At 47.7% G+C, this 144,179-nt stretch overlaps 2 protein-coding genes and 1 long non-coding RNA gene across 6 annotated transcripts; 1 reads left to right on the forward strand and 2 right to left on the reverse strand.

Annotated features, from left to right (window-relative positions):
* Positions 1-1,283: 1,283 nt before the first annotated feature.
* Positions 1,284-84,885, reverse strand: LOC140395437 (testis-expressed protein 47-like). 4 transcript variants are annotated; one of them, XM_072483186.1, is made up of 8 exons: positions 84,729-84,885; positions 81,677-81,749; positions 47,492-47,592; positions 35,549-35,613; positions 19,930-20,131; positions 9,892-10,051; positions 4,441-4,496; positions 1,284-1,531 (listed from the first exon to the last, which is right to left on the reverse strand). In XM_072483186.1, exons 1-7 carry the CDS (start codon positions 84,846-84,848, stop codon positions 4,459-4,461), a joined length of 759 nt encoding a protein of 252 aa, XP_072339287.1. In that variant the 5' UTR covers positions 84,849-84,885; the 3' UTR covers positions 1,284-1,531; positions 4,441-4,458. The 4 variants fall into 4 exon arrangements, with proteins under 4 accessions (XP_072339287.1, XP_072339286.1, XP_072339289.1 ...); XM_072483185.1 differs by lacking the exon at positions 4,441-4,496; XM_072483188.1 differs by lacking the exons at positions 4,441-4,496; positions 84,729-84,885 and adding an exon at positions 82,156-82,266.
* LOC140395439 (uncharacterized) lies at positions 84,388-84,862 on the forward strand. Its single transcript, XR_011936194.1, has 2 exons — positions 84,388-84,523; positions 84,759-84,862. It is a non-coding gene; the product is annotated as an uncharacterized lncRNA (long non-coding RNA).
* Positions 84,886-112,536: 27,651 nt separating the features above from the next.
* On the reverse strand, positions 112,537-114,613 carry LOC140395438 (RING finger protein 222). Its single transcript, XM_072483189.1, has one exon. The coding sequence runs from the start codon at positions 113,574-113,576 to the stop codon at positions 112,998-113,000; it is 579 nt and encodes a 192-aa protein (XP_072339290.1). The 5' UTR covers positions 113,577-114,613; the 3' UTR covers positions 112,537-112,997.
* Between the last annotated feature and the right edge of the window lie 29,566 nt (positions 114,614-144,179).

The raw sequence follows: 144,179 nt of genomic DNA on the forward strand, positions 1-144,179 counted from the left end.
GAATGTAAGGTACCTGGGAGAGAGGAATGGGTGGAGCTGTAGGGTGTGTTGCTCTGAGTGCTGTTACAGGAGAAGGTTCGGAAAGTCAGAGTGTGGGTCCTAATACTTGAAAGCTTTCCACTGCTCACCTGTCATCTGTCCTGAGACCCTGGATCCTGGTGCACTGACTCCAAATTGGAGGGTGCACACTCTGGCTGTAATCGTTCTCAGCCACTTCCATCTACACCTGGCTTGGTTGGAGAGGTTGTCCTCCTCTTCCCATCCTTGGGAAAGTTCACCTCACTGGAGCCGTTAAGATCCCCCAGCAGGACTCCAGGTAAGGGAGCAAGACCTGGGCAGTCTGAAATCACGAGGATTCAATGAGTCCTCCCAGGTCCTCTCTTCATTCCTGTGCTTTCTGCAGCCTTTGCAATCCAAGTAGTGATGAGCTCCTGTAGTCCATGTGTCACAGTCCCTTGAATTAGAAATCCTTCCTTTAACACATCCAGCATATCATTCCACCCAGCCTCCCCGATCAGCTGGGGAACACCAAGGTGGGATATTAAAGCCCTGGTCAAATTAAAGAGACTCCGCAATGTCTGTTCCTTCACCATTCACATCCCGGAGCCACAACTGGTCCCATTGTTTGCCCAGGGACTAAGTTGAGAAAATTCAACTCTGGCTCTCTGGAGGAGAAAATTTTAAAAATAAAATGTGTGACCAACTGTTTTCAACTTCACCTTCATGCTATGCCCTCGAATTCTAATTCCACGTCAGTCATCCTTGTGATCTCGAAGTGAGGTTTCCAACTTAATGCACATGTTGGGTCAGTATCACACTGGAAACGCAGGTTTATTAGGATATGGGTTGAGATCAATGTCCCATCGAAATATTTTACTTTGTGTGTGGACTGCATTACTTTTATTTAATTTTTTGCCTGTGCTCACAGGCACGTTATCTTAAATGAGAAAAGTTGCAAGTGGCCAGCCAGCATGCAAGTTACTGAATGGCCGTGTGCATGCACAGCTTACAGGAACAAGATCATTGGACGTAACTCATTGTGGACTTCCACAACCAGAATTCATCCTATAAGCCTGGGTTGGATTTGAAGCTAGATATAAAAGTGAAAGGGCTGTATTCATCATTTCGCAAATACTGGTTTAGTTTGATAATCCAATGTGTTTTCTTACTAAAACTTATTTAGTGAACAGGTAACTTATTTACCAGGAAATGTAACCTTTTGAGGAATTGGTGATATCTGGCATGAGACAAATAAGTTGTCATAACAGCAAAAAGCAGGTTAATACATTTGACAGCACCATTCATTTATTTTTCTGTTTAAGTATGTGTTCAATTCAAACTTTACACATTCCAGTTTTTCCATTAATAATTCTTGGTAATCACGGCACTATTAATTCGGACGCAAACTGTACAATCTTCTTCACTGATGAGTTCTCTGTTCATATACACAAACCAAACGTGACCATGTTTAACAAGCACTGTTATTTTCTGCTCTCGGGCAGTAAATGTTCCGGCATAGGCCATACAAGTTCTGTAAAAGAGCATATTTATATTAGTAACCATCCATAACACACATCATACGGCTAAGATTGTGAAACAATGTCTATTCTGCCACATTCTACTCGATGTTTCATGAATTTGACATGGAGCACTACACACACAGGATAACAAAAGCTAATGTGGCACAGAGTTTAAAAGGTTTCCTTCAGCTGGAGAATTAGATAGACTGGGCTGCAGACTTTGTTGTCTACAGCTGATTGATGTGCCTCTCTGGAGGCGGGATTTGGTTCTTCCGGCACCTCTTCTTTTCCATTAATAAAGCACCTCTCACTCGCTCCTACAAACGTAACCACATTGATTATTGCCAGGCCAGGAGCCAACAGTCTTGTTGCCAAGAATTGGATAAATTTAAAGTAATGGCATCTACCGCTCACCCAGCCCAGTCCCTGTTTCTAAATATGATTCTCAGGTTCTGCTGCTGAAGTTCCAAGACTTGGTAGGGGGGAAGAATAGAGACAAAAATCAGTGCCATGTGGCTGCATGCCATATCCTAGCAGGAAAGAGAAAACTGGAGGTGAATTAGCCTGTGCAATTGTTGATTGTGACTTTTAAGATTGCATTGAAAGTTTGGAAACAGATGTTGTGCCTTTAGATTCAGAAACCGCTCCAATGCGGCAAATTGTATGTTTAATGCATTTTAAATCAATAGAATACTCACTTCATTTGTGCTATGTTTTATAAATATATGCATTATTTACAGCGACGCTCTTAAAATAAAATCTTCTGGTACAATTTCTATACTTTACTATTAATTTTTGTGATCTAAATGTTTAAAACATTTTAGGATAATAATTCAATGTATTTCAATAGCCTTCCAGTAATTTCCAATTATCTAAACACCAGGGAGAACTGATTTTAGGCTATCCACTTTGCTGATATATCATCTAGCTCCAATCCAGTTTTAAAATGTAAAAGTAATAACATTGATTTTTTTTTTGCACATGTTACCACTAGATAAAAATTAATTTTATACAAGGCAGTGTTTTGATTGGCTGCTCCAGAAAATTGTCACAAAAATTGTCCCTTTTAACAGGAAGAAATTCTCAAAAAATATGGTGCAGCTGAAATGAGTGGAATACATAATCACAATCAGTAAATGTTGTCAGCTGTGCCACACAATAAGATCTCAGCTCTGTAAGAAAGCAGCCATTTGAAAAAGCAAATTCTGAAAGGACACCCCAAGGCAGTGAATAAAGAATACTCTCTTCTAGTCTGTAATCACTAGCATTCAATGAGCACTCATATTATTATAGCTAAGCATTGGAGTTCTTGAATTGTAATACTCTAAATGAGAGGCCTCTGGCTTGTGGCAGCTGCCTGGCAAGGAGGCAACCATAAATCTTCTATTAAACCTTTAAAGCAAATCACTATTATCCTTGTTTCATTGCTGCCTTCCACTTGCTCTGCCCCCTTCCTGCTGGGGCAGTCTGGGCTGTTGATTATACCTTGGCTGCAATCAATACTGGAGTCTCTCTGCAGATGGAGGCACAGCAGCTGCAAGTGTTGGGGCTTTTTGCCCATTTTCTTTCCTTGCCAATCTGTGGGGTATTCCATCATGTCAAGATCTTTCCCCAAGAACTAACATAACATTTAACAGAGTAGCAAAGCTCACTTTGCAGCCTTGAAAGTTACTTGAACTGGGTGTGTGATTGTGAAAATCCAGTGAAAATCTAGCGATATATAAATCTAGTTGCATATGTAACTCATATTTAGTTTAGATTGGACACAATCCTCTCAATAAATCGATTGTTGAACTCTCGTTTTTTTTTTGCTTGGTATTTTTGTTAAACCTTATTATTCTCATTAATAGACTTCAATAGGCAAAAATGAACCCTTCATGAATTGTTTGAATTTCTAGCAGACATATGGGGCGAAATTCTCCGGTATCGCGCGATGTCCGCCGACTGGCGCCCAAAATGGCACAAATCAGTCGGGCATCGCACCGCCCCAAAGGTGCGGAAGGCTCCGCATCTTTGGGGGCTGAGCCCCAACCTTAAGGGGCTAGGCCGGCACCGGACTAATTTCCGCCCCGCCAGCTGGCGGAAAAGGCTTTTGGTGCCCCGCCAGCTGGCGCGGAAATTACATCTCTGGGCGGCGCATGCGCGGGAGCGTTAGCGGCCGCTGACGGCATTCCCGCGCATGCGCAGTGGAGGGAGTCTCTTCCGCCTCCACCATGGTGGAGACCGTGGCGAAGGCGGAAGGGAAAGAGTACCCCCACGGCACAGGCCCGCCCGCGGATCGGTGGGCCCCGATCGCGGGCCAGGCCACCGTGGGGGCCCCCCCGTGCCAGATCGCCCCACGCCCCCCCAGGACCCCGGAGCCCGCCCGTGCCACCTTGTCCCGCCGGTAAGGTAGGTGGTTTAATCTACGCCGGCGGGACAGGCATTTTAGCGGCGGGACTTTGGCCCATTCGGGCCGGAGAATCACGGGGGGGGCCCCGCCAACCGGCGCAGCGCAATTCCCGCCCCCGCCGAATATCCGGTGCCGGAGAATTCGGCAACCGCCGGGGGCGGGATTCACGCCAGCCCCCGGCGATTCTCCGACCCAGCGGGGGGTCGGAGAATCTCGCCCATAGAATCAAAATATTTATCATTGAAGCTCAAGTTATTAAACTCTTACTGGAAGTTAGCGGATGCAGTGAATATGAATAAACATCGATACTGTATCAGCACACCAAAATAGGCAGCCTAGTCTACATTACCTACTTAATGGTGCATTCAAGAGATTACTCAAAGGTGAAGACTAGCATGCAGTTAATATGTAACATGTTTCATGCACATTAAGGTACAATAGTAATGAAGTAAGTTAATAAAAGCACTAATAATTTTAAACTGTATGGATGGGCTGTGTGTGCAATAATGATGTCTGACCATACCATACCTTCTATCAGAGAACACTCTAAACAGTTGTTATGTTGGTGCTTCCAAAAACATGTCCTTTAACCAATATAAAAAAGCAAGCATGTAATAAAGCATATTAAAGCATGTTTTCATAACTTAATAGCGCAACAATATATATTTCAGACTGACTACCAATCAATGTGCTGGCTGAGCCGTGAAGCTTAGTGCTGGTTACAGGACAGGTTTTTTAATGAAGGAAAATTGGCTGGTCTCCTCTGCGGATTGATTCTCACCAATCTGCATTTCTGTAGGACTTTTTATATAAATACATTTGTTGGGTGGCAACATTTGGAAACTTAATAAGAGGGGGAAAGTTAATTTTGAGGTGAACAAAAGCATTGGTTGAAAATAATAGGAGGCTAAGAAGGCAGGGAGGGAGTTCTGGAGCTTAGGGGCTCAGGGCTGAAGGAACAACCATCAATGCGGGACCAAGAAATGGGAAGTAGGGGGTTGGAGAATGCACAAAAAGGAATATGTGGCTGGAGGAGATTGCAAAGCCAAGGAGAAGACTTAAATGTGCAGAGGTCACAAATTTGAAGATAAGTGCAAACACCGAAAAGTGAATTCTCCAGGATACAGGGTGCAGCAGAGCTCGGCAAAACTGGACGTAATGGCGCTTGGGAAAAAGACGTGAACCTTGACATTCCAGCTGATTTGTAGTTTATGGATCGTGGAAAGGGGACAACTGCCAAAGATAGCATTCAACATATTGAGCCTCGTGGATAAAATGTAAATCAAGCGATTGGCATCAAAGGGGGAAAGATGGGTACAAGTGGGCTTTAATTTTTTTTACAGGTGAAAGAAAGCAAACTGGAACGAACATTGCGGGGAGAAGTGGAGCTCAGTACTGAGAAACTTTGGAATCAGTCTGGGATGGCTGGTGAGGAGATCACTGCATTTCAAACCAGAAAATCATAGGCACCAAGAAGAACTGAAGAGGGATAATTTCAGTTTTGCTGATTAAAAAAGTGCATGAGGTCTTGACTCATCTATGTTTAAGAAAAATAATTGACACAGTCGTGGGGGAAGTGGTAGATCCGGGTTTACACTCAACTGCAAGAAAACATCCATCGCGGTGGTGACAAAGAAAAAGGAGATTTTAATTTGCAACATCACAGTAAATGAAAGCAAGTTAGAAAATGTCGATCAATTCAACTAAGTGGGAAGCACAGTAACATCCGATGTCAAATCTGAAAACACTCCCCAAGCCAAAAGTGGATTAATCAATATTTACCAAAGTGTTTTGCTAGTTCACAATTCCTAAGCATGATTCAACCTTCCAGGCATATTGGATGTTTTGTGTATAGTCCGTTTATACTAAGACCATTTGAATATATCAATTTAGAATGCAGGGTTTTAATCATTAAGGACAAAATGCACTGAAATAAACAGACTCCATGTTCACCGGAACAACGTCAGTCCTCTTTCATTGAGGTTTCCCTGGATTTCCGAAGGAGCAGATAGTGTTTCCTAGATAATATAATTGAGGGAAATTACAGGGAAGTTTTTTTTTAATGGTTAGAATGTGGGAACAATAATTTAAACCTTAGAATGGATTCAGAAAATCAGGATCCATCAAGCTGCAATCAGGAACCTAACGGAAAGCTTTTGATCTTTGAGACATTATGAGAATTTGAACTTTCCAATGAACCACAACTATCAATTAATAAACAATGGTTTGAGGATCAAATTGGAGAGAAGACTAGAGGTGAAATTCTCACATTTGGGACTAAGTCCTGTGGCAAGGGCGGGAACATGGAATGTTTCTTCTGCAGAGGCTGGCCGGAAACCCCAACATATCTTTTGGCCCTGGCCTCATCAATTATGCAACTGGGGGTTGTTTCGTGGTGAGGCAGCCATAATGGCACGTAGTCCGCTGTCGTACCCGAGCACCATATTGAAAAAGCACCCAACATCACTGACCCACTATTGAAAAAAGAAGATAGACCTCCTGAGAAAGAAGATGAATGTCCAGGAACATTCTATGGTTGATAGATAGATCTCCTCGATCACACCAAATTGGAACATCCACCTACAGATGCTCCTTCCACCCACTGCTGTGGTGTTCCAGATTGCAGGGCTGTCGGCAGCCTCCATCCTGAACTCCAGAGGCAACCCAGGCAATGTTCAGGTGATCCCAATCTCTGCATGCTATACTGTTCCAGATATGTTCTGGACCGGTGTATTTTCCCACTGGCGTCATTATCATAGAATTTACAGTGCAGAAGGAGGCCATTCGGCCCATCAAGTTTGGACCGGCTCCTGGAAAGAACACCCTACCCAAGGTCAACACCTCCACCCTATCCCATAACCCAGTAACCCCACCCAAAACTAAGGGCAATTTTTGACACTAAGGGCACTTTATCATGGCCAATCCACCTAACCTGCACATCTTTGGAATGTGGGAGGAAACCCACGCACACACGGGGAGGATGTGCAGTCTCTGCACAGATAGTGACCCAAGCTGGAGTCGAACCTGGGACCCTGGAGCTGTGAAGCAATTGTGCTATCCACAATGCTACCGTGCTGTCATGGAGAATTGGATGTGAGGGAAAGATTCCGGTCAGGCCTTCACCTGCATCCCATTGGCGTGATGCAAACCAGTTTCCGACTGACTACCAGTGGGTTTCCCGATCCGCCATGTCGAATTAAAAATGAATTTTGCATTCCCGCCAAATTTCCCTCCACCCCTGCCTCACGCCCCTCAATTCACCAGCCGGTGGGACCGTCGCAGAATCCTTCCCTCGATTTTCTTGATGCTTCACCATCAATGGTTCCAAAAAATCACGGTTAAATGAAGGTTGAAAAGGATTCCTGTGAACAGAAGGCGGTCAGAGAAATTCAAGGATTAATTCTTCAGTGGAGGTTCACCAGCACTGTGCTCTGAGGGACAGGGTGAAAGTTTGGGGTGGGATTTTCTAGCTGGTCACGCTGGCAGGACCTTAAGTGGGTTTTGCAGCGGAGAGGATGCACTCAACGGGGAACCCCGTTGACAATGACTGGACCAGAGGATCCCCCTGCCGGCCACTAACGAGCTGCTCTCCGCCACTGCAGAACACGCTGTTGAGGGGAAGGAAAACACATCCCATTGTAGTTCCAATTGCCCAAACCTGTGTATCTTATCGATAATGTAGGAATCAATGGAATTAATCCAATGGATTCATCATGCTAAGGTTTACATTTTGTTACTTAGAATTGAATAGTTAAAATCCAAACCTTAAAGTGTCCTTTGTGACTTCTGTATAAATTGTCGGACATTCTGACAGCTACAAGTGTTGAGACTGATGGATTTATTTATTTATTTAAGCTGTTATCACATTTAATCTAATTTTTTTAAATGGTATTCGCTCCGATAACAACAAGTCTGATTTCCTTATTGAGTCTGTACGTTTCTTTCTTTTGAAAAGAAATCTTGTTCCATTTGCTCTTATCCCCATTACTAATCATTCTTTGGTCAGACAACTTCTTGTCCTCAGAAGCAGTATTGGGATCTGATCATTTGCTATAAATGTCATTGATGTGGAATTCTCGGAAAGTATCCCCAATTTTTTTTACATTTACAATTTTGTGTCTGTTTTTGTTTAAAACAAGGAAAATTCAAAGAGGGGACAAAGATGGAGTCACAGAATAAAACCGCCCACTTATCCCTCTGCACAAACACTCTCCTGTCCCTCACCCCACTCCCACCTGTACTTTGGTGAACATAAATATGATTAATTTTATACAGAAATAGTGGCTTCATTGTGGCTTTATGGGCAGCACGGTAACACAAGTGGATAGCACTGTGGCTTCACAGCACCAGGGTCCCAGGTTCGATTCCCCGCTGGAACACTGTCTGTGCGGAGACTGCACTTTCTCCCCGTATCTGCGTGGGTTTCCTCCGGGTGCTCCGGTTTCCTCCCACCATCCAAAGACGTGCATGTTAGGTGGATTGACCATGTTAAATTTCCCTTCGTGACCAAAAAGGTTAGGAGGGGTTATTGGGTTACAGGGATAGGGTGGAAGTGAGGGCTTAAGTGGGTCGGTGCAGACTCGATGGGCCGAATGGCCTCCTTCTGTACTGTATGTTCTATGTTCTATAACTTCAGGAAAATGTGATAGTCCATTGCAATGTTTCCTGGTTCTCTGGGTCATCTTGTTGCCCTCATGCACTCCAATGTGTCAAAGAATTCTAGGCCTTGATACGAAACATTGCGGTCTACCTCCTGCCAGGCTACTTAACTCTGCAGCAGACGGTTCAGTTGCCAATTGATTGTCAACCTAAAATTTATTGAAGGTGACCATAGAAACTGGGTATAATACAACATAGAACACAGAACATACAGTGCAGAAAGAGGCCATTTGGTCCATCGAGTCTGCACCGACCCATCTAAGCCCTCACTTCCACCCAATAACCTCTCCTAACCTTTTTTGGGCACTAATGGCAAATTATCATAGCCAATCCACCTAACCTGCACATCTTTCGAATGTGGGAGGAAACCGGAGCACCCGGGGGAAACCCACGCAGACAAGGGGAGAATGTGCAGACTCCACAAAGATAGTGGTCCAGCAGGGAATCGAACCTGGGACCCTGGAGCTGTGAAGCCACAGGGCTAACCACTATGCTACCGTGCTGCCCTGGCAAGTGGCAATTAGTTCACCTTCTGACTCATCAAAGCCTCTCCAGCACCTAAAGTTGGCTGCAAGTCAGGAGCATGATACGTGCCTGGATCCGTGCATCTCCAACAACACTCAAGAAACTTGACACCATCCAGGTCAAAGCAGCATGCTTGTTCAGCAGCCCATCTGCCACCTTAACCGTCTACTTCCTCCACTACCAGTGCACTGTACTGTAGTGTAATTACAGGTTACACTGCAGCAACTCAGCAAAACCTCTCCAAAAACACTTCAAACAAGTAACATCTATCACCTAGAAGAACAAGGAGCAGAATAGGGTACAGGAACACAGTCACTGCCAAGTACCCCTCCAAGATACATGCTATTCTGACTTGGACATATATCACTGTTTGTTCCTTCATTGTTGCTGGGTCAAAATTCTGAAACACCCCACAGAACAGCAGAATGGAAGCATTTTCAAGAAAAGGACTGCAGTAGTTCAAGAAGGCAGCTCACCACCACCTTCTCAAAGGCAATCAGGGATAGGCAATAAATGCTGGACTTTTTAGCGATACCTTGATCCCAAAAATGAAAGTTTAAAAATCGAACCAACCACTGGGGACAATCTACAAAAGATCCGACCAAACCCAGTTCATAGAAGGATTAATGTAGGAATGACTCTTGTAAAATAATAAAGTAGCATTTAAAAGTTGAACCAAAGACCAATTTTGCATAGAAGATCATTTTTCTTCACCATTCAAATTCCTGACATGTTTCATTATTTTGTGTGTTTCTCTGTGTTGTTCACTTTCCTTAAGGAAACATCCTAACCTACCTGAATCCAGAATTATGCTTAGTGAAGCATTGTAAATGCAGAGGAATTGGGCAGGAGTTAAAAGTTCATTCGATTTCAGGAGCCGCCGAATCAGATCCTCGGGAACAATCAGTTCCGGCTCATGGTCGAGCACAGGATTGGCTGGTTTGTTTGGTAATTCCTATGGAAAGGGACACATAATGTCAACAAGACGAAGACTAAATGCCACATAGTTCAGAGCAAGTAAGGGCTGGTAATGTAGCAACCAAGTAGGGCGGATGTGATGTTACACTCCCCGCCCCGTCCCCCCACCCCACCCCACACTTGTCTTCCGGCAGCAAAGGCAGCTTGCCATTCGCTGCTGGTCGGATTATCCAGGCCCATCGATGTCTATGGCATTTTCCCACCTCCGGGGAGCCTGCCATAGGGGGTTGCCTTCGCCGGGACCGGAAGATTGAGCTGGTGGGAAGGGCCGGAAAATCCCACCACAGAGTTTGTAGCTTTGGGCTGGATTCTCCGTCCCGCCACACCAGTTTTCTGAGATTTCCCATTGTGGGCAGCACCACGCCATCAGGAAATCCCTGGGCGTGGGTGCACTGCCTGTCCAACAGAGAATCCCGACAGCGGAGAATCCAGCCCAATATTGCCTTACATTTTAAGCTATTTTGTTGATACTGATACTGTACCATTCTTTAATATGGACCATTAGCTAGAAAATTATTCCTTTTAAAAACAATTGTTCTCAAAAGCACTTTTACTCAAATAAGTAAGTAAACAAGAAACATTCTGGAAAAAGATTGCATACATTGTTGATTTGTAAATCAAACCAAATAAAATGCAGCTGGTTCCCTGTCGAATCTAGAGTCTCTTTCCCATCCTTTCCCTCTTTCTTCTTCCCCAACTTTGAGAAAATGGAAACTTTTGTCCTCTTCAGACACCCATAACATGATTTGGCACTAAACTGATTCAGTTCAGCTTCACTCCAATAGCAGCTACTGAAACCGGAATTTTGCACTCCCACCAGCAGACAGTGGGAATCGTGGGCGTGGGGGTGTCCCCAAACAGGCGCCGGAGTGTGATGACTAGGGGATTTTCACAGTAACTTCGGTGCAGTGTTAATGTAAGCCTATTTGTGACACTAATAAAGATTATTATTAACCAAGCTGTTTTGTACCGATTCTATGGTCAGAATGATTAGTAAAAGGTTTTCACTAAAATAAGGGGGCGTTGAGACGTAAATCATTTAATATGTGAGCTTCTAATAAGAGCTATTAGACAATAATAGCTTGCATTTATGTAGCATCTTTGACATACAAAAACTTCTGAAGGTGCTATACAGAGGTAGAAAAATAACTTGCACCATGATTTACTCGGAAACAAAAGCTGAGTGTTCTTTGTTTGCAATTCCTCCCTATTAATTTTATACGAGACATTAACCCACTTAAAATAAAAGTAATTTCAGACAAAACATGTTTGTTAATCGTCTGTAATTAGAATCACCGTGCATAGGTTCAGAGCCATCACTGCAGAGCAGAAGCAATATTTGTCTAAATCCATTCTTTGCTGCCTAATGTAAACTCATCAAGGGTAAATTTGGACTTTGTTCCATATTGTAAGATGGATAATAGCGAGCCAGCAACCTGTTTTAATCATCTCCTGATTTTTACTTTGTGAATTTCAGCTCAATCGCCCGTATCATCAAGTATTTCTCAGCTTATCTTTAAAAAGATTGTCAAAATGCAGATGTGAAAACTTCAGTTCAGAGAACAACTTGGCACTACAAAATCAGGTGTACCGCTCGTTTTATGCTCCTTTCGTTGAGGGCAATTTTAACCAATTCTGACGGTCAAGAAATTGAAGGCATCAGGCTCAATGCTGGTTTTACACACTCCTCAATTTTACTGTCCATTAAAGTCAGTGAGTATTATTGGGTGAGTTAAGAAATTTTCATCTTACCTGATCCTGTGGGTACTCACCAAATGAGTTCAGTTAAATTGCTGCCTGCAACATTTTAGGTCAACAATATTTATGCCTGACTCATTCATTCTGATGTGTGTCTGTCTCTTTTTGATTTGTTTAATTGCGGCAGGAGTCTAAACCCTTGAATGAAGTGAATGTCATGTGAGAGTACCTTTAAGAAATGGGTGTTTAAGAAATGTACCTTTAAGAAATGGGTGTTTATCAGTGATGTCAGAGTGTGGGTGGAGCTGGGCTGACTGTCAGCGTTTTACTTTCATTTTAGGCTGTTGGCTGCAGGGTGTGTTTTAGTTTCGTTTTCAGAGCAGGATAGCTGCAGTCACAGCCAGAAGGTGTATGAATCTCTCTCTGTAATCTAAAGACTGTAAATCGATCCTGGTGATTTAAAACTAATAACAGTAGTGACTTTAACCTGATGTGCTTCTGGTAAAAGGTGTTTTAAGTCTTATGGATGTTAAAAGGAAAGCTTAAAGGATTACTTAGTGTTGTATTCTTTGGGGGTTGTATTTGAATTAATGGTTGCTAAGATGTTCACTGTATGTTTTAAAAAGGTTAACTTGAGTTCATAGAATAAACATTGTTTTGCTTTAAAAAATTACTTTTCCATTTCTGCTGTACCACACCTGTAGAGTGGACTGTGTGCTCCCCATACCACAATCTATTAAAAGTTGTGGGTCAGGTGAACACCATGAGACACTTTGGGGTTCTCTAAATCCTGGCCCATAACAAATTGGGGGCTCGTCCTGGATAAACATATATCTATTGGATTGGCTTTGTGAACTTAAAGGCAGAGAGGGGTGAGCATATTGTGGTTGATTTTCAGGTGTGGTATTTTAGTTTAAGTATGGAGTGTGTTGTGGACAATGGCTCTTTCAGAGGCTCAGACGTTTTTGGGGGTGGAGACGGTCACACGTAGGACCTTACGGACAGAGACTAAAAGCAGACTGTTAGATTTGGCAAAAACATTGCAGTTAACATTGCCTGACAAAATGCGAAAAGATGAGGTAATTATGGCAGTGGCCCAGCATTTAAAGTTGCCTGAGATACAGTTTGACTCACTGGAAATGGCAAAAATTCAGTTACAACTTAAACAAATGGAACATGAGAAAGAATTAAAGCAGCTTGAATATGTAAGAGAGAGAGAAGAAAAAGAAAGAGAGAGAGAAAGAGATAGAGAAAGAAAAGAAAGAGAGAGAGGAGAAGAAAAGGAGTGAGAAGAAAGGAGAAAAGAAAGAATAGCCCGAGCAGGACAAAAAGAAAGAGAAAGGGAGATACAGATCAGTGAAAAGGATAAAGAGAGAGAGTTTGAACTTCAGAAAATGGCCATGAAACATGACAGTCAGTTAAAATTGGCAGGCATAAAGGGAAACGTACAGTTGGAAGATACTGATGAGAATAGTGAGAAAGAGCGTCAAAGTCGAAGGCTTGGTGGGAATCTACTTAAATATGTCCAAGCATTACCAAGGTTTGATGAGAAGGAGGTAGAAGCCTTTTTCATTTCATTTGAGACAGTAGCTAAACAAATGAAATGGCCACTGGATATGTGGGTATTACTGATTCAAACAAAGCTGGTAGGTAGGGCTAGTGAAGTGTTTGCATCACTACCGGAGGAGGTGTCTGGGACGTATGAGGAGGTGAAAAAATCCATCTTAGGTACATATGAACTAGTGCCTGAAGCCTACAGACAAAGGTTTAGAAATTTAAGGAAAGAATTTGGTGAAACATACATGGAGCTTGAAAGGATCAAACAGAATAATTTTGATAGGTGGATAAGGGCTTTGAAAATTGACCAAACCTATGAAGCTCTCAGAGAAATTATACTTTTGGAGGAGTTTAAAAATGTAATTCCTGATCTAGTGAGAACTCATGTGGAAGAGCAGCAGGTTAAAACTGTGAGATTAGCAGCAGAAATGGCAGATGATTATGAATTAGTTCATAAATCAATGCTTGGTTTCCGACATCAGTTTCAGCCTGTGAGGGATAGAAACTGGGGAGATGAGAAATACTCAAGTGGTAACGGTAAAGGTGATCTGATGGGAGATAATAAGGAGAGTGTACCTCAGATTTTTTTTTAAATCCAGGAGGGTGGAAAAGAAATGACAAATTTCAAATGTTTTCACTGTAATAAACTAGGCCATGTAAAGTCACAGTGTTGGTGGTTGAAGAAAAGCACTGGGAAGGCTGATGTTTTAAAACAGGATTAGACAGTGGGGTTTGTTAAAGTGGTAAAGGAAAGCCCAAGTGAAGCGAAGGAGGTGCAAAAGATTGTACAGCCTGATCAAGAGGTGATTGATAAGAAGGTGCCAGATCTTGTTATAGAATTTACTTGTGTGGGTAAAGTTTACTCATGTGTTTCAGGAGGAGCAGGTAAAGATGTCACAATTTTAAGAGATACGGGAGCTAGTCAATCTTTAATGGTAAGAGATGAGGAGTTATGTAGTCTGGGAAGAATGTTGCCAGAAAAGGTGGTAATATGTGGAATTCAGGGTGAGAGGAGTTGTGTTCAATTATATAAGGTAAGGTTGGAAAGTCCAGTAAAGAGTGGTGAAGTGGTAGTAGGAGTAATAGAGAAACTACCTTGTCCAGGAATACAGTTTATCTTGGGTAATGATATAGCTGGATCACAGGTGGGAGTGATGCCTACGGTGGTTGATAAGCCATTGGAAAATCAGACAACTGAAGTGTTGAAGGACGAATATCCTGGGATTTTTCTGGATTGTGTAGTGACAAGGTCGCAAAGTCACAGGTTAAAACAAGAGGAGAAATCAAAGAGTGATGATGAAGTTGAAGTGCAAATATCAGAATATTTGGTCAGATGGTTGAAAAAGAACAAGAACAGGTGGAGGATGAGGTAGATATTTTTAGTTCAGGAAAATTGGCAGAGTTACAACAGAAAGATGTAGAAATAAAACGGATGTATCAGAAAGCATACACGGAAGAGGAATCTGAGTGTATACCAGAGAGTTATTACCGTAAAAGTAATGTCTTTATGAGAAGATGGAGACCTTTACATATGCAGGCGGCTGAAAAGTGGGCAGAGGTTCATCAAGTAGTATTGCCGGTAGGGTATAGAAAGGAGGTGTTGCGAGTTGCACATGAGGTACCAGTGGGAGGTCATTTGGGAATAAGGAAAACTCAAGCTAAAATCCAAAAATATTTTTGTTGGCCTGGACTACATAAAGATGTAGTTAAATTTTGTCAATCATGTCACACATGTCAAGTGATAGGGAAACCTCAAGCAGTGATAAAACCAGCACCCTTAATACCCTTTCCAGCATTTGAGGAACCTTTTACAAGGGTCCTAATTGATTGCGTAGGACTGCTTCCTAAAATAAAAAATGGCAATCAATATCTTTTGACTATAATGGATGTGTCTACTAGGTTTCCAGAGGCCATTCCAGTATGTAATATTACAGCTAAAATGATTATGGAGGTGTTACTTAAATTCTTTACTAGATATGGTCTACCCACAGAAATACAATCGGATCAAGGATCGAATTTTACCTCCAGGTTATTCAAAGAAGTTATGGATAGCTTAGGAATAAAACAATTTAAATCAACTGCGTACCATCAACTGGCAGGGGGATGGGAACCGATGCAGGAAGTTGGAAGGTAGTAAAACAGGGACAGAAACAAAAGTAAGGGGGAAAGTGTAAGGCAGAGAAGCCTTATTACACTTATAGTCAAAAATCAAAAAGGGCGACAGTACAAGGTATAGTGACTGAGGGGAGCTCAGTGAATCGGCCCAATAATACTGAAAGGAATAAAACGGGAAGTAAAAACATTAATGGTAAGCGGCACGGCAGGTTGTTACATGAAGATATGGGTTCGACGACAGGGAAAATTAGGAGAAAAGTTAAGAGGAAATATAACTTAGGAGAGGTTACTGATCGAGGTGTTAAGATTCAAAACAGAGGTAAAAAAGCCAACATAAGTGTACTTTACCTGAACGCACGTAGTATTTGGAATAAGGTAAATGAGTTGATGGCACAAATCATCGTGAATGACTATGATTTAGTGGCCATTACTGAAACATGGTTAAAGGATGGTCACGACTGGGAGTTAAATATCCGAGGGTATCAAACTATTCGGAAGGACAGAGTGGATGGTAAGGGAGGTGGTGTAGCTCTGTTATTTAAGGATGACATCCGGGCAATAGTAAGGGATGACATCGGTGCTATGGAGGATATGGTTGAATTCATTTGGGTGGAAATCAGGAATAGTAAGGCGAAAAAGTCACTGATAGGAGTAATCTATAGGCCACCAAATAGTAACATTATGGTGGGGCAGGCAATAAACAAAGAAATAACAGATGCATGTAGAAATGGTACAGCAGTTATCATGGGGGATTTTAATCTACATGTCGATTGGTTTAACCAGGTCGATCAAGGCAGCCTTGAGGAGGAGTTTATAGAAAGTATCCGCAATAGTTTCCTAGAACAGTATGTAATGGAACCTACGAGGGAACAAGCGGTCCTAGACCTGGTCCTGTGTAATGAGACAGGATTGATTCATGATCTCATAGTTAGGGATCCTCTCGGAAGGAGCGATCACAATATGGTGGAATTTAAAATACAGATGGAGGGTGAGAAGGTAAAATCAAACACTAGTGTTTTGTGCTTAAACAACGGAGAATCCAATGGGATGAGAGAAGAACTATCTAAGGTAGACTGGGAGCAAAGACTTTATGGTGAAACAGTTGAGGAACAGTGGAGAATCTTCCAAGTGATTTTTCACAGTGCTCAGCAAAGGTTTATACCAACAAAAAGGACGATAAAAGAGGGAAAATCGACCATGGATATCTAAGGAAATAAGGGAGAGTATCAAATTGAAGGAAAAAACATACAAAGTGGCAAAGATTAGTGGGAGACTAGAGGACTGGGGAATCTTTAGGGGACAACAGAAAGCTACTAAAAAAGCTATAAAGAAGAGTAAGATAGATTATGAGAGTAAACTTGCTCAGAATATAAAAACTGATAGTAAACGTTTCTACAAATATATAAAACAAAAAAGAGTGGCTAAGGTAAATATTGGTCCTTTGGAGGATGAGAAGGGAGATTTAATAATGGGAGATGAGGAAATGGCTGAGGAACTGAACAGGTTTTTTGGGTCGGTCTTCACAGTGGAAGACACAAATAACATGCCAGTGACTGATAGAAATGAGGCTATGATAGGTGAGGACCTTGAGAGGATTGTTATGACTAAGGAGGTAGTGATGAGCAAGGGTTAAAGGTAGACAAGTCTCCTGACCCTGATGGAATGCATCCCAGAGTGCTAAAAGAGATGGCTAGGGAAATTGCAAATGCACTAGTGATAATTTACCAAAATTCACTAGACTCTGGGGTTGACCCGGTGGATTGGAAATTAGCAAACGTGACACCACTGTTTAAAAAAGGAGGTAGGCAGAAAGCGGGTAATTATAGGCCAGTGAGCTTAACTTCGGTAGTAGGGAAGATGCTGGAATCTATCATCAAGGAAGAAATAGCGAGGCATCTGGATGGAAATTGTCCCATTGGGCAGACGCAGCATGGGTTCATAAAGGGCAGGTCGTGCCTAACTAATTTAGTGGAATTTTTTGAGGACATTACCAGGGCGGTAGATAACGGGGAGCCAATGGATGTGGTTTTTCTGGATTTCCAGAAAGCCTTTGACAAGGTGCCACACAAAAGGTTGCTGCATGAGATAAAGATGCATGGCATTAAGGGTAAAGTAGTAGCATGGATAGAGGATTGGTTAATTAATAGAAAGCAAAGAGTGGGGATTAATGGGCGTTTCTCTGATTGGCAATCAGTAGCTAGTGGTGTCCCTCAGGGATCAGTGTTGAGCCCACAATTGTTCACAATTTACATAGATGATTTGGAGTTGGGGACCAAGGGCAATGTGTCCAAGTTTGCAGACGACACTAAGATGAGTGGTAAGGCAAAAAGTGCAGAGGATACCGGAAGTCTGCAGAGGGATTTGGATAGGCTAAGTGAATGGGCTAGGGTCTGGCAGATGGAATACAATGTTGACAAATGTGAGGTTATCCATTTTGGTAGGAATAACAGCAAAAGGTATTATTATTTTAATGATAAAATATTAAAACATGCTGCTGTGCAGCGAGATCTGGGTGTGCTAGTGCATGAGTCGCAAAAAGTTGGTTTACAGGTGCAACAGGTGATTAAGAAGGCAAATGGAATTTTGTCCTTCATTGCTAGAGGGATGGAGTTTAAGACTAGGGAGGTTATGCTGCAATTGTATAAGGTGTTAGTGAGGCCACACCTGGAGTATTGTGTTCAGTTTTGGTCTCCTTACTTGAGAAAGGACATACTGGCACTGGAGGGTGTGCAGAGGAGATTCACTAGGTTAATCCCAGAGCTGAAGGGGTTGGATTACGAGGAGAGGTTGAGTAGACTGGGACTGTACTCATTGGAATTTAGAAGGATGAGGGAGGATCTTTATTGAGCAAAGATGTTTTGCCACCAGAATGGCTGCAGAACCGGCGAGCACACACATTTATACGCTGTCTACTGGGCGGAGTCAGCAGGCAGGGATTTACCCATGTACCTCTATTATACGTGTCTTACCGTAATACATACTACCACACTCCTCTTGACTTTTTTACTGTACATGAAGATTTGTATCAGCTTGCGTGATTAGCTTTTTCTCTATCAGAAAGCTGGCCAGCTCTGATTGGAAGCAAAGAGCCCATGTTCCTCCTTTCCCTTTTAAAGATCTTGCACATTGCAATAATCTCACCAAGTCCAGTCTTCCTATATCATATCCTTTCATTTACATAACTGATAAGGCCACAGCTCCAGTTTACAGCGCACAAATCCTACAGAATGCTGGCCCGGCAGATTTGAAACTCCCAGTGCTCATTTCCCATTGGGCGAGTTCCTGCCCACTCAGTTGGGAACTTCATACTCCACGAAGCCCACGGGGAGAGCTATTGATGATCCCCCATGTCCTTGGTGGTCAACATAGCACACATATAATGCTTAGCGTTCAACATGGAGACTAAATGTCCATTGGTCCCTGGATTGTATTTTGTCTTTGCAACCATTCTATACGCTCAAAAGGAAAGCTTGCCTTTAGATAACATATTTCTCATCCTCATGGCCAGACCACTTCACTATTGAAAATTAAGCAACTAATTTATGTACTGCAAGATGCCACAAACAATGATGAGACAAATACCAATAGATTCGTTTTGGTAACATTGGTTGAGGGAAATGCTCGATGGCACACTAGGAGACATGACCCCCCCCCCCCCCCTTACTCTTTAAATAGTTCCATAGTTCCTTTTTATTCACCTAAAGATGGAGTACGGTCATGGTTTAGCCTTTAATCCAAACATGGCACCTCCAAAATGGAAGAACTCCTTTACACTACATTCAATACTAAGAGCACTGTGGGTGTACCTACCCTGTATAGACTGCGACTGTTTAACAAGGCGGCTCACCACCTCCTTTTCCAAGGGTTATTTGGGATGGGAAGTAAATGTTGACCAAGCCAATGATGGCCACACCCCATGAAAGAAATTTTTTTAAAGTGTCAAACCATGTCACAGGAATCAATCCTGCATTGGGGACGGAACCCACAATCTTCTTACTTAGAATTCAGGATAGCGCCACTGAATCAAGTTAGCACATAAGTATCATTTTCTTCCTTTGCTAAATTAATAAATTAAATGATGTATTATTATATAAGATAGTAAAATGTGCTGTGGCATGAATTGTCAATTAATTTAGTTTTGTTAAAAAAAGGCAAATGGCAGAATAACGGGTAGCATGCTGTGCCAATTGGAGTTTATGCTACACTACGAAACTCAGTGCATGCACACTGTATAGAAGATTATGACAATCACATGCAATCTGGAGAAACACTAATCCCATATTATCTTTGAGCCTTGTGATGGCTGTAAATGATGCAGGACTAGTAGAGGCCAATAGGAGATGGTGAAGCAACAAGCTCCCCCACCCCCCAGCTGAGAATGATATGCAACACAAGGAGGTTAAAAAAAGAAGGTAGAAAAATAGCTGCAAATTAACAGGATCGTAACTTGACAAAAATAAATTTTGTTAGAGGATCGCTGGCTACCTTGTAAGCTTTTTGAATATGCGCTCCCAGCTTAAGTAGCACAGTGAGGCATTCACTGATGATCTTCTCTACTGGTTCCCCCTTTAAAGTATCATCCAGTCGTTTTGCAGTGATATTCAGGAGGACATATTCCCAGTGCTGGAACAGTCTGCTGGGAATATTGTGAGACACCACCAGAATTTTGGGCTCCAGAAGTAAAGCTCTGAAACAAAGTTCAACAGGACATTTCTGGAATTTTAATGAAAATTCAACAGTTTTGAATCAAACAAGTATTTTAAAAATCAAGGCCCTGAATCTGAACAGAGATTGTCGCTCTTCCTTTTCCACTCTCCAGACATAACTTCACCAAAAACTCTTGGACAACACGCAACATAAAGATGTATTTACGTCACTCTAAAAGAGTCACACCAGTTACACATCAGTTGCAATGGGCAATTGGTACCGATCATGTGGAGTGTGCCAGACCTCATTAAGGAGATGGTAATAATCAGAAACATTCTAAGCTGCCACCTTAATACGCTCATCTTCTTAAAAATGTTCTTCTGAACCTGTTTCTATCTTCAGATTTGACCTTAGATTAACTTTTGTATAATTATTCAGCGGTCTCCACTGACGTTTGTGTGCAAAATCCTCCTATTTAATAAACTACTCCATTTCGGTGCAATATGCACAGCATAACTATCCGAGGGGTAACATGATAGAAATACCATCAGTAAATGTAGAATCTCTTCACTATCTGCATTTTCACACTATGGTGGGACTTTCTGCCAATTCACCCCACCCCCCCACCTCACCTCCCAGACGTGTTTTGCGGCGGCAGAGGCAGCCCGCCAATGGCCAGTGGCTGGATCTTCTGGTCCCACTGCTGTCAACGGGCTTTCCGTTGTTAAAGGTTAAAGTCCAACAGGTTTGTTTCAAATCACTAGCTTTCAGAGCGCAGCTCCTACCTCATTCACCTGTTGGGACTTTAACCTGGTGTTGTAAGACTTCTTACTGAACTAGGTTATGGCAGATAAATAGGAAATCTGTCGGAGAATTAATCTTCAACAGCATTTCGTTCTGATGGACGTCTGTGTGTGCACAGAGGGAGAGAGAAGGATGCATACTAATAGCTGAAATCTTGCCAATACATTTATACAGGATATTCATGTCATGGTGATCGAGCAGAAATTCCCAGAGCCTGTATCTAGTGATTTTGGAAAGGTAACCATGCGTGCTCACACCCGTGCTCCACAGTCACCCTCAACAAATGGTGTCCATCCCTGTAATCCACACTTGTTCCAGCAGATATTGGCAGGGACTGGCCATGAGAGCCCAGGCCTCCTGAGGCACTGGTGCTCAGCCACGTTGAAGGTTCTCATCACCTGCCGGTGGCCCCTTGTGCTTGGATCTTGTCTTCTTGGAGCTGGATATTTTTCCATCTTCTCTGCTGTGTGGGGTGGATGTGGCTGAGGGAAGGGAAGCTGGTGCTGCTGCTGGTGTTACTCCTTTGGCTACTGGTGCTGCTGGTATCGCTGCTCATTTTGCTCTTCATCAGAGATGCAAGGTACAGCTCCATAAGCATCCTGGTGAAGACAGGGAAATGCAGCTGGAGGTGAGCAAAGTTCTAGACCAGTGAATGACTTGTAAGAAGTTGTCTGTCACCCATTAAGCAGTGAAGGCACTCTCTGAGAAGGAATGTTGTCTCACCCGGTCATGACTGCAGCTCTTCAGTTTCACTGATTACAGGCTTCCTAGCCTGCCAGTTTCATTGAAGAAGCATTCTCTAACGAGCAGTTGCCTCAGTGAACTGGTGAGTTCCTGGCAGCTTGGGAAAGACATCCATTGGCCGGTTAATCCTGAATACTTGGCTAAGACAGAACTATTTGAATATTTAAATGCCTTATCTGACAACTGTACAGTCGGAACCCACATTGCTTCAAACCCAAGGAAACCTGGAAAAGCACGGAATGATGGCAGGATCCTGACTCAGTGTGACGTTTAAGTCCCTACACGCACCCAAACGTGCCTTTCCTGTCTGTAAAATATCCACCTATGAAGACTAAATAACAAATTCATCTTTGGGATAATTTCCATGGAGAGGTATTGGTCAGAACTCTCCGGTCGTTGGGATTCACTTATCTCGACAACAGTACACCTCTGCCCGTGGGTTTCCCAACGGCATGCGGTGGCTTCAACGGGAAATCCCATTGACAAGTGGCGGGAGTCTACAATCCCACCGCCAGCGAATGGCGCGCTGCCGTGAAACATGTGGCTGGAGAATCCCGCCCATTATCTCAATCGCCTTTAATATAAGACCGGAATTCTCCGGCTGTTGACTCACGAGGGGTTCTCTGGTGTGAAATGTTTTCAATGGGAAGTGATGGGAGTAGAAAATCCCACCGCCAGCGAACGGCATGGCCAAATACTCCACCCTGACTAACAGCGGTAGCAGGGCAGATTCTCAACGGAGAGTCCGGCACTAAATTACTCTCTTTTCATGGATCAAAACAGTAATGCACACTTTGAATTCTGAAATTATCAGCAACTTCTGAATGTGGCTTTTATCTTGAACTACTCCTGTACGGTGAATGGCCAATAGATCACGACCTCCTAGGTATCTTCATTGCAGTGTTAATGTAAGCCTACTTGTTCCATTAATAAAGATTATTATTATACCTCCGCTACAAGCAAGCTATGAAGATGTTGGACATTGACACTGACAACGAGGAGATAGTTGCAGACGCTGTGCCCTCTGGAGGCTGTACTGCTGGATGGGCATTGGAAGAGGTAAGCGGAAATGCAGAGCTCAGCTGAGCTGGCTGAGAAGATGGCCCAGAGAAGACAGAGGCCATGCAAATCATGCACCTTCGCAGCACACTGTCTTCTTCTGTAGGATATGCGGCAGAGACTGCCATGCTGGAGCCACACCAGGCATTGATTAACACAGGGTTCACCACAGTGGCGAAACCATCAGCTTACAAGATGGAGGGCTACTATTCAAATATTGTTTCTCTCTCAAGTAATTTGAACCAAGCTGGTTGAAAACACAAAGAATTGCAGGATGAACCTGCAGTAATTTTTCCTGGATATTTGAAAAGGTCCAGCTGAAAGGGAAAGTGTGCCAATTGTATATTAATTGTGTTAATTGTATGCAGGGCACTAACTTGGGTTTCACATATAAAAAAACACTTTGGCCGTTCGCGACTGGTGTGCATCGTCAGCCCTGGGAACGACATTCCAACTTAATTAGTTAAGTTTCTTTGATAGTTTTGTTTTTTGTTACAGGGCCCTTTTACCTTATGTTAATTAGTTTATTTTTATTGATTTACAAAAGAGGATAAAGAAACACTTATTGAAACGGTTGTGTGTTTGAGTGAGGGGGTGTATGCTGGTGATGTTTAAATCTGAGACTGAGTAAAAGATTGTCTCCAGTGCTATTCTTCCCCAATCAACTATTCTGACTACAACAAACAGGAGGGCAAAACTCACAGACATGTCAAAGAGTCAGAATAAATTGTAAAGTGTGAATGTGGATTACAGGAGATTATTAAATAGCAGAAATTATACTCATTAGCATGAGGGCAAAGGAGACAGTAAAATGGGAGAAATGAAACAATTTTTGAAACACAGAACTGTGTAAATTAAGAAATGGAGGATAAATTAGGTGGAAGCATGCTAAACTATCAAAGCAGAGAGGGCCCCAGGATCTGAAGAAAATAAAAATGTGAGTTTTAATGAAATGAAATGAAAATCGCTTATTGTCACAAGTAGGCTTCAAACGAAGTTACTGTGAAAAGACCCTAGTCGCCACATTCCGGCGCCTGTTCAGGGAGGCTGGCCAGCACAGCAAAACAACCACAGAACCACAGAATGATCACAGCACAGGATGAGGTCATTTGGCCTGTCATTTCTGTGTTGTTTCTCTGAAGGAACAGTTCACCTACAACCACTCCCCGCCTTTTCTCGTAACCCTGCACATTTTTCCTTTGCAGATAAAAATCAAATCCCCTCTTGAATGCTTTGATTGAATCTGCCTTCACAGCACTCTCAGGCAGCACGATCCAAACCTCAACCAGTCGCTGCGTGACAAAATCCAAGTACTACCCCACCCCAGCTGCCCCCTTGGGTAATACTGGCACCCCACCTACCTCTACCAGCACATCCCACTACAGAGAAACTGGGATTTACTTTAAGTCGCACCTTAACAAGTAGTTGTGGAGGCCACTACTTCAGCAGAGCAGTCATCTAGAGCACAATTTAACAGGAAACAATGTGTCTCGTTTTGGGTTCGTGTAGTGGGTGCAGAACCGAAAACGACCTCACTATCAAACGGGACTCTGTGGGGTTTTTTAAGGCCTCGGCGAGGAATACTTAGTTGAGGCCGCAATTACCTTCATTTTCTGCACTGACAAGCTACGCCAATTTTATATGTTGCCCCACTTTCTGGAACCCCCTGTCCAGCCCCCAAACGCCCCCCTCAACGCCCCAAACATACCTGTTGGGGTTCTCAAGCACCCCCCACCCCACCTCAAAACAGCAGGGTACCCCTGGGCCTGATTCCTGGCAGTGCCAACCTGGCTCCCAGGCCTGCCAGCCTGGCAGTGACTGGGTGGCAGCGGGAGTGCCAGGTAAGTGGTTAATCTAATTTTGCTGTTTTTCAGTTAAAAGTGCAGTGTAGATTAGTGTCTGATTGGCTGAAGCTGCCCCCACACTAATTGCTGAGAGGCAGTTAACTGGCAGTCACTTGAGGCCTGTTAAGGGGCACAAAGGTACACATTGTATTCTTCTCTTTGAAGTTTTAGTGTGAGTCATCCTAAAGTCTGTATAAAAGACAGACAGAAAGCGCACATTAGTAAGCATTGCGCAGGTCAAGGAGACACAGCCTGAGTGAGTGAGACACAGACAGAGTGAGAATTTGGTAATTTGGTGCAGTGAGGTAACCAGGAAAGGTAAGTGGTTAATCTAAGTTTGCTGTTTTTCAGTTAAAAGTGCAGTGTAGATTAGTGTCTGATTGGCTGAAGCTGCCCCCACACTAATTGCTGAGAGGCAGTTAACTGGCAGTCACCTGAGGCCTGTTAAGGGGCACAAAGGTACACATTGTATTCTTCTCTTTGAAGTTTTAGTGTGAGTCATCCTAAAGTCTGTATAAAAGACAGACAGAAAGCGCACATTAGTAAGCATTGCGCAGGTCAAGGAGACACAGCCTGAGTGAGTGAGACACAGACAGAGTGAGAATTTGGTAATTTGGTGCAGTGAGGTAATTCGGTGAAGAGTGGGAGACGGTGCTTTTTCCCTACTGTTTTGTTCTCTCTCTTTCTTCGGGCCTAATTTCGGGAGCCGTTCGGAGGAGGAGGAGCAGTCTCTGTGAGTATAAAAACCTAACGGTAACTTCCTGTTTTCCAGTTTTTTTTCCCCAAAAGTGACGGAAAGTGATCTGATTGGTTGATAGCAAATCTGCCCCAAATTAAATTTAAAAAACACAGCTAAACTTGTAAACTTAAATTAAACTAATTAATTAATTAGAGATGGCTGGTCAGGTGATGTGCTTGAGCTGCTTGATGTGGGAGCTGGCAGATCCCATTGCGAGCTGCAGCGACCACATCTGCAGTAAGTGTTGGCTGCTCGAAGAGCTCCGGCTCAGAGTTGATGAGCTGGAGTCTGAGCTTCAAACACTGAGGCACATCCGGGAGGGGGAGACTTACCTGGACACTGTGTTTCAGGAGGCAGTCACACCTGTCAGAGTAAGTAGTTTAAATCCTGCCAGTGGCCAGGGACAGCAGGGTGTGACTGCAAGTCAGGCAGGTAAAGGGAACCAGCAGTCAGGAACTCAGGAGCCTCAGCCCTTGACCCTATCCAACAGGTATGAGGCACTTGCTCCCTGTGTGGATGGCGAACAGTGCTGCAGGAAGGATGAGTCAGCTGACCAAGGCACCATGGTTCAGCAGGCCATTCAAGGGGAGGGAGTAAATAGGCAAGTTGTAGTTGTAGGGGATTCTATTATCAGGGGGATAGATAGTATCCTTTGTGAGCAGGATAAAGAGTCCCGCATGGTGTGTTGCCTGCCTGGTGCTAGGGTGCGGGACATCTCTGACCGGCTTGAAAGGATACTGGAGAGGGAGGGGGAGGATCCAGTTGTTGTGGTCCATGTCGGTACCAACAACATAGGCAAGTCTAGGGAAGAGGACCTGTTTAGAGATTATAAAGAGCTAGGATTCAAATTAAAAAACAGGTCCTCAAGGGTCATAATCTCTGGATTACTGCCCGAGCCACGTGCAAATTGGCATAAGGAGGCAAGAATAAGGGAAGTTAACATGTGGCAGAAAGAGTGGTGTGGGAATGAGGGGTTCCTTTTCATGGGACACTGGCATCAGTTTTGGGACAGGGGGGACCTATACCGTTGGGATGGTCTCCACCTGAACCGAGCTGGGACCAGTGTTCTGGCGAAAAGAGTAAATAGGGTGGTCAATAGGACTTTAAACTAAAGATTGGGGGGGAAGGGAAAGTCAGGGAACCAAGAGGTGAAGTAATCAGTGGGAAGCGTAGCTGCTTAGGAATACAAAAAAGCACGAAAAGACAAAACTCAGGAGAGGTTACGATAGTCCCCATCCCACAAAATATGACACAGTGTATGGAAAGGCTCAGTAAACCAAGGTCCACCACACTAAGAAAACAAAAAGGGACGGTCAATAGAGAATTAAAGGTGCTATATTTAAATGCGCGCAGTGTACGGAACAAGGTAGATGAGCTTGTGGCCCAGATTGTGACTGGCAGGTATGATGTGGTAGGCATCACAGAGACATGGTTGCAGGGGGTTCAGGACTGGCATTTAAACATCCAGGGATTCACAACCTATCGAAAAGACAGAGAGGTGGGCAGAGGGGGCGGGGTTGCCTTGTTAATTAGGAATGAAATTAAATCAATAGCACTAAACGACATAGGGTCAGATGATATGGAGTCTGTGTGGGTAGAGTTGAGGAACCACAAAGGCAAAAAAACCATAATGGGAGTTATGTACAGGCCTCCAAACAGTGGTCAGGACCGGGGGCACAAAATGCACCACAAAATAGAAAGTGCATGTCAGAAAGGCAAGGTCACAGTGATCATGGGGGACTTCAATATGCAGGTGGACTGGGTAAATAATGCTGCCAGTGGACCCAAGGAAAGGGAATTCATTGAATGTTTACAGAAGGGCTTTTTGGAACAGCTTGTGATGGAGCCCACGAGGGAACAGGCCATTCTGGACTTAGTGTTATGTAATGAGCCAGACTTGATTAAAGATCTTAAAGTAAGGGAGCACTTAGGAGGTAGTGATCATAATATGGTCGAATTCAATCTCCAATTTGAAAGAAAGAAGGTAGAATCAGATGTAAAGGTGTTACAGTTAAATAAAGGTAACTACAGGGGCATGAGGGAGGAACTGACGAAAGTCGACTGGGAGCAGAGCCTAGTGGGAAAGACAGTAGAACAGCAATGGCAGGAGTTTCTGGGAGTAATTGAAGACACAGTACAGAGGTTCATCCCAAAGAAAAGAAAGTTTATCAGAGGGGGGATTAGGCAGCCATGGCTGACAAAGGAAGTTAGGGAATGCATCAAAGCAAAAGAGAAAGCCTATAATGTGGCAAAGAGTACATAGAACATAGAACATAGAACGATACAGCGCAATACAAGACCCTCAGCCCACGAAGTTGCACCGAAACAAAAGCCATCTAACCTACATTATGCCATTATCATCCATATGTTTATCCAATAAACTTTTAAATGCCCTCAGTGTTGGCGAGTTCACTACTGTTGCCGGTAGGGCATTCCACGGCCTCACTACTCTTTGCGTAAAGAACCTACCTCTGACCTCTGTCCTATATCTATTACCCCTCAGTTTAAAGCTATGTCCCCTCGTGCCAGCCATTTCCATCCGCGGGAGAAGGCTCTCACTGTCCACCCTATCTAACACCCTGATCATTTTGTATGCCTCTATTAAGTCTCCTCTTAACCTTCTTCTCTCCAACGAAAACAACCTCAAGTCCATCAGCCTTTCCTCATAAGATTTTCCCTCCATACCAGGCAACATCCTGGTAAATCTCCTCTGCACCCGTTCCAAAGCCTCCACGTCCTTCCTATGATGCGGTGACCAGAAGTGTACGCTGTGGTAGTATGCATTAGGGGTCATGTGGGACTGTGAAGCCGTGATGCTGTTGGCTGACAGATCCTGGGTCCTGGTTGGCTGTTGATCCCTAGCTCCGCCCTGAAGGCGGAGTATAAGAACCTGGGCTTCTCCCCGCAGCTCCAGTCTGTTGCTGAACTGCTGGGAACAAGTCACGCTTAATAAAGCCTCATCGGCTTCATCTCTATTCGTCTCTCTCGTAAGTCATTGTGCGCTACAATTTATTAAGCGTGACTTAAAGGACTATGGAGCTCAGGATCGCCCCGGAATGCCTGCGGATCAGCCCCCACGCAGTGAACGCGGCAGCAGTTTTTAAACACTGGCAGACTTGATTCGAAGGCTACCTCCGAACGGCCCCCGGCCGGATCACAGAAGACCAGAAACTACAGGTCCTGCACTCAAGGGTAAGCCCGGAAATTTACCCTCTTATAGAAGACGCAGAGGATTTCCCGACGGCGCTCGCGGCACTAAAGAGCATCTACGTTCGCCCGGTGAACCAGGTCTACGCACGCGACCAACTCGCAACGAGACGGCAAAGTCCCGGAGAATCGCTAGAAGAGTTCTACGCCGCGCTGCTAATTTTGGGACGGGGCTGCGGCTGCCCGCCGGTAAATGCGACGGAACACACGGACATGTTAATTCGCGATGCGTTTGTGGCAGGTATGAACTCTCCCCAAATCCGCCAAAGACTTTTAGAAAAAGAGTCGCTAGGACTCTCAGAGGCACGGGCCATTGCAGCCTCCCTAGATGTGGCCTCGCAAAACGCCCGCGCCTACGGCCCCGACCGCGCGGCAGCCCCTTGGGCTCCATGGACCCCCGTCGCGACAAACCCCCTCCTCCCCCTCCCTCACAGGCTTGCGCGGTTAAGATGCCAGACCATCCCGGGGGGGCCCGCTGCTATTTCTGCGGGCAGGCGAAACACCCCCGGCAGCGCTGCCCGGCCCGCGCAGCAACTTGCAAGAGCTGCGGAAAAAAGGGCCATTTCGCGGCTGTGTGCCGGTCCCGGGGGGTCGCCGCTGTCCCCAGAGACGAAAGAGTCCAGCGCTTCCCATACGCTCCCCAACCACCCCAGCGCCCCATGTGCGACCCGCGGGCGCCGCCATTTTGGGTCCCGGCCACCACGAGGGGAGGATGGGCGCCGCCATCTTGTGACCCCCCAGCCATGTGCGATGCATGGGGGCGGCCATTTTGTCCACCCCCGACCATGTGCGATCCGTGGGGGTGGCCATTTTGTCCACCCCCGACCGCGTGCGATTCATGGATGCCGCCATCTTGGATGACAACAATGGACCCCAGCATCGACGCCTCCACGGGGTCCAAAGAAGACGCTGAGACACTACGACCACACCTGGCCTCGGTGACGCTGGATCAAGCACGGCCCCGGACGCTCTAGACAACGACAACAACGGTGCTGATCAACGGACACGAGACACCTTGCCTGATCGACTCCGGGAGCACCGAAAGCTTCATCCACCCAGACACGGTAAGACGCTGTTTTTTGACCATCCGTCCCAGTACGCAAAAGATTTCCCTAGCTGCAGGATCCCACTCCGTAGAGATCAAAGGGTTCTGCATAGTGACCCTAACGGTGCAAGGAAGGGAGTTTAAAAACTACAGGCTCTACGTCCTTCCCCAACTCTGTGCGCCCACATTACTGGGATTAGATTTCCAGTGCAACCTGCAGAGCCTAACGTTTCAATTCGGCGGCCCAATACCCCCACTCACTATCTGCGGCCTCGCAACCCTCAAAGTGGAACCGCCATCCTTGTTTGCAAATCTCACCCCGGATTGCAAACCCGTCGCCACTAGGAGCAGATGGTACAGCGCCCAAGACCGGATATTTATCCGGTCCGTAGTCCAGCGGTTGCTGAAGGAAGGCATAATCCAGGCCAGCAATAGTCCCTGGAGAGCACAGGTGGTAGTAGTAAAGACCGGGGAGAAGCAAAGGATGGTCATAGACTATAGCCAGACCATCAACAGGTACACACAGCTAGATGAGTACCCTCTCCCCCGCATATCCGACATGGTAAATCGGATTGCCCAATATAAGGTCTTCTCCACCGTGGACCTCAAGTCCGCCTATCACCAGCTCCCCATCCGCCCAAGTGACCGCAAGTACACAGCCTTCGAGGAAGATGGGCGACTATACCACTTCCTAAGGGTCCCATTTGGCGTCACGAACGGGGTCTCGGTCTTCCAACGAGAGATGGACCGAATGGTTGATCAACACGGGTTACAGGCCACGTTCCCGTATCTCGACAACGTAACCATCTGCGGCCACGATCAGCAGGACCACGACGCCAACCTCCAAAAATTCCTCCAGACTGCAAGCGCCTTGAAACTCACATACAACGGGGACAAGTGCGTGTTTAGCACAAACCGGCTGGCCATCCTGGGATACGTAGTGCGCAATGGGATAATAGGCCCCGACCCCGAACGCATGCGCCCCCTTATGGAATTTCCCCTTCCCCACTGCTCCAAAGCCCTGAAACGATGCCTGGGGTTTTTTTCATATTACGCCCAGTGGGTTCCCCAGTACGCAGACAAGGCCCGCCCACTAATACAGACCCTACCTTCTCCCTGTCAACAGAGGCTCGCCAGGCCTTCAGCCGCATCAAAGCGGATATCGCAAAGGCCACGATGCGCGCCATCGACGAGTCCCTCCCCTTCCAGGTCGAGAGCGACGCCTCCGATGTAGCTCTAGCGGCCACCCTTAACCAAGCGGGCAGACCCGTGGCCTTCTTCTCCCGAACCCTCCACGCCTCAGAAATTCGCCACTCCTCAGTGGAAAAGGAAGCCCAAGCCATAGTGGAAGCTGTGCGACATTGGAGGCATTACCTGGCCGGCAGGAGATTCACTCTCCTCACTGACCAACGGTCGGTAGCTTTCATGTTCGATAATGCACAGCGGGGCAAAATTAAAAATGACAAGATCTTAAGGTGGAGGATCGAGCTCTCCACCTTCAACTACGAGATCTTGTACCGTCCCGGAAAGCTGAACGAGCCGTCCGATGCCCTATCCCGCGGCACATGTGCCAACGCACAAATAGACCGTCTCCAAACCCTCCACGAGGACCTCTGCCACCCGGGGGTCACTCGGTTCCACCATTTTATAAAGTCCCGCAACTTCCCCTACTCCATGGAGGAGGTCCGTACTGTCACCAGGAACTGCCACATCTGCGCAGAGTGCAAACCGCACTTTTTCAGGCCAGGTAGAGCGCACCTGATCAAGGCTTCCCGCCCCTTTGAACGCCTCAGTCTGGATTTCAAAGGGCCCCTCCCCTCCACCGATCGAAACACATACTTCCTGAACGTGGTGGACGAGTACTCCCGTTTCCCTTTCGCCATCCCCTGCCCCGACATGACAGCGGCCACAGTTATTAAAGCCCTTAGCACTATATTCACACTGTTCGGTTGCCCCGCATATATCCAATACAACAGGGGGTCCTCCTTCATGAGTGACGAGCTGCGCCAGTTGCTGCTCAGCAAGGGCATAGCCTCGAGCAGGACGACCAGCTACAACCCCGGGGGAACGGGCAAGTAGAGAGGGAGAACGGCATGGTCTGGAAGACCGTCCTACTGGCCCTACGGTCCAGGGATCTCCCAGTTTCCCGGTGGCAGGAGGTCCTCCCGGACGCTCTCCACTCCATCCAGTCGCTGCTGTGTACCACCACTAACCAAACGCCTCATGAGCGCCTCCTTGTCTTCCCCAGGAAGTCCTCCTCCGGAACGTCGCTGCCGACCTGGCTGGCGGCCCCAGGACCCATCTTGCTCCGGAAACATGTGCAGGCGCACAAGTCGGACCCGACAAGTCGGACCCGTTGGCGAGAGGGTTCATCTCCTCCACGCTAACCCGCAGTACGCCTACGTGGCGTACCCCGACGGCCGACAGGACACGGTCTCCCTGCGAGACCTGGCGCCCGCCGGCAACATGCACACCTCCCCGACACCGATCACCCCCTCCCTGCCACCGGCGCACCCCGCGACCGCCCCCTCCCCGGGAGGATCGGTCCTCCTCCCATGCCCGACCAGGAGTGAAATAGAAGCAGACACCGAAAAGCTCCCGGAGACGACAATGCGGGAACAAGCACCTGCACCAACACCGGGGCTGAGGCGATCGACAAGGAAGACCAGACCGCCCGCTCGACTCGTGGCATCGGTGTAACACAAGAATGTTGTGGACTTTAACGAGAATGTTCTTTTCCTCTTACGAGTATTGTAAATAGTTCACAAACCCTGTACATAGCCCAATGTAGGGCAAAGTGTAGAGCATTGAAAGGACATGCCAAAATTTTTCTTCTCCCAGGACCAGCCTTGTAAACCCCTACCACCATGCGAAGCACCACCCCGCCGTGTTCATTTTTAACAAGGGGTGAATGTGGTAGTATGCATTAGGGACTGTGAAGCCGTGATGCTGTTGGCTGACAGATCCCGGGTCCTGGTTGGCTGTTGATCCCTAGCTCCGCCCTGAAGGCAGAGTATAAGAACCTGGGCTTCTCCCCGCAGCTCCAGTCTGTTGCTGAACTGCTGGGAACAAGTCACGCTTAATAAAGCCTCATCGACTTCATCTCTATTCGTCTCTCTTGTAAGTCATTGTGCGCTACATACGCAATACTCCAAATGCGGCCGTACCAGAGTTTTGTACAGCTGCAACATGACCTCCTGACTCCGGAACTCAATCCCTCTACCAATAAAGGCCAACACTCCATAGGCCTTCTTCACAACCCTATCAACCTGGGTGGCAACTTTCAGGGATCTATGTACATGGACACCTAGATCCCTCTGCTCATCCACACTTCCAAGCACTTTACCATTAGTCAAATATAGTAGTGGGAAGTCAGAAGATTGGGAAGGCTACAAAAACAAACAGAGGATAACAAAGAGAGAAATAAGGAAAGCGAGGATCAAATATGAAGGTAGGCTAGCCAGTAACATTAAGAATGATAGTAAACGTTTCTTTAAATACATTAAAAACAAACGGGAGGCAAAAGTTGACATTGGGCCGCTCCAAAATGACGCTGGTAATTTTGTGATGGGAGACAAGGAAATAGCTGAGGAACTAAATAAGTACTTTGCGTCAGTCTTCACAGTAGAAGACATGAGTAATATCCCAACAATTCCGGAGAGTCAGGGGGCAGAGTTGAATATGGTAGCCATCACAAAGGAGAAAGTGCTAGAGAATCTAAGAGGTCTAAAAATTGATAAATCTCCGGGCCCAGATGGGCTACATCCTAGAGTTCAAAAGGAGATAGCTGAAGAAATAGTGGAGGCGTTAGTTATGATCTTTCAAAAGTCACTGGAGTCAGGGAAAGTCCCAGAGGATTGGAAAATCGCTGTTGTAACCCCCCTGTTCAAGAAGGGAACAAGGAAAAAGATGGAAAATTATAGGCCAATTAGCCTAACCTCGGTTGTTGGCAAGATTCTAGAATCCATTGTTAAGGATGAGATTTCTAAATTCTTGGAAGTGCAGGGTCGGATTAGGACAAGTCAGCATGGATTTAGTAAGGGGTGGTCGTGCCTGACAAACCTGTTAGAGTTCTTTGAAGAGATAACTAATAGGTTAGACCAAGGCGAGCCAATGGATGTTATCTATCTTGACTTCCAAAAGGCCTTTGATAAGGTGCCTCACGGGAGACTGCTGAGTAAAATAAGGGCCCATGGTATTCGAGGCAAGGTACTAACATGGATTGACGATTGGCTGTCAGGCAGAAGGCAGAGAGTTGGGATAAAAGGTTCTTTTTCGGAATGGCAACCGGTGACGAGTGGTGTCCTGCAGGGTTCAGTGTTGGGGCCACAGCTGTTCTCTTTATATATTAACGATCTAGATGATGGGACTGGGGGCATTCTGGCTAAGTTTTCCTATGATACAAAGATAGGTGGAGGGGCAGGTAGTATGGAGGAGGTGGGGAGGCTGCAGAAAGATTTAGACAGTTTAGGAGAGTGGTCCAAGAAATGGCTGATGAAATTCAACGTGGGCAAGTGCGAGGTCTTGCACTTTGGAAAAAAGAATAGAGGCATGGACTATTTTCTAAACGGTGACTAAATTCATAATGCTGAAGTGCAAAGGGACTTGGGAGTCCTAGTCCAGGATTCTCTAAAGGTAAACTTGCAGGTTGAGTCCGTAATTAAGAAAGCAAATGCAATGTTGTCATTCATCTCAAGAGGCTTGGAATATAAAAGCAGGGATATACTTCTGAAGCTTTATAAAGCATTAGTTAAGCCCCATTTAGAATACTGTGAGCAATTTTGGGCCCCACACCTCAGGAAGGACATACTGGCACTGGAGCGGGTCCAGCGGAGATTCACACGGATGATCCCAGGAATGGTAGGCCGAACATACGATGAACGTCTGAGGATCCTGGGATTATATTCATTGGAATTTAGGAGGTTGAGGGGCGATCTAATAGAAACTTACAAGATAATGAATGGCTTAGATAGGGTGGATGTAGGGAAGTTGTTTCCATTAGCAGGGGAGACTAGGACCCGGGGGCACAGCCTTAGAATGAAAGGGAGTCACTTTAGAACAGAGATGAGGAGAAATTTCTTCAGCCAGAGAGTGGTGGGTCTGTGGAATTCATTGCCACAGAGGGCGGTGGAGGCCGGGACATTGAGTGTCTTTAAGACAGAAGTTGATAAATTCTTGATTTCTCGAGGAATTAAGGGCTATGGAGAGAGAGCGGGTAAATGGAGTTGAAATCAGCCATGATTGAATGGTGGAGTGGACTCGATGGGCCGAATGGCCTTACTTCCGCTCCTATGTTTTATGGTCTTATGGATACCTCCCTGCCCAGAGTCTGACCTCCCGGGGGCCTCCGATAGTCTGGGAGACCCCCTCAGATGCCGTTACACCTGGTCCACATTTGTGTGGGCCAGTGTTAAAAGGCGCCATGGCAATGTCTCCCAGGCATGGGCGCCTCGTTCAATCCTGGGCCTTGGGTGAATCCGACACCGCCATAGTTAAGTGAATCTAACTGCTCACCTAAATATGTAAATCTGCATCCCACCCAGTGAGATCGAGATCCAGATTGCAACATCTCGCAAGATCTCGTTAGATCACAAGAGACGTCGCGAGTATCGCAAATCTCACGAGAGGCGTCTTGTGAGATTAAACAGCCTTGTCGCATCCTGGGTCAGGCGTGACAAGGTTGTTGATCTGGCCCCTAATCTGTATTTGGTCTTCCAGTTTCGAGATGGCATCATGAGCAGTGAACCCAGTAAATTAGGTTGGGTGAAGTCCACAATAATTACTGACCCAATTGGAAAAAAAAATTGAGGCTCTGGATAATGGTATGGAAATAGGTAACTGGTCAGATGTTGCATTGGGAAGCGGAGGAAGTGGGAGAGATGATGAAGAAATGAAGCAAGTTGTCAGAGAGGAAACAATCCCTTCAGGAAGCAGAGAGAGGAGGGAAAGATGTGACTCAATCTTCAGACATCTAAATTTTTTCCATAGTGATACAAGTAATAGTTGGAGGTTTACCTTTCTTGTTGTTGCTGCATGTCGCTTAGGTCCTGGATCACCGAATACAGCACATCACTGGAAGACTGTGGGGAAAAGGGAAATGGTCAACACAATGGATTTTGCATTCCAGGTGCCGATTTTATTTCCACAAAAGCATGTAATGTGGATCATTGAGAATAGTTCTTTGTAAATCAATTTACCCCAAGAAATTACCTAATCTGCCATTGTAGAAACAAGGACAGCTTTGCCAAGATGGCTGTACCTGGCTCAACAGGTTGTCGTTGGAAAACAGTCCAGTTCATCCAAAAAGAAATGGCTCACTCGTCTCCAGCCTAACAGCTGCTGATTAAATGCAAATGGAGCTTGGCTTCACTCTGACCTGCAGTAATAACAAGTACTTATCCTGATAGGGAACCATGATGTGCCCTGTGCCAGTCTGGGTGGTAAAGGCCTCAAATTTATGATGCAAAATGATCACTTATTTTCAGTGCGCTACTTTGCCCAACTTATTTTCATGATTTTTCCCCGTCTCGCTTGGCCACCCATAAGAAAAGAAAAGCGTGGCACAGTGGTTCGCACTGTTGCCTCACAGCTCCAAGGACGTGGACTCAATCGTGGCCTCGGGCGACTGTCTGTGTGGAGTTTGCACGTTCTCCCCATGTCTGCGTGGGTTTTCTCCGGTTTCCTCCCACAGTCCAAAGATGTGCAGGTTAGGTGGATTGGCCTTGCTAAATTGCCCTTAGTGTCCAAAAACGTTAAGTGGGGTTACTGGGTTACGGGGATAGGTGTGGAGGTAGGGTGCTCTTTCTAAGGGCCAGTGCAGACTCGATGGGCTGAATGGCCTCCTTCTGCACTGTAAATCCTATGATTCTATGAATGCTTTTCTTCAGTCTGCTGCTCCTGTGAGTCAGTGACCAAGGGGTGGGTGAGTCTTTCTTTTTTACATCTGGGCTTTGGCATCTTCACAAATTGGCACAATGGCAGAAATAGAAAGGGATCTGTTTGGGTAGAATTTCTGCTGCGCGGAGCTGTTATTTCCAGCACAATTTGTTCGAAATTGGTCAAGCCACCGCGAAAGAACACGGCAAAAAAAAGACAAATCGCATTCAACAGACATCGAGTTCCACTATCCTTTGTGCTGGTTTAAAAAAATACATTGTGCTAGAAGCTATAACCCCATCCTCAAATTGTTCAGATACTTAGACTGGATTCCAAATGATTGCAAGTTTCTGCAACTTGCGGGCTGTGTGGCCTTTGAGGCGGTTCTTGAAATTAAACCTTGGGTTGGGGCAGGGTAGAAAGCATGCTTTAAACAGTTTTGAATATAATCTTTTTTGATTTACTAAGAAACTGACTGGTGTACACACATAAGGAGGAAATGCTTCTGTCTCTTTTTAAAGTAATTTTTAGTTATTTATAATCAGGCTTACTCAGAGCTCGTAGACTAAACTTACCAATTTAAGTTTTTTTTGTAATAAACTCATATACAGCCAAATTAATCAAACTGCATCAAGTTACCAATTCCAAGTATATCTTGGAATATTTTTTAAAGCAAATAGATTTTTAAATAAATATTTACTAAAGTGCTGCCCAATACCATTGGTTCATGGCAGATTTTGTGTTTGGTGATGTAAGATGTGGCACAGTGATTAGCACTGCTGCCTACGGCGCTGAGGACCCGGGTTCGAATCCCAGCCCCGGGTCACTGTCCGTGTGGAGTTTGCACATTCTCCTCATGTCTGCATGGGTTTCACCCCCACAACCTAAAGATGTGCAGGTTAGGTGGATTGGCCATGCTAAATTGCCCCTTAATTGGAATAAAAATAATTGGATACTCTAAATTTATAGAAAAAAAAACTTTGAGGGGGAAAAGAATACTTCTGAAAACCAATGCAAACATGAGTGCTGTTTATGTCTGATCATAGATTGCATCCAAAGCAGAAACTTCACCCTGTAGTTTATACTGATATTGTTTCATTCCTTGTATTATTCTAGCAATTCTATGGTACATCTTTTCCTTGTTTCCAACATGGTTTTGCCCTGTGGAAAACTGCACATAGTAATCTAACTGTAACCTAATCAACGTTTTATGGAGATTTCTCATCATCTCTTTGCGTGTCTTACATACAAAACCCAAAATTCCATTTGTCCTTTTTATGCATTTTTCTAACCCAGCTTTTAAATATCTTGCATACCTCTACCGCTGCACCTTTATATTCTCCACTCCATTCAGAATGTTATTGCTCCCGTACAATTTGCCAAATACTTATTAAAAGAATTAATCTGCATTTGCCCTATATCTCATTATTCCCGACTAAGCTTTATATAATCTCTTGCTATCTTCCTCACAATCACCTGGCCTAGAATTTGATGCCATCAGTAACTTTTGCTATTAGTCCCTCTATGTCTCAATCCAAATCATTTATATACGTAGCGAATAAGAGGGTCTCAGACAGATCCCTGATGAACACCATCTTGCCAATCCGATAGGCAACCATTTATTCTTACTCGCTGCTTTCAATATGTCAATGGACCTTCTATCCACTTTAACAACAACTTCATTTATATTGTGCCTTTAACATTTTTACATGCTAAGTGTGGGATTAGATGCCGTTGAAACCAAATATTTGCGGCATGGTTAGCACTGCTGCCTCACAGCACCAGGGACTCAGGCTCAATTCCTGCCTTGGGTTACTGTCTGTGTGGAGTTTGCACTTTCTTCCAGTGTCTATGTGGGTTTCTTCCGGGTGCTCTGGTTTCTTCCCATAGTCCAAAGATGTGCAGCTTCGGTGGATTGGCCATCATAAAATTGCCCCTTAGTGTCCAGGGATGTTTAGGTTAGGTAGGGTTATGGGGATAAGAAGGGAGGGGGTTTAGGCCTAGGTAAGGTGCCCTTTCAGAAGGTCGGTGCAGATACGATGGGCCGAATTACCTCCTTCTGCACTGTAGGGATTCTATGGTTCTATTCAATCTGGAGCTGATGCAAGCTGGAGAAGCAGCATCTCATCTTCTGGTTGGGCACTCAACATTGAGACCAGCAGCTTTAGAGTGTAACCTTTCTCCTCCATCTTAAACAAATTTATGAAAAACTTCCCATACATTTATTGCCTCAATGCAAACCCCTACTCCCCCTTTGACACCAGGCCATCTGCCTCCTGTTCCTAAAGTTGCGACATTTTGTTGCAATCAGCTACACTTCAATATCTAACACATTCTCTCTCCTTTCAGTTCTGATGAAGAGTCAAAAGGATTTGAAATGCTAACTCTGCTTTCTCTCCTTACAGATGCTGCCAGACCTGCTTAGTTTTTCCAGCACCCTCTGTTCTTGAAATAGAAAATTAATTTGACATGGTTCGGCCAAACATAACATCTGTCACCAGATGGACCCAAGCCCGCACAAAGTACAATTTTCATTGTGCGGGAGCAGTCCATTACATTTCAGCAGTGTTAAAATGATCACTGTGTGATATATTAAATACATTCAGCTACATTGTTGGAATATTCATGAATAAACACCAGCCATCTTGTAGGCCAATCTTTTTGATGGGTGCTTTCCGTTCAAAGGTAAGTTGGGTTAAAGCAAGTCATACCTAAGAACATTCATCAGCTTCTGATTCATTTCCGTAGTGACACATTTTGAAATGTCAACTTATGAAATTATTTATCACCTGCACAGATTGCCTTGTACTGTTTTGTTCTATGATTTGGCAACCAAGCTTAACCGATTACAATAGAAAGAACTGAAAAGGATTGACAGCATACTGATAAAATCTCACTCAGTACAAAAGGTTAGCCGGTGTTAGTAATGGAAAACCTGCTTCTGGAACCAGGGTGTGCTCTGATGCAGGAGGAAGTACAGAATAGGAAGAAATTTTAACCTATCTTTGGCCTGTTGGGTGCAAGAGAGATAATTCCACTTAGGTTTGGTGAGATGGTCCATCCGAACGAGGGAGAACTTTGAGATGTTCTTTTCATATCATTGCACAAATCTAAGTTGAACTAAGTGAGTCCATTCATATCGACTGTAAATGTACCCTGGACTGGAGTAACATCATTTACACTTCAAACCAAATTTCACACTATCAAATGTGAACCTGGTCCACTTTTGCAAAGATCCAATAAATGCACCCAAAAAGGACTTGGTTATTCAGTTCAGATCATAAAGGGTTTTAATGTTCCTATGCTGGATTATGCTGTCGTACAAGTAGATAAAGGACAGGGTTAGTCAATTCCGTAAAACTTAAGACAGGCGGGAGACAGAACATCGGATGCCACTGCAGCTAAGCAGATACACGGGAGCTAGCCAGAATTCATAGCAGGCAAAGAAAGCAATTCTAACACCCACAAAAACTGGCCAGGACAGCAGTAACATTGCTGCTGTACAGGAACTTCAATATGGGTGGATAAAATCAGAGGACGACATGTGGGATTTCTATTCAAAATATATTCAGACTGAAGCAAAGCAGCATTCCAATCCATGGTGAACCAGCTTGTTTCCAACCCCATTGCAGGTTATAATTTATTATACCTGGCCATTATTCTTCGCCCTGCTTCGCTTTGTCATCTCCCAAATATTTCCCACGACTGTGGGAAACAAGTCATTTTTACTTTGTTACCTATAATTGACATCAGACTTTACGAGAAAAACAGAGGGTGGGATTTTCCAGTCCCATCGAAGGCTGTGGGACGGGTGAGCCAAGAAAAATGCTGTAGACAGCGATGGGACTGGAAGATCCTGATGCGAGCACCTCCCCATCAGAAAAAACACCGCAGTGGGGGTGGTTGTGGGGGGGGGGGGGGATCCTGCCCAGGGACAAATTCCCATTGATCTGTTCAATTCGACCTTGACTCATTTTCATTTCTTACTACTCCAGTGTGATTTTATTTTACCTATCTCCAACACTTTTAGCCAATGGAGCATGATTATCAATTTATGCTTTTCAATATTTTCCCGTTTCTTTTTACTTTAAGATTTTGCCTCTTTTATCAGAACTCCGTGGATTTCAAGTTAACTCCAATAACCAATATAATCAAATTAACTTATTTACGCTCATACTATATATGTTTCTTGTTTTACTTTAATTAAGCAAAGCTCGATAGCAAGAACAAATAGGTTTTACTTTCTTTTCAGGTACCGTAACATGGTTAATGGAGAACAATCTGTGCTCCTTTCTTGTAGCTCACTTGTGCAAATAGACACATTTGGTGTCAATGAAAAAAGGTAGTATGTCCTGCGAGAGCACCATGTTCTCATATTTAAGTGATTTCAATGTATCCACCCCAAAGATTTATCTGCGTTAATGGCACATTAGCCTATAGATTATTATAATAAAATTATTTTATTTTAAAAAATATATATTTTATTCATATTTTTCGGCCAAACAAAACAGTACAAAGGTTTTTCCCTTTTTAGAGCAACAAAACAATATAAATAACAGCGACCGTTTTTTAACAAATAAGTAAATATTATATATACTAAATGGCAACTGCCATAGTAAAAATCATAACTCTCCCAAATAATAAAAAAAATCAAACAATCCAATATACATAACCAAGTACAAATATCTATACATAAATACCCCTGAGGACCCGCCCGAGCCCTCCCCCCCCCCCCCCCCCTCCCCCCTGGGTTGCTGCTGTTACCTTCCCATTTCCTTTATCGTTCGGCGAGGTAGTTAATGAACGGTTGCCACCGCCTGGTGAACCCTTGCGCCGAACCCCTTAGTGCAAACTTTATCCGTTCTAGTTTTATAAACCCTGCCATGTCGTTTATCCAGGTCTCCACGCCCGGGGGTTTGGCTTCAAAGAACAAACAAAGAACAAAGAAATGTACAGCACAGGAACAGGCCCTTCGGCCCTCCAAGCCCGTGCCGACCATACTGCCCGACTAAACTACAATCTTATACACTTCCTGGGTCCGTATCCTTCTATTCCCATCCTATTCATATATTTGTCAAGATGCCCCTTAAATGTCCCTATCGTCCCTGCTTCCACTACCTCCTCCGGTAGCGAGTTCCAGGTACCCACTACCCTCTGCGTAAAAAACTTGCCTCGTACATCTACTCTAAACCTTGCCCCTCTCACCTTAAACCTATGCCCCCTAGTAATTGACCCCTCTACCCTGGGGAAAAGCCTCTGACTATCCACTCTGTCTATGCCCCTCATAATTTTGTATACCTCTATCAGGTCGCCCCTCAACCTCCTTCGTTCCAGTGAGAACAAACTGAGTTTATTCAACCGCTCCTCATAGCTTATGCCCTCCATACCAGGCAACATTCTGGTAAATCTCTTCTGCACCCTCTCTAAAGCCTCCACATCCTTCTGGTAGTGTTCTTCCACATAAGCAATATCCTTCGCCGGGCTACTAGGGACGCAAAGGCCAAAACATCAGCCTCTCTCGCCTCCTGCACTCCCGGCTCTTCTGAAACCCCAAATATAGCCAACCCCTAGCTTGGCTCGACCCGGACCCCCACCACCTTTGAAAGCACATTCGCCACCCCCACCCAGAACCCCTGCAGTGCCGGGCATGACCAAAACATGTGGGTGTGGTTTGCCAGGCTTCTCGAGCATCTCCCACACCTATCCTCTACCCCGAAAAATTTACTGAGCCTTGCTCCGGTCATATGCGCCCTGTGCAAAACCTTGAATTGTATCAGGCTAAGCCTGGCGCACGAGGACGAAGAGTTCACCCTACGTAGGGCATCTGCCGACAGCCCCTCTTCAATCTCTTCCCCCAGCTCTTCTTCCCATTTTCCCTTCAGCTCATCCACCATGATCTCCCCCTCGTCCCTCATTTCCCTGTATATATCTGACACCCTACCATCCCCCACCCATGTCCCCGAGATCACTCTATCCTGAATCTCCTGCGTCGGGAGCTGCGGGAATTCCCTCGCCTGTTGCCTCGCAAAAGCCCTCAGTTGCATGTACCGAAATGCATTCCCTTGGGGCAACCCATATTTTTCCGTCAGTGCTCCCAGACTCGCAAACGTCCCGTCTAAGAACAGATCCCTCAATTGCACAATCCTAGCTCTCTGCCATGCTCTAAATCCCCCATCTATTCTCCCCGGGACGAACCTATGATTATTTCTTATCGGGGACCGCACCGAGGCTCCCGTCATTCCCCTATGCCGTCTCCACTGCCCCCAAATTTTCAGTGTTGCCACCACCACTGGACTTGTGGTGTATTTCTTCGGGGTGAACGGCAATGGCACCGTCGCCAGTGCTTGTAGGCTGGTTCCTTTGCAGGACGCCATCTCCAATCTCTTCCACGCCGCTCCCTCCCCTTCTCCCATCCACTTACACACCATTGAGACATTGGCGGCCCAATAGTACTCACTTAAGTTCGGAAGTGCCAGTCACCCCCCCCCCCCCCCCCCATCCCTGCTACGCTGCAAAAAAACCCTCCTCACTCTCGGGGTTTTCCCTGCCCACACAAAACTTATGACACTTTTCTCGATTTTCTAGAAAAAAGCCTTCGTGACCATCACCGGGAGGCACTGAAACACAAAAAGGAATCTCGGGAGGACTACCATTTTGACCGCCTGCACCCTACTAACCAGTGACAGGGGCACCATGTCTCATCTCTTAAAATCCTTCTCCATCTGTTCCACCAATCGTGTTAGATTAAGCCTATGTAAGGTTCCCCAACTCCTGGCTATCTGAATCCCTAAGTACCGGAAATCTCTTGTTACCTTCCTCAGCGGTAAATCATCTATTCCCCTGCTCTGCTCCCCCGAATGCACCACAAACAACTCACTCTTCCCCATATTCAATTTGTACCCCGAGAATTCCCCAAACTCCCTGAGTGTCCGCATTATCTCAGGCATCCCCTCCACCGAGTCCGCAACATACAGCAATAAATCATCTGCATACAATAATACCCGGTGTTCTTCTCCTCCCCTGAGTACTCCCCTCCACTTCCTGGAGCCCCTCAGTGCTATGGCCAGGGGCTCAATTGCCAATGCAAACAGTAACGGAGACAGGGGACACCCCTGCCTCGTCCCTCTATAAAGACTGAAGTAGTCAGACCTCTGTCTGTACGTGACCACACTTGCCACCGGGGCCCTATATAGCAGCTGTACCCATCCAATAAACCCTTCTCCAAAACCAAATCTCCTCAACACTTCCTACAGATAGTCCCACTCCACTCTGTCGAATGCCTTCTCGGCGTCCATCGCCACCACTCTCTCCGCCTCCCCCTCTGGTGGGGGCATCATCATCACCCCTAGCAGCCTCCGTATGTTCGTGTTCAGCTGTCTCCCCTTAACGAACCCAGTTTGATCCTCGTGGACCACCCCCGGGACACAGTCTTCTATCCTCGTCGCCATCACCTTGGCCAGGAGCTTAGCATCTACGTTCAAAAGGGAAATGGGCCTGTAAGACCCACACTGCAGCGGGTCTTTTTCCTTCTTCAAAAGTAGCGATATCGTCGCCTCCGACATAGTCGGGGGCAACTTCCCCCTTTCCCTGGCCTCATTAAAGGTTCTCGTCAAAAGCGGGGCCAGTAGGTCCATATATTTCCTATAAAATTCCACCGGGAACCCATCCGGTCCCGGGGTCTTCCCCGCCTGCATGCTCCCAATCCCCTTTACCACCTCCTCTATCTCAATCTGTGCTCCCGGTCCCGCCCTCTCCTGCTCCTCCACCTTCGGGAATTCCAGCTGATCCAGGAAACACATCATTCCCTCCTTCCCTTCCGGGGGCTGAGCCTTATATAACCTCTCATAGAATGCCTTGAACACCCCGTTCACTCTCTCCGCTCCCCGTTCCATCTCTCCTTCCTCATCGCTCACCCCACCTATCTCCCTCTCCGCTCCCCTCTTCCTCAATTGGTGGGCCAGTAGCCGACTCGCCTTCTCTCCATACTCATACTGTACACCCTGTGCCCTCCTCCACTGTGCCTCTGCCTTACCCGTGGTCAGCAGGTCAAATTCCACATGTAACCTTTGTCTTTCCCTGTACAGTCCCTCCTCCGGTGCCTCTGCATATTGCCTGTCCACCCTCAGAAGTTCTCTCAACAATCGCTCCCTTTCTTTACCCTCTTGCTTCCCTTTATGTGCCCTTATGGATATCAGTTCCCCTCTGACCACCGCCTTCAACGCCTCCCAGGCCACTCCCACCTGAACCTCTCTGTTGTCATTAAGCTCCAAGTACCTTTCGATACACCCCCTCACCCTTAGACATACCCCCTCATCCGCCAATAAGCCCATATCCATTCTCCAGAGTGGGTGCTGTTCTTTTTCCTCTCCTACCTCCAGGTCTACCCAATGTGGAGCGTGGTCCGAAATGGCTATGGCCGTATACTCCGTCCCTGTCACCTTCGGAATCAGTGCCCTTCCCAAGACAAAAAAGTCTATCCGTGAATATACCTTGTGAACATGGGAGAAAAATGAGAACTCCTTACTCCTAGGCCTAATAAATCTCCAGGGGTCTACTCCTCCCATCTGCTCCATGAAGTCCTTGAGCACCCTGGCCGCTGCCGGCCTCCTCCCGGTCCTGGACCTCGACCGGTCCAGCCCTGGATCAAGCACCGTATTGATGTCTCCCCCCATTACCAACTTTCCCGCCTCCAGGTCCGGGATACGCCCCAACATACGCCTCATAAAGTTTGCATCATCCCAGTTCGGGGCGTATACGTTCACCAGAACCACCGCCTCCCCTTGCAATCTGCCACTCACCATCACATATCTACCCCCACTATCTGCCACTATGGTCTTTGCCTCAAACAGTACCCGTTTCCCCACTAAGATAGCCACCCCCCCTATTCTTCGCATCTAAACCCGAATGAAACGCCTGCCCCACCCATCCTTTACGTAGTCTGACCTGGTCTATCAGTTTCAGGTGCGTCTCCTGCAACATAACCACATCTGCCTTTAATGTCTTTAGGTGTGCGAGTACCCGTGCCCTTTTAATCGGCCTGTTCAGCCCTCTCACGTTCCACGTGATCAGCCGGGTTGGGGGGCTCTTTACCCCCCCCCCTTGTCGACTAGCCATCCCCTTTTTTAACCCAGCTCCTCACCCGGTTCCCACGTACCTGTATATCCCACCGACGGTGCCCCCCCGTCTCGACCACCCCGTCCCATAACAGCTCCCCCTTCTCCTTAGCAGCAGCAACCCAGTTAATTCCCCCCCACTCCGCTAGATCCCCCTCTAGCGTAGTTGCACCCCCCATGTTGCGCCCAGAAGTCAGCGAACTCTGGCTGACCTCGGCTTCCCCCCTTGCCCTCGGCCCCTCACTGTGCGAGGCCCCCTCCTTCCTGCGTCCCTGTTCCCGCCACAATTACCATAGCGCGGGAGCAAAGCCCGCGTTTCCCACTCGGCCCCGCCCCCAATGACGCATTTCCCTTCTCCTTCCCCTTTCCTTCCCACCAGTGCCCACAGTTCCTCATACTCCCCCCCCCCACCCCCTCCCCCCAAACGAGGGGAAGAAAGAAAAGTTACAGGATCGAAGAATTAACAAATTGAAAAATCACCCCCCCCCTTCCCCTTCCTCGCCCCACATAATCACCCCACCACTTTATCCCAGAAGCTCTTTCTCTCGCCAGCCTATTCCAGCTTCTCGTCCACAATGAATGTCCACGCCTCTTCTGCCGTCTCAAAGTAGCGGTGCTTTCCTTGGTGTGTGACCCACAGTCTCGCCGGTTGCAACATTCCAAATTGAACCTTCTTTTTGTGAAGCACCGCCTTAGCCCGATTGAAACTTGCCCTCCTTCTCGCCACCTCCGCACTCCAATCCTGGTATACGCGGATCACCGCGTTCTCCCACCTACAGCTCCGAGTTTTCTTCGCCCATCTGAGGACCGTCTCTCTGTCGTTGTAGCGGAAAAACCTCACCACTATAGCTCGAGGTATTTCTCCAGCCTTTGGTCTTCGCGCCAGAACTCGATAGGCTCCCTCCACCTCCAAAGGGCCCGTCGGGGCCTCCGATCCCATTAGCGAGTGAAGCATCGTGCTCACATATGCCCCGACGTCCGCCCCCTCTGAGCCTTCGGGAAGGCCCAGGACTCTTAAATTCTTCCTCCTCGAATTATTCTCCAGTGCTTCCAACCTCTCCACACACCTTTTGTGCTGTGCCTCGTGCGTCTCTGTCTTCACCACCAGGCCCTGTATTTCATCTTCGTTTTCAGCAGTCTCCAGCTCCTGGGTCCTCTGCTCCTCCTTTAGCCCTTCAATCGCCTGTAATATCGGGGCCAACACCTCCTTCTTCAACTCCTTCTTCAGCTCTTCCACACAGCGCCGCAGGAACTCTTGTTGCTCCGGGCCCCATAACAAACGGCCACCTTCCGACGCCATCTTGCTTCGAGCTTCCCTTCCTTGCCGCTGCTCCAGAGGATCTTCTGCAATCTGGCCGCTATCCTCACCTTTTTCCATGTGTATCCGGGGGGATTCCCTTCTAGTTTACCGCACAGTGATTTTTGGCCGTTTAAATTGCCGTTGGGGCTCCTATCAAGAGCCCAAAAGTCCGTTCCAACGGGAGGTGCCGAAACGTGCGACTCAGCTGGTCATTGCCGCATCCGGAAGTCCCTCATAATAAAATTATTATTATACCAACATCAAATATAAGGGTGGCACAGTGGTTAGCACTGCTGCCTCACAGCACCAGGGACCCTGGTTCAATTCCGGCCTTGGGTCACTGTCTGTTCGGAGTCCGCACGTTCTCCCTGGTCTGCGTGGGTTTCCTCCGGGTGCTCTGGTTTCCTCCCATAGTCCAAAGATGTGCAGGTTAGGTGGATTGGCCGTGATAAAATTGCCCTTAGTGTCCAATCATGTACCGGTTAGGTGGGGTTGCTGGAGATAGGGTGGGGGAGTGGGGCTAGGTAGGATGCTGTATTCAGAGGGTCGGGGCAGACTCGATGGGCCAAATAGCCTCCTTCTGCACTGTAGGGATTCTAACTTTTCAAAACCTGCTGCTAAAGTATTCAATATAAGATACTTTTTTCCCCACATTTGACAAAGTCTTACCTCTAATACATGAATAACATAGTTTGGATACAGCAGCAGGAGTCCTGTGATCCCTTCTTGATGACAACGTTGCAGTTTCTGCAAGAAGTTTTCATAGTATCCTGCAATACAACACAATGAAGTTATTCATTTCCTAATCGATGTCAAGTGCTTTTCTTTTCCATTTGTAAATTTCCTCTCATTAAAACTAAATTATAGACATCGATTTATGATGCAACAGCCTTGTAAAATCACCAATCAAATAACCAAGAAATGCAATACATACCAATACCTAACTCATCTGACATAACTATTTATTTCATGAAAATATTTGCTCCAGCATTGGTTCAGCTCCTACGTGTTTTAAAAATCTACTTGTTTCTACAGAAAGATAGAATTTACAGCGCAGAAGGAGGCCATTTGGCCCATCGAGTCTGCACCAGTCCTTACAAAGAGCACCCTACTCAAGCCCACGTATCTACCCTATCCCCGTAACCCCCACTTAACCTTTTTGGACACTAAGGGCAATTTAGCATGGCCGATCCACCCAACCCGCACATCTTTGGACTGTGGGAGGAAACCGGAGCACCCGGAGGAAACCCACACACACACGGGGAGAACGTGAAAACGCCACACAGACAGTGACCCAGCTGGGAATCGAACCTGGGATCCTGGAGCTGTGAAGCAACTGTGCTAACCACTATGCTACCGTGCTGCCCTTTGCTGAGGCTGGTGATATTTTATAATCATCCAATATCAAAAGTAACTTATTACCGAATTACAAGATTTATAGGCTGAAAGGAAACCAAGTTACTTTGAAAAATGACTGAATCGACATTTCCAATATCAGCTGCTCAATAACTTGCCTTTATGTAGCCCCTTTGACACACTGAATTATGCCAAAGTGTTTCACATGAGTGATCCTTAAACAAAATTTGACAGCAAGCCACATAAGGAAATATTAGGACAGATTTGTTTTAAGGAACAACTTGTAGGCAAAGAGGTAGAGGTAGGAAGGGAATTCCAGAGCTTACTTTATTTCATTTTAAAATTCCCACCCTTGTTTACAAATCCCTCCGTATCATTGCCCTATCTTTGTAATCTCCACCTACCCTACAACCCTTTGGCAATTCTGAGTTCCTCAAACTCCCCAACTTTCTTTCGGCCTTTCCTGGTGACCCTGGCTTCAACTAACTGGGTCCTAAGCTCAGCAATTCACTCCCGAACAATCCTCTTCTCTCCTCTTTAAAATGGTCCTTTAACATCTTTCTCTTTAAGCAAGCTCTCCTTCTTCAGTTCAGTGCACTTGTTGTCTGATTACTCTCCTGTGAAGTGCCTTGGGATTTTAAAGGTGCTATAAAAATGCAGATTGTTGTTGTAAATTGTATCTATTCATATAATTCAATCAAAGCCAATGACGTTTAGAAACTATTTAGAAACAAATGCCACATAGGAGCATGGTACTGTCTACATTTTGATATCGTGAACATGATATCTTCCCTTTACTGCCTATTTGTGCCTTAAGTGTGTGAGAGTGCAGGTAGAATGAGGGTACAGCCCTAATGTGGAGTAAATTGGAAAACTCTAGGGATTTTTAAAAAACTGGCCTCTGACCCTATCCCTTTCAAACAAAAAGGTCACAGTAATGTTTGTCGGGAGGGTATCTATTAATTCCACATTTCATCCTTATGCGAGTTTTTGTTTCATTTCAGAGGTCTGACTGCAGGAACCAACTTCTTTGTGAACAATGAACTATCAGATGGTGAGGAAAAAGCATTAATTTGGAAGATTGCGACCTTCCTTGTAAAGTCCTGTCTCAGGCAGATGATGAGGAATCTAACTTCTTCAGCTTTTCCAACTAAGCCTCTTGGCTGCAGCTTGGCACACACTTTTCAATGTAATTGTGCCACTGAACAGCTAAAGTTGCTTGTGTGCCAAGGTGTAGGTGACCTGCTTGAACAATGTTCATATGGGCCAAAGTGACGCAAAGTGCTTGCCTTCATGGGAAAATAAAGTGTTTGGCAAACCCTTAACTGTTCGGAAGGAAAATAAATTGTGTTAGTTTTGCTATTGTCACAGTGTACAACCAACACAATTACACACCTTCCTATAGCTTTTTGCAAAATGTATCGGCAAGAAAATAAGAGAGGGCTTCTCAAGCTTTTCCATGAAGAAAATCAAGAAGACGTTAATGTAATATTTTTCAGTAGCCCCTCATTATTTTGAGTTTAGACTGGCCAAAAAGACAATGGTATCCCCAGACCAGGGAACAGAAATAAGTCACGAAGTAACAAGATCAAGAGGGGGTGGAAATGATAAGACCAAACTGCTAAAAAGGGTAAGAATGTATAATGCAACACAATAAGAAAATGTCAGAAAAATGCAATAAGAAATGAGGAGAGTGCAGAAAGTAATTAATAGAAAATAGAAAAGGGAGCGGTGCGCAAGTGATTTCTGGGAGGTAAGTTTTTCCTTTAAAAACACTTGCCTTCACAGGAGCAGGCCTTTAGATTTCGGCGGGAGCGGTGCGCAAGTGATTTCTGGGGGGTAAGTTTTTCCTTTAAAAACACTTACCTAGTCCCGTTTCTGTTCTTCTTTTCTGTTTTTTTTTAATATAAGGCGGGAACCGGACGTTCGACTTCTGGGAAGGCCCCTCCCCCCCCAACCAATAAATTCTGGTGGAGAGGAAACCCGAGACACTACACGTGCAGTGTCTCCCACCCACTCTCCTCCTCTAACCTAATAATAAGATCCATTGGTGTGAGGTAAGTGCCATATTATATTATTATAATATTATACTATTAGCATTGAGCAGGTCAAGGAGACACAACCGGAGTGAGAGAGATACAGACAGTGAGAATTGGTAGTCTGGTGCAGTGAGGTAACCAGGAAAGGTAAGTGGTTAATCTAATTGTGCTGTTTTTCAGTTAAAAGTGCAGTGTAGATTAGTGTCTGATTGGCTGAAGCTGCCCCCACCAAAAACTTAAATTAAACTAATTAATTAATTAATGATGGCTGGTCAGGTGATGTGCTTGAGCTGCTTGATGTGGGAGCTGGCAGATCCCATTGCGAGCTGCAGCGACCACATCTGCAGTAAGTGTTGGCTGCTCGAAGAGCTCTGGCTCAGAGTTGATGAGCTGGAGTCTGAGCTTCAAACACTGAGGCACATCCGGGAGGGGGAGACTTACCTGGACACTGTGTTTCAGGAGGCAGTCACACCTGTCAGAGTAAGTAGTTTAAATCCTGCCAGGGGCCAGGGACAGCAGGGTGTGACTGCAAGTCAGGCAGGTAAAGGGAACCAGCAGTCAGGAACTCAGGAGCCTCAGCCCTTGACTCTGTCCAACAGGTATGAGGCACTTGCTCCCTGTGTGGATGGCGAACAGGGTTGCAGGAAGGATGAGTCAGCTGACCAAGGCACCATGGTTCAGCAGGCCATTCAAGGGGAGGGAGTAAATAGGCAAGTTGTAGTTGTAGGGGATTCTATTATCAGGGGGATAGATAGTATCCTTTGTGAGCAGGATAAAGAGTCCCGCATGGTATGTTGCCTGCCCGGTGCTAGGGTGCGGGACATCTCTGACCGGCTTGAAAGGTTACTGGAGAGGGAGGGGGAGGATCCAGTTGTTGTGGTCCATGTCGGTACCAACAACATAGGCAAGTCTAGGAAAGAGGACCTGTTTAGAGATTATAAAGAGCTAGGATTCAAATTAAAAAACAGGTCCTCAAGGGTCATAATCTCCGGATTACTGCCCGAGCCACATGCAAATTGGCATAGGGAGGCAAGAATAAGGGAAGTTAACACGTGGCTGAAAGAGTGGTGTGGGAATGAGGGGTTCCTTTTCATGGGACACTGGCATCAGTTTTGGGATAGGGGGGACCTATACCGTTGGAATGGTCTCCACCTGAACCGAGCTGGGACCAGTGTTCTGGCGAAAAGAGTAAATAGGGTGGTCATGAGGACTTTAAACTTAAGATTGGGGGGGGAAGGGAAAGTCAGGGAACCAAGAGGTGAAGTAATCAGCGGGGAGCGTAGCTGCTTAGGAATACAAAAAAACACGAACAGACAAAACTCAAGAGTGGTTACGATTGTCCCCATCCCACAAAATATGACACAATGTATGGAAAGGCTCAGTAAACCAAGGTCCACCACACTAAGAAAACAAAAAGGGACGGTCAATGGAGAATTAAAGGTGCTATATTTAAATGCGCGCAGTGTACGGAACAAGGTAGATGATCTTGTGGCCCAGATTGTGACTGGCAGGTATGATGTGGTAGGCATCACAGAGACATGGTTGCAGGGGGTTCAGGACTGGCATTTAAACATCCAGGGATTCACAACCTATCGAAAAGACAGAGAGGTGGGCAGAGGGGGCGGGGCTGCCTTGTTAATTAGGAATGAAATTAAATCAATAGCACTAAACGACATAGGGTCAGATGATGTGGAGTCTGTGTGGGTAGAGTTGAGGAACCACAAAGGCAAAAAAAACATAATGGGAGTTATGTACAGGCCTCCTAACAGTGGTCAGGACCGGGGGCACAAAATGCACCACGAAATAGAAAGTGCATGTCAGAAAGGCAAGGTCACAGTGATCATGGGGGACTTCAATATGCAGGTGGACTGGGTAAATAATGCTGCCAGTGGACCCAAGGAAAGGGAACTCATTGAATGTTTACAGGAGGGCTTTTTGGAACAGCTTGTGATGGAGTCCATGAGGGAACAGGCCATTCTGGACTTAGTGTTATGTAATGAGCCAGACTTGATTAAAGATCTTAAAGTAAGGGAGCACTTAGGAGGCAGTGATCATAATATGGTCGAATTCAATCTCCAATGTGAAAGAAAGAAGGTAGAATCAGATGTAAAGGTGTTACAGTTAAATAAAGGTAACTACAGGGGCATGAGGGAGGAACTGATGAAAATCAACTGGGAGCAGAGCCTAGTGGGAAAGACAGTAGAACAGCAATGGCAGGAGTTTCTGGGAGTAATTGAGGACACAGTACAGAGGTTCATCCCAAAGAAAAGAAAGGTCATCAGAGGGGGGATTAGGCAGCCATGGCTGACAAAGGAAGTTAGGGAATGCATCAAAGCAAAAGAGAAAGCCTATAATGTGGCAAAGAGTAGTGGGAAGTCAGAAGATTGGGAAGGCTACAAAAACAAACAGAGGATAACAAAGAGAGAAATAAGGAAAGAGAGGATCAAATATGAAGGTAGGCTAGCCAGTAACATTAGGAATGATAGTAAAAGTTTCGTTAAATACATTAAAAACAAACGGGAGGCAAAAGTTGACATTGGGCCGCTCCAAAATGACGCTGGTAATTTTGTGATGGGAGACAAGGAAATAGCTGAGGAACTAAATAAGTACTTTGCGTCAGTCTTCACAGTAGAAGACATGAGTAATATCCCAACAATTCCGGAGAGTCAGGGGGCAGAGTTGAATATGGTAGCCATCACAAAGGAGAAAGTGCTAGAGAAACTAAGAGGTCTAAAAATTGATAAATCCCCGGGCCCAGATGGGCTACATCCTAGAGTTCTAAAGGAGATAGCTGAAGAAATAGTGGAGGCGTTAGTTATGATCTTTCAAAAGTCACTGGAGTCAGGGAAAGTCCCAGAGGATTGGAAAATCGCTGTTGTAACCCCCCTGTTCAAGAAGGGAACAAGGAAAAAGATGGAAAATTATAGGCCAATTAGCCTAACCTCGGTTGTTGGCAAGATTCTAGAATCCATTGTTAAGGATGAGATTTCTAAATTCTTGGAAGTGCAGGGTCAGATTAGGACAAGTCAGCATGGATTTAGTAAGGGGAGGTCATGCCTGACAAACCTGTTAGAGTTCTTTGAAGAGATAACAAATAGGTTAGACCAAGGAGAGCCAATGGATGTTATCTATCTTGACTTCCAAAAGGCCTTTGATAAGGTGCCTCACGGGAGACTGCTGAGTAAAATAAGGGCCCATGGTATTCGAGGCAAGGTACTAACATGGATTGACGATTGGCTGTCAGGCAGAAGGCAGAGAGTTGGGATAAAAGGTTCTTTTTCGGAATGGCAACCGGTGACGAGTGGTGTCCCGCAGAGTTCAGTGTTGGGGCCACAGCTGTTCTCTTTATATATTAACGATCTAGATGACGGGACTGGGGGCATTCTGGCTAAGTTTGCCGATGATACAAAGATAGGTGGAGGGGCAGGTAGTATGGAGGAGGAGGGGAGGCTGCAGAAAGATTTAGATAGTTTAGGAGAGTGGTCCAAGAAATGGCTGATGAAATTCAATGTGGGCAAGTGCGAGGTCTTGCACTTTGGAAAAAAGAATAGAGGCATGGACTATTTTCTAAACGGTGACTAAATTCATAATGCTGAAGTGCAAAGGGACTTGGGAGCCCTAGTCTAGGATTCTCTAAAGGTAAACTTGCAGGTTGAGTCCGTAATTAAGAAAGCAAATGCAATGTTGTCATTCATCTCAAGAGGCTTGGAATATAAAAGCAGGGATGTACTTCTGAAGCTTTATAAAGCATTAGTTAAGCCCCATTTAGAATACTGTGAGCAATTTTGGGCCCCACACCTCAGGAAGGACATACTGGCACTGGAGCGGGTCCAGCGGAGATTCACACGGATGATCCCAGGAATGGTAGGCCTAACATACGATGAACGTCTGAGGATCCTGGGATTATATTCATTGGAGTTTAGGAGGTTGAGGGGAGATCTAATAGAAACTTACAAGATAATGAATGGCTTAGATAGGGTGGATGTAGGGAAGTTGTTTCCATTAACAGGGGAGACTAGGACCCGGGGGCACAGCCTTAGAATAAAAGGGAGTCACTTTAGAACAGAGATGAGGAGAAATTTCTTCAGGCAGTGAGTGGTGGGTCTGTGGAATTCATTGCCACAGAGGGCGGTGGAGGCCGGGACGTTGAGTGTCTTTAAGACAGAAGCTGATAAATTCTTGATTTCTCAAAGAATTAAGGGCTATGGAGAGACAGCGGGTAAATGGAGTTGAAATCAGCCATGATTGAATGGTGGAGTGGACTCGATGGGCCGAATGGCCTTACTTCCACTCCTATGTCTTATGGTCTTATGGAAAAGTGCTTAAGCGAGAGTTCTGAACCTTATGTAAAATTTCTTATTTGTTCATAAGGAGAAAAAGCAGCAAAATTGGTGACTGTGCTCAAATACTTACAAACTACAGTAGCTGATAACTAATCTATAACCATTTGTTTCCACACAGAAGACAGAAAGCAACCTGGGTTAAACGACTCCTGTCTTTTGTCTCTATTTCTTTCCAGCCTCAGGCATGATATAAGAACACAGGAATCATAACGCTGCATTTTATTGCACCCCAATAGGTTTTTTGGTAGGGGTGGGGGTTGGGAGGTTGGGAAGGATGATGTGGTGGGGAGGGGGGTCATATTAAATATGTCAGATGTCCAGCATGCCTCCTTCCTGCCTACACCTGGCTTATTCCCAATAATGTGTAGGGGGTGGGTAAGGAGCCCACGAGGATGCCTGTCTTTAAGCCTGTTGAGGCTCCTAACAGCACAATAAAGTGGCAATTGGGGGCCTCAGTTACACCTCCAGTGCCAATAAATCACTGTGCAGTGCCAGGCAGGCCAGAATTTTGAAACAATGGGCGGGATTTTCTGCACGACCCTGGCATGATTTGTGGTGGCCCTCCATTGGCCGGGGGCAGGATCACGTAATTCCACCGCTGTCAACGTGGCTTCCCAACTTCCACCGCAGGGAAACCCACGGCAGGGGGTCACTGTCAGCAGGACCACAAGATCCCGCCAGCAGGAACAATTGCAGAATCCCACCTCATGTCTTTGAAAAGGTAGGATAGAAGACAGGGCTCAACAATCTGTGGGTGCACTGGGGACACCCACCCAACCCTCCCCCTGCTTTGTTCCTTCCTGGCTGCCCTTCAGAACCCAACCCTCCCCTTAGGCTCTCCGATCCTGGGAATTTGCATGTCTCCAGTCACCATGATTTGTTTCAGCAACTGGAAAGTGATGGAAAGGAATAAAACCAAAGGATCAGGACGGGGACCTGAGGGCTAGAAAAGGTCAGCTATTTTAAATAGTATTCATGAAATATTAGCTCCATGGGTTTGACAGTTTATACCTGAAAAAAGAAACTACACTTTTGACAAACTCTGAAGTGAGGGGAAGAATCGAAATGGAATTGTCCACATTTGCACTGGCTGAAAATTAAGACTTGATGTCGTTTCAGGGATCAATTTCCACCACCACCGATGCCTGTTCCCATGCAACACAATAAATAGTGATCTATATAAATGTCAAAGATATAAATATGTTTTTATACCTTATCTATCAGTATGGTTCCTATGTTGCAACTTTCTTAAAGCATTTGAAATAACGCTGTGTAAGGTTAGAAGGGGGGTAACGATCCCTAATCACTGTTTAAACATGGTATGACTGCATGGGAGTTATAACGCAGGCAGTGCCAAACTGAAGCACTTTGTGTCTGCCTATTACAAGGTGTCTCAGCCTCCTGAACCCTCCCGACTATCCCCCCATCCACCACCATATTGGAGGTCATATTGAACCTGACTCTGAAATTATTCTAAAACCCTAAACACCCAAGGAAAGTCTGAAATAAAACTAGAAAACGCTGGAAATATAATGGAATGGCAGGCAGGTGAGTGAGGGGGTAGGATGGAATTTAAGGGGGTGAGGGCATAGGGTGGTCGGCGATGAGATACTGGGGTGGTCAGAGATGTAGTTGGAGAGCCCCAAGACCAGAAGTAAACCGTAATGTTGGGAACATATTTATTACTTTCCTTATTTTAATCCCACAAAGTAGAAAAAGGACACATTAACATTAACTCTACAGATGCTGCCAGATCTGCTAAGCTTTTCCAGCATTTTCAGTTGTTACTTGGAAAAAGGACAGTTCTGCCCAAAGGTCACAGGCCTGAAACATTAACTGTTTCTTTCTCCAGGACTTCCGGTTGCGGCTATGCCTAGGTAGGTCGCACGTTCGGCAGCTCCTGCCGGGAACGGACTTTTGGGCTCTTCAGAGGGGCCCCAACGGCAATTGTTCGACGGCTCCCAGTGTGGGAAGGTGACAGCAAGGTTCCCCCGACATTATATGGATTGGACCAGCAGTGGAGCGGTCAAAAAAGTGATCCTGGTGCAGCGGAAAGTGCGAGGGAGGAAAAGCAAGACGGCGGCAGGCGGAGACCAAGCAGCATGGGCGCAGTGGTCGCAGGAGCAGCAGGAATTCCTTAACGCTGCTTTGCGGAGCTGAAGACAGAAATGCTGGCGCCAATGAAGGCAGCGATTGAGAAGCTTGTGGAGACCCAGAAGGCCCAAGGGGCGGCGATCCAGGAGGTGCGGCAAAAAGCCACGGAGAACGAGGACGAGGTCTTGGGCCTGCCGGTGAAGGTGGAGGCGCACAAGTCGCTTCACAAGAGGTGGCAGGAAAAATTTGAGGACCTGTAGAATAGGTCGAGGAGGAAGAATCTTCGGGTTCTGGGTCTCCCCGAAGGAGTGGAGGGGCCCGATGCCGGGGCATATATGAGCACGATGCTCAATTCGCTGATGGGTACGGGAGCTTTCCCGAGACCCCTGGAGCTGGATGGGGCTCATCGGGTCCTGGCAAGGAGATCCAAAGCCAACGAGCTGCCAAGGGCTGTAGTGGTGAGGTTCCACCACTTTATGGACAGAGAATGTGTCCTGAGATGGGCCAAAAAAGAACGGAGCAGCAGGTGGGAGAACAGGGAGATCCGTATTTACCAGGACTGGAGTGCGGAGGTGGCTAAGAAGGGAGCTAGTTTTAACCGGGCTAAGGCGGTTCTCCATCAGAAGGGGGTGAAGTTCGGGATGTTGCAGCCAGCACGATTGTGGGTCATGTTCCAAGATCGGCACCACTATTTTGAAACGCCTGATGAGGCATGGAACTTTATCCAGGCTGAAAAGTTGGACTCAAACTGAGGGTTTGTCGTGGGGGGATGTTTACTGTGTTTGCTGTGTTTACTGCGTTTGGGGAATGTTCATTTTGTTTTGATGCTGGGTGGGGATGGGTGAATGGATTTCATGTAGGGGCTGTGGGAGAGTGTGGGCGTCGGTGTTGGAGGGGCAGGGCCCGCGGAGGAAGAGGGTGGGTGGAGGCCCGGGGATGGGGAGTTGGGGTAAGGCCGCAAAAAGGAGCTGCGCCAGAGGGGGCGGGGCCAGCTCAGACAGAAAGCGCGGGCTTTTTAACACGCTAGGGAAGGATGGGGGCGGGGCCGAGGGGGAAGGGCAGTGCTGGAGAAGAGCGCACACTGACTGCCAAGGGGTGGGGGGATTCTCACACTGGGGGGTCGATGGAATGGCGGGAGAGGCCAGGGTCAGCAGGAGTCAGCTGACTTACGGGAGTGTCATGGGGGGAGCAAAATGGCTAGATGAGAATCTAGCGGGGGGGAGGGGGGGAACTGGGTTGCTGCTGCATTGGCCAAAGGGGAGCTGGAAGTAGGAAAGGTGGTTGAGGCAGGGGTCCGCCGCCTGGGGGACTGGAGTGTGCGGGAGGCGCGTGCACGTGGCTGGCCTAGAAAAGGAGATGGCTAGTCGGCAGGGGGGGTGGGGGTGGGGGGCGAGTAGCCCCCTGATCCGGCTGATAACTTGGAATGTGACGGGCCTGAACGGGCCGGTCAAGAGGGCCCAGGTGTTCGCGCACTTAAAGGTACTGAAGGCAGACGTGGTTATGCTCCAGGAGACACATCTGAAGGTGGCAGACCAGGTTAGGCTGAGAAAGGGATGGGTAGGCCAGGTCTTTCATTCAGGGCTGGATGCGAAGAACAGAGGGGTTGCAATACAGGTGGGGAAGCGGGTGCCGTTCGAGGCACTGAATATTGTAGCGGATAATGGAGGTCGATATGTGATGGTGGGTGGTAGGTTGCAGGGGGTGCGGGTGGGCCTGGTGAACGTATATGCCCCGAATTGGGGTGATGCCGGATTTATGAAACGCATGCTGGGTCGGATTCCGGATCTGGAGGCAGGAAGCTTGATAATCATAGAATTTATCATAGAATTTATCGTAGAATTTACAGTGCAGAAGGAGGCCATTCGGCCCATCGAGTCTGCACCGGCTCTTGGAAAGAGCACCCTACCCAAGGTCAACACCTCCACCCTATCCCCATAACCCAGTAACCCCACCCAACACTAAGGGCAATTTTGGACACTAAGGGCTATTCGTCATGGCCAATCCACCTAACCTGCACATCTTTGGACTGTGGGAGGAAACCGGAGCACCCGGAGGAAACCCATGCACACACGGGGAGGATGTGCAGACTCCGCACAGACGGTGACCCAAGCCGGAATCGAACCTGGGACCCTGGAGCTGTGAAGCAATTGTGCTAACCACTATGCTTCCGTGCTGCCCTTAATGGGGGGGGGGGACTTTAACAAGGTGCTGGTCCCAGCACTGGACCGTTCTAGGTCCAGGACGCGTAAGAGGCCGGCTGCGGCCAGGGTGCTCAGGGGGTTTATGGACCAGATGGGGGGAGTGGATCCATGGAGGTTTACCAGCCCGCAGGCCACGGAATTTTCCTTCTTTTCCCATGTCCATAGAGCCTACTCACGGATAGATTTTTTCATTTTGAGTAGGGCGCTAATCCCGAAGTGGAGGGAACGGAATATTCGGCCATAGCCATCACGGACCACGCCCCGCATTGGGTGGAGCTGGAGTTGGGGGAGGAGAGGGACCTTGATGCGGGACTGTTGGCGGTGAGGGGGTGTGCGGGCGGGTGCGGCGGTGTATTGAAAGATACTTGGAGGCCAATGACAACGGGGAGGTGCAGGTGGGGGTAATCTGGGAGGCGTTGAAGGCGGTGGTCAGGGGAGAGCTAATCTCCATTAGCGCCCACAGGGAGAAGAGAGAGAGGAGGGAGAGGGAGAGGTTGGTGGGGGAGATTCTAAGGGTGGACAGGAGTTATGCAGAGGCCCCCGAGAAGGGGCTACTTAAGGAGCGACGGAACCTCCAGACGGAATTCGACCTGATGACCACGGGGAAAGGAGAGGCACAGTGGAGGAAAGCGCAGGGGGCGATTTATGAGTATGGGGAGAAGGCGAGTCGGATGCTGGCACATCAGCTTCGTAAGAGGGAGGCAGCGAGGGAGATTGGTGGAGTTAGGGATAGAGGGAGGAATACGGTGCGGAGTGTGGTGAGAATAAACGAGGTATTTAGGGACTTCTATGGGGTTCTGTACAGGTCTGAGCCCCCAGCGGGGAGGAGGGGATTCGACGATTTCTAGATCAGCTGAGGGTCCCGGGGGTGGAGGAGGAGCAGGTGGCTGGTTTGGGGGCGCCAATTGGGCTAGAGGAGCTGGTTAAAGGATTGGGGAACATGCAGGCGGAGAAGGCCCCGGGGCCGGATGGGTTCCCGGTTGAATTTTATGGGAAATACGTGGACCTGCTGGGCCCGTTGCTAATAAGGACTTTTAATAAGATGAGGGAGGAGGGGATCTTGCCCCCGACAATGTCCAGGGCGCTGATTTGTTTGATCTTGAAGCGGGACAAGGATCCACTGCAATGTGGGTCGTATAGACCGATCTCGCTCCTCAATGTTGACGCTAAGTTGCTGGCGAAGGTGCTGGCTATGAGAATTGAGGATTGTGTCCTGGGGGTGATTCATGAGGACCAGACGGGATTTGTGAAGGGTAGGCAGCTAAATACAAATGTGCGGAGGCTCCTCAATGTGATTATGATGCCCTCGGTGGAGGGGGAAGCGGAGGTAGTGGCAGCTATGGACGCGGAGAAGGCCTTTGATCGGGTAGAGTGGGAGTATCTTTGGGAAGTGTTGCGGAGGTTTGGGTTCGGGGAGGGGTTCATCAGTTGGGTCAGACTGCTATATAGAGCCCCGGTGGCGAGTGTGGCTACGAACCACGGAGGTCGGAGTACTTGCGGCTGTCCCGGGGGACGAGACAGGGGTGCCCCTTATCCCCCTTGTTGTTTGCACTGGCAATTGAGCCACTGGCCATGGCACTGAGGGAGTCCAGGAAATGGAGGGGATTGGTTCAGGGGGGAGAGGAACACTGGGTGTCGTTGTATACCGATGACATGTTGTATGTTGCGGATCCAGTGGAGGGGATGGCGGAGGTCTTGCGGATCCTTAGGGAGTTTGGGGACTTTTCGGGGTACAAACTCAACGTAGGGAAGAGTGAGCTCTTTGTGGTGCACTCAGGGGACCAGGGAAGGGGGATAGAACATAGAACATTACAGCGCAGTACAGGCCCTTCGGCCCTCGATGTTGCGCCGACCTGTGAAACCACTCTAAAGCCCATCTACACTATTTTGAAGAAGTCCATTTGGCCTATTGAAACTACACCAGCTCTCCACAGTGCATTCTAGTCAATCCCATTCACCCGCTCTATCCCTATATCCCTGAAAGTCATTGCTTGTCCAAAAAAATACAACAGCAACTTGCATTCATACAGTGTCTTTAACATCGTAAAACACCCCAAGGTGCTTCACTGGAGCAGTGCCCTTCTGATCTCCTTTTGAAATCATTGATTCTTTCCACACCCGTCAACCTCAGAGGTAGTGAGATCTCGATCGCTGCCTCTCTCTGTGCAAAAAAGTTCTTCCTTGCGTCCCCCTCTACATCTCTTGCCAAAACTCAAATCTGGAAGCTTGTTACGGACAAGTTGAAAAGTTGTAAACTCAGATTTTAATTGTTCCACCGTTGGTGACCTTGCATCAACTGAGGTTTGTAACCCCCCTTCCTCCGCTCAAATTTCTCTGTGCCTCTACACCCCCCTCCTTCTGTAACACGCTCCTGAAAACCTACCGAAGTGACCAAGCCAAGTTAACATTTCATGTGGAAGACCTTTCACCAGCTCTAACAACGTCACTGACCTGAAATGCCAACTTTGTTTCTCTCTCTGAAAATACTGCTCAACGTGCTGAGTATTTCTCACATTTTCTGTACTTATTTAGATTTCCATCATCTGCATTCATTGGATTTTGTCTTTGACCAAAGTAACATCTAGTTATGTGACTCTGATAAGCATCTTGAGATAGTTGAAGATGCCAAAGACATTATATTGATGCAAGTTGTATCTTTTTAACCCTGTTCTGGGACCCAATCTCTTCAGTGCTGGAAGCCGGTATTGTTCAGCCTGAACTCTTTTGTGCAATACAGAGTGACCCAGTGGGCAGACGTGATACCAGGACAAAAACTCCCACTTTTACTTTCCTCACAATGGGTGACATTTGACAAGGTATATTTTCAAAAGCCGGCACAGAGTCAACACCGAGGATTCACTGAACCTCAGGAGAGACAAGTTAACGCTGAAGAGGGCGGAAAGGAGCTTTCGGTACCTGGGGATCCAAGTAGCTAGGAGTTGGGGGGCCCTGCACAAGCTTAATTTGACACGGTTGGTGGAGCAGATGGAGGAGGATTTTAAAAGGTGGGATATGCTGCCACTCTCACTGGCGGGTAGGGTACAGTCGGTAAAAATGATGGTCCTTCCGAGGTTTCTCTTTGTGTTTCAGTGCCTTCCCATTTTGATCCCAAAGGCCTTTTTCAAATGGTTAAGCCTGAGCATCATGGCATTTGTGTGGGCGAATAAGACCCCGAGGGTGAAGAGGGTGTTTCTGGAGCGTAGCAGGGACAGGGGGCGTGCTGGCGCTGCCGAATTTGTGTGGCTTTTATTGGGCAGCCAATGTGGTGATGATCCGTAAGTGGGTAATGGAGGGAGAGAGGGCGGCGTGGAAGAGGTTAGAGATGGCGTCCTGTGTGGACACGAGTCTGAGGGTGCTGGTGATGGCACCGCTGCCGCTCTCGCCGACAAGGTACACCACGGGTCCGGTGGTGGCGGCGACGCTGAAGATCTGGGGGCAGTGGAGGCGACACAGGGGCGAGGTGGGGGCCTCGGTTTGGTCCCTGATTCGGGAGAACCAGCGGTTTGTCCCGGGAAGGATGGATGGGGGGTTTCGGAGCTGGCATCGGGCAGGGATTAGAAGAATGGGGGACCTGTTCATTGATGGGACGTTTGCGAGCCTAGGGGCGCTGGAGGAGAAGTTTGGGCTACCCCCGGGAAACGCTTTCAGGTACATGTAAGTGAGGGCATTTGTGAGGCGGCAGGTGAGGGAATTCCCGCTGCTTCTGGCACGTGGGATTCAGGACAGGGTGATTCCAGGTGTATGGGTTGGAGAAGGCAAGGATTCGGCGATTTATCAGGAGCTGCAGGAAGAGGAGGAGGCCTCGGTGGAGGAGTTAAAGGGCAAGTGGGAGGAGGAGCTTGGGGAGGAGATAGATGAGGGTCTGTGGGCTGATGCCCTGAGTAGGGTTAATTCTTCCTCCTCTTGCACCAGGCTCAGCCTAATACAGTTCAAGGTTACTCACAGAGCGCATATGCCAGGGGCGAGGTTGAGTAGGTTCTTTGGAGTGGAGGACAGATGTGGGAGGTGCTCGGGGAGCCCGGCAAATCACGTCCATATGTTCTGGTCGTGCCCGGCACTGGATGGGTTTTGGAGGGGTTTTGCGAGGACTATGTCCAAGGTGGTGAATGCCTGGGTCAAGCCAAGCTGGGGATTAGCATTATTTGGGGTATCGGATGAGCCGGGAGTGCAGGAAGCGAAAGAGGCCGGTATTCTGGCCTTTGCGTTCCTGGTAGCCCGGCGGAGGATTTTGCTACTATGGAAGGATGCGAAGCCCCCTAGTGTGGAAGCTTGGATCAATGACATGGCAGGGTTCATCAAGCTGGAGAGGATAAAGTTTGCCTTGCGAGGGTCTGTTCAAGGGTTCCTCGGGCGGTGGCAACCGTTCCTAGACTATATCGCGGAGTGTTAGGAGGAGGTCAGCAGCAGCAGCAGCCCAGTGGTTGGGGGGGGGGGTGGTTCTCTTGGGGTGGCGTTTGGGTTAAGGTGTTTTTTTCCCCCCTATTTGTGCTTTTTACTGTTATATGGGGGGTTACTGTATATGGGGGAAATCCAATGTATAATTTCTGCTTGTTGTGTTCTTGTTGCTTTCTTTTTATTGGGGGAGGGGGGTTGTGTTGAAAATTTGTTGAAAAACTTGAATAAATATATATATATATGTTTTTTTTTATAACTGTTTCTTTCTCCTCAGAATGTTGCCTGACGTGGTGAGTATTAATGTCAAAATTTTCTGTCTGCAGTTCAAATTATCAATAGCCACAGCATTTTGTGGAGGACGGATCTGTTCAATAGAATGACACTTAGTGGTTGAACATCTTGGTTTCCCTACTCCCACATTCTCTATTTGATGTGGACTCCTTTCGTCTTGACATCCCAATTTGGAAAGTAGAATATATCTGTGGTCATCTATCAAACAAATGTTGACGGCCCACATTCCTTTTGTGTTTGATCTTCATCTGGTGGCAGTTATAGTAGATAATGTTGAAACTTGAAGGGATTGCCATACCAGAGATGAGCAAGTAACCATTCCTTTGTCTTTAGATTGGATAATACATAGAGTTCTTACAGCAATGTTCACTTCCTTTTTAACCGCTCACTCTTAAAAAGGCACAGGGACATTTAAAATAAACTTTCACAAAATACATGAAAAAGAGGCAGATCTTCTGTCATTATAAAATAATAGGACTTCCGGGTGCGGCGATGACCAGCTGAGTCGCACGTTTCGGCAGCTCCCGGTGAAACGGACTTTTGGGCTCTTGATAGGAGCCCCAAAGGCAATTTTGACGGCTAAAAACACTGTGCGGTAAACCAGAAGGGAATCCCCCCTGGATACGGATGGAAAAAGGAGGAGAAAGTGGCCGGATTGCAGTGGATCCTTTAGAACAGCGGCAAGGAAGGCAAGCAAAAACCAAGATGGCGTCGGAAGGTGGCAGTTTAACATGGGGCCCTGAACAACAAGAGTTCTTGAAATGCTGTGTGGAAGAGCTCAAAAAGGAAATGAAGAAAGAGCTGTTGGCCCCGATACTACAGGCGATCGAAGGGCTAAAGGAGGAACAAAAGACCCAGGAGCGGGAGCTTCGGGTCGTGAAGACAAAGGCAGCCGAGAATGAGGACGACATACAGGGCCTGGTGGTGAAGACGGAGATGCATGAGGCACATCAGAAACGATGTGTGGAAAGGTTGGAGGCACTGGAGAACAACGCAAGGAGGAACAACCTGAGGATTCTTGGTCTTCCTGAAGGTGCGGAGGGAGCGGACGTCGGGGCATATGTGAGCATGATGCTGCACACTTTATTGGGAGTGGAGGCCCCGGCGGGTCCGTTGGAGGTGGAGGGAGCATACCGAGTGATGGCGCGAGGACCGAGAGCAGGAGAAATTCCCAGAGCCATAGTGGTGAGATTCCTCCATTTTAAGGATAGAGAAATGGTCCTTAGATGGGCAAAGAAAACTCGGAGCAGTAAATGGGAGAACGCGGTGATCCGCGTTTATCAAGACTGGAGTGCGGAGGTAGCGAGAAGGAGGGCGGGCTTTAATCGGGCCAAGGCGGTGCTGCATGAAAAGAAGATAAAATTTGGAATGCTGCAACCGGCAAGACTGTGGGTCACATATCGAGGGAGGCACCACTTCTTTGAGACGGCGGATGAAGCGTGGACTTTTATTGTGGAAGAAAAACTGGAATGAGCGGGTTATTAAAAAGAACGTTTGAACAAAGTGGTGGGGCGAATATGGGGGGCGAAGAGGGGGGTTAAAAAGGGGGGAAAGAGGAGTTTTATGTACTAATCCTGCGATGTGGTAACTTTTCTCTCTTCCACAGGTGGTGATGGGGGGAGGAGGGGAGGTGGAGGAGATGGGGCGTTGGCCATTGGGGGCGGGGCCAAGGGAGAAGCGCGGGCTTGGTTCCCGCGCTATGATAATCATGGCGGGAATAGAGAAGCAGGAAGGAGGGGGCGTCGCATGGTGCGAGCCGAGGACACGGGGGGAAGCCGAGGTCGGCCAGAGTTTGCTGACTTCTGGGAGCAACATGGGGGGAGTAATTATGCTAGCGGGGGATCTAGCGGGGGGGGGAAGAGGGGGGAATTACTGGGTTGCTGCTGCTGGGGAGAGGGGGGAGCTGGTATGGGAGGGGATGGGCGGGGGGGCACCGCCGGGGGGAGATACAGCTGCGTGGGAACCGGGTGAGGAGCTGGAAAAAGGGGATGGCTAATCGACAAGGGGGGGCGGGGGGGTAGGAAGCCCCCCAACCCGGCTGGTCACGTGGAACGTGAGAGGGCTGAACGGGCCGATAAAGAGGGCACGGGTACTCGCACACCTTAAGAAACTTAAGGCAGATGTGGTTATGTTACAGGAAACGCACCTGAAACTGATAGAACAGGTTAGGCTACGCAAAGGATGGGTGGGGCAGGTGTTCCATTCGGGGCTAGATGCGAAAAACAGGGGGGTGGCTATATTAGTGGGGAAGCGGGTAATGTTCGAGGCAAAGACTATAGTGGCGGATAACGGGGATAGATACGTGATGGTGAGTGGCAAACTACAGGGGGAGACGGTGGTTTTGGTAAACGTATATGCCCCGAACTGGGATGATGCCAATTTTATGAGATGGATGCTATGACGCATTCCGGACCTAGAGATGGGAAAGCTGATAATGGGGGGAGATTTTAATACGGTGTTGGAACCAGGGCTGGATAGGTCGAAGTCCAGGACTGGAAGGAGGCCGGCAGCAGCCAAGATACTTAAAGATTTTATGGAGCAGATGGGAGGTGTAGACCCATGGAGATTTAGCAGACCTAGGAGTAAGGAGTTCTCGTTTTTCTCCTATGTCCATAAAGTCTACTCGCAAATAGACTTTTTTGTGCTGGGAAGGGCGTTGATCCCGAAGGTGAGGGGAACGGAGTATACGGCTATAGCCATTTCGGATCACGCTCCACACTGGATGGACTTGGAGACAGGGGAGGAAACAGGAGGGCGCCCACCCTGGAGAATGGACATGGGACTAATGGCAGATGAGGGGGTGTGTCTAAGGGTGAGGGGGTGCATTGAAAAGTACTTGGAACTCAATGATAATGGGGAGGTCCAGGTGGGAGTGGTCTGGGAGGCGCTGAAGGCGGTGGTTAGAGGGGAGCTCATATCAATAAGGGCATATAAAGGGAAGCAGGAGAGTAAGGAACGGGAGCGGTTGCTGCAAGAACTTTTGAGGGTGGACAGACAATATGCGGAAGCACCGGAGGAGGGACTGTACAGGGAAAGGCAAAGGCTACATGTAGAATTTGACTTGCTGACTACGGGCACTGCAGAGGCACAATGGAGGAAGGCACAGGGTGTACAGTACGAATATGGGGAGAAGGCGAGCAGGTTGCTGGCACACCAATTGAGGAAAAGGGGAGCAGCGAGGGAAATAGGGGGAGTGAGGGATGAGGAAGGAGAGATGGAGCGGGGAGCGGAGAGAGTGAATGGAGTGTTCAAGACATTTTATAAAAAATTATATGAAACTCAACCCCTGGATGGGAGGGAGAGAATGATGGGCTTCTTGGATCGGCTGGAATTTCCCAAGGTGGAAGAGCAGGAAAGGGTGGGACTGGGAGCACAGATCGAGGTAGAAGAAGTGGTGAAAGGAATTAGGAGCATGCAGGCGGGAAAGGCCCCGGGACCGGATGGATTCCCAGTCGAATTCTATAGAAAATATGTGGACTTGCTCGCCCCGGTATTGACGAGGTCCTTTAATGAGGCAAAGGAAAGGGGACAACTGCCCCCGACTATGTCTGAAGCAACGATATCGCTTCTCTTAAAGAAGGAAAAGGACCCGCTACAATGCGGGTCCTATAGACCTATTTCCCTCCTAAATGTAGATGCCAAGATCCTGGCCAAGGTAATGGCAATGAGAATAGAGGAATGTGTCCCGGGGGTGGTCCACGAGGACCAAACTGGGTTTGTGAAGGGGAGACAGCTGAACACGAATATACGGAGGCTGTTAGGGGTAATGATGATGCCCCCACCAGAGGGGGAAACGGAGATAGTAGTGGCGATGGATGCCGAGAAAGCATTTGATAGAGTGGAGTGGGATTATTTGTGGGAGGTGTTGAGGAGATTTGGTTTTGGAGAGGGGTATGTTAGATGGGTGCAGCTGTTGTATAGGGCCCCGATGGCGAGCGTGGTCACGAATGGACGGGGATCTGCATATTTTCGGCTCCATAGAGGGACAAGGCAGGGATGCCCTCTGTCCCCATTATTGTTTGCACTGGCGATTGAGCCCCTGGCGATAGCATTGAGGGGTTCCAAGAAGTGGAGGGGAGTACTTAGAGGAGGAGAAGAACACCGGGTATCTTTGTATGCAGACGATTTGTTAATATATGTGGCAGACCCGGCGGAGGGGATGCCAGAAATAATGCGGATACTTGAGAGTTTGGGGATTTTTCAGGGTATAAATTGAACATGGGGAAAAGTGAGTTGTTTGTGGTGCATCCAGGGGAACAGAGTAGAGAAATAGAGGACCTACCGCTGAGGAAGGTAACAAGGGACTTTCGTTACCTGGGGATCCAGATAGCTAAGAATTGGGGCACATTGCACAGGTTAAATTTAACGCGGTTGGTGGAACAGATGGAGGAGGATTTCAAGAGATGGGATATGGTATCCCTGTCAATGGCAGGGAGGGTGCAGGCGGTTCAGATGGTGGTCCTCCCGAGATTCCTCTTTGTGTTTCAGTGCCTCCCGGTGGTGATCACGAAGGCTTTTTTTAAAAGGATTGAAAAGAGCATCATGGGTTTTGTGTGGGCCGGGAAGACCCCGAGAGTGAGGAAGGGATTCTTGCAGCGTAGCAGGGATAGGGGGGGGCTGGCACTACCGAGCCTGAGTGAGTATTATTGGGCCGCTAATATTTCAATGGTGAGTAAGTGGATGGGAGAGGAGGAGGGAGCGGCGTGGAAGAGATTAGAGAGGGCGTCCTGTAGGGGGACTAGCCTACAGGCTATGGTGACAGCCCCATTGCCGTTCTCACCGAGGAACTACACCACAAGCCCGGTGGTGGTGGCTACACTGATGATTTGGGGACAGTGGAGACGGCATAGGGGAAAGACTGGAGCCTTGGGGGGGTCCCCGATAAGAAACAACCATAGGTTTGCCCCGGGGGGAATGGATGAGGGATATGGAATGTGGCAAAGAGCAGGAATAACGCAACTGAAAGATCTGTTTGTGGATGGGACGTTCGCGTGTCTGGGAGCGCTGACCGAGAAATATGGGTTGCCCCAAGGGAATGCATTCAGGTATATGCAACTGAGGGCTTTTGCGAGGCAACAGGTGAGGGAATTCCCGCAGCTCCCGACACAAGAGGTGCAGGACAGAGTGATCTCAAAGACATGGGTGGGGGATGGTAAGGTGTCAGATATATATAGGGAAATGAGGGACGAAGGGGAGACTATGGTAGATGAACTAAAAGGGAAATGGGAAGAAGAGCTGGGGGAGGAGATCGAGGAGGGGCTGTGGGCAGATGCCCTAAGCAGGGTAAACTCGTCGTCCTCGTGTGCCAGGCTAAGCCTGATTCAGTTTAAGGTATTACACAGGTCGCATATGACTGGAGCACGGCTCAGTAAATTTTTTGGGGTGGAGGATAGGTGTGCGAGGTGCTCGAGAAGCCCAGCGAATCATACCCAAATGTTTTGGTCATGCCCGGCACTACAGGGGTTTTGGATGGGGGTGACAAAGGTGCTTTCAAAAGTAGTGGGGGTCCGGGTCGAACCAAGCTGGGGGTTGGCTATATTTGGGGTTGCAGAAGAGCCGGGAGTGCAGGAGGCGAGAGAGGCCGATGTTTTGGCCTTTGCGTCCCTAGTAGCCCGGCGCAGGATATTGCTAATGTGGAAAGAAGCCAAGCCCCCGGGGGTGGAGACCTGGATAAATGACATGGCGGGGTTTATAAAGCTAGAGCGGATTAAGTTCGTTCTAAGGGGGTCGGCTCAAGCGTTCACCAGGCAGTGGCAACCGTTCGTCGAATACCTCGCAGAAAGATAGATGGAATGGAAAAAAGAAGGCAGCAGCAGCAGCCCAGGATCGGGGGGGGGGGGGGGGGGGAGGGGGGGGGGGGGGGGGAGGGGGGGGGGGAGGAGGAACCAGAAGGACTCTCAGGGTTGTTAATATATACTGTATAATATGTATAGGTCGTTGCTACAGATAATTATATATTGGACTGTTAAATTATATTTTTGGAGAGTGTTACTTGTGATAAGGCAGTTGCCAATTAGGGTTAGTTTTCATTTTTGTTATTTATTATTTATTCATTTTCTGTTTATAAAACAGGTCATTGTTATTTGTGTTGTTATAATATTGTGTAAAGGATGCACAATGTACTGTGTTGGTTGACCAAAAATTTTCAATAAAATATTTTTTTTTTAAAAAAGGGTTCGCTGGGAGGTGGCAACCATTCATCGACTTCTTCGCAGAGAATTAATCGTCAGAAGGCAGGGGTTAGGTTAGCGTAGATTAGGGAGTTAATTAATGGTGGGACCTGTGGGAGAGGGAGGTGGTATTTGCACTATGTTTATATTTTTATGTACATTGTTTATATTGCTGCTGTTAGAATGCCCAAAAAAAAATCTCAATAAAATAATAGGGCCAGACGTTCAACAGTTTCAAAAATAAATGGTAAAATTTGTTTCGGTACAGGGTTTACAGACAAAACATTTTCCTCTTTTTACAGTTGACGTCCTTGCCAACTTGAGCATGAATCAATTTGGATGTAGCATAAAGCTGTCTTGCATAATTCAAATCCAACTTCAAGCCAGTATCCCATCACACTCATGTGATATTTCCATTCTCCACAAAAATCACTTTAATTGACATTTAGTTGGTAGCTTAATTTCAATATTCGGCACTCCCATTCTACTTATTGGGTCTTTTCAAACTTGATCTATTGAAAATTGAACCAAGGACCAAGCAACAAAATTTTTGAATTAAGTTTTGTACTGAATTCATTGCCAGGTGAAACAGTTCAGAATGGAACTGGATGAAGAAAGGACTCATTACCTCCAGTAGTAATACGTTATCTTAGAAGTGCTAAAGCAGCCCCAGTCTCGATCATTCACATAAAGCTAGTTGCAATTGATGCTATGGCGATAAAGAGAGAATTCACATTTACACGGTCCCTAATCACATCCTTGGGTCCAAATTGTGTTCAAATCAATTGATTACTTTTTGAGGTGTGGCTACTGCTGTATCGAGCCAAATGCAGCATTTGTGCTCAGTAAATTCCCATGAACATCTTAAGAGGGGAGGTTGAATATATTGGGTCTTTATGCATTGTGTCTTTATGCATTGGTGTTTAGAAGAATGAGAGGCGACCTTACTGAGGCATATAGGATTTTCAGGGGGCTTGACAGGGTAGGTGCTGAGAGGTATTTTCCCCTTGTGGGAGAGTGCATCTAGGACCAGAGGGCATAATCTCAAAGTAAGATATCACCCATTTAAAACAGATGAGGAGGAATTGCTTCTCTCAGAAGGTAATGAATCTGTGAAATTCTTTACCGCAGAGAACTGTAGAGGATGGGTCATTAATTTTTTAAAAAATATATATATTTAGTAAAGTTTTTTAACAACACAATTTTTTCCCCTTACAAACACTAAGCCCCCACCCCCGGTAACAAAATAACACAAAATTGCATTGAGCAAGGTATAAACATGGCAAGATGGTATATTTACATAGCTTTATAGACTGGCTCTTGCCCACACATGCCAGTTTCCCCCACCCTCCATGTCATCTCCCGCTCATCCATCCCCTCAAACAATCTCTCGTTCCCCCCTCCCTCCCCCCCCGATCCCCCAGGGTTGCTGCTGCTGCTGACCGACCTTCCTCTAACGCTCCGCGAGATAGTCTAGGAACGGTTGCCACCGCCTGTAGAACCCCTGCGCAGACCCTCTCAAGGCAAACTTAATCCTCTCCAGCTTTATGAACCCAGCCATGTTGTTTATCCAGGCCTCCAGGCTAGGGGGCTTCGCCTCCTTCCACGATAGCAAGATCCTTCACCGGGCTACTAGCTTTTCGCAAAGGCCAGAATTCCGGCCTCTTTTGCCTCCTGCACTCCCGGCTCGTCCACTACTCCGAGTATTGCTAGCCCCCAGCTTGGCTTGACCCGGACTTTCACCACCTGAGATATTGCTCCCGCCACTCCTCTCCAGAACCCCTCAAGTGCCGGGCATGACCAAAACATATGGACATGGTTCGCCGGGCTCCCTGAGCACCTTCCACACCTATCCTCTACCCCAAAGAACCTACTCAACCTCGCCCCCGTCAAGTGCGCTCTGTGAACCACCTTAAATTGTATCAGGCTGAGCCTGGCACACGAGGAGGAGGTATTAACCCTACCCAGGGCATCCGCCCACAGCCCTTCCTCGATCTCCTCCCCCAGCTCCTCCTCCCATTTACCCTTCAACTCTTCTACTAGCGCTTCCCCCTCTTCTTTCATCTCTTGGTGTATTTCCGACACCTTGCCCTCCCGACCCATACCCCCGAGATCACCCTATCTTGAACTTCTTGTGCCGGGAGCAACGGGAATTCCCTCACCTGTCGCCTCACAAAGGCCCTCACCTGCATGTATCTAAATGCATTTCCTGGGGGTAACTCAAACTTCTCCTCCAGTGCCCCTAGGCTCGCAAATGTCCCGTCAATGAACAGGTTCCCCATTCTTCTAATCCCCGCCCGATGCCAGCCCTGGAACCCCCCGCCCATCTTCCCCGGGACAAACCGGTGGTTACCCCTGATCGGGGACCACACCGATGCTCCCATTGCACCCCTATGCCGTCTCCACTGGCCCCAGATCCTTCGCGTTGCCGCCACCACCGGGCTCGTGGTATACTTTGTCGGCGAGAGCGGCAGCGGTGCCGTCACCAACGCACCCAGGCTCGTTCCTTTACAGGACGCCATCTCCATCCTCTTCCATGCCGCCCCCTCTCCCTCCATAACCCACTTGCGGATCATCGCCACGTTTGCTGCCCAGTAGTAGCTCCCTAGGTTTGGCAGAGCCAACCCTCCTCGGTCCCTATTGCGTTCCAGGAACCCTCTCCTTACCCTCGGGGTCTTATTTGCCCACACAAACCCCATAATGCTCCTACCTACTCTCTTGAAAAAGCCCCTGGTGATCACGATAGGAATGCCCTGAAACACAAACAAAAACCTCAGAAGGACCACCATTTTGACCGACTGCACTCTACCCGCCAGTGAGAGCGGTAACACGTCCCATCTTTTAAAATCCTCCTCCATTTGCTCCACCAACCTCGTCAAATTCAGTTTATGTAGGGCCCCCCAACTCCTGGCTATCTGGATCCCCAGATACCGAAAGCTCCCCTCCGCCCTCCTCAGCGGTATGTCCCCTATCCCTCTTTCTTGGTCCCCTGCCTGTAATACAAAAAGCTCACTCTTCCCTACATTGAGCTTATAGCCCGAGAACTCCCCAAACTCCCTCAGAGTCAGCATGACTTCCACCATCCCCTCCATTGGGTCCGCCACGTACAGCAGCAGGTCATCCGCGTATAGCGACAGCCGATGCTCTTCTCCCCCGCGGACCACCCCCCTCCATTTATTAGACTCCCTCAGTGATATGGCCAAGGGTTCGATCGCCAATGCAAACAACAGGGGGGACAGGGGGCACCCCTGCCTCGTTCCTCGGTACAGCCGAAAGTACTCTGACCTCCGCCGGTTCGTCACCACACTCGCCACCGGGGCGCTGTAAAGGAGCTTAACCCAGCTGATAAACCCTCCCCCGAACCCAAACCTACGCAACACCTCCCAGAGGTACTCCCACTCTACTCGGTCAAAGGCCTTTTCCGCGTCCATAGCTGCCACTATCTCCGCCTCTCCCTCCTCCGATGTCATCATTATCACGTTTAGCATTTAATTGCCTGCCCTTTACGAATCCCGTCTGGTCCTCATGAATCACCCCCGGGACACAGTCCTCAATCCTCGTGGCCAGCCCTTTTGCTAATAACTTAGCGTCCACAATGAGGAGCGAAATCGGCCTGTACGATCCACATTGCAGTGGGTCCTTGTCTCGCTTTAGAATCAAGGAAATTGGCGCCTCCGACATTGTCGGGGGCAGGGTCCCCTCCTTTCTTGCCTCGTTAAGAAGTAGCGGGGCCAACAGGTCCACATACTTTCTATAGAACTCCACCGGGAGCCCGTCCGGCCCCGGGGCCTTACCCGCCTGCATACTCCCCAAACCCTTACTCAGCTCCTCCAACTCGATTGGTGCCCCCGAACCAGCCGCCTCCTGCTCCTCCACCCTCGGGAACCTCAGTTGGTCCAGGAATCGTCTCATCCCCTCTTCCCCCCCTGGGGGCTGTGATCTGTACAGCTCTTCATAGAAGGCCTTAAATACCTTGTTCCTTTTCGTTGCACTCCGAACCGTGGCTCCCCTTCCATCTTTGATTCCCCCTATTTCCCTCGCTGCCGTCCTCTTACGGAGCTGGTGTGCCAGCATCCGACTAGCCTTTTCCCCGTACTCGTAGGTCGCCCCCTGCGCCTTCCTCCACTGTGCCTATAGATAGATTTTTTAAGGGAATCAAGGGTTATAGGGATGAAGCAGGAAAGTGGAGTTGAGGATTATCACATCACATCAGATCATCAATGATCTTATTGAATGGCGGAGCAGACTCGAAGGGTAGAATGGCCTATTTCTGCTCCTACATTTTATGATCTTATCAATAGAGTAAATAACAAATGTTCTTATTGGTGGTGAATGATAGATGAATGTTGGTCAGGTCACCAAGCGAATTGAGTAAAGAATGAAAATACCTGCATTCGTATAGCACCTTTCATGGCCTCAGGATGTCCCAAAATACTTTTGATCTTGTAATTTAGAAAAGGCAGCAGCCACATTGTACACAGCAAGGTCCCAGAAACAGCATTGTAATAATGACCAGATAATCTATTTTTATTGATGTTAGTTGGCAGTTCTAAATGTGACATAGGATCCACCTAAAAGGCAGACAGGGCCTTAGTTTAACATCTCATTCAAAAGTGGGCACCACCAACACTCCAACACTCCCTCAGTACGGCACTTAAATAATGCTACAGCTTATAGATAACTAGCTGAACAAGTGGGCTACTCGTTGCATTTCATTTGAAAGATGGTATAGCTGCACGCATAATTTCCTCATTACATTCGTAAGACTAATGACAAAGAAAATCCACGGACAGGATTCTCTGTCAGCTGCCTCTGAAATCGGGAAACGCAATAGGGCGGAGAATCGGTTCTGACGCCGAAATCGTAACGGCCGCCGATTTGACCCCAAATCGCAATTCCCCATTGCCTCGCTAGCAGCACGTACAGTAAACTGGAACGCACGTACAGTAAACGGCGTTTACATACATTTAGCGGGCCCGGCCCAGTATTCTCCGAGGCCTCCGTGATTCTCTGCCTCCGATGGGCCACATTCCCGATGACGTGGTTCCATTCTGCTTTTAAAAACCTTGAAACCGGCGTCAAGGCTGATGAAGAAGAGATAGGAGGTAGGACACAGAGAGGCGTGACTGTGGGCTGCTGGGCTGGACACATGCCGGACTGGCTGGGGTAGAGGGACCCTGCCAGAGCAGCAGGGGTGATTACGGGGGTAGAAGGGCCATGGGGCCAGGGTGACCCCCACTGGACTGGGGCCATTGCTGTGGCCCGGAAGGCAGCCATCTTGCTGTGCACCCCACTGACCACCTACCTTGGCCCGTGGTTCTGCAGAGTGACATCAGCTGCATGGGTGCCCTCACCCCCACCATCCACCATACCCCCCACCACCCAACCGGCTGACACCTGCCAGCGGGGCATCAGGCAGCCCACCCAGGGCATCGCCCACGGTAGACCCTAGGGGAACGTTTGGCAGGAACTGCGGAGTGCACCACTGGCAAGGGCAACGGGAGCCAAAGGTATCCCTGGCAGCAGGGATGGGCGGCAGGGCCAGATGCCTCCACAGTTCCAGGCACCGATGGGCCAGGGGTTAGAAATTGGGAGGGCAGAGCTCCTAATGCCAACCAGGGCCACCATGTAGCCCGGTGGACCTGGTTGGCACGGAGTTATGCACCATGCTAACATGTCGACCTTTCATCGCCTGCAGATAATGGATATTGGAATTCAACCAGCAATGGTGGCCTTCCTGCTAGCCATCGCAGGAACGCTCTGCGGGTGAACAAGCTGGTACTGCTCAAGGAAGCTGCAGTAGCGGAGCGTGCAGCAGGGCAGCCTGCCCTAGAGGAACAGGGTTGACACATGTGTCACAGGGCACCATAATTCAGCAGGATCTCACTTCCTCGCCCGCAGCCGATCTCCACCGTGGCGACCACCCTTTCCTCTGGGTCACCGACACATCCAGGGCCCTCTGCTCTGCCATAGTCATGGACCACAGGTCCGGTGGTCCTCCTCCAGTTTTCATCCGCTTCTGGTGGTTATGTGTGGCCTTCTCTGGGGGGCAAGGGGGGAAACAGAAAGCAACAATGTTAGACAGCCTGACTGTCCGGACCAGCCAGCAGTGCCGTAAAAAAGCTGCACAACCTCCTCAGAGCGGCCAGGGTGAGTAGGCAACACAGTCTGATGCATGCAGCCCAGGGGTTCAGTGGCCTGGCACCCAGCCGTGGCGGCCGGTATGGGTGCCAGCATGTGGTGCAGGTTGGGGGTTTGGGAACCCTCCAGGTGGGAGGAGGGGGGGGTTACAGTTACGAGTGTGTGGGATGGGGGTTAATGCTAGGGGCAGTGTTGCCTACTCACCCTGGCCGCCCTGAGGAGGTTGTGCAGTTTTCTTACGTCACTGCTGGCCGGTCCGGACGGTATTGCTGGTGGTGCTGACTGTGTCTGCCACCTGCTCCCAGGCGCGGTGAATAGTGGCGGCTGGCAGCTTTTTTCCCACCCCAGAGTACAGGGTCACCTGCCTCTCCTCCACCGCGTCCAGCAGGGTCTCCAGCTCGGCATCTGTAAATCGTGGCGCCACGTGCCTTGCTGCATCTTGTTGGCTGGGATGGTGTGCGTGGGGAGTGAAGTGTGTCTATGTGGCTGCAGCTTGTCAGCCTCCTGAGTGTCAATCGTGAATCCTGGAATCCCGCACCATTTCTCATTGGAATCGATAGTCTTCCACGTGGCGCCAGTGCGAGCCCCTCAACAGTTGCTGAATTGGTCCATGTGCGGCGCCAGGTTTGTTGTTGTAAAAGTTCCTGAATCCTGTGCCGATTCAACACTTAGTCTCAGGAACTGATAATCCCGCCCCACGTCTTTTCAGAGTTACAGAGATGTACATCATTTCAAATAAAACAAAGATTCCTATCATCTCTCCCCTTCACAGAATCACAGAATCGTTACGGTGCAGGAGGCCATTCGGCCCATCGTGTCTGCACCAGCTCTCCAAACGAGCATCATGACTTAGTGACATTCCCCTGCCTTATCCCTGTACCCCTGCACATTGTTTCTGTTCAGATAATCACCTTGTGTCGTCTTGAATGCCTCCATTGAACCTGCCTCCACCATACTTCCAGGCATTGCATTCCAGACCAGAAGCTACTTTTGTGAAAAGGTTTTTCTCTCGCATCAAATTTGCTTTCGTTGCAAATAACCTTTTACCCGTGCCCTCTCATTATCAATCCTTGTATGCAGGGGAACAGTCCCCAGCCGACTCTGTCCAGCCCCCTCATGATTTTGAACGCCTCTATCAAATCTCTTCTTACCTTTCTTCAACCAGCGGTTGAAGGCACAACAACTACACATTTCAGCTGAATAGGTCTTTCAAACCCGTGAGAACATCTGTATAAAACGCTGGTTAGGCCACAACTGGAGTACTGCGTGCAGTGCTGGTCACTACACTGAAGAGGGTGCAGAGGAGATTTATCAGAGTCCTGCTTGGGCTGGAGCATCTGACCGATGAGGAGCGGTTCGATAGGCTATGGATGTTTTCCTTGATGCAGCAAGCGTTGAGAGGGGACCTGTTAGAGATATCTAAGATTATGAATGGCATAGATAGGGGGGGGGGGGGGGGGGGGGGCCGGATAGGAAGGCACTATTTCCATTAGTAAAGGGGTCAATAGTAGAAGGCTAAGAGGAGAGTTGAGGAGATTTTTTCAGAGGGTGGTCTGCAACTCACTGCCTGAAAGGATGGTTGAGTCAGAAACTCTCAGAACGTTTAAGATGTATTTAGATATTCACTTGTACTGCCGCAACCTCCAGGACTATCAGCCAAGCGCTGGAAAACGGACTGGTGGTAGCCAGATCTTTGTCAATCAGCATGGACACGATGGGCAGAATGGCCTCCTTCTGTGCTGTAAATGTCTATGAATCTATGAACAGGTGTAGTTCCTGACTACAAATAAACTATTTGATTTATTGTCACATGTACCGAAGTACAGTGAAAATTATTTTTCTGCGGCCGAGGGAACTACACAGTACATACATAGTAGACAACAGAATAATCAAGAGAGTACATTGACAAATGGTACATCAATGAACAGTGATTGGTTACATTGCAGAACAAGGGGCCAAACAAAGCAAATACATGAGCAAGAGCGGCATAGGGTGTCGTGAATAGTGTTCTTACAGGTAACAGATCAGTCCGAGGGGAGTCGTTGAGGAGTCTTGTAGATGTGGGGAAGAAGCTGTTCCTATGTCTGGATGTGCGGGTCTTCAGACTTCTGTACCTTCTGCCTGATAGAAGGGTCTGGAAGAAGGCAATGCTTGGGTGAGAGGGATTTCTGATAATGCTGTCTGTCTTCCTGAGGCAGCGGGAGGTGTGTACAGAATCAATGTGGGGGTACAAGCTTGTGTGATGCGTTAGGCTGAGTTCACCACACTCTGCAGTTTCTTGCGATCTTGGACTGAGCAGTTGCCATACCAGACTGTGATGCAGCCGGATAGGATGCTCTCTATCGCACATCTGTAGAGGTTTGTGAGAGTCGATGCAGACATGCCAAATTTCTTTAGCTTCCATAGGAAGTAGAGACGTTGTTGGGCTTTCTTGACTGTTGCATCAACATGAGTGGACCAGGATAGACTGTTGGTGATGGTGACCCCCAGGAACATAAAGCATTCGACCATCTCCACTTCGGAGCCATTGATGCAGACGGGAGTGTGTGTCATGCTGCGCTTCCTGAAGTCGATGATCAGTTCCTTGGTCTTTCCAACATTTAGAGAGAGGTTGTTTTCACTTTAGAATTGCATACCATGCGGCCAAGTGATTTATCTCCCTCCTGTAGTCTGATTCATCATTGTTTGAGATACGGCCCACCATAGTCGTAGCATCCGCAAACTTATAGATTGAGTTGGAGTTAAATCATGCCACACCGTCATGTGTGGATAGGGAGTATAGTAGAGGACTGAGCACACATCCTTGCGGGGCTCCGGTGTTGAGGACTATTGTGGAGGAGGTGCTGTTGCCTACCCTAACAGATTGCGGTCGGTTGGTGAGGAAGTCAAGGATCCAGCTGCACAGGGAGGGGTTAAGTCCAAGGTTGCAGAGTTTGGTTATTAGTCTTGTCGGGATAATGGTGTTGAAGGTGGAGCTGTAGTCGGTGAACAGCAGTCTTACATAGGTGTCCTTGTTGTCGAGGTGTTCGAGTGCTGATTGTAGAGCCAGGGAGATAGCATCTGCTGTGGACTAGTTGAGTGATAGGCAAACTGCAGTGGATCGAGACCGTCTGGGAGGCTGGCAGTTATCCATCTCATGACTAACCGCTCGAAGCATTTCATGATAACAGACGTCAGGGCCACCGGTCGGTCTTCGTTGAGGCTACCGTTGAGGCTATTCTATTCATTCCATAATGTGTATGGGTGTATGAGTTCTCTGACACAAGAGATTCCAATGCTACTTAGTGTGACATGGTATAAAGTAGCACTTTAGAATTGCATACATATCAAACAAGTCAGAAGATCAGTACGTATTCGGGCTATCAATTAAACAATCAATTTTCCTAGAGACAATAGTTATTCTGTTTAAATATTCCGCATTACAATTTTCATTGGCCTGTATTTTGGAGTGGTAGCAAGAGTGAAACTCTCAGTGTTCACCAACATTACTTCTCTGAAACTGACTGCAACTTCTGGAGTTTGCGCATACACAGGTAAATGCAAAAATCCAAAAGTTGCTGTCAGTGATGCTGTGAATATAATCTTTATTATTGTCATAAGTAGGCTTACATTAACACGGCAATGAAATTACTGTAAAAATCCCCTAGTGGCCCATTCCAGCACCTGATCAGGTACAGAGGGAGAATTCAGAATGTCCAATTCACCTAACAACATGTCTTTTGGGAGGAACCCGGAGGAAACCCACACAGACACAGGGAGAACGTGCAGACCATCTGCACAGACAGTGACCCAAGAGGGAATCAAACCTGGGACCCTGGTGTTGTGAAGCAACAGTGCTAACCACTCTGCTACCATGCCGCCGCAGAGATCCACTGTTGAAGACCTTCAGACTTGCAACAAGTAGAAATCACTGATAAAAACATGGGGCATCATTCTCCGACCCCCTGCCGGGTCGGAGAATGGCCGTTGGCCGCCGTGAATCCCGCCCCCGCCCCCGCCGAAGTCTCCGCTCCCAGAGATTGGGCGGGGGCGGGAATCCGGCCGCGCCGGTTGGCGGGACCCCCCACTGGATTCTCCGGCCCGGATGGGCCGAAGTCCCGCCCAGGAATTGCCTGTCCCGCCGGCGTAAATTAAACCTGGTATTTACCGGCGGGACCAGGCGGCGTGGGCGGGCTCCGGGGTCCTGGGGGGGGGGGCGCGGGGCGATCTGACCCCGGGGGGTGCCCCCACGGTGGCCTGGCCCGCGATCGGGGTCCACCGATTCGTGGGCGGGCCTGTGCCGTGGGGGCACTCTTTCCCTTCCGCCTCCGCCACGGCCTCCACCATGGCGGAGGCGGAAGAGACTCTCCCCACTGCGCATGCGTGGGAAACTGACAGCGGCCGCTGACGCTCCCGCGCATGCGCTGGGAAACTGACAGCGGCCGCTGACGCTCCCGCGCATGCGCCGCATTTCCGCGCCAGCTGGCGGGGCAACAAACGCCATTTCCGCCAGCTGGCGGGGCGGAAATCCCTCCGGCGTCGGCCTAGCCCCTCAATGTTGGGGCTAGGCCGCCAAAGATGCGGAGACTTCCGCACCTTTGGGCTGGCGCGATGCCCGTCTGATTGGCGCCGGCTTTGGCGCCAGTCGGCGGGCATCCCACCGTTGGGGGAGAATTTCGCCCATGCTCTTTTATGCTATTAGTCTCACAGTAAAAAAACAAAAAGTCATGGTTTATTCAACAGCACCACAATTATTGCTGTACAACCTTACTAGCCTGAAAAACTAATTATATATTTTTAGAATGTCAAATTTCTCTATTATGTTAAAAATGTCATTGTTTAATTACAACAATTTATCTTAATCCCATGTGTGAGTTCCAATCATTTATTTTGCACTGTGTAAAATTGTAATTAGAAGTGAAAGATTCAATGTGTTTTACTTCCTGGATTGCTGTCAGTGTGAATAGACAGGGAAGGTGGTGGTGTAGAGGTGTCTGAGGAAATACTTCAACAGTGATGAGCTGTTCACAGGTGTTAAATGCCTGGACACCCCTTGATATTGGGAAAACTCAAATCCACATCTGAGACATGGACAGCTTTCTGCGAGGTCAGGAACGAATGCCATTGCTCTCTGCCACTGACTGCAATATGTGCAGTGAGAAGTTTAGTTGGTATCACAGAGTGGGAAAATGTCTCAATTCCCGTTTGAAATATACTGGAGCACAACCCGGGTCAGTTGGGGTATGTGCAGTGTAGCTGGTATTTGTAAATCCAACTACACTCCATCAGGCCCCACCAGCAGCAAGTAGCTTTGGCTTCCGCACCATCCTCCAGACATGCTGTGGATAATATTGGTTGAATTCCCAGAATTGGAATTTTCCCAGATTTGCGCTGGAATGGCTGTTGGGAAGAAGTCCAATCACAATCCTGTTCTACTACAATGGGTGGGGGGGGGGGGGGGGCAGACATTAATCACCCACTTATACAGTTGTAAACTGAGTGTAACATAAGGGTGAGTAATTTAAATCATTGCCTAGTCTTGCTGATTGAACAGGCTGCTACTGTGTTTAATTAGAATGTATTATAAAACAAGAGAAAATACAAGAATGTTGGCGCTTGGGAAACACTCGTTCGTGGAACAATCTCCTAGGCCTTTCCAGGCCATTGTGTTGTGCGCTTTACTCTCTGTGGCTGTTTTATTGCTGCTGATATCTTCCCCATTTCCTCGGAGTTACATTTCAGGTCACATTGTATTTCTCTACTTATCTTTTTTTTCCACTGACAGTCTCCTCACTCACAACCATTCCTTACGTTATTTCCTCTTTTAAGTTAAAGTGACTCTTACCTCCCGGATCCCTTTTGTTAACCAGCTCGGGGGTTACTCTAGCCAGGAAGATTAGTCTGTGGAGAAGTGATTTCTAAAGGGCGGCAGAAATGGCAAATTAGTTACTATCAACATTTTTGTTTTACAAAGCCTACTCGTCCAGCAATGTGGGTAAACTAACCGTTTCCTCTTTGGGATTTGGGCCCATTCTCCTCTCCAGGAGGTGATGAAACATACTGCTCATCCCGGCCCCCAGCAAACCCTTTGAGCGTTTTTTTCCCCCCACCACTTTCCCCTGTTGAAGTCACTTCCACTCGACTTGTCCCTTTCTGGGTTAAAACTCTCCACACAGATCAGTGACTCGTGTCCCCCTTCCCCCCCTAAACACACAAGCCCATGGCCGGGAAATGAAATCTCAGTCCCTGGTATCAAAAGGCCGGCACACAAACTGGGCTGCCTCCACCCGGAAAAGTGAAACACAAAAACTTGTTTTTGTTTACACAGAGAGCTGGTAGTCCAGGCAGCGTAAACCCAGAGTTATGCCTTCTGTCTCCTTTCATTCATTCGCTTGTCAACAGGTCTTTATTTTCTCTCTCTCTCTCTTGGCATTCTGAATTTTCTGTTGATAGTTTTGGCGAAGTAGACAGTTGCTTAGGCGACGGATTCAAGGCATTTTATTACATTTCATCAACCTCCCCCCTTGTAGAGTAACCATTTGGCTATAGGCAGAAAACCTCCCCCTCCCCAGCGAGAAGGCGTGTGTCAATCTGAAGGGAACAATACTGTCCACATGGAATCCGATCCCTGGGCTTCGCAAATCATTCTCTGCCCCCTCGCCCGTACTCACTCACTCACTCACTCCCTCCCACTCATGTACCCTCTCCCACTCATTTACTCACTCCCACTCATTTACTCACTCCCACCCCCTCCCTCCCCACTCCCTCTCTGCCACCCCTTCCCTCCCCTTCCCTCTCTGCACCCCTCTCCCCTCTGCCACTCCCTCCCTCCCCTTCCCTCTCTGCCACCCCCTCCCCCCTTCCCTCTCTGCCAACCCACCTTCCCTTCCACTTCTCCCTCTTCACCACCTCCTCCCCTCCTCTCCCTCTCTCCACCCCTCCTTCCCCTTCCCCTCTCTGCCACCCCTCCCTTCCCTGCCACCCCTCCCTCCCCTTCCCTCTCTGCCACCTCCTCCCTCCCCTTCTCTCTTGCCCACCCCTCCCTCCCCTTCCCTCTCTGCCACCCTTCCTCCCTTCCCTCTCTGCCACCCCTCCCACTTCCCTTCCCTCTCAGCACACCCCTCCCTCCCCTTCCCTCTCTGCCACCCCTCCCCTCCCCTTCCACTCTCTGCCACCCCTCCCCTCCCCCTTCCCTCTCTACCACCCCTCCCTCCCCTTCCCTCTCTGCCACCCCTCCCTCCCCTCTCTGCCACCCCCCTCCCTCCCCTCTCTGCCACCCCTCCCTGCCACCCCTCCCTCCCCTCTCTGCCACCACCTCCCTCCCCTCTCTGCCACCCCCTCCCTCCCCTCTCTGCCACACCTCCCTCCCCTCTCTGCCACCCCTCCCTCCCACCCTCTCTGCCAACCCCTCCCTCCCCTTCCCCTCTCCAACCACCTCCACCCCTCCCTCTCTGCCACCCCTCCCTCCCCTTCCCCTCCTGCCACCCTCCCTCCCCTTCCCTCTCTCTCACCCATCCCTCCCCCTTCCCTCTCTCCACCCTTCCACCCTCACCTCACCCTACCCCCTCCCCTCCTCACACCCTCACCTCCCCCTTCCCTCTCTCACCCTCCCTCCCCTTCCCCCTCTCACCCTCCCTCCCCTTCCCCCTCTCACCCATCCCTCCCACACACCCTCCCCTCACACTCCCACCCCCACTCATTCGCTCACTCCCTCCCTCACACCCAACCCCACTCTTTCCCTCCCACTCCACTCATTCCCTCACTCCTAACCCCACTCATTACCTCCCAACCCCACTCATTCATACCCTCCCTCCCTCACTCACTCGCTTTCTGTCTTATTCAGGGACTGGTTTAGCACAGAGCTAAATCGCTGGCTTTGAAAGCAGACCAAAGCAGGCCAGCAGCACGGTTCAATTCCTGTACCAGTGCCCCCAAACAGGTACCGGAATGCGGCGACTAGGGGCTTTTCACAGTAACTTCATTTGAATCCTACCTGTGACAATAAGCGATTTTCATTTCACTTCTCCACTCCCTCACTCACAGTCAACCCCACCCCAGTCAACTGATCCCTGTAATCAGGCGAGGTGTCAAATTGTTTTTGGATAACTGCTCAAACTGTGCGTTTTATAATGTCAACTTTCAGGAGTTTAGGAAATGTTTTTTTTGTCTCAAATTTATGTTCCGAGAAGATAAGCCGCGAGATTCTGAAGTCAATAAAGTGTTCCCCGTTTAAAAATAACAGCATTTGGTTCAGAGTTGGGAATATTCGCAGGTGAGGGCGGTGCAAGAAATTCACGTTCCTTTCTGGAGGAAACTAGAGGGGAAGGATTGAATCAGAAAGGTCTCCGAGTCAGTGCTCAGGGTGCTTCTTAATGGCACAGTCTAAACTGTTTATCTTTGGTCTAGACAATGATGTGAGACTGATGGCTCCTCCTTCACAGCAGTTGCAACTTTGAATTTCACCTTCGCATTCACGTGGGCTAACGTTGCTGGGGTTTTTTCTTCTTGAATGTCGAGTACAATTGGAGAGTTTGCGTTTTGTACCATTGTAAATATTAGCGTCGTTTAGTTTCAGCTCTTGCAAAAGCTACTCCAGTATGAATATGTGCATGTTTCAGGCAACAAAGTCCCCCCAGTTTCAAGAGAGACGGAGCACCCTGCCAGTGCAATTCGGCATGTGGGGTCACACTGGGTAATAGGGCGGCAGCTTCATATAAACAGATTGATTTCGATGTTGCATTCGAGGTGAAACTGGCTCAATGCAGTAATTAAACGGGCATGATCATTTCGCAATTAGTGAAAGAAAAATATTGTGATTGGAAACAGATCGCAGGGCATGATTGGTGCGGCGAAATGTGTGGATTTGTGCGTGACAGTGAAAAGACAAACTGACAAACCTTTCTCTTTTCTCTCTGCTTCGCTTGCAGGAGCATTAACAGAGAGACTCGAGCTTCATATGTCATATCGCCGATTTCAACCCGGAAACTTCGTATCCGCTGCTTGCCTTTCGACTCCATGGTTGACGATGTTTGACTTGGTTACCCGGCAACTATGCCTGTGGCAAACAAGACTGGCCACTCTAGACTGTCAAGTTGTGTTGATTAAAGGGAAACCTCATATATAGTGTGTATATTATCACACAAAATGTTACGTTTTTGGAACAGATTTTTTTTTTCCAAATACATACTTTATTCGTAAAACGTCTGAAAGAACATTACAAACATTTAAATTTGGCCATCACACAAAGTTCAATAATATTCAGGTTCTCTACGTCCATCATGTTTTCACTCAGGTGCTTCAAGGCAGTCAAAGAAACATTGCAGACATTTCAAAATTGTCATTAGAAATGGTGCAAAGGTATTTAAGTTGTCGACATCGATCAAGTTGCACCCTGAGGTGCTTCAATACAATTGTGATACATGTAATATTAACTGTGCACATTCAATTCCCCTCCCCTCAGTTCACTCTGGCTGAAAAGTTTTAGACAGCGACCTTGCCCCATTGCTCCTCTGCAGCGGCTGTCCCAAGCTTTAGTGCATCCCTCAGCACATAATCCTGGGTTTTGGAATGTGCCAGATTAGTTTTATTTTACGCATGTTGTCCCCACACCGTCTTCCCATTTTCTCCCCTCTGTTGGACTGCTGGAGACCAACAGCATCACCAATTCTCTGGGACCTCTCTCAGGTGAGTATTGGCAGAGTATTTATCAATACAGCGGGCTGGATTCTCCGATTCTGAGGCTATGTCCCCACGCCAGCATGGGAATGGGGCGGTGTTTTACGACCAAAATTTCATGCTTTTCATATCTAGACCCTTTGATGTTCCAAAACTTTCAGCCTAACTTTCTTCAGTTTAATTAAATTAATCACAGATGCAGACACACAGCCCTCGCAAGCCTGCTTAACGAAATAACATAATAAACCCCAAAATATTCAAATATTAACATTTCCTTCACACACAGCACACTGTACAGTGTACAGCCCATTGAACAGCACACGATGCACTGTACAGTACACTACATTCGGATATATTGAAAATGGTGATTCCCATTAAAGGGATAGACAACACTTGTAGATATAGGAATAAGGTGATGAACTTGGCCATGCATCCACTTCAAGATCATTCTGCTAGTAACACAAACATGAAACAAATCTTGGTAGGAGCCTGTTTAACACACACTCCAATTCACAGTGCTTAATTTAACCTGAAAATACTGGGGTTGAGAAGTCAGAATCGATGCTCGCATGCTGCTTCCCAGCAAATGTAAATAGCTCTCTGATTGCAAGGGGAGAAATGTTCATCTCTGTTTATTCATTGACACAGAAATCAATGTCTATACATCTAGTCATCTCTGTGCATTCATTGACACAAATATCAATGTCTATTCATCGATGCATCTATTTAACTCCATTGATAGAGATATCAATGACAACATATCTATACATCTCTATTTGTTCATTGATCCATAGATCAATGTCTTCAGGTAAGCATCTGGAAGGCCAAAAATGCATTTAACCATGGGAAAATGAAAAAACAAATAGCTGAAAGGCAGTTAAACAAAATTATATTTGATCTTTGCCCCACTATGAACAACTGTAAAATTTAACCCATCCAGTTCCCTGCGCTTTTGAAGCTCAAAGTAATGACTTTGTTGGGGACAACATAGAAAATTCGCCATTCAAACAAATAGAAAGTTACATTAAACTTTGCACTTTTCAAATAGTTCCCAGACTTTATATTAGTGATGTTCTTTTCCTGTGCTCATTGACTATATAAAGAAGCTTGACTTTGTCTGTAAATGTTTTTTACAGAATCACTGTGTGGTTACAGCACAAAGGAGGCCATTCAGCCCATCATGTTTGCATCAGCTCTCCAAATGGGGCAGCACAGTAGCACGCAGTGTTGCTTCATAGCGCCAGGGAATTGGGTTTGATTCCTGGCTTGCGTTATTGTCTATGTGGAGTCTGCACGTTCTCCCCGTGTCTACGTGGGTTTCCTCCGGGTGCGAGTGTCCTCCCACAAGTCCCGTAAGAAATGCTTGGTAGGTGGATTGGACATTCTGAATTCTTCCTTATTGTACCCGAACAGGTGCCGTACTGTGGCGACTAGGTAATTTTCACAGTAACTTCATTGCAGTGTTAATGTAAGCCTACTTACTTTTATTAAATGAGCAATTCATCTAGTGCCATTCCTCAGCATTCTCCCCATCACCCTGCACATTCCTCCTTTTCAGATAATAATCCAATTCCCTCACCTTGAGTGAGCCTGCCTCCACCACACTCTCAGGTAGTGCATTCCAGATCTTAACCACTTAGTGTGTAAAAAAACACTTCCTGCTGTTGTTTCAGAACTCACTTTCAGACTCGATTTTGACACAAGATATTTTTTTCTTGATCAATAATATTTTTGTCCAAAGATTTTATTCCAGGGGGGAAGTGATATAAACAGAAACAATTACAATGTCCCTATTCTATTTTCTTATGTGGATTATGAGGTACACTACGGCTATGGCTTAATCACACGCAATTACCAGATATTGCAGTGCTATTAGTATTAACTCTTAAATTGTTACATAAAAGTAGAAAAATATTACTGACTGCCAGCTGAAAATGTGTAATACCGTCAAAATATCTTGGTTAACATTCTGACATGTTAGGGGAAAGGAAAATTTTGGTAAAACAGCAACCCATTGTTCATGAAGAAGTTTTAAAGTTAAGAATGATTCCAGAATTTCAATACAATGAACTCCTGATGAGAAAACTATCTCGGATGTCCAGCTTGTTTGTTCTAATCAATTCTGATTCTAGGCATTTAACTGACTACCGGCACGGTAGCTCAGTGGTTAGCACTGTTGCTTCACAGCGGCAGGGTCCCAGGTTCGATTCCCGGCTTGGGTCACTGTCTGTGCGGAGTATGCACGTTCTCCCCGTGTCTGCGTGGGTTTCCTCCGGGTGCTCCAGTTTCCTCCCACAAGTCCCGAAAGACGTGCTTGTTGGGTGAATTGGACATTCTGAATTCTCCCTCAGTGTACCCAAACAGGCGCCGTAATGTGGTGACTCGGGACTTTTCACAGTAACTTCATTGCAGTGTTAATGTAAGCCTATTTGTGACAATAATAAAGGTTATTAAAACAAATACAAAAAAATCCAAATATAAAGAAAGACTTGCAATGTACTGGAAATCAATAAGCAGTCAATTCATATTCCTGGCTTTCACTTTTCACTTTGTATGTTAAAATGTTGAAAATTGAACTTCCGGGTGCGGCGATGACCAGCTAGGTCGCATGTTTCGGCACCTCCCGTTCGAACGGACTTTTGGGCTCTTATTGGGAGCCCCAACGGCAATTTTTGACGGCTAAACCCATTGTGCGGTGAAACAGAAGGGAATCCCCCCGGATCTACATGGAGAAAGGAGATAATAGTGGCCGGATTGCAGAGGATCCTCTGGAGCAGCGGCAAGGAAGGGAAGCACGAAGCAAGATGGCGGCGGAGGGAGGCCGTTTGGTATGGGGCCCGGAACAGCAAGAGTTCCTTCGGAGATGTGTTGAGGAGCTAAAGAAGGAGGTGCTGGCCCCGATGCGGCAGGCGATTGAGGGGTTAAAGGAGGCGCAGAAGACCCAAGAATTGGAGCTTTGTGGCGTGAAGGCAAAGGCTGCCGAAAATGAGGACGAGATACAGGGCTTGGTGGTGAAGACAGAGACACACGAGGCACTGCATAAGAGGTGCATGGAGAGGCTGGAAGCCCTGGAAAATAGCTCGAGGAGGAAGAACCTAAGAGTTTTGGGTCTTCCCGAAGGTGCAGAGGGAGCGGACGTCGGGGCATATGTGAGCACGATGCTTCATTCCTTAATGGGACCGGAGGCCCCGACGGGCCCCTTGGAAGTGGAGGGAGCATATCGAGTCCTTGCGAGAAGACCGAAGGCGGGAGAAATACCTCGAGCTATAGTGGTGAGGTTTCACCGCTATAAAAACAGGGAGATGGTCCTGAGATGGGCGAAAAAGACACGGAGCTGCAGGTGGGAGAACGCGGTGATCCGCGTGTACCAGGATTGGAGTGCGGAGGTGGCGAGAAGGAGGGCGAGTTTCAATCGGGCCAAGGCGGTGCTCCATAGAAAGAAAGTTAAATTTGGTATGCTGCAGCCGGCGAGACTGTGGGTTACTCATCAAGGGAAACACCACTACTTCGAGACGGCAGAAGAGGCGTGGACATTCATTGAACAGGAGAAGCTGGACTAGACTGGAGAGAGAAAGAACTTTTGTAATAAAGCAGTGGTGTGATCGCATGGGACTGGGAATCGGAAGGGGGGGGGAGGGGGAAATTTTCTCTTTCCCCTCGATGGGGGGGTGGGTATGGTGAACTGTGGGCGCCGGGGGGGAAGGAGAGGGGGAAGGAGAGAGGGAGCTGCGCCATAGGGGCGGGGCCGAGTGGGAAGCGCGGGCTTTGCTCCCGCGCTATGGTAATTGTGGCGGGAAAAGGGGGCGCAGGAAGGAGGGGGCCTTACACAATGGGAGGCTGAGGATAAACGGGAGAAGCCGAGGTCAGCCAGATTTTGCTGACTTCTGGAAGCAACATGGGGGGAGCAATCACGCTAGAGGGGGATCTAGTGGGGGGGGGGTAACTGGGTTGCTGCTGTTAAGGGGAAGGGGGAGCTGCTACGGGATGGGATGGTCGGGACGGGAGGACACCGTTGGGGGGACAAGTAGGTGCGTGGGAACCGGGTGAGGAGCTGGTCTAAAAAAGGGGATGGCTAGTCGACGAGGGGGGTGGTAAAGAGCCCCCCAACCTGGTTGATCACATGGAACGTGAGAGGGCTGAATGGGCCGATTAAGAGGGCAAGGGTACTTGCGCACCTAAAGAAATTAAAGGCAGATGTGGTCATGCTGTAGGAGACGCATCTGAAACTGGCGGATCAGGTCAGATTACGAAAAGGATGGGTGGGACAGATATTTCACTCGGGCTTGGATGCGAAAAATAGAGGGGTGGCAATATTAGTGGGGAAACGGGTATTGTTTGAGGCGAGGACCATAGTGGCGGACAGTGGGGGTAGATATGTGATGGTGAGTGGCAGATTGCAAGGTGAGGCGGTGGTTCTGGTGAACGTATATGCCCCAAACTGGGATGATGCCAACTTCATGAAGCGTATGCTGGGGCGTATCCCGGACCTGGAGGCGGGAAAGTTGGTAATGGGGGGCGACTTCAACACGGTGCTGGATCCAGGGCTGGACCGGTCCAGGTCTAGGACCGGGAGGAGGCCGGCAGCGGCCATGGTGCTTAAGGACTTCATGGAGCAGATGGGAGGATTAGATCCCTGGAGATTTACTAGGCCTAGGAGTAAAGAGTTCTCCTTCTTCTCCCATGTCCACAAGGTGTATTCTCGGATAGACTTCTTTGTCCTGGGAAGGGCGCTGACCCCGAAGGTGGCCGGGACAGAGTACTCGGCTATAGCCATTTCGGACCATGCCCCACATTGGGTAGATCTGGAAGTAGGAGAGGGAAAGGAACAGCACCCACTGTGGAGATTAGATATGGGATTGTTGGCGGACGAGGGTATGTGTGTAAGGGTAAGGAGATGTATCGAAAGGTATCTGGAGATTAATGACGATGGAGAGGTTCAGGTGGGAGTGGTCTGGGAAGAACTGAAGGCGGTGGTCAGAGGGGAACTGATTTCCATAAGGGCCCATAAGGGGAAACAAGAGAGCAAAGAGAGGGAGAGATTGTTGAGAGAAATCTTAAGGGTGGATAGGCAGTGTGCGGTGGCTCCGGATGAAGGACTATACAGGGAAAGACGAAGGTTGCACACGGAATTTGATTTGTTGACCACGGGCAAGGCGGAGGCACAATGGAGGAAGGCACAGGGAGTGCAGTATGAGTACGGAGAGAAGGCGAGCCGGTTACTGGCCCAACAACTGAGGAAGAGGGGGGCGGCGAGGGAGATTGGAGGGGTTAGGGACGAGGAGGGTGAGATGGGACGGGGAGCGGAGAGGGTGAACGGGGTGTTTAAGGCATTTTACGAGAGGCTGTATGAGGCTCAGCCCCCGGAAGGGAAGGAGGGAATGATGCACTTCCTAGACCAGTTGGAATTTCCGAAGGTCGAGGAGCAGGAGAGGACAGGACTGGGAGCACAGATTGAGGTGGAGGAGGTGGTAAAAGGGATTGGGAACATGCAGACAGGGAAGGCCCCAGGTCCGGATGGGTTCCCGGTGGAATTTTATAGGAAATACGTGGACCTGCTGGCCCCGCTTCTGACGAGAACATTTAATGAGGCCAGGGAAAGGGGGACGTTGCCCCCGACGATGTTGGAGGCGACGATATCGCTGCTCTTGAAAAGGGACAAAGACCCACTGCAGTGCGGGTCATACAGGCCTATTTCCCTCCTGAATGTAGATGCCAAGCTTCTGGCCAAGGTGATGGTGACGAGGATGGAGGATTGTGTCACGAGGATCAAACGGGGTTTGTTAAGGGGAGACAATTGAACACTAACATACGGAGGCTGCTGGGTGTGATGATGATGCCCCCGTCGGAGGGGGAGGCGGAGATAGTGGTGGCGATGGATGCAGAGAAAGCATTTGATAGAGTGGAGTGGGATTACCTGTGGGAAGTGTTGAAGAGATTTGGATTTGGAGAGGGGTTTATTGGATGGGTTCAGCTTCTATACAGGGCCCCGGTGGCAAGTGTGACTACAAATAGGCAGAGATCTGACCACTTCCGTCTATACAGAGGGACAAGACAGGGATGTCCTCCGTCCCCGTTACTGTTTGCGTTGGCAATTGAGCCACTGGCCATAGCGCTGAGGGGCTCTAGGAAGTGAAGGGGAGTACTTAGGGGAGGAGAAGAGCACCGGGTATCACTATACACGGATGATTTGTTGTTGTATGTCGCGGACCCAGTGGAGGGGATGCCCGAGATAATGCAGACACTCAGGGAGTTTGGGGAATTTTCAGGATATAAACTGAATATGGGGAAGAGTGAGCTGTTTGTGATGCACCCTGGGGAACAGGGCAGGGGAATAGATGATTTGCCGTTGAGGAGAGTAACAAGGGATTTTCTGTACCTAGGGATCCAGATGGCAAGGAACTGGGGAACCTTGCATAAGCTAAATTTAGTAAGATTGGTGGAGCAGATGGAAGAGGACTTTAGGAGATGGGACATGGTGCCCCTGTCACTGGCGGGTAGGGTGCAGGCGGTTAAAATGGTGGTCCTTCCGCGGTCTCTTTTTGTGTTCCAGTGCCTCCCTGTGATGATTACAAAGGCCAAAGTGGATAAGAGCATTATGAGTTTTGTATGGGCTGGGAAGACCCCAAGAGTGAAGAGGGGGTTCCTGCAGCGTAGTTGGGATAGGGGGGACTGGCACTGCCGAGTTTAAGTGACTATTATTGGGCCACCAACATATCAATGGTATGCAAGTGGATGGGGGAAGGGGAGGGAGCGGCGTGGAAAAGACTAGAGATGGCGTCCTGTAGGGGAACCAGCCTAAAAGCATTAGCGACGGCGCCTTTACCGTTCTCCCCGAAGAAATACACCACAAGTCCAGTGGTGGTGGCAACGCTGAAAATTTGGGGGCAGTGGAGACGGCATAAGGGAGTGACGGGTGCCTCGGTGAGGTCCCCGAAAAGGAACAACCACAGGTTCGTCCCGGGGAAGATAGATGGGGGATTTAAAGCTTGGCAGAGAGCAAGGATTGTGAAATTGAAGGATTTGTTCCTAGGCGGGACGTTTGCGAGTCTGGGAGCACTGACAGAAAAATATGGGTTGCCAGCGGGAATGCATTTCGATATATGCAACTGAGGGCATTTGCGAGGCAACAGGTGAGGGAATTTCCGCGGCTCCCGGCGCAAGAGATTCAGGACAGAGTGATTTCGGGGGCATGGGTGGGGGATGGTAGGGTGTCAGATATATACAGAGAAATGAGAGACGATGGTGGAGGAGCTGAAGGGAAAATGGGAGGAGGAGCTAGGGGAAGAGATTGAGGAGGGGCTGTGGGCCGATGCCTTGAGTTGGGTAAACTCTTCGTCCTCATGCGCCAGGCTCAGCCTGATACAATTCAAGGTTCTACATAGGGCGCACATGACTGGAGATAGGTTAAGTAGATTTTTTGGAGTGGAGGATAGGTGCGGGAGATGCGCGGGAAGCCCAGCGAACCACACCCACATGTTTTGGTCATGCCCGGTACTGCATGGGTTCTGGGTAGGGGTGGCAAATGTGCTTTCAATGGTGGTGGGGGTCCGGGTCGAACCAGGCTGGGGGTTGGCGATATTTGGGGTTGCGGACGAGCCGGGAGTGCAGGAGGCGAGAGAGGCTGATGTTTTAGCCTTTGCGTCCCTAGTAGCCCGGCGAAGGATATTACTTATGTGGAAAGAAGCTAAACCCCCAGGCGTGGAGGCCTGGATAAATGACATGGCGGGGTTTATAAAATTGGAGCGGATAAAATACGCACTAAGAGGTTCGGCTCAAGGGTTCACCAGGCGGTGGCAACCGTTCCTCGACTATCCCGCAGAACGATAAGGGAAATGGGAAAGGTAGCAGCAGCAACCCAGGGGGGAGGGGGGGGAGAGAAGGGCCCACCCGGGCCCTCAGGGGTTTTGTACAGGTGTTTGGATATGAGTTATTTACATTGGTTTTTGTGACTTTATTATTTTGGATATTGGCTAGTTTTTATTTTGGTTGTTGGCAGTTGCCGTCTAGTTAATATATTATTTATTCTTAAAAAAAAAACGGTCATCATTATTATTTATATTGTTTCAAAGTTGCAAAAGGGGAAAATTTTGTACTGTTTTTGTTTGACCGAAAAATTTGAATAAAATATATATATATTTTTTTAAATGTTGAAAATTAAAGCTTGTCAAATACGGCCCATATGTCAGTAAAACAAAAATTTAAAATCATTAAATATAAAGATCTTTGCTTTCAACCCAAACCTTCTATGAAATGTCTCTCCAGGATCTCTTCAGTGCTTCAAATAAAACCATTTAATCTTAGCTGACCTCATATAAATCAAACTTGACAGACACGAGCTGTTTCTTTTCCAAGTCTTATTAAATTATTGATTGATGTTTATCAAAGACTTAAAAATGTGAAATGTTGCCAAGTTAGATAACGTAAGATATGATAATTAGATTACTAAACTAAATAAAGTCGCAATTTTTCTAATGCCATATACATCTGTTGCCCAGTGAAAAAAAGGTTAGCTATAGGGGTTCAACTTTGCTAATATTAAAAACCGCTGGGAATGTATATCCTCCATTACCTTGCACTTTACTGTCATGGGAAGCTAAGTTTGATGGCTGTTGAAGGGAACATGTTACGGTTTGGCTTTGTACCATTTGGTACAAAGAAAGTTTCCCTGTTAGGACAATCACCCCAAACAAAAGCAGTGCACCATTGCTGGCTGAAGGTATCAGCCAAGTTCACTGGAATACCTGTAAAACTTGAGAATACATCTGGTTGTCATACTTCAGAGACCGTAACAATGTAGGACTAATCGACTCAAATATCTGATACGTGGTTTAACACTACAATGTGATTCACATTTACTTTACATGCCTTGCCCCTCATGCAACCTCACAGCTAGCTCACAGCATCTCATTCAAATCCATACCTCAGTGGATAACTAGACAAAATGAAAGATTTATTTGAAAGATATTCACAACTTTCAAGGGCTTCATACATAAAACCGTCATAACGCAAACATGGTCATTCACAAACATTTGGGATCAGTTTCAGCTTGGGTCCATGGTTGCCATCAATGACCCACCCACCCTTTGGGAAAGGCATCATGGTGGTAATTTTGTGCAGCTAAGTCATGGCAGTCAATGCAAAATGAATTATCAGTTACATGCACAGATAGCACATTAGCTGATATTCAACATGGGCTAGATATCGGCCAAATGATGGTATCTCTAACTTTGCTAACCACTTTCAATGCTGCATGTATGATGTAAAGTTTTCAGTGTCCTTGCTCTCCAAGTTGTTCAGTGGTGATCAGGAACATTTTCATTTCTCAATCAGTGAAGTGCCTTCTGTTATCTTGCACCAACTCAACCGTGAAATACTATATTTATAATCTTTATTGTATAATCTTTACTATTGTCACAAGTAGGCTTGCATTAACACTGCAATGAAGTTACTATGAAAGTCCCCTAGTCGCCACATTCCGGTGCCTGTTCGGGTATACTGAGGGAGAATTCAGAATGTCCAATTCACTTAACAAGCACGTCTTTGGGACATGTGGGAGGAAACAGGAGCACCCGGAGGAAACCCATGCAGACACGGGAGAACATGCATACTCCACACAGACAGTGACCCAAGCCAGGAATCAAACCTGGGATCCTGGCACTGTGAAGTAACAGTGCTAACCACTGTGTTACCGTCCCAACCGTCTTGATGTGTATATTGTTTCCATTGTTAATTAGCAAATAAATAGGTCTGAAGATACTTGATATACAGTTCAGAAACTTAAAGGTATTAATAGTAATGTAAACATTGCAAACAATATAAAAACATACAATGCCCAAAGCATTGTTTCTTCAATCACCTTTGCTCACGTTCCAAATGGGCAGGGAAGGAATCAATAACAAACAAATGTAAAAGCTACAAAATTGTCCAAGTTATCACTTAAATAGTTTTGCATCTGATGATGAAATCCAACAGGATATATTTATGTCTTCAAATTTCTCAGTGCAGAACCTAATGCCTAGGACGTGCATATTGTTAGGAAATAGGGCTAGTTGAAACAATTTATATTTTAATTTTTTGATATCAGGAATAAGATATAAATTTAAGCTTAATTTATATCTGTGTTTGTGTGCTATGAAAGGGCGAAAACTGAAGTTAGCTTCATGTTTAACAAAGGTTCTTGAATGTTTATTGGATTTAGCTTGACTTTAAACTTTGCCTGCATTGTAATTAGGGGTTTAAAATGTAAAAGCAATTACAGGGGTTAAAAAATCGAAGCTGTTGCTTAGCAACAAGCAGCTCACACTTAAAAGCAGAATCAACTGTTTTCAGTCTGGAACCAGCTCACCAGAAACAAGGAGTGGGATTCTCCATTTCAGGATGCCCGGATCACGTTCCCCAATGGGACGGAAAATCGGGCGCTGGGCAAAATTGGGATTGACGCTGGGCGCTGACCTGATCACGATGTTCTGGCCCTCCGCTGGTGGTGGGACCAAGGTCCATGTCGCACGCCAATGGGAGCATGTGATTAAATGCAAATTCATCTTAATGACCCGTTTACATCTATTTAGCGGTCCCGGCGACCTATGCTCTGGTCTTCTGTGATCCTCCGATCCCTGCGGCTGGGAATCACATAGGCGCAGATCACTTGTGGTCTCCACCAGCATGGCATCAAAGAGAGGTAAGTGCATTCCAAGCACTAAATGCATTCCAATCACTCCAGCCTGTGATTTCACTGCACTTAGCTCTCTTTGATGTGGCCAACATTTACAAACATTGGGGTTTCACCAATTAGGCCACTAAACTGTGCAGTAACGGGATAATTTTCAGGTCATATTCCATGAAGTTCCTAACATTTTTTCCAGCACCCCAAAAAATTCTTAAGCACTTCAGTATAGAAAATGCAACAGAGTGCTAAATTGTAGCCCAGTGAAACATGGATGTGGGCCTTCCTCTTACATTCTGATGGTCTCTGTGGCGGTTTTAATCCTGCTCACCAGCTGATCAACAAATTCTCCCTCATATCCTATAAAATGGATGAATACCACCCATAATAGTAGGCATTGATTATTAGTTATTCTATTAATAACACTACTACGGTGCATTGATCTTTTAACATCAGCCATAATCTCATACTTCTGACTTCTTCACACTGTCATCAGTTAACAGTTTTGACCTCTGCTTTTGAGGGCATGACCTCTGCTTTTGAGGTCAAAAAGGACACGAGGCCAAAGCAACTTATTGCTTTAATGAGAGTCCACTAGGTCTACTCAGTTTAACATATTTTAAAAGGTCAAAACAAAATGGTTGAAGTATTTAGTTACAAAGGTTATTTTAAACGGTTAAATGGTAAACATTAATCCTCTAGTTCAATAAATTCAACTGGATGGCAGAACTGCCCCCCACCCCCACCCCTCCCAGTTATCATTTAGCCTCTCCACCACATTCCTTTTTTATTAAATACTCAATCTGTCTCTCGGACATTTAAGGCATTTTTGCAATTCCTGTGGCGTAATATTTTACTCATTTTAGCTTCCAGTGACTGCACCTAATTCTACCTGACCTCCATAAAAAATGACTAACTCCTTTCCACTCCTGTGAATGATGCAGCTTGACAAATCCTTAAACAAGTACAACTTCTCATTTTGATACTTAATATCTCCACCCTGAAGACACTTACTCTGTTTTCAACCATTCATGATGATTCAAAAATCTTGTGACACTGCTGAGCAATCTGACAAGATGCGGATCAACACAGGTGCAACCTGATAGGTAGCACACTATTTGTTCCATGATTCCAAAGCCTTTATGCTTCAGATCCTGTTGACTTGTTTCCATTTTTGGACTTATTTTGGAATATCCAATGCTATGCATATGAACAACTTGCTGTTCATCCCGTGTACCTACTCTGCATCGCGATTGAATTACCTTTTCTTGTAGCTGAGATTTCTGGAGATTCTCTGGGTTAAGCAACAGTTTCATTAAAGTCCCTAAAGTCAGACGCCTGGTGGCGGCCATGGTGTGAGTGGTCGCGCAGAGGCAGCTCCGGCTTGAAGGCGTAGAAAAGAGCTCTTTTTACCCAAAATTGGGTGTAACTTCGACAGAAAAGTGTAGCTGAAGGTCGGAGGAGACGTTCCTCCTGGGTGTGGTATGTCTGTTGGTTACCAAACCCGACAGAAGAAGGTGAAAGATCTGGCCAAGGAGTTGAAAGAGACGTGAGGCGCAGCAGCCAGTGGAAGGATGGCCCCAGAACTGATCCCTGTGGAATGCCGCTAGTCACAGCCTTCCTTTCAGAAAAGCACCCTTCTACTGTTACCTTCTGTCTTCTGTGCCTAAGCCAGTTCTGTATCCAACTTGCCAGTTCTGCTCTGATCCCATGCGACCTCACCTTTACACCATGAGGTACCTTATCAAAGGCTTTACAGAAGTCCATGTATACAACATCTACTGCCTTTCCCTCACAGATAGTATGAGTGAGTGCAGATCATAGTTTATATCAGTAGTGAGATTAGCAGTAGATGAGTGTAGTTTAAATGTTATTAATCAACTGTGTATTCTTTAGGAGTACGTGTCGAATCCAAGTTAGTAGTGTGAATAAATGTACAGCTTTGTTTACGTTAAAGCTATTTTGTGGTCTTTGTGAACACTACGCCAACTATTCCTAAAATAAGCAACACAAAAAATACCACATGGTACCAGGGGTCTATTTTTTTAGTAGACAACAGTTATATTAGGTAAAAATAGCATTAGGAGATTGAAGAAACAATCCAGAAGCCACGGAACTCAGAAAATCTACAAAGAAGACTAATCGGAAGATGGAGGGTCTCAAAAAGCCTGACCAATTCAGGACACACGGTAAACTATGCCAGAACTGGGCTTTCTTTAAACAGCAGTTTGAAGTTTTCCTTTCTACCTCCGCGCTTGAAAATGCCTCAGACCAAAGGAAAATAGCACTCCTATTAAATTTGGCTGGACCGCAAGCATTAGAACTTTTTAATTTGTTTAAATTCTGTGCTGATGAGAATAAAGCTAAACACAACATGGTGCTACAAAAGTTTGCTACACACTATAAGAAGCAGGTGAATGAGACCTATGAGCGCTACATGTTCAGAAAATGGCTACAGTTAAGAGGCGACTCAGTAGATTCTTTCATAACAGTTTTAAAATTGCGAGCACAGTCCTGTAATATTTGCTCAGCCTCCGATTCTCTGCTGCGTGTTCAAGGTGTGGTCGGGATAAATGATTTAATGTTTGCGCGAGAAAATACTAAGACGGACGGTTTTACTGCTTGAAGATATGATTAATATGTGCAAGGCCAGTGACCAGGCATCGACTGAATATGCAGAGTTCATGGCAAAGAAAAAGAGCCTAAAATCGTAAAACGTGACTGACGCCATTGATGCTGTGCCGCAGCAAATAAAATGGCCGTCCGCCATTTTGAGAGAGACATTACAAACGTGATGACGTGCACACGCTGTGGCATCGTCCACAGTAAACAAAATTGTCCAGCAAAAGGCAAACAATGTTCCAATTGTTGCAAGTTGAACCACTTTGCAGCACAGTGACTTCTCCAGTAACCAAATTTAAAAAGTTCTACAGTGATTTCAGACGGATTAAGAGTGAAGAGAAAAAAAATCCAACATTGTAGCGGAAAGTGAGGATTGCTCACCATATTCACTTTCAAATACTTCCATGATTGAAAAAGTCGCAATGAGAGCCCAGTAAAAGAACTCTCAAAGATAATTAAGGAGTGGACTGTCTCATTAACAATAAATGGCAAACACATACCATTTAAGATTGACACAGGAGCACATGCAAATACTATCACGGAACAAACTTTGAGATAAGCTTCTAAGAAACCACTGATAATGCAATCCAGTTGTAGGCTCACAGATTACAATGACGACATGATAGTCACAAGAGGGTACTGCTGTCTTGTTGTAAAGAATGGGAACATCGAAATACCAATCAACTTCGAGGTGGTAGAGGGTGAGAAATTATTAATTGGGATGGATGCTTGTGAAAGATTACAACTAGTTGAAAGGGTTCACTCCATCAGTACTTCAGGTGACCGAGCTGAAGGGTCAAGGGAAGACTTAGAAGTTGTGGCCAACCTCTCCAAAGCTACAACTGATGCTGACGCATTAGAATCCAAGACAACCACTGTGCTGAAACATCAGAACCCAAGATCGTCCAAATAGTGGAATCTCAAGCCTGTTTCTTTACCAAGATACTACCAGTGTCTTACCGCAAACTACAAATAATCAAATCCTGAAACTGAAAAGGATTTGACGCTCCAGAATGAAGCAATGCCTAAAAGAAGGATGGCCTACTGGATATTGATCTGGAATTCGAGATATATGAGATGATCTTTCTACAAAAGATGGTTTCCTGCTCAAGGGAGATAGGATTGTGATTCCTGCCAGTTTACCTTTGGGATTCTGCAGCAGGTTTACGAGCCTCATCAAGGCATAGAAAAGTGTCATAGAAGAGCCAGACTGTCAGTATATTGGTCAGGAATAAACAGCGATATTGACCTATATGTGCAAGCATGCACAATCTGCCAGATTTATCAACCAGCACAGAGGAAAGAAAGCATGCAACAGATGGAAATTGTTACCGATCCATGGCGCAAAGTGGGCATGGATTTATTCTATTTCCAGGGTCATGACTATCAAATGGTCATAGACTATTACTCCAACTTTCCAATTTTTGCACGCCATGGGATACCTCTCAACGTTGTCTCCGACAATGGTCCGTGTTTCTCGAGTTGGGAGTGGACACAGATTGCAGAGCAATACAACTTCAATCATATTACTTCCAGCCCATGTTACCCTCAGTCAAATGGAAAAGCAGAGAAAGGAGTAGGGATAATAAAGAAATGATTGCTCAAAGCGAGTGATGATAAGCAAGATATATTGTTGGCTTTGTTATTGTGCAGAGCGACACCACTGTCAACTGGATTATCACCTGTTCAGAAGTTAATGGGTAGACGATTTTGCACCACATTATCTGAGATCACGATTCCTGATATAGATAGTAGCGAGATAAATGAACGTATTACAGCAATGAAAAAGAAACAAAAAGAGGACTATGATAAACAAACCAAACCTCTGTCTGAACTTCAAGAAGGTGACTTCGTACAAATTCAGAATCCAGAAGGAGGATGGCAACATGTTGCCAAAGTTCTGAAACAAGTAGCACCAATGTCATACTTAGTCAAAACAGAATAGGAATCGCTGTTCAGGAGAAACAGACGAGCGTTGCCACGTGTCAAGCATAAAGTTCAACCTTAGCTTCACAATGTTATAGCACCTGATAACATATTCAAGGACATTGCCTTCCCAAATCCTTACTTGACACAGAACATGCCATTAAGAAGGTCTACAAGAAGAAGAAGACCGCCCAAAAGACTTAATTTGTGATGGCTGCATAATGAATCATTTGATCATCTAAGTGATGTAACAGTTATTTACAAATGAATGTACAGGATTATAGCGATTTTATGATAAATAGTAGCTAATAGTCAGATTCACACCTGAAATATAATGGTAAAAGAAAACATCACAACCGATGTTATAATAATTTTCTTTTACAAAGAAAGGGGATGTGGTATTTTCACAACGGTAAGAACTGCAAGGGTTAATGAAGTGTCTAGCATGACCACTAGAGGGAGCTACAGTTACAAATATATAAGGCAGCGATGCTAAGCCTTGTTGGAGAGTGTGTGCAGGAGTTAGCTAGAGAGAGTCAGAAGTACAGATAGTGTAAGTGAATACAGATCATAGTTTATATCAGTAGTGATATTAGCTGTAGATGACTGTTGTTTAAATGTTATTAATCAACTGTGTATTCTTTAGGAGTACGTGTTGAATCCAAGTTAGTAGCGTTAATAAATTTATAGCTTTGTTTAAGTTCAAGCTATTTTGTGGTCTTTGTGAACACTACGCCAACCATCCTGTAATAAGCAACACAAAGAACACCACAGGTCTAAAGGGAGATTATATTGTTCAAGGCTCATCCGGATAGGAAAAGGAGGGAGGAATATGAATGGCCAATGAATAAGATAGTGGAGGTAGATAGGGAGTACTCGAGGGAGGGATCGGTGAGGAGGAAAAAAATTGCAAGGGCAATTTGATAGGCTGACAAGGGGGAGGAGGGTGGTAGGCCAACTGCATAGGGCAAGAGGGGTGTAGTACAGATACGGAGAGAAGGCGAGTCGAATGTTAGTGCATCAGCTGCGGAGGCAGGCCACATCCAGGTAAATACTGAAGATATGGACTGGGGCAGGGAATGTAGTGCCGGAGCCGCAGAAGATAAATGAGCCATTTAGGGATTATTATAAGGAACTGTACAGGGCAGACCTGGGGATGAAGACGGAGACATGGGACGGTTCTTAGATGAGCTGGAGTTTCCACAGCTGGAGGAAGAGAAGAGGCAGGCGCTAGAGGAGCCCCCAGGGCTGAGGGAGCTATTGGACAGTATAAAGGTTATGAAGTCGGGGAAGGCCCCGGGGCCCGAAGGCTACCTGGTGGAATTTTATAAGGAGTTTAAGATGCACCTGGCACCACATCTCTTGGGGGCATTTAATGACGCTTTGGAGAAGTGGGAGCTGCCAGACACGATGACACAAGCAATGACCACGTTAATACCGAAAAAGGGGAAAGACCCGTTGAAATGTGGGCCGTATAGGCCCATAGCGCTGTTAAAAACACACGTGAAAGTGCTAGTTAAGTTGATGACGGGAAGGATGGAAGGTTGTGTCCGGGGCTGGTTGTGGATGACCAAACAGGCTTTGTAAAGGGCAGGCAGCTCTCTAGTAACATAAGGAGGCTGTTAAATGTGATTATGACTCCTGTCGGGAGCTCAGATACCGGAGTAGTGGTGTCCATGGGCGCGGAGAAGGCATTCGCCCGGGTGGAGTGTAGGTACCTGTTTGACGTCCTGGGAAGGTTTGGGTTTGGGCTGAAGTTTGTGGCATGGTTGTGCCTGTTATATGTGGCACCGAGGGCGAGTGTGCGGACCAATGACATGGGTTCACGGAACTTTGAAGTACACAGGGGAACAAGGCAGGGGTGCCTGCTGTTGGCACTGCAGTTTGCACTGACTATAGAGCCTCTGGCAATGGCTCTTAGGGGGTTGGCAGATTGGCGAGGGATTACGTGGGGACGAAGGGAGCATCGGGTGTCGCAATATGCTGACAACCTACTATTGTACGTTTCAGACCCGCTGGAGAGCACGTAGAGGATCACGGGCCTCTGGGGGGCCTGTTGGGGACGTTTGGGATGTTCTCGGGACATACATTAAAGGTAGGGAAAAGCAAAGTGTTGCCGGTGAATGAGTTGGGTCGGGAAGCCAATTTAGGAGGTGCCATTTAAGGTGGTTTAGATATCTGGGGATTCAGGTAGCGAGGGAATGGCCAATGCTTCACAAATAGAATTTAACAAAACTGGTGGAGGAAGCTAGGGAGGATCACAAGAGAAGGGATACGCTGCCCTTGACTTTGGCAGGCAGGGTCCAAATGGCGAAGATGAACATTCTGCCGAGTTTCCTGTTCATATTCCAGACATTCCTGATCTTTATACCTAAGGCCTTCTTTCGGAAACTGGACACAATTATTTCAGACTTTGTATGGGCAGGGAAGGTGCCAAGAGTTAAGAGGACTCTGTTACAGAGGCAGAGGCAGCAGGGTGGGTTGGCGTTGCCGAACCTACTACATTACTATTGGCCGGCGAACGTGGAGAAGGTGAGGCGATGGTGGGAGGGAGAGGTAGCAGGGGTTAGGAAGGAGGAATCTGGTAAGGGGTCCAGCTTAAGAGCTATGGTGACGGCGCTGTTGCTAATGGCGCCAAGCAGATGCTCGGGGAACCTTGTGGTGCAGTCCACGTTGAAGATCTGGAACCAGCTGAGGAGGCACTTATATAGATGTCAGTGTTAACGCCGTTGTGTGAAAATCACGGTTTTGAGCCGGAGGGGATATAGATGGTACATATAGGAAATGGAGAGACGTGGGGCTGGTTAACGTGAGGGATTTGTATCTGGAAGAACGGTTTGCCAGTATAGATGAATTGATAGAGAGGGTAGCGCTCCCGAGAGGAAGTGAGTTAAGGTACCTGCAGGTAAGGGACTTCGCACGGAAGGTTTGGAAAGAGTTCCCCAGGTTGCCGAGGTACACCCTGCTGGAGTGACTGCTTCTTCCGGATGTTGAATGGGAGGACAGGATTCGAGACATATACAGGTGGCTAGGAGAACTGGGAGGTGAGCGGGTGGTGAAGATTAAGGAGAAGTGGGAAGGGGAGTTGGGAGGGGAGATAAACGGGGGAGTATGGAGTGAGGTGCTACGAAGGGTAAATACAGCCAACACGTGCGCAAGGATGAGCCTGATGCAGTTCGAGGTTGTACACAGGGTACGCAGGCAAGAATGAGTGGGTTCGGGGGCAGGACTGTGGCGCAGAGGTTCGCACTACTGCTTCATGGCGCCAGGGTCTGGCAGTTCGTCAAAGGACAGATGTTGATTGTATACATGTGGTAATACCAGGTATTGCAGTACCTGAGAGGTGGATGCCCATTGGCTAGATCTAGGGGTCTACCATTGGCTAACGCACATAGCTCCGCCCTGAGAGGCGGGGTATAAGAACCCATGCCATCCCAGCAGCCTTCACTTTCTGTACCGGAGCTGCTGGGTACAGTTCTAGCTGATTAAAGCCGATTAGTATGACTCTCCTTGTCTCATGAGTAATTGATTGTGCATCAATACATGTGGCCTGATGCGGCGCCTCCTTCACACCTCCTCCTTAGCCTGTTGGACGGTCGGCACTTGAGCTTCACCAGATGACCTGTTTGTAAATACTTTCAGTAATTTGTTACAGCGTGATTTCTGCCTGAGAGTGTCGGAGCATCACGGAAGAGCGGAACATCCTGTGTCCAACTCGCTAATCATATTTAAAGAAATGCAAATGTTGTTTTTGCATGCCCCACCTAATTTTCGCCACCAGGGATGACCGGAGCACGGCGCTGCATGACACAAACCTCAATTTGCGCATGATGCCCAATTCTCTGTCCGATTGCGATTCGCGTTCCCCGCGTCAAGAATCCAGATCATTGTTTTTAAAAAAAGGGTTTGACATGTAGATTTTGGGATGCTTCCCAGCACCAGGGACCCGAGTTCGATTCCCGGCTTGGGTCATTGTCTGTACGGAGTCTGCACGTTGTACCCGTGTCTATGTGGGTTTTCTCCGGTTTCCTCCCACAAGTCCCGAAAGACGAGCTGTTAGGTGAATTGGACATTCTGAATTCTCCCCCAGTGTACCCAAGCAGGCACCGTAGGGTGACAGCTGGGGGATTTTCACAGTAACTTCATTGCAGTGTTAATGTAAGCTGACTTGTGACACTAATAAAGATTATTATTATGTTTGATTTCGATCCAGGGATCCCAGTCTCAGAATAAGGGGTTAAACATTTAGGATTGAGATGAACAGAATGTCTGTGAATCTTTGGAATTCTCTACCCCAACGGTCTGTGCATGCTCAATCATTGTGTATATTCAAGGCAGCAATGGACAGAATTTTGGATACTCACGGAATTAAAGGATATGGGGATGGGACAGGAAAGTATAGTTGAGGTAGATCAGTCCTGATTATATTGTTTGGTGGAGCAGAATCAAAGGGACATATTGGCTACTCATCCTATTTCTTATGCTCATATGTGAGGAGACTAAAATTGAACCCTATTATAACCGAGGCCACCATGCCATGTTCAAATGATGTGCTTTGATTTATAATGCAGTGTTCTGAAAATTGATCCAAGCACTTAAACTATAGCTGCATGACATTGGTCACAAACCTTTAAAGATCAAAATGACAATATTTATTTTCTCCTACACTAGCTTTGGCTCTTTTCCTTGAAGAATGTAAATATATTACTCATATTACCAGCCCACATGCATAAAACTGCACTTACCTAAGTTAAACATCATTAGTCAATCACAGGCCCAAACGCCCAACACCTACAGAAATTCTTGTTGTACTTGAGCATCCTCTACAATCCTACCTCCTGCACATAACGCTCCACCAACAAATAGCTAAAAGCTATTCATAACAGCACTTCAAACAGGTAGAATTCTGACACTTCAGGTATGAACTGTTAGCTTAGTCCTAGAAGGGGCAGCACAGAGGCGCAGCGGTTAGCACTGTTGCCTCATGTGCCGAGGACCCAGGTTCGATCCGGGTCACTGTCCGTGTGGAGTTTGTACATTCTCCCCGTGTCTGTGTGGGTCTCACCCCCCCCCCACAATCCAAAGATGTACAGGGTAGGTGGATTGGTCACCTAAATCGCTGGCTTTTAAAGCAGACCAAGGCAGGCCAGCAGCACGGTTCGATTCCCGTACCAGCCTCCCCGAACAGGCGCCGGAATGTGGCGACTAGGGGCTTTTCACAGTAACTTCATTGAAGCCTACTCGTGACAATAAGTGATTTTCATTTTCATTTTTCATTTCAAATTGCCCCTTAATTGGAAAAAAAATTATTGGGTACTCTAAATTTATTTAAAAATAAAATAAAAAAGCTTAGAACTAAATGAAGTCAACAAGAATTCCAAGCTTGTAATCAATGGTACTATGGCATTCACAAAAGGTTTTGTACATTATTTCTCAATAAAACTCTCCTTTTAGCCCGGCGAAGGATCTTGCTAATGTGGAAGGAGGCGAAGCCCCCCAGCCTGGAGGCCTGGATAAATGATATGGCTGGGTTCATAAAGTTGGAGAGGATTAAGTTCGCCTTGAGAGGGTCTGCGCAGGGGTTTTACAGGCGGTGGCAACTGTTCCTAGACTATCTCGCGGAGCGTTAGAGGAAGGTCGGTCAGCAGCAGCAGCAACCTTGGGGGGGACGGGGGACGGGGGGGGACGTCCTGGGAGGGGGGGGGGGGAGAGGGGGGACTGCCTGGGAGGGTGGATGAGCAAGCGATAACATGAAGGGTTGAGGAAACTGGCACGTATGGGTGAGGACCAGTGTACAAAGCTGTGTAAATATATCATTTTGCCATGTATATATATTGCTCTGCGCGATTTCTCGGGTTTTTTTTGTTACGGGGGGGTGGGGGGTTATTGTTTGTAAGGGAGAAAAATTGTGTTAAAAAACTTTAATAAATATATTTTTTAAATTAAAAAAAAACAACTCTCCTTTTGTTAGTTGGTCCCATTATAGTATGTTTATCTGAAGAACATTTCTCTGCTGGTTGTAAGGATCTTTGTTGTCCTCCACCTGACCCCTACAATTTCTTCCTTCTTCTAAAGTGGCCAGATATAATCGCATCATCGTTCACCTTCTGGTACCTGAGTCATATAGCAATTCTTCAACTGTAAGTCGTAAGTGGACATAGTTTTACCATGGATGGCAACACAGTTCAGTCTAATCCTGTTTTCATTTGGCACCTTTACATGCAAATATTCCAGTTGATATCACCGGCGATTTCTCTGGACTCAGAATCCTAGCCATTTTTTATCCCTCTCTTATTCTTGGGGGCATTAAGGCTAATTATAGCTTTTCACCCACGCCATCAGTGACGGTTGGCTACAATGCCCCTCCATTAAATGAGGGTGCGTCTTCCCATCTACGTTTCAGTTCCTCCTAACGATGCAATGAGCAGTCGCTGTTTAAATACTCCACAAAGAAAATACAAAGAAAAATCAAAGGATTGCTAGAGGTTGATCAGAATTCTTTTTTTTAGAAGCATGGTAGCATAGTGGTTAGCACAGTTGCCTCACAGCTCCAGGGTCCCAGGTTCGATTCCCGGCTTGGGTCACTGTCTGTGCGGAGTCTGCACGTTCTCCCCGTGTCTGCGTGGGTTTCCCCCGGGTGCTCCAGTTTCCTCCCACAGTGCAAAGATGTGCAGGTCAGGTGGATTGGCCATGTTAAATTGCCCTTAGTGTCCAAAAAAAAAAGGTTAGGTGGGCTGGGCTACGGGGACAGGGTGAAGGTGTGGGCTTGGGGGTGCTCTTTCCAGGGGTCGGTGCAGACACGATGGGCCGAATGGCTTCCTTCTGCACTGTAAATTCTATGATTCCATAAAAGGGTGGGAAACTATTCTCTGTTTGTGCAACTCAGTCCTGGTTTTTGAAAAGATTCTACTGCCAATCTCCAATAGCGGCAGATGATATTGTTTCAATTCCATTTAAATAGTTCATTCATTTTGCAGCTACCAGCCTGAAGCTGCACCATTCCAGGCAGTTCCTGGTTTGGATTTCTTAGAATCGAGTGGACTTCCAATCAGGACAGACTTCCTGCTCATACAAACACACAACACTCCCCTCCCAGCCAGTGCATTTATAACGACGGGAAATCAAGGGTAGAAGTCTCCCATTTTTAAAACATTTATATTAATCAGGTAAGCTTATCACTGTTAATTCTATGAACATCATTGCAAATTCCAGAAATTCTTGCTTCTTAGCAGTGGAACGATAAACGCAAAATTCTAACATGTTTCTGTATGAACCAATAGTTTCCTAATCAGTGCCCTGGTATCAGGTCTTCCATTAGATACATTGTAGTGGACAAGTGAGCAACTAATTGGAAGGGTACTTTCTATGAAATTCCTCATCCTCAGTGATGACAGAGTCCAGCATGAGAGTGAAAAACCATTCGCAACATTCTTCAGGCAGAAGGGCGAAGTGGATAATCACCCTTGGCTTCCTCTTGTGACGGCCACCAGTCTTTAGCAAATTCATTTCACTCCACCTAATATCAGGAAATGCTCAAGTTTCTTGGATCCAGAAGAAGTTACTGGCCTGACAACATTCCAGCTGCAATGATAAATGTTCCACATTTTGCTGTGTCGCTAACCAACCATTTCCAGTGTGAGAAATTGGGCAGTATGACGTTAGGCACCAATGTGGAAAATAGTCCATTGACGTCATTTCCACAATAGGTCAAACCAACCCATCCAATTAGCATATTTTCAGGCTGCTCTCAATCATCAGCAAAGTGATGGAGGGAGTCATCATCAGTGGTGTCAAGTGGCACTTGCTCAAATTAACTTGTTCAGCAATACTCGATTTGGGTTGAAATACACAACTCCGGATCTCATTAAACCCCTGTTCTAGACATAGACAAAAAAATAGTGACTTGGCAGCACAGGACCTCAGTACTGCTGAGATGAGACATGCTGTTGAACCTTTTCATTACACATTAGGGCAAAATCACAAGAATACCATCTCAAACTGAGCAATAATGTATACTGCAATCTAAAAGTGTGCTGACTGGTTGGCAAGAAGGCTCTGATAGGTAGAGGCATTTCATGGAGCATACAACAGGGAACAGTTAACTGCCAAGCTTTCATTTAAATTCAAATTAAGCAAGTCAACTTTAATTGATCAAGGCATTACCATGGGAAATGCACCTGGGGACAATTGCCCCCAAGCTTTTGTTTAGTTGAAAAAGGTGCAATGCCGCAAGATTGAGCAGGTTCTTTGGAGTGGAGGACAAATGTGGGAGGTGTGGCGGGAGCCCGGCAAACCACGCACATATGTTTTGGGCGTGCCCGGCACTGGAAGGGTATTGGAAGGGAGTGACGGGAGTGATTTCGCAGTTGGTGAAGGCCCGGGTCAAACCAGGCTGGGGGCTAGCTCTATTTGGAGTTGCGGAAGAGCCGGGAGTGCAGGAGGCGAAAGAGGCCGACGTTGTGGCCTTTGCGTCCCTAGTAGCCCGGCGCAGGATCCTACTCATGTGGAAGGAGGCGAAACCCCCCGGACTGGAGGCCTGGGTAAATGATATGGCGGGGTTCATTAAACTGGAGCAGATAAAGTTTGCCCTGAGAGGATCGGCTCAAGGGTTCACCAGGCGGTGGCAGCCATTTCTCAACTACCTAGGGGAACGTTAGAGGGAAGACAGATGACCAGCAGCAGCAACCCAGGGGGAAGGGGGGGGGGGGGTTAGTTTAGTTTAGGTCAAAGATAAAGGGGTTTTGTTACTTGTGTATTGTTAAAAATTTCTGTATTGTTACTGTTGCGTTTGCTTTGTAAGAGGGGAAAAATTGTTGTTTGGGAAAAAAAATTCAATAAAACATATTTTAAAAAAAAAAAGAAAAAGGTGCAATGCCTGGACTAATTCTTTCTGTTTTCAAAGGACAGGACCCTGCGTATGAATATATGTGGCTTCTAGCATGTATGAGTGAGCCGCATTGTGAGCCCGACTGTTAATCTTAAATTGGTTTTCAGTGTAATTCTAAGCACAACCAGATTGTTTAGTAAGTGTTGGCCAATCACAAAATTACATCTAATATTGGCTGCTATGTTCTAAGCTTTGCAAGCATGGGCTGGTTCAGTAAGGTCAGTGCTCTCCCTGACTGTTAAAAGCCAGAGGGATGTGCTCTGTTTGGTACAAAACCACCAGGCACTGGGACATCTGGCCTACGTACCTGCTATCACATCACCATTGAAATTCATATACCCCATTGTGTATTTGTTTGGCAGGCAGAACATCCTTTTGGCTTGACAGCAGTATCCTGTTGTGGAGAATACCCCACATGTTGCTACTGCATAGGAGCAGCATGAAACAGCTGGCTTGACCTGTTGCTCAATTTTTTGAGACAACTTATCATTCCAGGGTGATCTGAGGTAGACTGGGCAAATGACTTGGGCCTTATTTACGAGGTTGCCCAAAAGACCAAACCTATAGTGTGTGGAGCTGTCGGAGTCCCAACACGTATATTAGTGTATTCATATGCAGGACCCTGTCCTGTGCAAACAGAAAGAATATGTCCAGGCAACTAAACAGAAGCTTTGGGGACAGCTGTTCACTGATGCATATCATATGATAATGCCTCAACCAATCAGAGTCGATTTGCCAGATTTGAATTTAAATGAAAATTTGGAGATAACTGTTCCCTGGCACATTCTCCTTGGTAACAACTCTACCAATCAGAGTCCACTTGGCAACCATTCAGCACCCTTTTATGCATGTAGCATAAATTGTTGTTCCCATTGAGATTTGGTATTTTTGTCCTGATGAGCGCAAGATGAAAAGCTTCAACAGCATGTCTCTTTTTCAGCAATGGAGAAAAGGCCTCAATTCTAGAGTTGAGCTGGGAGTGACTGCTCTTGTTATCAAGGCAATAGCTGACAGAATGCCTAATTATAGGGAGTCTAATTAAAACTGCCGGCAAAGGGAATCATTGGGGGTGGGGAAACCTAGCAAAAAGAAAGGTTGTTGTGGGCCAATCATTCCAGCCGAGGAAAATCTCTGGAGTAGGAGTTCCTCAGTGTAGGGTCCTAGGCCCAACAATTTTCAGCTGTTTCATCAATGACCTTCTTCTATCATAAGGTCAGAATTGAAGTTATGCACGCCTGACTGCACATGATTCAGTTCCATTTACAACTGCTTAGATAATAAAGTTGTCCGTGTCCATATACAGCAAGAACTGGACAACATCCAGCCTTGGACTGATAAGTAACAAGTAACAGTCACACCAGACAACTGCCAGGCAATAGCCATCTCTCACAGGACAATCTAGTCACCTTCCTTTGACATTGAATGGCACCACCATTGCTGAATCCCTGACCACCAACCTCTTGGCAACCACCACTGACAGAAAATCAACTGGACCAGTCACATAAGCTTTTTAGAGCAGGTCAGATTCCGAGTTTTCCACGGTGAGTAGTTCCACCCCCGACTTTCTGAAACCTCTCCACCACCTACAAGACGCAAGTCAGGGGCATGATGGAGTACACCTCACTTGCCCGGATGAATGCAATTGCAACAAAGTTCAAGAAGCTCTACACCATCCAGGACAAAGTATTTGCACCCCAGTTACTATCTAAAACATCCAGTCCTCCCACTACTGGTGCACAATGGCTGTATTGTGAATTATCTACAGGTCACTGCAGCAAATTGCTGAGGGTTGTTTGATAGCGCCGCCCAAGCCCACAACCTCAGCCAAAGGATAACAGCAACAGGTGGCATCAAAACACTATGACACCAAGTCCTCCTCCGAGTCACACTATCCCAACTTGGACATATAGCACCATTCCTTCATGGTCACTGGGTCAAAACCCTGGAACTCCCTATTGAGCAACATTATGGAGGCACCTTAACTGCAGCAGTTCCAGGAGGCAACTCATCACCATCTTCTCAACAACCTGCATGCTGTGAATGATTTTTTAAAAAATTTATAATACCCAATTATTTTTTTTCCAATTAAGGGGCAATTTGGCATGGCCAATCCACCTACCCTGCACATCTTTAGGTTATGGGGGTGATATCCACGCAGACACGGGGAGAATGTGCAAACTCCACACGGACAGTAACCTGGGACCAAATTCAAACCCAGGTCCTCGGCGCCCTGAGGCAGCAGCTGAATGATTTTGTTTTAAATCTTGAGATCATCATCCTTATAATCAGGATCAGAATGTTCCCTTTGGTGGATGCCACAATGCTTCAATACATTGCTACAATTTTCCGACCTTTATGTCTGATACAACGCTTCCATTTCTTTATAAAGCACTTAATCAAATCTCTCAGAGACGCTCAAATACAATGAATTACTTTGAAATGCAGCTAATGTTTTAGGCAGCCAACTGTGGTATCCAATCTGAAGCAATGCTCGCCCACAAACAGCAGGAAGAAGAGAAACCTCACAATCTAGAACTTTTGGTGGTGACATTTTAGTGAAGAATGTTAGGCCAAAATAAAATGAGAACTCCACCCCCCCCCCCCCCACCCCCCCAGCTCTTCTTCAAATATCATCATACAATATCTGACATCTGAATGATGGGAGCAGACATACAGGACCCTGGCTCTCAGCCAAACAAGGGGAGCCATTGACTTTTGCAGCGTTCCTGTTGCAATGCCACACAGTAGGTGTCTAGACGATGAGCTCAGGTCCTGAAATAATGCTCGAGCCTAGTTTTCTGAATCAAAGGTGGGAATGCCATTGGCTGGCCCACGAAGCCAATGGGTTCTGCGACTAAACATAGAACTTATAATGTTTAAAGATGTATTCTGTGTGGTGTGCAAACATCATAACTAGTGCAGAAACCAGGAATGCAGTTTTGATTAATTTACCAGTGTTAAATAACAATTTGATAAATCTACTCAGCACAACTCGTCTAACAGGCCAGTGGTGCGTTGTGCAACAACTTTTCATACAGTGCTACAACATTTCCAAAATATTTATAACTAATAACTTGCCAATGAGATTAGTTGCTGGTCTCGAAGAGTTGACAGCTGATCACAATTTTAATATTTACAACTTTAAAAAAAGAATTGCCAAAAGGAATTCTGTACAAGTGCAATTTGTACGTTCTCCCACTGGCCCATCCCCATTGGGAGTTGCCAAGGTACATTCCTGGAGAATTAAACAAAAATGTAGCAGGTGGAAGGTCCAAAGAAATCCTTTTTCTGCTTGTAAATGTGTCTCTTGCGATGTGGAGTTGCTGCCCCCCACTAAAAAAAAGGTGTCTGTTGCCCCCAGATGCTGTTCAATTACTTTATTCCCAAGTGCAGTCATTTGAAGGAGGTGACCCAGGGCAGGATTGCAGCCACCACTGCCCCAATGATTATAAAGCAGAGCAGAATCAGCACCCAGCGCAATCTGCAGCGCCTGTGCTCCAAGATCACCCCATCTCCGGCCCTCACCTCCTCCTCACTCATGGGTCTCCCCCTGCCGCTGATCACGAAAATCTGCCGGGTGCCCTGTGCGGGGTTCCGGGGGGAGGCGAAAGTCCGGGAACAGCTCCCCAGCAGTCGGCGCAGGAAGGGGCGCTGCAGCGGCGGAGGGGGCGCCCCCAGCGGCTCCACTGGCACCGAGGACAACTCCAGGGTGGCCGGGGACAGGGGGATCTCCAGCGTCTGTTTGCCCTCCTTGCCCCTGGCGATCCAGCGCACGCTCTTCTTGCTCAGGAAGGTGAGGTGCCTGCAGACGGGGCAGATCACCTTCTTGGGTTGACTCTCCTGGATAATCACCGTCTTGACCAGGCAGTCGTGGCAGAAGATGTGGTTACAGGCGAGAGTCCTCAGCGACTGGTTCTGGCGAGATACCTTCTCGTAACAAACGGGACACTCGCAGCCTCCCTCCTCGGACATCCTTCTCCGCACCAGTCTTCCCCCCTCCCACCCAGAAATCTGTCCAAAATCCCAGCGGAGGGGGGGCTTTAAAAAGACCCCAAAAGATGAGCCGGGAAGACTTGCTTTGGTGCCGCTGTGCAGTTGTTGAGTCTCTGTCAGAACTCCAGTGCCGATTTACTGCTGCCTCTCCCAATGCGGGCTGCACATTGCCCCCGCTGAGCTCCGCACGGCCGCTGGCAGCTGGTCAGAGCTCCAGCCCTGTCGAACTTGTTCAGCAGCCAGCCCATGTTGCAGCTACCTCTTGAGAGCGAAGGCTTTTGAGGAAGTGCCCTGGAATCTATCACATACCGTATTGTGTGGAGCCCGAGCTGTTTACAAACTCAGAAGAGGCGAATTCCCCCAACTCCTGCTCACAGATCTCGACCCGCCCCGCCTTGGTTGGTCGGAGCCACCTCAGAATGACCCCAAATCGGAATCGGACCGACCTCCCGTTCCGACGCGGGGTGTGCGAGAAAGCGAGCTCTCTCACTTGAAACGGGGGATATTGGTATTTTCTCTCCACATCAGGCGCGCACTTGAGTGGCTGTCTCCAACATTTGTGATTTTTCTTATCCAATGTAGCTGCGGGGGAGAAATGACATGGGAGCAACACTTGTCTCTCTCTCTGTCGCTCGCTCAGGAAACTGACAGCGGAGATATCTCCCCTTGCAACGTTACGGTAACACTGTACGGCCCAGTTGACTGCGGTGGCAAAAAATGAAGTGAGCACTGATTTACTGACCGTCTTACACCAGTTTCCAGCCGGCAATGTAAAGCCCCCTCCTTCAACACAGACAGGCAGGCAGCACAACCTCCAACTGACATTTCAACAGGTCGACTTCTTGTTAATTTTCTTTTGAAGAAATTTTAGAAAAGGCGGAACTTTTGAAAAAAAAAGTTCTAAACTCCCAACATTTTGAAATCTTAAAAGACACCAGAAACTGACGCCCGTTTGGCTGTAACTCTGCTCTTTCAGTGACGGAGGGCAAAGTTTAAACTGCCACCCAAAGTACGTAGCACACTGCTATTAATTCACATGGTTTCATTTGAACGATGGGAGGGTACAGTGGCTGATATTGTTCTGTCCCACTAGCCCAGAGGGCGTGCTTTCAAATGCCACCAATAAATGATGCAAAAACGTTTGAGTGAATTGTGACACTGAATTCTCATAATCTGTGGCTTGGCGCTAGTTAAATGTAACCAGATCGTTGGATGAATCTAGGTGATCATCTAATGCACTTTAGAAAGGGGACCGAGTCTAACTGAGACTTGACCCCAGTTCTGCAGTATGTTATTGACTCTGAACACTCCCAGGACAACTTGGGATGGGCAGTAACTGCTTTCTTGCTCAGCCCAAGAATAAGCAGGAATAAAAATGTGTCAATTCGATTTTAGATCTTAAAAAAAAAACTCCTGAGCTGTTCTATTAATTTTGTGTTATTGAATTGTCGGATTTTTGAACGATTCGGAGTGGAGTGTACTCGCACCATCTGGAGTGTTGGTTCTGATAGTTTCAACATACTTCAAAATGATTCTGCTTCCGTAAATGTGCCCCACCTCTAAGGTGTTAGAATTATGGAAATTTATAGCACAGAGAGAAACTGTGTCCCATTGAGTCTGCTGGCTCTGCTAGTGTAATCTGAAACTATTCTCACTACCCTGTGGGTCATTTCTATAGCCCCGTGCCTTTATCCGGTTGAAAATGATAAAATCTACCCTTCCTTCAGAGAATGCAATGGTTTGTTCTAGGGCGTGGCAAAGAAAATCTAACAGTCCTGAACTGAAAGGGCCCAGAAGCAAAATAAGATGTGGCACAGAGATTTTTACAAGACATGCTAGTCTGACATACAAAATTGAATTCCAAGAGTACAGGAGTCTAACTGGGATTAGTGCCATCTTGCTGACTGATGTTGCTCCCAAAGAGTTCTGCTGGAATCCAAAGCATCGGCAAAAGGAACAGCCAACCTACTGCACGATAATTCTGGTCTCGTTCAGAATATGACTGCAATTGGACAATAAAAATGGGTAAACTTTACGAATTAGAAGGAACCCTTTCTGGCTTGAAAGCATAATCACTTGACTCCTTCAAACTCTGTATAACTGCATCGCTAAGCAATTCATTTAATATGATGGAGTCTGGGCGCACGCTGCCGCAGTGGTTAGCATGCTGCCTCACAGCGCCAGGGACCCGTGTTCAATTCGGCCTAGGTGACTGTGTGGAGTTTGCATGTTCTCTCCGCGTGGGTTTTCTCCGGGTGCTCCCGTTTACTCCCACAGTCCAAAGATGTGCAGGTTAGGTGCATTGGCCATGTTAAATTGCCCCTTAGTGTCCACAAATGTCTAGGTTAGGTACGGTTATGGGCATAGGATGGGGGATTGAGCCTGGGTGGGGTGCTCTTTCAGTGGGTCGATGCAGACTTGATGGGCTGAATGGTCTTCACTGCAGGGATTTTATGGATTAATGTTCAAACTTAAATACTGCCATAAATTTCTGTGTAAATCACACCTGCATAGTTATTAAGATATTTTACTTATTTTACTTCAGTTAAAGGGCTAGATTTAACAAATTTGTTTATAAAGGATCAAGTGGAGCCTGCTGACCTCTGAACCAGAATCCTCAATATCCTCCACTCAATGCTCCAAACCCTGCACCAAAAGCAGTTTCATAATATCTACCCCAAACATGGCTTGCAAATTGTTTATACAGATTTAGAAAGTTGAAGGATGTGTATGATGGAGTTTATGTACAAGGGATACAGTATTTCAGACAAGAGGCAGATACAGGGATAAGCTCAAATATCCAAATATCCCCCCCTCCCCCGCGCTGTTAGCTTCATGAAAACGGCATCTCATTGCCTGCCTCATCACTGAAACACAGAGAATGGTGTGAAATTACCGTGTTTGCATGGGAGATATAAACTGAACTACCACAGAAAGTTAATAATAATCTTTAATAGCGTCACAAGTAGGTTTACATTAGCAATGAAGTTACTGTGAAAATCCCGTGGTCGCCACACTTCGACAACTGTTCGGGTTCACAGAGGGAGAATTCAGAATGTCCAATTCACCTAACAAGCACGTCTTTCAGGACTTGTGGGAGGAAACCGGAGCACCCGGAGGAAACCTACGCCGACAGTTCAGACTCCGGACAGACAGTGACCCAAGCGGGAATCGAACCCGGAACCCTGGCGCTGTGGAGCAGCTAACCGCCAAATCTTGTTCATTCCAACCTAAGAACCTTTTTAATGATGTGATCAGTGCTAATTACTACCAATCAACTTCTCTAGTTCTGAAAACGAACTGTTACAAGTGTGGCATATTACATCTGTAGGTTTTAAAAGTGTCAGGGGTTTTAAGAATGCTGGATTTAAAATTAACATTTGTTTTTCCTTTCTGTCTGTTTCTTTCTTAATCCAATCTCTATACCTAATTTGATATATTCACCAACTCAAGTTACACCTTCTTCGTGGTCCTTACATTATTGTTGCAGTCCCTCAGACTGATTGGTTAAGGAGACACCTAGTTGGTCACCCAGTTCAGTCAGATCCCTGATTTCCCTCAATGAGCCATTAGCACCTCACACTTTCATCAACTTGGCAACAAGAATGACACTGATTTCTGTTCTCAGTGAATCCTCATTGAGAGCTATGCAGCAGAAACCAGATGCATTTGTAGAGTTGGAGGGGCACCACTCTGAATCTGTCATGTATATATTGGAATGTCTTCTCAACTATGGTGTAGCACGGTGGCCCAGTAGTTAACACTGCTGCTCACAGCACTAGGGACCCGGGTTCAATTTCAGCCTTGGGTGCCTGGCTGAGTGGAGTTTGCATGTTCTCCCCATGTCTGTATGCATTTCCTCCAGCTGCTCCGATTTCCTCCCACAATCCAAAGATGTGCAGGTTAGGTGGATTGGTTATTATTACAACACCCTGGGCTAGTGCATGGTTAATTCCAGCCCCACAGGCCTCAGAGACCCAACAGAAGTGAATTAACCAACAATTCCGAAAAGGTTTCCGAGATCTTTGGCCCTTGACTGCTCCAATGACTTACAGGCACCAGATTTGTGAAACACAACAACTGTTTATTTATGACAACAATAGATATAAGGCATGCTATAATTATGTTATAATATCGGCCAGCTAATCTACTACTCGGCCCCATTATAATGTCCCACCCTCTACCTAAACACACACAAAACATACACACACACACAGAGAGGGAGAGGAAAATAAAAGAGGATGAATGTTAGATGGAAGATGAGCGCCTTGGCTTTGGATGTTGAAGTTGTTTTTTCACCTGACTGATTTCCAGGATGTGGAGTGATTGAGGACCCTGGTTGAATGGCAACAAGGATCTTCTGGCTGATACATTCAGTCCAAATCCCCAGACTGCGGGTTCCCCTCTGCGGAGTCACTTTCACTTTTATTAATCTGGACTTTCACCCAGAAGATCCACCTTAGGCCTGTGTAATTCTTATTCCAACTCCACCAGAATGTCCCCTAGCTTTACTGAGGAATAACAGAGTTCCCCTTATGAGATTTTAAAGAGGGTTCTTTAAAAAAACTGGCTCTGCCTGCAGCTGTTCCTTGAGTGAACTTCCTTGAAGTTCAACCTGACTGTAGAGAGAGAAAGGTCTTTACTTTGAACCTTTAGATAGAATCAATCTGGTAAGAGAGAGAGATCAGGGCTGTAACCCTCCAGCTTCTTGATCAAACTAAAAACCAGATGAATCCTTCTTCTCCCTGGTAGGACACTCTGGAATGGTCAACACCAATCAGCATAGATTATCATCTAAGAGCCCATCAAGTAAACAGATCATTGGCCAACAGCCAAGTCCATCAGGTTGCACCATCACCAATGCCAGCACATCCTGTTGGATTCCATATTTTATAAATTAAAGGTGAGGTCCATCTTAAAGGTAGAGGTCCTATTGCCCAAAAATTATAAAAGCCAAAATAATAGAAAATAAAGGGTATGCAATGGAAAAACAGGGTTTAAACAGGAGGATCCTTACAGTATGCTAACATTGCTCCTTAGTGTCCAAAAGATGTGTGAGTTGGATGTTGTGGTAAAACGGCAGTGGCCTGTATTTTAGGCTCGACACATTGAATTAAGACTTGGACATTATAAATCACAGCCACAGTCAGCCCAAAGGCAGGCCTGATGGGAGTTCGAACAGCCAAGTTCACATATACTGAGCAGAGTCGGACAGGCGGGGCAAGTCTGGGCCTGCCCTGTAAACAGGATATCAGAAAATAATCAGTCCCATTCAAATGGATCGATTGTTGTGGATTTCCCAGATAAAGCTAGATTTTCTGGCACCCAGATTTCCCGCTGTTACCATATATGGAGCAAGGTTACGTTTAAAAAAAAATGTTTTTATTCTCATTTTCCACATTTTCATCAAATATACACCCAACAAAAGATAACCAACAATAACAAATATAATAGCAACCAACCAACATCCCCTTCATCATACAGACCCAAATCTCCCCCCCCCCTCCATCCCAAATACAGAACAAGAAAGAAAAAGAGAATCCACAGTCATCCCATACATGATAAAGAATAAACCATACACTCAACCCCCCAAACCCCCCCCCACCCCACACACACACACAACCCCCGCCCCCCCCCCCCCCCTCAATGTTCGATGGCATCCAATTCTTGAAAGTGCAGGAAAAACAATGCCCATGAATTGTAGCACCCTTCCATCCTCCCCCTCAGCTCAAACGTCACCTTCTCGAGCATCATAAATTCCAGCAGGTCCCCCCGCCATGCCGAGGTACAGGGCAGAGAAGCTGACCTCCATCCCAACAGGACCTGCCTTCGGGCAATCATTGTGGCAAAGGTTAAGGCTTCTGCTCCCGCACCCACCTGCAGCCCAGGCTGGTACAACACCCCGAATATGGCTTCTAGGGGCCCTGGTTCGAACTTCACATGCACCACTCCAGAGGTAACCTTAAAGACCTCCCTCCAATATCCCTCCAGTTTCGGACAGGACTAAAGCATGCAAATATGGTTTGCGGGTCTCTTCCCACAGCGCTCACACACATCCTCCACCCCCTCAAAGCATCCTTGTGAGGTGCCCCTATATATCACCTTCAACTGTATCAGCCCCAGCCTCGCGCACGAGATTGAGGTATTCACCCTCCGAAGTACCTCACACCACAGCCCTTCCTCCATACCCTCCCCCAACTCTTCCTCTCACCTCGCTTTAATCCCCTCCAATGATACTTTGTCCCCCCCCAGAATCATCCCATAAATCGCCAACACCACCCCCCTCTCCATTCCCCCTGCTATCAATACCTCCATGGAGTAAGGTTACGTGTGGACAATACTTGGAGATGGACCCCTCAGGGTGGGTTCTGGTATCCTGCAGAGTCGCAATCGGCAACTCCGTTGTGTATTGCAACCCCCACCCCGAGACCTCATTGGCTGACGGCCAGAGAACTTTCTAGAAAGGCGCAAACAGGAGAATAATAATCGACCACCCAGACCCTCCTCAGTGACGAGTCAATGGAGAGGCAACAGAGAAGATTCGACGGTGGACCACAGAAGGAACCAGTGTGCGAGATCCCTCTTTATGGATGGAGGCCCTGAGACAACCGAGACTCAGAGATTTGGACCGTAGCTCGATTGAATACATCGGCATGGGTAGTATTAAAAATCTTGGGATTATTGTAGTTGGGGTCATTTAAAGGGAGTAACTGTTTTTACTGTGTTTGACAATAAATTTGGTTGAATTATAAACTTGTGTTCGTACTTTGTTCATCTTGCAAATAAGAACACCTGGGTAAAATGTTTGAATAATAAACTGGTCTAAGTGTCTGAAGTTTTACAGACGGCAGTGGGGTTATGGGGATGGAGCGGGGGAGTGGGCCTAGGTAGGGTACTCTTCAGAGGGTCAGTACAGACTCAATGGGTCAAATGGCACTGTAGGGATCCTTTAATTTTATGATTCTAACTGGTTGGGCTGCCTGGAGTAGGAAGGAAAGAAGAAAAATAATTTGTAGAGGCTTTGTACTAATTAAAAAGGAGAAACACAAATTGGGATGGAGTAAGAGGGGTCAGAGGAATAAATGCCTTCTTTCGAGACCAATGTGTCTAATCAGAATTTTAAATGCTGATCATAAAATTCAGTTTATTGAGATGCTCTGGGGCATGCCTGTATATTCCCACCCCCAGAATCGTCAGCTCATTTCCAAATTTGACTCATATCTCCAACATAAATACTAATACCTCATTACCATAAAACATGCAAGGAAATCAGAAAAATAAAACCCATCCTGTATTAAAAAAAAGGCTCATTGCCTGGTTTACAACTTAAAATCTTTCAGATAAGAGAAAATGTAAGGCACAATATCAAACAAAGAACTATACTGTGCATTAAAATAAAATAGATATTAAAATCTTAGGAGAATCAGGGGTGGTGAGCTTGGCAGGTGAATTTTGTGTCTGAACTGCTTGTAAATTAATCAACCTCTCTATGCTTCATATGTCTGCCTCTTTAATAGCAATTCAGACAAGTAAGTAGCATGAGTTAAATGAAACTGATAGGCAAACTGAATAAGTGTTCAAAACAAGTGTTCAAAGCTGATGTTGGTGTCGATGGAGTGAGAATGGAATTTTTAAAATTTACACGCAGGTGTGGCCTGCAAAGGGGAGGAAAGGGGGTATGTTTTTTTTAAAGAACTGGAGGTAGTTCCATTGTAGCCACAAAATCACTAGCCATTTCTTTCCTGAAGACTATTGAACGCACAAAGTATAGAAACAACTGAAACAAATTAGGAGGGCACTTATTAGAGCACATGCCTCCGCCATGCTGTGTAACTCAACATTATTACAATTATGCAACTCTTCTTTGAGGTTTTTCCTGCCTTACTGATGTTCTGTAACTACAAAGTTGAAAAAATAAATCTTTTTATTCAGAGCTTCCATCTCACGGAGGAAGTTTCAGGCCAATCCACATCAAACTACCAGCTCTGAAAACTCTGTTCAAACTTTGACAGCTGTGACAAGTTCTGCCACAGCAGCTGGGACAATGCCCAACATTCTTAAACAATCAACAATATTCCAAATAAAATAGCACACATTATTTTAAAAAGTCTACGTGCCTTATCTTCAAATGTTACTGGATCCTTTAAAAATATTCGAGGATTATGGTCTGGCTCCGGATCCACATCTCTGCCACAAACTAATCAATTCTTCCTTGGGCTACATCCTATCTGTGCGCTAAGTTTGTTGAAATCCATCCATTCGTTTTTAAGATATATTGTTTACAGTCAAAAAGGCTAATAGAAGTGAAGACATTACCTTTGCCCAACCACACTGGTGGTGGTAATTGGGTCCCTGCAGTTCAGTTTTCACCATTGTAATCAGGTCAGATGAGGAAGTTGTTGTGTTTATTCCAGGCGATTATTATGGTGCAATTCCAACTGATTTTGCTTATTTTGATGTTTTCCCCACCTTACACAACTGAGGAAAGGTAGTGTCTATCCTTCAATTATTATTTTTAAGGGAGTAGATCTTTGTCACAAAACTTCTTCTACTTAAATGTTTGCAAGTGCAAGTCAAAATGTCCACGAGAATATCGAAAGGTTTGTTCATTCTGTAGAAGGACGGAATAATTCAGGTTGTTTTGATGAAGATGCCACACTGAATGGTAGCAGACTGTAGTATCTCCTCGGATAGACAATAGTATCCCAACTGGTATTTGCATTCTTGACTAGTTCTGTGCTCTGCACTGTTCCAGTTTAATCCATCTGTAGATATAAGCGGCTCAAGCTCAAAAGAAAATAAGTATCAATAATCTTAATAACTTTCAAGGAGCATTTCATTTTGATCATAGAATTGAGAAAAATTAACCAATGTTGGATGGGTGCGATTTATTTCAACAAAATTGATTGTCCATTGATTGCAAAAATGCTGGATAAAATCTTATTATCTCCCCATAGACTCTAACTTCCCTCACTTGCACACGCAATACCTAACATCAATTAGTGTTCTATGGGCAAAAAGATCATTGAAGGATGGAGCAATTTATGCTTTTGAAAGAAGGGGCATTTGCCTCTTCCATTAACATGAGCTTTCAAAAATTTGTGTGTTGGTTCCCTGCCATTAATATTTCACTTAGTGCATGGTTCAGATGATAATTCAGCCTTTTGCTGAGCCCTGGATTTTGTCACCATTTTTTTTGCATTTCAGCAGATCCCAGGCATCTGCACTTCAGTTTCTATCGAAAGAGCTTATTTCTGAAATCTGATCATATTGAGTGTTCATTCGGAGTGGGGAGGGTGGGGGGGGGGGGGGGGGGGGGGGGGCAAATAATTGGGTTTCTTTGGATATAAGCTCCAGCTTACACAATGTGCTCCCGTTTTTGGCCACAATTGAATGCTGCATTCATCACATCATAATGTCGTTCTTTTCTACAGGCCAATTTACATGCACGCCATCAAATTCACAACTTTTGCCAGGAAAGCAGCACAAACGGAAAAATTGTAATCGTATTCTTGTCCTGACTGTCTTAGACTGTGGACAAGCCCTATTCTGGCTCCAGCTGCAGCACAATCTCGGCAATTCTCGATTGGAAACCTTTTCTTTTGGGGGAGAGGGGGCCAGGAGGGTGGTGGAGGGAGTTCAATGTTCTAATTGAAAGGAAACCTCCTGGATATATGATGTTTTCTGTGAAACACAATAGTTATTAGACTGCAGCATGAATAATCTCGGCTTCTGTGCATTGTGCCGGCCTTGGCTCAGTGATAGCCATGGAGCCAAAAGGTCATGCATTCAAGCCCCAATCTAGAGACTAGAGCACTTATTTTTCAGTGCTGTGTCAAGGCAATGCTGCACTGTTAGAAATGCTGACTTCTGGATGACATGTTGACTTGATGCACCCTCTAAATGTATAAATCTCATGACACTAAAGAAGATCAAGGGCAATCTCCCAGCGTCAATATTTATTCCTCCACCCACACCGCCAAAATGACCATGTGTCAAGTCATTATTTCATTATTGTTTGTGAGCTCTTGCTGTGTACACATTGGCTGCCAAGTTTCCTTACATTATAAGAGTGACTTCAAAAGTACTTTATTAGCTATGTATTTTGGCACATCCTGAAATCATATAAGGTGCTATGTAAATGCACTTAACCTTTTGTTTCTTTTACAAGTCCTACCACCGATCTACTAACCACAGGTAATGAGGTTTATCTAGCTGACCAAACTGGCTTGGACTGAGGATTTATTCTCTTTCAAAAGTGACAAGCCTATATGGTCATAAAGGTAGGTTTTAAGGAGCATCTTGCAGGAGAACAGAGAGGCAGGGAAGAAGAGAGATTTAAGGAGGAAATTCCAGAGCTTAAGTATTTAGCAATTGAAGGCACAGCTGTCAGTAGAGGGATGATTTAAAACAGGAATGCTCAAGAGACCAGAATTGGCAGAGCACAGAGATCTGTATATAATAAATGAATAAATCTGTGGTTATAGCTATCATCCATACTTGCGAAAATAACCCTCATTTGTGAAGATCAAATACTGTCAATGATTAGTATTTCACTCTATATAAAGGCAACACACGTAGGGATCATGAGCCGGGCAATCAGCGCCCCAATGGTGCACTCCCAGTTGGGCTATCTTGGACATCTTTTGGAATGCAGCATTTTGACATTTTTCCTTTGAGAAAAATCAGACGTTCCGTGTGTATGAGCCCCAAAATGGATAGACTCCACTCTTGGTGGTGTGGAGTCTGACAGGAGCATAGTTGAGTGAATCAAGGATAGAGGAGCACCATGAATTGAGCGTGTTCATTCCTTCCCTGTTAATTGAATCTTGGGCAGCATGGTAGCATAGTGGTTAGCACTATGGCTTCACAGCGCCAAGGTCCCAGGTTCGATTCCCGGCTTGGGTCACTATCTGTGCGGAGTCTACATGTTCTCCCCGTGTCTACATAGGTTTCCTCCGGGTGCTCTGGTTTCCTCCCACAAGTCCTGAAAGACGTGCTATTAGGTAATTTGGACATTCTAAATTCTCCCTCTGTGTACCTGAACAGGTGGAATGTGGCGACTCGGGGCTTTTCACAGTAACATCATTGCAATGTTAAAGTAAGCCTACTTGTGACAATAAAGATTATTATTATTACAATATGGGGATTATATAGCACAAAATAATAAAAAAAGACAAGAGTTATTAAAAGGTTATTAAAACGTTTTAATCATTCATTCCATTCAGTTGATAATTTTGTTCTTGGAGTTTAGAGACATTTTGATGTCCCTTTGTTCTGTCTACCATTTTAGTGCTGGAATTTCATTGCTCCATTGTGATTTTACTGATGTATTTCAAACTAAATTTACACATTAACGGTTTCCCTTTAATGTGGACCATCATGTTTGGGAATGTTGCGAGATACAACAAACAATACAGGGTTGGTTCTATAATGTTTTATCAGCTGGTTGCTTTTGGTAACGAATGTTGTGTTCTGTGACCTTGTCTTTGTAATGATTCATACAGAACTGCTGGTGACTTAACCAGAATGATGGTTTATTGATTTACACGTGGTAAGGTAACAATCAGAATGCTATACAGATTAAGTTACTATTCGAGTTACATAGACTGTCCTGGAACTAACTCTATATGCGATTGTCCTGGTGTATGCCTTACAACGTTCTGGCGAGAGCTGGATGTCACATGACTGTTTTCTGACGACACCAGCTGGTTGGAGGTCGCATTGCTAAGTGTATACAATGTTATTCACAGGCATGTCACTACAGCAAAATAATTCAGTTGCATAGAAATTACATTGCTGGAGTGTTAATAATATCTACAGGTTGCACATAGTTTGAAATCTGTTATAAGATCGTATGATGCTCTTCAATTTAGACAATCAAAACTATGAGAGCAGAGAGCATGGTAGCATAGTGGTGAGCACTGTTGCTTCACTGCTCCAGGGTCCCAGGTTTGATTCCCGGCTTGGGTCACTGTCTGTGCGGAGTTTGCACGTTCTCCCCATGTCTGCATGTGTTTCCTCCGGGTGCTCAGATTCCCTACCACAGTCCAAAGATGTGCAGGTTAGGTGGATTGGCCATGTTAAATTGCCGTTAGTGTCCAAATAAAATGGTTCGGTGAGGTTACTGGGTTACAGACATAGGGTGGAGGTGTGGGCTTAAGTAGGGTGCTCTTTCCAAGGGCCGATGCAGACTTAATGGGCTGAATGGCCTCCTTCTGCACTGTAAATTCTATGATTAACAGCATCTGAACACAGCAAAGTGTCACCTGCATGAAACAAAGCTGATTCGGTGCAATGGAAATACAAGAACGCAAGGCTTCAGTCATGCTTTATCACTCCAGTTGATTATACTAACACACTCCTAGCCGAGCTCCCTAATTCTGCCTGTAATTCTTAGCCCACACTCGGTTCTGCTAACCCATGTACCCTATGTATGATCACTAACCTACATTGGCTCCCAGTTAAGCAACGCCTCAATTTTAAAGTGTTCATCCGTTTTCAAAACCCTCCCTCCTCTCCTTATCTCTATAATCTCCTCCAGCCTTATAGCCTCCCTGACATCTCTGCACTTTGTCAATCTAGCTTGGGTGACAAGTAGCCAGCACCCTCAGAATGCCACCTTAAACAGGATTGAGCAAGTCCTTGCCTTGGCTATTCGGTGCCTTGTTGGAATGCAGCAAAGGGCTTTCCAGCTCTTGGCCAGCAGGGAAGCACGGTTTGGCTTTTAGAAAGGAGATGGAGGAAGGGAGGACATGGAAGTGAGGACTCTGCACACAGCATTTCCACTCATCCCTGTTAACCGCAACACCGCCCCCACCCCCCCCCCCCCCCCCACCCCACCCCTCCCCCCCCCACCAACATCCCCAGTCAGCGCCTTCTATTCAGATCACATGTCTGCAGCGGAGCCCTCATAGATTCCAAAACCGAGAGGATGATGGCCAGGAATATCTGGGCAATCGGAGCAGGAATCCGAGCAGTCTGCATCTATCTCTGCTAAAGCCACAGGGGCAGCACCATGCCAGAGCGCATAGATTTGTATTTGTGCAAGGATATGCACATGGGATTCCCCATTTCTGGTGGAATTTACAGCACCTAAAATATATTTGCTTGTTTCATTTTCCAACACTGCCTGACATTGCCCTGCTGTCTGGCAGTGACCTTTAGCCTTGTGACGAATGATATGACAGGTGTTAAGAATGTGTGTGAAAGGGAGGGATTTTTGTGCTGAGGTTTGGGAAGGTTCAATCGGGTTTAGAAAGTGTAAGGCAGGCGGCTTCATTGTTTCAATCTAGGTAAATCCTGGCAGCATTAGGCCACCCCAGGCGTTCTGGGCAGTTATAATTGCGGCTATGGGTGCCCTTTCCACATCGCGTTCCTCTTCCTGCTATTCCCAATCCTCCATCTTCTGCTCTTCCTCCCAAAAGGCAGAATGCTTCACTTTTCCTGGACCACCATTCCTCATTCCTGCCATGTTGTGCAAGCACAGTCCACCACTATCATTTGCGGAAGCATGCCCAAGTTCTGTTGAGTAACAGAAGCTCATCACCAATTGTTTGCTCTACCACATCTCTGATGATCAGGGGAGGAATCTATGCGTGGAGGCAGAGGAAATGGCTGAGGTACTGAATGAGCACTTTGCATCAGTTTGCCCCAAATAGAAGTACTTGGTGGATGATGAGTCTGGGGAAGGGTGTGTCGATAGTGTGTAGATCAAAAAGGAGGATGCGTTGGGCGTCTTGAAAAACATTAAGATAGATAAGTCCCCAGGGTCTGATGGGATCGACCCCAGAATACTGAGGGAGGCAAGGGCGGAAAGATCTGGGGCCTTGACAGAAATCTTTGTATCCTCCTTCGCTACAGCTGAGGTCCCAGAGGACTGGAGAATAGCTAATGTTTAAGAAAGGTAGGAAGGATAATCCAGGAAATTACAGGCTGGTGAACCATCCATCAGTCGTAGGGAAATTATTGGAGAGGATTCTTCGAGGCAGGATTTACTCCCATTTGGAAGCAAATAGATGCATTAGAGAGAGGCAGCATGGTTTTGTGAAGGGGAGGTTGTGCCTCATTAACTTGATCAAGTCTTTCGAGGAAGTGACAAAGATAGTTAATGAAGGTAGGGCAGTGAATGCTGTCTACATGGACTTCAGTAAAGCCTTTGGCAAGGTCGCTCATGGCAGACAGATACAGAAGGTGTAGTCACCTGGGATCAGAGGTGAGCTGGCAAGGTGGATACAGAACTGGCTTGGTCATAGAAGACAGAGGATAGCAGTGGAAAGGCACTTTTCTGAGTGGAGGGCTCTGACTGGGGGTGTTTTGCAGGGATCAGTGCTGGGACCTTTGCTGTTTGTAGTATATATAAATGATTTGGAGGAAAACGTAACTGGTCTGATTAGTAAGTTTGCGGACAACACAAAGGTTGGTGGAATTACGGATAGTGATGATGACTGTCAGAGGATATAGGTCGGTTGGAGCCTTGGGCGGAGAGATGACAGATGGAATTTAATCTGGACAAATGTGAGGTTATGTATTTTGGTGGGAAATATACAGTAAATGGCAGAACTCTTCAGAGTATTGACAGGCAGAGAGATCTGGGTGCACAGGTCCACAGGTCACTGAAATGGCAATGCAGGTGTAGAAGGTAGTCAAGAAGGCATACAGCTCGCTTGCCTTGATTGGCCGGGGCATTGAGTATAAAAATTGGCAAGTCACGATGCAGCTGTACAGAACTATTAGGCCACACTTGGAGTATAGTGTTCGATTATGGTCGCTACACTACCAGAAGAATGTTGAGACTTTGGAAAGGGTACAGAAGAGGTTTATCAAGATGTTTCCTGGTATGGAGGACATTAGCTATGAAGGGAGGTTGGATAAACTTGGTTTGTTCTCACTGGAACGACGGTGGTTGAGGGGTAACCTGATAGAAGTCTACAAAATTATGAGGGGCATGGACAGAGTGGATAGTCAGAAGCTTTTTCCCAGGGTGGAAGAGTAAATTACAAGGGGACATTGGTTTAAGGTATGAGGGGCAAAGTTTAGAGGAAATGTGTGAGGGAAGCTTTTTACACAGCGGGTAATGGGTGCCTGGAACTCGCTGCCAGAGGAGTGGTGGTTGCAGGTACGATAGTGATGTTTAAGGGGCATCTTGACAAACACATGAATAGGATGGGAATAGAGGGATATGGACCCCGGAAGTGTAGAAGGTTTTAAGTTCGACGGACAGAATGGTCGGCTTGGAGGGCCGAAGGGCTTGTTCCTGTGCTGTGCTTTTCATTGTTCTTTGTAAGTCAACCTCAGCACCTCGTAAGGCGAAGCATCAGTTATTTTCCACAAAGCACTGCAAACACAAATGGTACTACTACCACAAATGGTAATATGTTTAGCTCACTTGGCTAAACAACTGGATTGTGATGCAGAGCAAGGCCAGCAGCGCAGGTTCAATTCCTGTACCAGCTGAGTGTTTTCATGAAGGCCCCTCCTTTTCAACCTTGCCCCTCTCCTGAGGTGGGGTGATCCTCAGGTTTAATCACCATCCTCAAAAGGGAAAGCAGCCTGTGGTCATCTGGGATTATGACGACTTTACCTCTACCTTATTGTACTTGACAGTACCGCAATATATACCAATTGTGTGAACTCCCTGAATAACGGGACCAGAAACAGACATGGAGGATCTGTGGTCACAGACAACCTGAACTTTCATTGAGTGGTATCCCTTCTGTCATAATATACACCAGTATATCATGGTGCAGACACACACATTGATGGACACACAGCAAGACCAATCAACACACACAACACTGCAGCCAATCACCAGTTAGAGCACATGCACTATAAAGACAGGGGGCATCAGAGTTCCCGCTCATTTGGGATGCAGCCTCTTAGAAGGACAGAGCTTACAGCTTACAGCACAGATCTTCACCATGTGCTGAGTGCATAGACTGGTTCGGACAGGCATAGGTCTTTAGTTTAATCTAACATCGTGTTAACCCACAGTGAAAGTATGTTCAACCATTTCTAACTTAATAAAATAGTGTTGCACTATTTTAAGTGTTGGTGGCCTGTATGTGTTCCACGGATCCACAGCACCCGACACATCATGATACCAGGAGTTGAGGGAATATTAGAACTTCTTAGACCTACCTGCAAGTGATCAGCCTGCTACCAGCATACAGTCATCCTGCAAAATGGACAGCGTCCGCCCGCCGCCGCCGCTCCGCATCAACGGTAACCTAGGGGCCAACTGGAAGATATTCAAACAACGCTTCCAGCTCTACCTTGAAGCCACAGACTGGGAAGCTGCCTCAGACACCAGGAAGATCGCTGGCTTCCTATCCACGGCCGGGGATCATGCCAGCCACATTTTCAATTCTCTCACCTTTGCTGATGATGAAGATAAATCAAAATTCAAGACGGTCCTCCTCAAGTTTGACACTCACTGCAACATCGAGGTGAATGAAAGTTTTGAGCGCTATGTATTCCAACAGTGTTTGCAGGGTAAGGATGAACCTTTCCAGTCCTTTCTCACCCACCTCTGCATCCTTACGCAGTCCTGTAATTACGGGCCCACCTCCGACTACATGATACGCGACCAGATCGTTTTCGGTGTTCAGTCGGACCCCCTACGCCAGCAGCTCCTCAAGGTAAAGCAGCTCACCCTAGCGATTGCCATTGAGACCTGCGTGCTACACTAACATGCCACTAGTCGGTATTCCCACATCCAAGCGGCTGAAACGGCGTGGCAAGGTCCCCACGAGGCAGGACGGGTCCAAGCAATCGAGCAACTCCAGGGCCTCAGCTTTTCGCGGACTCCCGCACTTGTGCGCACCGAACGAGGGGACAGCGAAATGGCCGCCCTCATCCAGGTCGCGGTGGCGCAGTGAATGTACTGACGCCTGGCAACTGTGGCTCTGCCCGACACCTCCGGGTGCGGCTATGCAGAGCTAGGTCGCATATTCGGTCGCTCCCGCTTGGAATGGACTTTTGGGCTCTTTTACAGTGCCCCCACAGCATTTGTTTGACATTTCCCGGCGTGGGAAGAAGACTGTAACATTCTCGTGACAGTGTCCCCCAGGAATGTTATGTCTTTTGGTTACCAGACCCGGCAGAAACAGTAAAAGATTTGTCTGCAACTGCAGGGGAGAGAGGAGCCTCTTCCAGCATGCAGGCGGGGGAAGGGCAAGCTTAAAGCTGCAAGCTGACTTGAGGGCCTCTAATAAAGGTGAATTCTAGCAGGAGAGGGAACAACTGTGAAGAGATCTACCAAGGCCATTGAAGAAGCGGGGACGAGGCTTCCGGTGGCGGCCATGGAGGAGTAGGTCGTGCATTCGGCAGCTCCCATCTAGAACTTACTCTCAGACCTTTTTCAGGAGTTTTCACAGACTTTTTGGGGCAGATTGGTGAAGCGAGACTTCCCTCTCGAGACTTCCAGTTGCGGCTATGCGGAACTAAGTCGCACATTCGGCGGCTCCCGCAAAAACGGACTTTTGGGCTCTTTTCAGGGCCCCCAAGGGCACTTTTTTGACGTTTCCCGGTGTGGGAAGGAGTTAATAAAAGCTCTCTGTCAGTATATGGCTTTAACTAGGAGCGGGGCGACAAAAAAGGTGGTGGTGGACCATAAGAAGGGAGGGAAGAAGGACAAATGGCGGCGGGCGGAGACCAGGCAGCGTAGAGGCAGTGGGCGGAGGAGCAACAGGAGGGTATCCAGCGCTGCCTCAGAGAGATTAAAACGGACCTGCTAGAGCCGATGAAGGCTTCTATTGATAAGCTGCTGGAGACACAGACGACCCAGGGGGTGGCGATCCGAGAGGCTCGACAAAAGATCTCTGACAATGAGGACGAGATCTTAGGCCTGGCGGTAAAGGTGGAGGCGCACGAGGCGCTCCACAAGAAATGGCAGGAGCGGTTCGAGGAGATGGAGAATCGGTCGAGGCGGAAGAATCTGCGGATTCTGGCCCTTCCGGAGGGGCTGGAGGGGCCGGACATGGGGGCCTATGTGGTCACCATGTTGAACTCGCTGATGGGAGCGGGGTCCTTCCAGGGGCCCCTGGAGCTGGAAGGGGCCCATAGAGTGTTGGCGAGGAGGCCCAAGGCTAACAAGCCTCCGCGGGCGGTGCTGGTGCGGTTCCATCGGTTCATCGATCGGGAGTGTGTGCTCAGGTGGGCCAAGAAGGAGAGGAGCAGCAGGTGGGAGAACGCGGAGGTTCGGATATGTCAGGACTGGAGTGAGGAGGTGGCGAAGAGGAGGGCCGGGTACAATCGAGCAAAGGCGGTGCTGCACAGGAAGGGGGTGAAGTTTGGCATGTTGCAGCCGGCGCGACTGTGGGTTACCTACAAGGACCGGCACCATTATTTTGAGTCTTCGGAGGAGGCGTGGGCCTTTGTTCAGGCCGAGAAGCTGGACACAGACTGAGGGTCGGGATGGGCGATTGGGGACTGCGGTGGATATGTTATGTCTATTTTTGGTTCGCCGGGGGCGGGGGGGCCTTTGCATTGCTTTGGGTTTCTTTTTCTCTGTGTTTTTCTCTTTCGGGTTGGGGAGGGTGGATGGGGTGGGTTGGGCACTGTTTTGGTTGGTGGCGGGGCCTGGTAGGTGGAGAGCGCGGGCTTTTTTCCCGCGCCGAAGACTGGGGGAGGGCGGGGTCGGGGCAGGGAAGCGAGGATTGTTTCCCGCGCTTAGAACGGAGGGGGGAGGGGGAGAGCCTGTGGATGGAGAGCGGGGGAGGAGGGTGTGCCGCACAATGGGAGGAGTCGAAGGGGAGGTGGGAGTGGCTGGGGTCAGCAGGAGTCAGCTGACTTGCGGAAGTGCAATGGGGGGAGTAAACCAGCTAGGATGGGTCCTAGCAGGGGGGGGGGGGGGGGGAATCGAGTTGCTGCTGCTCAGGTCAAGGAGGAGCTGGAGCGAGTGGGGGTGTTGAGACGGGGGTATGCCGCTGTGGGGAACGGGCCGGGTGTGGGGACCAGGTAAGACTGAGGAAAGGGTGGGTAGGTCAGGTGTTTCACTCGGGGCTAGATGCCAAAAATCGAGGGGTGGCGATCTTGGTGGGAAAGAAGGTGTCATTCGAGGCGTCGAGCATTGTGGCAGATAATGGCGGTAGGTACATAATGGTAAGTGGTAAGTTGCAGGGAGAGAGGGTGATACTGGTCAATGTGTATGCTCCGAACTGGGACGATGCGGGTTTTTTGCGGCGTATGTTGGGTCGGATCCTAGACTTGGAAGTGGGGGGCCCTGATAATGGGGGGAGATTTTAACACGGTGTTGGATCTGGCACTGGATCGCTCCAGGTCTAGGACGGGTAGGAAGCCGGCGGCGGCTAGAGTGTTGAGGGGATTTATGGACAAAATGGGAGGGGTGGACCCTTGGAGATTTGCAAGGCCGGGGGCTAGGGAATTTTCATTCTTCTCACATGTCCATAAGGCTTATTCTCGAATCGACTTTTTCATTTTGAGTAGGACGCTGATAGCGAGAGTAGAGGATACCGAGTATTCGGCAATAGCCATTTCAGACCACGCCCCGCATTGGGTGGACTTGGAGATGGGGGAGGAGAGGGACCAGCGCCCGCTGTGGCGCTTGGAGGTGGGGCTGTTGGCGGACGAGGAGGTGAGCGAGCGGGTCCGAGGAAGTATAGAGAGGTACTTGGAGACCAACGACAACGGGGAGGTCCGAGTGGGGATGGTAAGGGAGGCACTGAAGGCGGTGGTGAGGGGAGAGCTGATCTCCATTCGGGCCCACAAGGAGCGGAGGGAGCAGGGGGAGTGGAAGAGGCTGGTGGGGGAGATGGTGAGGGTAGACAGGAGGTATGCGGAAGAACCTGAGGAAGGATTGTTGAGGAAGAGGCGCAGCCTCCAGGCCGAATTCGACCTGGTGACCACCAGGAAGGCGGAGGTGAGGTGGAGGAAGGCCCTGGGGGCGGTCTACGAGTATGGGGAAAAGGCAAGCCGGATGCTGGCGCATCAGCTTCGGAAGCGGGACGCAGCTAGGGAGATCGGGGGAGTTAAGGACAGGGTAGGGAGCGTGGTGCGGAGTGGGGTTGGCATCAATGGGGTCTTCAGGGACTTCTATGAGGAATTATACCGATCCGAGCCCCCACGGGAGGAGGGAGGGATGGGCCGTTTCCTGGACCAATTGAGGTTTCCAAAGGTGGAAGAGGGACTGGTGGCGGGACTGGGGGCCCCGATTGGGCTGGAGGAGCTGATCGAAGGGATAGGAAGCATGCAGGCAGGGAAGGCACCGGGGCCGGGCAGTTTACCGGTCGAATTCTATAAAAAATATATGGACCTGTTGGGCCCGCTGTTAGTTAGGACCTTTAATGAGGCAAGGGAGGGGGGGGCTTTACCCCCGACGATGTCCCGGGCACTGATCTCCTTGATCCTGAAGTGGGACAAGGATCCCCTGCAATGTGGGTCTTACAGACCGATTTCCTTGCTAAATGTAGATGCCAAGGTGCTGGCGAAGGTCTTAGCCACGAGGATTGAGGATTGTGTGCCGCAGATCATCCATGAAGACCAGACGGGGTTTGTGAGGGGGAGACAGTTGAACGCGAATGTGCGGAGGCTTTTGAACATTATCATGATGCCGGCGAGGGAGGGGGAGGCGGAGATAGTGGTGGCGATGGACGCTGAGAAAGCCTTCGATAGGGTAGAGTGGGGGTGCCTGTGGGAGGTGCTGAAGAGGTTCGGGTTTGGGGAGGGGTTTGTCAGGTGGGTTAGGCTGTTGTATGAGGTCCCGATGGCGAGTGTGGCCACAAATAGGAGGAGGTCCGAGTACTTTCGGTTGCACCGAGGGACGAGACAGGGGTGTCCCCTGTCCCCCCTGCTCTTCGCACTGGCGATTGAACCCCTGGCTATGGCACCGAGAGAGTCAAGGAACTGGAGGGGGTTGGTGCGGGGTGGGGAGGAGCATAGGGTGTCGCTTTACGCGGATGACCTGCTGCTGTATGTGGCGGACCCGGTGGGAGGAATGCCAGAGGTAATGAGGATCCTTAGGGAATTCGGGGACTTTTCGGGGTACAAGCTCAATATGGGGAAGAGCGAGCTGTTTGTAGTTCAGCTAGGGGATTGGCAAGCTCCCACTAAAAAGGGCGGAGAGGAGCTTCAGATATTTGGGGGTCCAGGTGGCCAGGAGCTGGGGGGCCCTGCATAGGCTTAACTTTACAAAGCTGGTGGAGCAAATGGAGGAGGAGTTCAGTAGGTGGGACGCGTTGCCGCTGTCCTTGGCGGGTAGGGTGCAGTCAATCAAAATGACGGTGCTCCCAAGGTTTTTGTTCCTGTTCCAGTGCCTCCCAGTGTTTATCCCGAAGGCTTTTTTCAGGCGGATTAACATAATGGGGTTTGTGTGGGCGCGAGGGACTCCGAGGGTGAGAAGGGTGTTCCTGGAGCGGAGTAGAGATAGGGGGGTGCTGGCGCTGCCCAACCTCTGTGGGTACTACTGGGCCGCCAATGCGACGATGGTGCGCAAGTGGGTGATGGAGGGGGAGGGGGCTGCAAGGAAGAGGCTGGAGACGGCGTCCTGTGTGGGTACGAGTCTGGGGGCGCTGGCAACGGTGCCGCTGCCGCTCCCTCCAAGGAGGTATACCACGAGCCCGGTGGTGGTGGCAGCCCTCAAAATCTGGGGGCAGTGGAGGCGGCATAGGGGGGAAGTTGGGGCCTCGGCGGGGACCCCATTACGGGGGAACCACCGGTTCGCCCCAGGAAGAACAGGTGGAGGGTTTGCGGGGTGGCACAGGGCAGGGATACGAAAGTTGGGGGACCTGTTTGTGGACGGGAAGTTCGCGAGCTTGGGTGAGCTGGAGGAGAAGTACGGGCTCCCCCCCGGGGAACACCTTCAGGTTCTTACAGGTAAGGGTGTTTGCCAGACGGCAGGTGGTGGAATTCCCGCGGCTACTGCCACACACAGTACAGGACAGGGTGCTCTCGGGGGGGTGGGTGGGAGTGGGGAAGATCTCGGAAACTTACCAGGTGATGCAGGAGGAGGAGGAGGCCTTGGTGGTGGAGTTGAAAGGTAAGTGGGAGGAGGAGTTGGGAGAGGAGATCGAAGAGGGGGCCTGGGCAGATGCCCTAGGGAGGGTGAACTCTTCCTCTTCATGCGCGAGGCTCAGTCTCATACAGTTTAAGGTGCTGCACAGGGCACACATGACCGAGACAAGGATGAGCCGGTTCTTTGGGGGTGAGGACAGGTGTGTTAGGTGCTCAGGGAGCCCAGCAAATCACACCCATATGTTCTGGGCATGCCCAGCGGTGGAGGAATTTTGGAAGGGCGTAGCGAGGACGGTGTCGAGGGTGGTAGGATCCAGGGTCAGACAGGGCTGGGGGCTCGCAATATTTGGGGTGGCAGAGGAGCCGGGAGTGCAGGAGGCGAAAGAGGCCGGAATTCTGGCCTTTGCGTCCCTGGTAACCCGGCAAAGGATTCTCCTTCAGTGGAAAGGTGCGAGGCCCCCAAGCGTGGAATCCTGGATCAGCGATATGGCGGGGTTCATTAAATTGGAGAGGGTGAAATTCACCTTGAGAGGGTCGGTGCAAGGGTTCTTTAGGTGGTGGCAACCGTTCTTAGACTTTCTGGCAGAACGATGGACATTGGTCAATGGCAGCAGCAGCTCGGGGGGGGGGGGGGGGGGGGGGGGTTTACTTTATTTTTGTTTATGTTATTTACACTGGAGGGTCTGAGGGGGTGTATGTACTTGTTGCGTTAAGTCGGGGTGTTAATGTTGATTTATTATTTATGTACGAGGGGGAGGGGTTTGGGGGGTTGCTTTTTTAGATTGTGTTTTGTACTTAACCCTGTTGGGTTCTTTTTTCTTTCTCATTTTGTTATTGATATTTTATGAAAAGCATTAATAAAAATTATTTTTTAAAAAAAACTGTGGCTCTGCCCACTTAAAGCGGCAATGCCCTGCCAAATCCCGACGGTGCCTGAGATGTGGCAAACTTGGCCACTATGCTGCTTTATGCAGATCACCTCAGCCTGCCAACCCTTGTCGCTCCAGCCAGCCTCGCAGGAATGTCCGGGCCATTCAACCCATGGTCACCGAGTCCGATTTGGACCTGCTACCCGATATTGACACCGAGGACCCGAAGGCGCCTTTTCGAGTCGGTATCGTTACAAAAAACAAGGTGTCCCCGAAGCAAAGAATCCAGCCTCTATCGGTATACAGCATCGATCCAGACAATGAGTGGTGTGCCACCCTGACGGTCAACCGGTCTCAAATATGATTCCGCCTGGACACTGGTGCCTCCACCAAAGCCTTCGTGTCAAACCAGCCATCCTCCCATCAGCCTGCCAGCTATTAGATTATAATGGCAATGCCATTGCTGCCAGCGGCTCATGCCAACTTGAAGTGACGCACAGGTCACGCAAAGCCATCCTTCCCTTTGAAATCGTGGGCTCCTCGAAAGCCTCCCTGCTTGGCGCGCAGGTATGCAAGCTGTTGAACCTAGTTCAGAGAGTTCACTCTCTCTCTCCTGCTGACACGTCTGCCTTTCAGGACACCGACTTCAGGGCGCAGCTCAACGCCATTATCGTCCAGTACCACAACGTCTTCGAGGACATGGGCACACTCCCGTACACCTACAAGATTTTATTAAAACAGAATGCCACGCCTGTGGTGCACGCACCTCGCAGGGTCCAAGCACTCCTTAAGGACCGCCTCAAGCAGCAGCTGCAGGACTTCCAGAACCAAGGAGTGATTTCCAAAGTCACGGAACCAACCGACTGGGTCAGTTCCACGGTATGTGTAAAAAAGCCTTCCGGCGAATTGAGAATTTGCTTTGATCCCAAGGATCTACATCGCAATATCATGAGGGAGCACTATCCAATTCCCAAGCGCGAAGAGCTCACATGTGAGCTGGCTCGCGCTAAGCTCTTTACCAAACTCGACGCCTCAAAAGGATTCTGGCAAATCCAGCTCGATAAATCCAGCAGGAAACTCTGCATGTTTAACACCCCTTTGGCAGATATTGTTACAACAGGATGCCGTTTGGGATCATATCTGCATCAGAAGTGTTCCATCGGATTATGGAACAAATGATGGAAGGCATTGAAGGTGTTCGCATCTATGTCGATGACATAATCATTTGGTCCACCACCCCACAGGAGCATGTTAGTCGCCTCCAGCGTGTATTCAGACGTATACATGAGCATGGCCTCCGCCTCAGCAGGGCCAAATGCTCTTTTGGTCAGTCGGAGCTCAAGTTCCTCAGGGACCACATCTCCCAATTGGGTGTGCAGCCGGATGCAGACAAGGGAACGGCCATCACAGATATGAAAACACCAGAGGACAAGAAGGCGGTCCTCCGATTTCTGGGCAGGGTCAATTTTTTAGGGAAATTCATCTGTAACCTCGCCTTTCATACCACGGCTCTCAGGAACCTGGTCTGCAAGACGACAGACTTCCAATGGCTCCCTGCCCACAAGCGCGAATGGAGAGAACTCAAAACAAAACTGACCACCGCCCCGGTCGTAGCTTTCTTTGATCCAGCAAAGGAGACCAAAATTTTGACCGATGCCAGTCAATCCGGCATTGTGACAGTGCTCCTTCAACGTGATGAGGCCTCATCATGGGCCCCCGTTGCATATGCGTCACGTGCGATGACCCCCACGGAGCAGCGCTACGCGCAGATAGAAAAGGAGTGCCTGGGCCTTTTGACCGGTGTGGTTAAGTTTCACGATTTTGTCTACAGACTTCCTCAATTCACCGTCGAGACCGACCATCGCCCGCTGGTCAATATAATACAGAAAGACTTGAACGACATGACGCCTCGCCTCCAGCGTATTCTTCTCAAGCTCCAGCGATACGACTTCCAGCTGGTATACATCCCAGGCAAAGACCTCATCATTGCTGATGCTCTCTCCAGGGCAGTACACACTCCATGTGACCCTGCGGGATTTGTCTGCCAGGTTGACGCCCATGTGGCATTCGCGGCCTCCAATCTACCTGCCTCGGATGAATGCCTCGCCCAAATTCGCCGCGTGACGGCGGCTGGCCCCTTGCTACAGCGTGTCATGTGCCACCAAACGGACGGGTGGCTCAAGGGCCAATGCCCTCAGTTCTATAATGTCAGAGATGATCTGGCGGTAGTAGACGGGGTTCTTCTAAAATTGGACCGCATTGTCATCCCGCATAGCATGCGCCAGCTTGTCCTGGAACAACTACACGAGGGCCACCTTGGCGTGGAAAAGTGCCACCGACGTGCCCGAGAGGCAGTGTACTGGCCCGGCATTAATGAGGACATAGCCAACACAGTGCGCAGCTGTCCCACTTGTCAGCGCTTCCAACCAGCCCAACCACGTGAGACCCTGCAGCCCCATGAGTTGGTCACGTCACCATGGACCAAGGTGGGCATCGAACTGTTCCACGCACTGGGTAGAGACTATGTCCTGATCGTGGACTACTTTTCGAATTAGCCGGAGGTGATACGGTTGTAAGACCTCAACTTGTCTGCAGCCATTCGTGTATGTAAAGAAACCTTTGCTCGACACGGCATCCCGCTCACGGTTATGTCGGACAATGGCCCCTGCTTCGCCAGCCAGGTATGGTACAACTTTGCCAGGCGGTACAATTTTGCCCATGTGATGTCCAGTACCCTGTACCCCCAATCCAACGGCAAAGCAGAGAAGGGAGTACATATAGTCAAACTGCTCCTATGCAAGGCTGCCGATGCTGGGTCCGATTTCCATCTTGCCTTGCTGGCATATCGCTCTGCCCCACTGTCCACTGGCCTGTCGCCAGCCCAGTTACTCATGGGTCATACCCTGAGGACGACGGTGCCGTCCATCCATGTCCCAGACCTCGATCACGTTCCGGTCCTTCGCCGGATGCAGCTGTCTCGTGCACAGCACAAGGCGGCTCATGACTCCCGTGCAGCTGATCTCCCTGCTCTGGCTCTAGATGACAACGTCCGCATCCATCTTCCAGATGGTGGCTGGTCTGCAACTGCTGTTGTCCTTTGGCAGGTGGCCCCCCGCTTGTTCCTGGTTCGTCTACCGGATGGCTCTATTCTGCGCCGCAATCGACACGCCCTTCGTCTCGTTCCACGCTCGCCACGTGATCCTCCAGTATCGCCTCGCCCTCCTGCTGACCCTGCCATGGACTATGCAGAGCTCCCTGTCACTCTGCATCCCCCTGACTTTGACGCAGTCCAGCCCGCTCCTGAACTGGCGGCTCTCGACCCACCCTTGAGGCGGTCAACCAGAATTCGTCGCCCACCTCAGAGACTAAATTTATGAACTTTGCGGACTTATGGACTCTCTGAATTGTTTTGTTGCTTTGTTTGATCGTTTCCCTGGTTTGTATATAGTGTTGATCTCGTTACTCTTGTTGCATACTGCCTCTCTGCACCAGGCACCTTCCCATGTAAATAGCTTAGTTCTCATGTACATAGTCCTGTAAATATGTCTTCGCACCCCACACGTAGTTAGGAACATTCTCACCATACATTATTTATTGCCACACACAGGCATTCTTTTATAAAAGGGGGGATGTCATAATATACACCAGTATATCATGGTGCAGCCACACACACACTGATGGACACACAGCAAGACCAATCAACACACACAACACCGCAGCCAATCACCAGTTAGAGCACACTCACTATAAAGACAGGGGGCATCAGAGTTCCCGCTCATTCGGGATGCAGCCTCTCAGAAGGACAGAGCTTACAGCTTACAGCACAGATCTTCACCATGTGCTGAGTGCATAGACTGGTTAGGACAGGCATAGGTCTTTAGTTTAATCTAACATTCTGTTAACCCACAGTGAAAGTATGTTCAACAGTTTCTAACTTAATAAAATAGTGTTGCACTACTTTAAGTGTTGGTAGCCTGTCTGTGTTCCACGGATCCAGAGCACCCAACACATCACCTTCCTGTTGATGAAAGTTCCTGGCTCTATTGCTAGTGCCCTGATGGCCACATGTGTACAGTCTAGCACCTTGGATGCAGAGAAACCTTGCTGTCACCACAAAACCCGATGCTCTCTCTGCTTGGCTGTCCTCATTTGTCCATTAGTGTGAGCATGTCTGATAATGGCATTGGTGACTGGCTTGCCACAACTGCGTACAGCCGATTGAAAGATGCTGCACAGATTCCCCACTGAGACCTGAAATGAATTGTATCCCTAGAAACTGAATTACTTTCAACACCACTGGCGTGTTGTGACAAACAGTTGGAGGTAATTTCAATATCTATTATGTCACAAGTTAATGTCACTGGGTCCCTGGAGAGGCATAGCCTATTGCGGCACTGGAATTCAGACGGATGGTGGCATTTGGTGCGCTGCCTTTATACTCTAGCCGTTGGGTAGTGGTGTCTTCAGCATCCCCTCCCACCTTTGCCTCCCTGATGGCCCTGCACCAACTGAGCCCCTGCCTCTCCTCTTACAGATCTCTGCCTGGGATGCTGCCTGCACGCTCACCTTGCCTCCACTCCTTCCTGTCCCTCTCTTCTTCAGAGGAGGAGGTCCCATCAACAGAATAGACTATCCCGTTTGCAGCACATGGAGAAGACCAGTGGCCTTGAACATGATGGAACATTGTGCTCCAAACCCCAGGAAAACCATCCAGGGAAGTCTTGAAATGCTGAAAGTCACACTTCACATGCTAAACAATAACTGGGAAACTCAAGCTAAACTTTATACTCACACAGCTACAAACTTTTTCACAGAGAAACTGCTACTGAACCAGGGAACATGGATGAGGAAATGCAAAAAGCCTGATGAGTGTCCATCCATTTTACTCGTGCAATGAGCTGAACATTGCACAGGCAGCATAAAATTGCTGCTCATTTGCTTGCGCCTTAATTGGCCCTTTAATTATCGGTGAGTGCGTATCCGATTCACGCATGCACCCACTGATCTTGAAATCGGCACGTGCGTGATGATGCCGGGATGCCTGACCGACATGTTGTCACAGAGTTTAAAGCACTTTTGGGCCGGACACATGCCTGCCCCAGTCAGGTAAAGTTATTGGGCGAGAAGGTAGCAGATGGCATTTAATGTGGAAAAATGTGAGGTTATCCACTTTGGTAGAAGGAACAGATGTGTAGAGTGTTTTTTTTTCAATGGTAAGAGATTACGTGTAGATGTGCAAATGAACCTGGGCGTTCTCATCGATAAGTCACTGAAGGTTAACATGCAGGTGCGGCAAGCAATTAGGAAGGCTAATGGAATATTAATCTTTATTGCAAGAAGATTTTAGTACAGGAGTAGCAAAGTCTTGCTTTAATTGTTTAGAACCTTGGTTAGACCGCACCCGGAGTACTTCGTGCAGTTTTGGTCCCCTTTCCTCAGAACGGATATTATTGTCATAGTGGAAGTGCAGCAAAGGTTAACCAGACTTGTTCCCGGGATGGTGGGACTGTCCTGTGAATAAAGATTGATGAAAGTAGGCCTGTAGTCACTCGAGTTTCGAAGACTGAGAGGTGATTTCATTGAATTCTGCAAAATACTTAAACTATAGACAGGGTAGATGCAGGTAAGGCGTTTAGCCTGGTTGGGGAATCTAGAACCAGGGGACTCAATTTCAAATTTAAATTTATTTGAGATGAGGAGATCTTTCTTTACTCAGAGAGTTGTGAATCTTTGGAATTCTCTACCCCAGAGGGCTGTGGAAGCTCAGTGCTTGAGTATGTTTAAAGTACAGGTTGACAGATTTCTAAATGTCAATTACATGAAGGGATATGGGGATAGTGTGGAAAAAAAAAGGCATTGATCAACCATGATTGTGTGGTAGTATGTATTGGGGGTCATGTGGGACTGGAAGCCCTAATGTCATTGGCTGACAGATCCCGGGTCCTGGTTGGCCGTTGACCTCAAGCTCCGCCCTGAAGGCGAAGTATAAGAAGCCGGTGTCTTCCCCCGCAGGCCAGTTTACTATCGAGCTGCTAGGGAACAGACACGCTTAATAAAGCCTCATCGACTTCACTATATTCGTCTCATGGAGTCTTTGTGCGCTACAATTTATTAAGCGTGCCTAAAAAGGACTATGGAGCTCAGGATCATTCCAGAATGCCTGAGGATCAGCCCCCACGCAGTGAATGCGGCAGCAGCCTTCAAACACTGGCAGACTTGCTTCGAGGCCTACATCAGGACGACCACCGGCCGAGTCTCAGACGAACAAAAACTGCAGGTCCTGCACTCGAGGGTGAGCACGGAGATTTTCACCCTCATTGAAGACACCGACGATTTCCAGACGGCGTTCACAGCACTGAGAAGTCTCTACGTTCGCCCAGTTAACCAAATCTACGCTCGCTACCAGCTCGCGACGAGACAGCAAGCTCCCGGAGAATCGATGGACGAGTTCTACGCCGCGCTGCTGATTTTGGGACGAGTCTGCAGCTGCCCGTCGGTGAACGCAAACGAACACACGGACATTTTAATGCGCGACGCTTTTGTGGCAGGTATGCAATCCTCCCAAATCCGCCAAAGACTTCTAGAAAAAGAGTCGCTAGGACTCTCAGAGGCACGGGCCCTAGCAGCCTCCCTAGACATGGCCGCGCGTAATACCCGTGCCTACGGCCCCGACCGCGCGGCAGGCCATTGGGCCCCGTACGTACCCGTCGCGGCAAACCCCCTACCCCCCCTCCCGGACGCCCCGCAGGCGCAGCCGCTCTTGGTCCCGACCACCACGGTCCCGGGAGAACTGGGAGCCCTGCACGCCGCCTACGCTCCCCAACCCCCCTTCCCGCAGCCCACGTATGACCCGCCGCCGGCGCTACCGCTTTGGGTCCCGGCCAACACACCCCACGGAGAGGAGGGGTTTATTCGCGTCCCTAACGCCACCCTAACCCCCGTCCCGCGCCCCACGGCTGACCCGCCGGCGCCACCTACTTGGACCCCGACCACCGCTGTCCCCGGCGAGGGAGCTCCGCACGGTCCCACGCTCGCGGCCCCACGCCTGAACCGCCGGCGCCGCCGACTTGGGCCCCGACCACCGCTGTTCCCGGCAAGGGAGCTCTGCACGGTCCCAGCGCTCGCGGCCCCACGCCTGACCCGCCGGCGCCGCCGACTTGGGCCCCGACCACCGCTGTCCCTGGCAAGGGAGCTCTGCACGGTCCCAGCGCTCGCGGCCCCACGCCTGACCCGCCGGCGCCGCCGACTTGGGCCCCGACCACCGCTGTCCCTGGTGAGGGAGCTCCGCGCGGTCCTAGCGCTCGCGGTCCAAGAGCTCGCGGTGAGGGAGCTCCGCGCGGTCCTAGCGCTCGCGGTCCTAGCGCTCGCAGTGAGGGAGCTCCGCGCGGTCCTAGCACTCCCCAGACCCCCCAGCACACCATGTGCGACCCGCAGACGCCGCCATTTTGGGTCCCGGCCACCACGAGGGGAGGAAGGGCGCCGCCATCTTGGACCACCCCAGACCTGTACGACGCATGGGGGCGGCCATTTTGTCCACCCCCGCCGCCATCTTGTGACCCCCCCAGCCACGTGCGATGTATGGGGGCGGCCATTTTGTCCATCCCCGACGCCATCTTGGACGGCAACAACGAACCCCACCCCACTACTACAACCACGGCTCGCTTCGGTTACGCTCGATCAGGCTCGGCCCCGGACACTCCAGACGACGACGACAACGGTCCTAATTAACGGCCACGAGACG

Source organism: Scyliorhinus torazame, chromosome 18 (assembly GCF_047496885.1).
Source record: "Scyliorhinus torazame isolate Kashiwa2021f chromosome 18, sScyTor2.1, whole genome shotgun sequence".
Lineage (NCBI taxonomy): Eukaryota > Metazoa > Chordata > Chondrichthyes > Carcharhiniformes > Scyliorhinidae > Scyliorhinus > Scyliorhinus torazame.

Excerpts from the sequence above, each read along its gene's own strand:
- LOC140395438 (XM_072483189.1), bottom strand. The coding sequence starts at position 113,576 with ATGTCCGAGGAGGGAGGCTGCGAGTGTCCCGTTTGTTACGAGAAGGTA.
- LOC140395437 (XM_072483185.1), bottom strand. The coding sequence starts at position 84,848 with ATGGAGTCGAAAGGCAAGCAGCGGATACGAAGTTTCCGGGTTGAAATC. Across the intron at positions 47,593-81,676 it reads TAACAAAAGGGATCCGGGAG|GATACTATGAAAACTTCTTG; the intron begins GTAAGAGTCACT and ends GTTGTATTGCAG. Across the intron at positions 10,052-19,929 it reads ATATTCAAAAAGCTTACAAG|GAATTACCAAACAAACCAGC; the intron begins GTAGCCAGCGAT and ends CCCTTTCCATAG.